The sequence below is a fragment of the Oncorhynchus kisutch genome, linkage group LG2 (genome assembly GCF_002021735.2).
Source record: "Oncorhynchus kisutch isolate 150728-3 linkage group LG2, Okis_V2, whole genome shotgun sequence".
Taxonomy (NCBI): domain Eukaryota; kingdom Metazoa; phylum Chordata; class Actinopteri; order Salmoniformes; family Salmonidae; genus Oncorhynchus; species Oncorhynchus kisutch.
Genome location: NC_034175.2, coordinates 56312733 through 56454323, shown reverse-complemented (window position 1 = coordinate 56454323; position 141591 = coordinate 56312733). Strand labels below are relative to the sequence as shown.

General features: G+C 42.4%; 9 protein-coding genes, 1 long non-coding RNA gene and 1 other non-coding gene across 20 annotated transcripts; 6 read left to right on the top strand and 5 right to left on the bottom strand.

Annotated features, from left to right (window-relative positions):
• The first annotated feature begins 25161 nt into the window (after positions 1–25161).
• LOC109868684 (uncharacterized) lies at positions 25162–26118 on the top strand. The gene is made up of 4 exons (XR_004204279.1): positions 25162–25270; positions 25482–25618; positions 25855–25898; positions 26016–26118. It is a non-coding gene; the product is annotated as an uncharacterized LOC109868684 (long non-coding RNA).
• A 2549-nt stretch (positions 26119–28667) lies between these two features.
• Positions 28668–31848, bottom strand: LOC109868666 (GDP-Man:Man(3)GlcNAc(2)-PP-Dol alpha-1,2-mannosyltransferase). Its single transcript, XM_020458383.2, has 5 exons — positions 31476–31848; positions 30955–31176; positions 30466–30837; positions 29719–30302; positions 28668–29579 (listed from the first exon to the last, which is right to left on the bottom strand). Exons 1-5 carry the CDS (start codon positions 31532–31534, stop codon positions 29299–29301), a joined length of 1518 nt encoding a protein of 505 aa, XP_020313972.1. The 5' UTR covers positions 31535–31848; the 3' UTR covers positions 28668–29298.
• Positions 31849–33440: 1592 nt separating this feature from the next.
• lrrc63 (leucine rich repeat containing 63) lies at positions 33441–39240 on the bottom strand. Of its 3 annotated transcripts, none has more exons than XM_020458366.2 (10): positions 39087–39240; positions 38633–38748; positions 36344–36841; positions 35974–36132; positions 35703–35857; positions 35272–35370; positions 34690–34826; positions 34479–34595; positions 34081–34320; positions 33441–33941 (listed from the first exon to the last, which is right to left on the bottom strand). In XM_020458366.2, the coding sequence occupies exons 2-10, from the start codon at positions 38724–38726 to the stop codon at positions 33728–33730; spliced, it is 1713 nt and encodes a 570-aa protein (XP_020313955.1). In that variant the 5' UTR covers positions 38727–38748; positions 39087–39240; the 3' UTR covers positions 33441–33727. The 3 variants fall into 3 exon arrangements, with proteins under 3 accessions (XP_020313955.1, XP_020313946.1, XP_020313961.1); XM_020458357.2 differs by having other exon boundaries at positions 38633–38755; positions 39087–39239; XM_020458372.2 differs by having other exon boundaries at positions 34479–34562; positions 38633–38755; positions 39087–39230.
• A 5241-nt stretch (positions 39241–44481) lies between these two features.
• Positions 44482–52168, top strand: LOC109868639 (plastin-2). Its single transcript, XM_020458346.2, has 16 exons — positions 44482–44870; positions 47832–47908; positions 48039–48199; positions 48334–48463; positions 48770–48902; positions 49015–49096; positions 49243–49408; positions 49575–49717; positions 49876–49971; positions 50163–50358; positions 50484–50562; positions 50664–50778; positions 50884–51017; positions 51157–51277; positions 51427–51551; positions 51650–52168. Exons 2-16 carry the CDS (start codon positions 47842–47844, stop codon positions 51780–51782), a joined length of 1881 nt encoding a protein of 626 aa, XP_020313935.1. The 5' UTR covers positions 44482–44870; positions 47832–47841; the 3' UTR covers positions 51783–52168.
• A 208-nt stretch (positions 52169–52376) lies between these two features.
• Positions 52377–58112, bottom strand: LOC109868627 (CCR4-NOT transcription complex subunit 11-like). Of its 2 annotated transcripts, none has more exons than XM_020458326.2 (7): positions 57352–58112; positions 57058–57222; positions 56627–56779; positions 53647–53861; positions 53345–53547; positions 53138–53234; positions 52377–52894 (listed from the first exon to the last, which is right to left on the bottom strand). In XM_020458326.2, exons 1-7 carry the CDS (start codon positions 57668–57670, stop codon positions 52697–52699), a joined length of 1350 nt encoding a protein of 449 aa, XP_020313915.1. In that variant the 5' UTR covers positions 57671–58112; the 3' UTR covers positions 52377–52696. The 2 variants fall into 2 exon arrangements, with proteins under 2 accessions (XP_020313915.1, XP_020313923.1); XM_020458334.2 differs by having other exon boundaries at positions 53659–53861; positions 57352–58100.
• A 171-nt stretch (positions 58113–58283) lies between these two features.
• Positions 58284–67545, top strand: LOC109868611 (60S ribosomal protein L31). 4 transcript variants are annotated; one of them, XM_020458316.2, is made up of 5 exons: positions 58284–58465; positions 64088–64194; positions 66145–66270; positions 67043–67155; positions 67478–67545. In XM_020458316.2, the coding sequence occupies exons 2-5, from the start codon at positions 64088–64090 to the stop codon at positions 67507–67509; spliced, it is 378 nt and encodes a 125-aa protein (XP_020313905.1). In that variant the 5' UTR covers positions 58284–58465; the 3' UTR covers positions 67510–67545. The 4 variants fall into 4 exon arrangements, with proteins under 4 accessions (XP_020313905.1, XP_020313886.1, XP_031653987.1 ...); XM_020458297.2 differs by having other exon boundaries at positions 58290–58470; XM_031798127.1 differs by lacking the exon at positions 58284–58465 and adding an exon at positions 58472–58516.
• On the top strand, positions 66526–66660 carry LOC116356891 (small nucleolar RNA SNORA5). The gene has a single exon (XR_004205189.1). It is a non-coding gene; the product is annotated as a small nucleolar RNA SNORA5 (small nucleolar RNA).
• A 2142-nt stretch (positions 67546–69687) lies between the features above and the next one.
• On the bottom strand, positions 69688–94669 carry LOC109868593 (TBC1 domain family member 8-like). 2 transcript variants are annotated; one of them, XM_020458269.2, is made up of 20 exons: positions 94291–94669; positions 91856–91966; positions 91596–91714; positions 91171–91399; positions 90818–91058; positions 85209–85416; positions 84525–84710; positions 84219–84371; positions 77324–77474; positions 74886–75100; positions 74635–74752; positions 73671–73956; positions 73409–73544; positions 73213–73311; positions 73052–73120; positions 72668–72914; positions 72072–72137; positions 71797–71883; positions 71598–71725; positions 69688–71493 (listed from the first exon to the last, which is right to left on the bottom strand). In XM_020458269.2, the coding sequence occupies exons 1-20, from the start codon at positions 94415–94417 to the stop codon at positions 71032–71034; spliced, it is 3438 nt and encodes a 1145-aa protein (XP_020313858.1). In that variant the 5' UTR covers positions 94418–94669; the 3' UTR covers positions 69688–71031. The 2 variants fall into 2 exon arrangements, with proteins under 2 accessions (XP_020313858.1, XP_020313866.1); XM_020458277.2 differs by having other exon boundaries at positions 71598–71698; positions 94291–94668.
• Positions 93260–98988, top strand: LOC109868568 (phosducin-like protein 3). 2 transcript variants are annotated; one of them, XM_031798066.1, is made up of 6 exons: positions 93260–93392; positions 96961–97093; positions 97311–97401; positions 97625–97768; positions 98086–98294; positions 98448–98988. In XM_031798066.1, exons 1-6 carry the CDS (start codon positions 93345–93347, stop codon positions 98588–98590), a joined length of 768 nt encoding a protein of 255 aa, XP_031653926.1. In that variant the 5' UTR covers positions 93260–93344; the 3' UTR covers positions 98591–98988. The 2 variants fall into 2 exon arrangements, with proteins under 2 accessions (XP_031653926.1, XP_020313811.1); XM_020458222.2 differs by lacking the exon at positions 93260–93392 and adding an exon at positions 95853–96089.
• A 4-nt stretch (positions 98989–98992) lies between these two features.
• On the bottom strand, positions 98993–104782 carry LOC109868572 (neuromedin-U-like). 2 transcript variants are annotated; one of them, XM_020458237.2, is made up of 7 exons: positions 104504–104782; positions 104200–104246; positions 102775–102825; positions 102655–102681; positions 102484–102534; positions 99780–99854; positions 98993–99292 (listed from the first exon to the last, which is right to left on the bottom strand). In XM_020458237.2, the coding sequence occupies exons 1-7, from the start codon at positions 104574–104576 to the stop codon at positions 99260–99262; spliced, it is 357 nt and encodes a 118-aa protein (XP_020313826.1). In that variant the 5' UTR covers positions 104577–104782; the 3' UTR covers positions 98993–99259. The 2 variants fall into 2 exon arrangements, with proteins under 2 accessions (XP_020313826.1, XP_031653932.1); XM_031798072.1 differs by lacking the exons at positions 104200–104246; positions 104504–104782 and adding an exon at positions 103400–103648.
• A 20054-nt stretch (positions 104783–124836) lies between these two features.
• Positions 124837–136723, top strand: LOC109868563 (LON peptidase N-terminal domain and RING finger protein 2). Its single transcript, XM_020458208.2, has 10 exons — positions 124837–126526; positions 129963–130081; positions 132249–132371; positions 133187–133348; positions 133420–133748; positions 133871–133985; positions 134285–134406; positions 134588–134909; positions 135170–135319; positions 135419–136723. Exons 1-10 carry the CDS (start codon positions 125767–125769, stop codon positions 135575–135577), a joined length of 2361 nt encoding a protein of 786 aa, XP_020313797.1. The 5' UTR covers positions 124837–125766; the 3' UTR covers positions 135578–136723.
• The last annotated feature ends 4868 nt before the right edge of the window (positions 136724–141591 follow it).

Here is a 141591-nt window from a genome sequence, read left to right as displayed (position 1 = left end):
GCATATGTCAAAGTAGTGCTGGAGTGGTCCCAACACCTTTCTTCTACCTCTTACAGTATGCTGCAAACAGCCCTTCTTCTTGTCCAAAACTATGGTCGCTCTTCCTCATCAACAAGAGGCACAGCTTGCTCAGTCCCTGTAGCATCTTGCAGAATCAGTTCTGGCAAAACATGTAAAAGCATAGCAGAAACAAAAAGGCCAGTATTAGAGTATTGGTGATGCAGTGGGTTACACTGAAAAATTATTATTGTTGCAGTCAATTGGATTAAATGATGAGAAAAAGTTACTTTAAACTCAATATTTAGATTTCACTCTTGTGCCACCTCCTCCTTGACCAGCACATGGTGCTCCACCCACATCAGAGAAAAAGCCAGATCCAAGGCAGCTGCTTTGAGGTAGACTGGATCTGAAAAGGGGGCAGGGATTCCATCTTGAGCCATTTTCACATGGAAGATTCCAATAAATATTTTGTTCAGGGATGCCTGGAGACTTCTGACCAGGCCGCTCAGGAAATGGACTTGAGGCTTCCGCTGCTCCAGGTGGTGAAATCATGGACAGGACCGAGGGAACAACAGAACTGATTGTGACTATCTTCTCCCCTGTGTCATATCTGTTGCTTCTCCAAATGACTTCAGGATGTCCACCAACTCCTTCAACTTATTCCACTCCCATACTGTGAACAACAACTTCTTGTGCCCAACAACTCCTTGTGCCCAGCCTTTTCTAAAACATGACTGATCTTTAGATCGTCATATTGGATAACTGCCTTCACTTGTCTCAGTGTTGAGTTCCATCTTGTGTTAACAGCAGTAGGGATGCCTCTTTCCCCAAATTCAGCATCAAACACATGAATGTTGTACTTGTATGTAGCAGTGAGCTGATTTTTGATAACTTTGAAAGAGGAGTCATCACTTTTGTTTCTTTCAAGCCATCTCCCATCATCAGCTGGAGAGTGTGGGCAAAACACTGCAAGCGCTGTTTTTTTGCAATAGCAGCATCCACTATTTGCTGGTCTTCCAGGGTTAGGTCATTACAGAGCTCTGGGTCATCAAGGTGATCTTCGTCATGTACTTCATCTTCTTGTTCAATGGGGAAACACACCATGAATGCTTTTCTCATGTTGGCAGCATTGTCACTAATGATATTGTGAAATGTATCTTCAATGCTGTACTCACCACATATGGGCTCAAATTGCTCACAGATTCTTTTGGCCATGTGTGGGCCTTTGAAGCGGTCACAGGCCAAGAGATTGGACTTGAGCTGTATCCTCTCTCCATCTTTCTCCATACAGTGCACAGTGACACCAAGGAACCCCCTCATCTTCCATGCGGACCAAATGTCCACTGTGACTGAAACCTGGTCTGTGTTGCTCAACTGAGTTTTCAGTTTTGAACATCTCTCTGTAGCGAGGTTCTCTACTTTTGATGTCCATGTTCTTTTTTATTTATTTCACCTTTATTTAACCAGGTAGGCTAGTTAAGAACAAGTTCTCATTTGCAACTGCGACCTGGCCAATATAAAGCAAAGCAGTTCGACACATACAACAAAACAGGGTTACACATGGAATAAACAAACATACAATCAAAAATACAGAAGATAAATAAATAAATTGATAAATAAATAGTGCTGAAACAAGGTTCTAAAGACTGTTGACATGTGGAAGCCTTAGGAAGTGCAATCGGACCAAATTTACACTGTATCTTGGATAGGCAAAGACTTAAACCTACAAACCTCAGATTTCCCACTTCCTGGTTGGATTTTTTCTCCGGTTTTTGCCTGCCATATGATTTCTGTTATACCCACAGACATCATTCAAACAGTTTTAGAAACTTCAGAGTGTTAATTTATAATAATTTGCATATCTTAGCTTCTGGGACTGAGTAGCAGTCAGTTTACTCTGGGCACCTTATTCATCCAAGCTACTCAATACTGCCCCCCAGCCATAAGAAGTTAAAGTCGCAGCTGAACATTCGTCTCACTTAATGATTGTACTTGATTGAGCAAAGACCACCTATATTAATGAATTTTGTATCATTTAACACTAAAATATTTGTATTATTCTCCCAGATTTATTTGTGTAATTCTACATTTCTAATTAGCAACACATCTACTCCTTGTTAAAAAATGTCAGTGTAGAGTCCTGAACTATAATAATAAATAAGCCATATCACTCAGCCTTTTGTGGCAGGGCAGGCACTTTGTTGATTCTTGATGTTCAGTTGTAGAACTTATGTTTTTATCTAAATTATTTATTTTAACATAAATTGGTTAAAAGACGCTGGAATTGAGAAATATGCCCCATGACTTCTTACTAGCAATACCTTGTTTTAGAGACATTTTAAAAGCATGCTTATCCAACTTTTTGTGTGTGTAATTAGGGCAAAAATGTATATATTTTGACTGGTATATACTTGCCACAGTGGCTGGTGGACCCAAAAATGTATTTCCCACCATGCTCATACCAGATTACCAGTCAAAGATAAATTAGAGATAGAAAAATAATTGCATTATTAATATACACTGAAACACATTCCTAATATTTTAGGAATGCCCTCAGAACAGCATCAATTCACATGGACTCTACAAGGTGTCGAAAGCGTTCCACAGGGATGCTGGCCCACAGTTGTGCCAAGTTGACTGGATGTCCTTTGGGCGGTGGACCATTCTTGATACAAATGGGGAAACTGAGCATGGAAAAACCCAGCAGCGTTGCAGTTCTTGACACATTGCCACAGTGTTCCCTCCAATATGTATTTGGAAGGCTTTTTTAGAGCATTTTTTTTTTTTTTTTTTTAATGTTTAGAAAACCCCAATAGCTGTCTAGTACATCTAGTCTCTAGACTAGGCTTGTGTGGGCCTGGCGTTTTGGACAATGATGTATATGAAACCTGGATTGCTATTTACAATGTATTGGCAGTTGAGGCTTTCAAGCCACCGGTCGGCCATACTGGCACTCCCCAGTAGGAGCAGTCCTCTTTAGGAATGAATGGAATTCTACAGTATTTCCAATAAATGTTTAGATGACAAAGTAACAAGGATTTAAGTATTTTTTGTTTTTGTTGTGGTGGGGACAGTAACAATAGTAATCTCAAAAAAGTATATTTAATTTTTTGTTTAGCTCACATTTTTTCCAAGTATGCACTAAGACATCTGTAGTAGAATAAATGTGCCAGGGCCTCCTGGGTGGCGCAGTTCTAGCTGTGCCACCAGAGGTCCATAGGCCGACGCACAATTAGCCTAGCGTCGTCTGGGTTAGGGAGGGTTTGTCTGGTAGGGGTATCCCTGTCTCATCGCGCACTAGCGACTCCTGTGGCGGGCCGGGCGCAGTGCACACTAACCAGGTCTCCAGGTGCATGGTGTTTCCTCCGACACATTGGTGCTGGCTTCCGGGTTGGATGCGCGCTGTGTTAAGAAGCAGTGCAGCTTGGTTGGGTTGTGTTTCGGAGGACGCATGGCTTTCGACTTTCGTCTCTCCCGAGCCCGTACGGGGGTTGTAGCGATGAGACAAGATAGTAACTACTAACAATTGGATACCACAAAATTGGGGTTAAAAAAAAAAAAAAAAAAAAGGATAAATGTGCCAAAAACTAATGTAGAAAATAATTAATTAATTTCTATAGCTTTCTAAATATTTTTTTACGTCGGTGGGGGAGTGCCAAGTTGTCAGCACGGTGGCTTCAACAAGCGCAGTTTGTTGATGTTCCCACTTGTCTGAATTTTCCTTGTTTTACTATCCTTGTGAGGACTTCTGGTGCCCACAAGGATAGTAAAACCAAACACACACACAGACTCATGTAAACTATTTTGTTTCCACTCTCAGATAGTGGATTGGTTCGTACAGATCTCTCTGACTGAAGCACATGCACAACAGGAAGATTTTGCACAGCGACATGAAAGCACAGGTATTAAACTGCTCTCATATTCAGTTAAAAGCCACATAAATATCAAAGCACAGATACAGCTTATAACAACTTGATCTACACTAATCATGGTTTTGTTTCTGTATTGCTTTCTAGAATATATTCCTTGCCAAGAGTGGGATGAATGCCAAGCTGGGAGACATTGGCATCGCAAGAATGTTAAACTAGTGAGTTACTATGATAGTGGCAGAAGACGCGCAGCTAGAGAAGAGACTACTGGTATTTTCCCCATGACTTTTCTCCACGATTGTTGATTACAGAGAGCTGCAACATGGTTGAGAAATGCTATTAACATTTTACAGCCTGTACAACCATACAGTTATATTGTTATAAGGTGAGAAAAGAACATTGGTGTGCAAATAATGAGTCTGGATCACTATATCACTTTTATATCTTTTTAGATTATACTGTTGGCTAGTGAGTCCAAGTTTGTTTGATTGTGATTGGTTAGTACCATGGAGCTAGCCAGGACCTGTGTGGGAAGCCAAATTACCGTTATCCTGAGATCTGTGAGAATAGACCGTACAACAACAAAACATATGTACTGTATCATCCTCCCCTCTTTTTCTCTCTGTGTCTAGGCCTACAAAGTGAAAGCCAAAATGTCAGTGTTTTAGTGAAGTGAACTATGGAGGGTCTACCTGGCACGCCCACATGTATGCTCTAGTTGGCTGGCCCTCGCTACATATTCGTCGACAGACCCACTGGCACCAGGTCATCTATAAGTCTATGCTAGGTAAAGCTCCGCCTTATCTCAGCTCACTGGTCACGATAACAACACCCACCCGTAGTACGCGCTCCAGCAGGTATATGTCACTGGTCATCCCCTAAGCCAACACCTACTTTGGCCGCCTATCCTTCCAGTTCTCTGCTGCCAATGATTGGAAAGAATTGCAAAAATCACTGAAGCTGGAGACCTATTTCTCTCACCAACTTTAAACATCAGCTATCTGAGCAACTAACTGATCGCTGCAGCTGTACATAGCCCACCTGTAAATAGCCCACCCAATCTACCTACCTCATCCCCATATTGTTTTTATTTACTTTTCTGCTCTTTTGCACACCAGTATTTCTACTTGCACATCATCATCTGCTCATCTATCACTCCAGTGTTAATTTGCTAAATTGTAATTACTCCGCTACTATGGCCTATTTATTGCCTTACCTCCTCACGCCATTTGCACACACTGTATATAGACCTTTTTCCCCCTATTGTGTTATTGACTGTATGTTTGTTTATTCCATGTGTAACACTGTGTTCTTGCTTGTGTCGCACTGCTTTGCTTTATCTTGGCCAGGTCGCAGTTGTAAATGAGAACTTATTCTCTAATATGCTACCTGGTTAAATAAAGGTGAAATACATTTTTTATGTTATTCTGTTATATGTTTAGACAACCTAAAAAGTATACGCTGTGTGTCTAAGATCAGTAGGTGGTGATATTTTACCTGATTGTTGTGTGGGCAGGAGGGACTGTAGAGCATTAGCTAGCGGTCTGATCAATCAACTATTTGGCTGTGTGCTCAATTTCATACACCTGTCAGCAACGGGTATGGATGAAATAGCTGAATCCACTCATTTGAAGGGGTGTCCACATACTTACTGTATATATAGTGTACTTTAACCCGTCTACTCCCCTTCATCTACACTAATTGAAGTGGATTTAACAAGTGACATCAATACGGGATCATAGCTTTCACTTGAATTCACCTGGTCAGTCTAAGTCATGGAAAGAGCAGGTGTTCCTAATGTTTTCTACACTCTGTGTACTGTACATTCCATCAGTCATTGATTCAGCCATGTCGTCAAGGTATGTATTGATATTTATGTTGTGACGTATACCATTTTATTGCAATACATTTGTCTCTCATTAACCATGTAATAATAACTGAAAACACAATATATTTGTATGACTAATTTTAGGCTCTTTGAGTTTGACACCAATTGTTTGGATGGGCTCCTGTTACTTCATCTATCTCAGAAATGAACTGTGCTTTCATTTGGTAATTTTGCACAAATGCTAAACATTTGATTCAACATGGCCAGAATATTCCATTGAAAGAAGTGTAACATTGCCATAAAATCTAAATAACCCTCAAATAATTGCGGGCCGTTGAAATACGACACTCATGGTATTTGGCTCCAGGTAGACAATTGTTTGTTTGTTTGTAAGTAAGTAAGTAAGTCATACCCCTTGCCTTATTCCACATTTTGTTTTTACAGCCTGAATTCAAAATGTATTAAATCATTTTTTTTCACACAACTACCCCATATTGACAAAGTTAAAACATGTTTTTTTTTTTCAATTGTAGCTCATTTAAATGAAAATGAAATACAGAGATGTCTAATCTACATACTGTAAGTATTCACACCCCCGAGTCAATACACGTTAGTATATTGTGAGTCTTTCGCGGTAAGTCTAAGAGATTTGCACACCTGGATTGTACAATATTTGCACATTATTCTTTTTGAAATTATTCAATCTCTGTCAAGTTGGTTGTTGCTTATTTCTTGACAGCCATTTTCAAGTCTTGCCATAGATCTTTACGGTGGTTTAAGTCAAAACTGTAACCAGTCCAATCAGGAACATTCAATGTAATCTTGAAAAGCATCTCCAGTGTATATTTGGCCTTGTGTTTTAGGTTATTGTCCTGCTGAAAGGTGAATTTATATCCCAGTATCTGTTGGAAAACAGACTGAACAAGGTTTTCCTCAAGGATTTTGACTGTGCTTAGCTCTATTTCGTTTATTTTTATCTTTAAAAAAACTCTGTATTCCTTGCTGATGACAAGTATACGAAAAGTGGTACTCAGTGATGTTGTGTTTGCCCCAAACATAACGCTTTGTATTCAGGACATTAAGTTAATTTCTTTGCCACATGTTTTGCAGTTTTACTTTAGTGCCTTATAGCAAACACCATGCATGTTTTGGAATATTTTTATTCTGTACAGGCTTCCTTTTCACACTGTAATTTACAGTAGGTTATTATTGTGGAGTAACTACAATGTTGTTGATCCGTCCTCAGTTTTCTCCTATCAAAGCCATTAAACTCTGTTTTAAAGTGACCATTGGCCTCAGTGAAATCCCTGAGCGATTTCCTTCCTTCCTTCCTGTATCTTTGTGGCGACTGGGTGTATTGACACACCATCTAAAGAGTAATTATTAACTTTACCATGCTCAAATGGATATTCAATGTCTACTTTTAAATGTTTTACCCATCCACCAATAGTTGCCTTTCTTTGCAAGGCATTTAGAAAAACATATTTTCACTGACATTACAGGGTATTGTATGTAGGCAAGCGACACAATCTCAATTTAATCTATCTTTAATTCAGACTGTAACAACAAAATGTGGAAAAGGTCCATACTTTCTGAATGCACTGTATCTCTGGTATTTCTCTCTGTTTCCTCCTCTGATAGGTAGACTCAGTGATATGAGCTCATCATAAACAGTGAGGTGACTTTCTTCTTACAGAAATTAACATTCAAATATTTTCTGGTTGAAAGAGTTAAACAAAACTTGCACAAGCCAAATGTGCTAACTCCTCACACTTTGCAGAAGTCTTGTGACTTCTTGTTAAGAACAGATATAATTAGCTTGCGTGTGGGTGTGTGTTCACTTCAGGGTATTGTGCTGTTTCCTCACTCTGTTCTGGATGTTTCTAGGTGATTGAGGAGGAGTTCAGCCACATGTTGCACAGAGAGAGCTGCTGTAGGCCCACAGGCTAGAGTGGGGGCCGCTCCAGCACAGACCCCAGATACACACACATTAGGGACATAACTCTAAAAGATCTGTGTTCAAACCTCCCCTTATCAGAACCATTAGCTTTTATCTGCTTAGTTTCAGCCACACATTACCCAACATCTAGTTTCCTTCTTGCATTCAGTAGCCTTGGCTTCACAGTAGCTGTGGGGAAATGTTGACAGTAGCACCACCTGGTGGTCAGTATCATAGCTTGCTCTCCATTATCTCAAATCAAAATCAAATCAAATGTATTATCAGCTGATATCTCAAAGTGCTGTACAGAAACCCAGCCTAAAACCCCAAACAGCAAGCAATGCAGGTGTAGAAGCACAGTGGCTAGGAAAAACTCCCTAGAAAGGCCAAAACCTAGGAAGAAACCTAGAGAGGAACCAGGCTATGTGGGGTGGCCAGTCCTCTTCTGGCTGTGCCGGGTGGAGATTATAACAGAACATGGCCAAGATATTCAAATGTTCATAAATGACCAGCATGGTCGAATAATAATAAGGCAGAACAGTTGAAACTGGAGCAGCAGCCAGGTCAGGTGGACTGGGGACAGCAAGGAGTCATCATGTCAGGTAGTCCTGGGGCATGGCCCTAGGGCTCAGGTCCTCTGAGAGAGAGAGAGAAAGAAAGAGAGAATTAGAGAGAGCATATGTGGGGTGGCCAGTCCCCTTCTGGCTGTGCCGGGTGGAGATTATAACAGAACATGGCCAAGATGTTCAAATGTTCATAAATGACCAGCATGGTCGAATAATAATAAGGCAGAACAGTTGAAACTGGAGCAGCAGCACGGCCAGGTGGACTGGGGACAGCAAGGAGTCATCATGTCAGGTAGTCCTGGGGCATGGTCCTAGGGCTCAGGTCCTCCGAGAGAGAGAAAGAAAGAGAGAAGGAGAGAATTAGAGAACGCACACTTAGATTCACACAGGACACCGAATAGGACAGGAGAAGTACTCCAGATATAACAAACTGACCCTAGCACCCCGACACATAAACTACTGCAGCATAAATACGGGAGGCTGAGACAGGAGGGGTCAGGACACACTGTGGCCCCATCCGAGGACACCCCCGGACAGGGCCAAACAGGAAGGATATAACCCCACCCACTTTGCCAAAGCACAGCCCCCACACCACTAGAGGGATATCTTCAACCACCAACTTACCATCCTGAGACAAGGCTGAGTATAGCCCACAAAGATCTCCGCCATGGCACAACCCAAGGGGGGGCGCCAACCCAGACAGGATGACCACATCAGTGAATCAACCCACTCAGGTGACGCACCCCTTCCAGGGACGGCATGAGAGAGCCCCAGTAAGCCAGTGACTCAGCCCCTGTAATAGGGTTAGAGGCAGAGAATCCCAGTGGATAGAGGGAAACCGGCCAGGCAGAGACAGCAAGGGCGGTTCGTTGCTCCAGAGCCTTTCCGTTCACCTTCCCTCTCCTGGGCCAGACTACACTCAATCATATGACCCGCTGAAGAGATGAGTCTTCAGTAAAGACTTAAAGGTTGAGACGGAGTTTGCATCTCTGACATGGGTAGGCAGACCGTTCCATAAAAATGGAGCTCTATAGGAGAAAGCCCTGCCTCCAGCTGTTTGCTTAGAAATTCTAGGGACAATTAGGAGGCCTGCGTCTTGTGACCGTAGCGTACGTGTAGGTATGTACGGCAGGACCAAATCAGAGAGATAGGTAGGAGCAAGCCCATGTAATGCTTTGTAGGTTAGCAGTAAAACCTTGAAATCAGCCCTTGCTTTGACAGGAAGCCAGTGGAGAGGCTAGCACTGGAGTAATATGATCAAATATTTTGGTTCTAGTCAGGATTCTAGCAGCCGTATTTAGCACTAACTGAAGTTTATTTAGTGCTTTATCCGGGTAGCCGGAAAGTAGAGCATTGCAGTAGTCTAACCTAGAAGTGACAAAAGCATGGATTAATTTTTCTGCATCATTTTTGGACAGAAAGTTTCTGATTTTTGCAATGTTACGTAGATGGAAAAAAGCTGTCCTTGAAATGGTCTTGATATGTTCTTCAAAAGAGAGATCGGGGTCCAGAGTAACGCCGAGGTCCTTCACAGTTTTATTTGAGACTACTGTACAACCATTAAGATTAATTGTCAGATTCAACAGAAGATCTCTTTGTTTCTTGGGACCTAGAACAAGCATCTCTTTTTTGTCCGAGTTTAAAAGTAGAAAGTTTGCAGCCATCCACTTCCTTATGTCTGAAACACATGCTTCTAGCAAGGTCAATTTTGGGGCTTCACCATGTTTCATTGAAATGTACAGCTGTGTGTCATCCGCATAGCAGTGAAAGTTAACATTATGTTTTCGAATAACATCCCCAAGAGGTAAAATATATAGTGAAAACAATAGTGGTCCCAAAACGGAACCTTGAGGAACACCGAAATTTACAGTTGATTTGTCAGAGGACAAACCATTCACAGAGACAAACTGATATCTTTCCGACAGATAAGATCTAAACCAGGCCAGAACTTGTCCGTGTAGACAAATTTGGGTTTCCAATCTCTCCAAAAGAATGTGGTGATCGATGGTATCAAAAGCAGCACTAAGGTCTAAGAGCACGAGGACAGATGCAGAGCCTCGGTCCGATGCCATTAAAATGTCATTTACCACCTTCACAAGTGCCGTCTCAGTGCTATGATGGGGTCTAACACCAGACTGAATCATTTCGTATACATTGTTTGTCTTCAGGAAGGCAGTGAGTTGCTGCACAACAGCCTTTTCAAAATTTTTTGAGAGGAATGGAAGATTCGATATAGGCCGATAGTTTTTTAAATATTTTCTGGGTCAAGGTTTGGCTTTTCAAGAGAGGCTTTATTACTGCCACTTTTAGTGAGTTTGGTACACATCCGGTGGATAGAGAGCCGTTTATTATGTTCTACATAGGAGGGCCAAGCACAGGAAGCAGCTCTTTCAGTAGTTTAGTTGGAATAGGGTCCAGTATGCAGCTTGAAGGTTTAGAGGCCATGATTATTTTCATCATTGTGTCAAGAGATATAGTACTAAAACACTTGAGCATCTCTCTTGATCCTAGGTCCTGGCAGAGTTGTGCAGACTCAGGACAACTGAGCTTTGAAGGAATATGCAGATTTAAAGAGGAGTCCGTAATTTGCTTTCTAATAATCATCATCTTTTCCTCAAAGAAGTTCATGAATTTATCACTGCTAAAGTGAAAGTCATCCTCTCTTGGGGAATGCTGCTTTTTAGTTAGCTTTGCGACAGTATCAAAAAGGAATTTCGGATTGTTCTTATTTTCCTCAATTAAGTTAGAAAAATAGGATGATCGAGCAGCAGTAAGGGCTCTTTGGTACTGCACGGTACTGTCTTTCCAAGCTAGTCGGAAGACTTCCAGTTTGGTGTGGCGCCATTTCCGTTCCAATTTTCTGGAAGCTTGCTTCAGAGCTCGGGTATTTTCTGTGTACCAGGGAGCTAGTTTCTTATGAGAAATGTTTTTAGTTTTTAGGGGTGCAACTGCATCTAGGGTATTGCGCAAGGTTAAATTGAGTTCCTCAGTTAGGTGGTTAACTGATTTTTGTCCTCTGGCGTCCTTAGGTAGACAGAGGGAATCTGGAAGGACATCAAGGAATCTTTGTGTTGTCTGTGAATTTATAGCACGACTTTTGATGTTCCTTGGTTGGGGTCTGAGCAGATTATTTGTTGCAATTGCAAACGTAATAAAATGGTGGTCCGATAGTCCAGGATTATGAGGAAAAACATTAAGATCCACAACATTTATTCCATGGGACAAAACTAGGTCCAGCGTATGACTGGGACAGTGAGTGGGTCCAGAGACATGTTGGACAAAACCCACTGAGTCGATGATGGCTCCGAAAGCCTTTTGGAGTGGGTCTGTGGACTTTTCCATGTGAATATTAAAGTCACCAAAGATTAGAATATTATCTGCTATGACTACAAAGTCCGATAGGAATTCATGGAACTCAGTGAGGAACACTGTATATGGCCCAGGAGGCCAGTAAACAGTAGCTATAAAAAGTGATTGAGTAGGCTGCATAGATTTCATGACTAGAAGCTCAAAAGACGAAAACGTATTTTTTTTTGTGTAAATTGAAATTTGCTATCGTAAATGTTAGCAACACCTCCGCCTTTGCGGGATGCACGGGGGATATGGTCACTAGTGTAGCCAGGAGGTGAGGCCTCATTTAACACAGTAAATTCATCAGGCTTAAGCCATGTTTCAGTCAGGCCAATCACATCAAGATTATGATCAGTGATTAGTTCATTGACTATAATTGCCTTTGAAGTAAGGGATCTAACATTAAGTAGCCCTATTTTGAGATGTGAGGTATCATGATCTCTTTCAATAATGACAGGAATGGAGGTGGTCTTTATCCTAGTGAGATTGCTAAGGCGAACACCGCCATGTTTAGTTTTGCCCAACCTAGGTCGAGGCACAGACACGGTCTCAATGGTGATAGCTGAGCTGACTACACTGACTGTGCTAGTGGCAGACTCCACTATGCTGGCAGGCTGGCTAACAGCCTGCTGCCTGGCCTGCACCCTATTTCATTGTGGAGCTAGAGGAGTTAGAGCCTTGTCTATGTTGGTAGATAAGATGAGAGCACCCCTCCAGCTAGGATGGAGTCCGTCACTCCTCAGCAGGTCAGGCTTGGTCCTGTTTGTGGGTGAGTCCCAGAAAGAAGGCCAATTATCTACAAATTCTATCTTTTGGGAGGGGCAGAAAACAGTTTTCAACCAGCGATTGAGTTGTGAGACTCTGCTGTAGAGCTCATCACTCCCCCTAACTGGGAGGGGGCCAGAGACAATTACTTGATGCCGACACATCTTTTTAGCTGATTTACACGCAGAAGCTATGTTGCGCTTGGTGATCTCTGACTGTTTCATCCTAACATCATTGGTGCCGACGTGGATAACAATATCTCTATACTCTCTACACTCGCCAGTTTTAGCCTTAGCCAGCACCATCTTCAGATTAGCCTTAACGTCGGTAGCCCTGCCCCCTGGTAAACAGTGTATGATCGCTGGATGATTCGTTTTAAGTCTAATACTGCGGGTAATGGAGTCGCCAATGACTAGAGTTTTCAATTTGTCAGAGCTAATGGTGGGAAGCTTCGGCGTCTCAGACCCCGTAACGGGAGGAGGAGTACAGCGACTGCAATTAGAAGGCATCATGTTAATGTTACTTCTTAGCTTCGGCTGTTGGAGGTCCTGACGAATCGTGTCTAGATAAAGCATCCGGAGTGAAAAAGTTGAGAAAAAAAATATATATATATATATATAAACGGTAATTAAAAAGTAAAAACCGTAAAGTTGTCAGGTAGCAAAATAGGTTGGCAACAAAACACACAGCAACTCGAAAACAAGTCTGAAAATAAATCCAATGAGGATCTGAAGATCCTCATCACATTCCATTCGCTCTAGCTTTTTGGCATCAAAACCAGTTACACCGAACTGAAATGTGAGCCCATTTCAAAGATTCCTGGGCATGAAATGTAAATTACGTCAGCCATATCTCTCAATCTCAGAGTACAATCATCAGGTGGATATCATTAGACTGTTGTCATTCTCTATGGAAGCATGCCAGTGCTGACATCTCTACTAAGTCTTCTCTACTTTTGGTGGCCTTAACTTCATGTTGTTTTGCAATTATAATATTGACAAAGTTCCAGTGAAACTTTCTGCTTTTCATCGTTATCATAGTCCTTCATTTATAAACACAATTTTTCTCCACGCAGATATTATATATGGAATAAACGGGATATATTGTATAAAAATACTTCTTTGTTTTTAGAATATTGATTCCGAAATAATATCCTGTCGGTGAGCCAACTGGTAAATGCAGAGGGTCTTTTACTCAGTTATAAGGAATTCCTATCGCTTTACAAGGTCCCTGTAACACCTAACGATTTTGCAATTGTTTTAGAAGCCATTCCTTCAGGTGTTGCTATTCAGGAACGTGTCAAGACCTGACCCTCAGAGCCTACCTTCTATTGACCTTGTTGACTCATCAGTAGGAAAGATTTGTTTCTCTTTTGGTCCATTCAACAACAGAGCGATACGAACCTTGTTTCAGCAGGATGTTGTATCTATATACCTTATGTCATGCCTTATTGGAATGTATTTATTAATAATATCTGTTGGAAAAAGGTTTGGATGTTGCCACACATACCTACTTGTTAACAAAAATTAAGGAAGTTTCCTTTAAAATGATTCATAAATATTATCCTGCCAACTACTATATGAAGAAGTTTAAGGAAAACTTAAATTGCTCGTTTTGTAATGACCACCCAGAAACAGTGTTGCATCTTTTTTGGCATTGTTCCCTCACGTGCTTTATGTATTGATTTGTTGTTTTAAAAAAAAGTGTGCAGTTTATTTGGCTACAAATCAGCGGCGTAGCCACGGGGAGCCTTGGTCGTGGTCTACCCAGTTTGATCTCAGGTCTACCCCAAAAAAGTTATTATTTTTCAATATACAGTTTTATTTGTATTTATTTTATTACATTTTTAAAAGAAATGCATGTGATATTCATTTTCTATGGGCAATTTTAATATAATGTAACAAAGAAAGTCCGCGACAATCAAGTTGTCTTCCGACTTTTGGTTACATTAAAAAGAAAAATCATAAAGGTGGTTTACCTGAACAACGTCACGTGGATAAACTTTGTAGCGCATAAGCTAGAAAGCTCTACCGCGCTAGTTTACTGGAATTGACTCACCAGCTAAGGCAATTTAGTAGTTCTAGCAATGGCAAACCAAATGTCGATCGCTAGGTTTTTCAAAGAAAGACGTATGGAGGAAAAATAGTGTGTGCCAGAAAATAATTTGGATCCGTCTACCGATAGCTTCCAGAATGAGACATTAACAGGTTGGTGCCAGGATAGAAACAACCGCTAATGCCACATTGAGCCAGGCATGCTTGCCTACCCCACCGTCTCCTCTCGTTCTTGATGCTGCGTGCGGGGGTGAACCTGCACTAGGTCCACCTGCACTAGGTCCACCGACAGATTTGTCTGCCGTTGATGAACCAGCCTGTCAACCAAAGCTAGTAAAGTTCCCTTCAAGTATGATAAATGGTTAATCACGTTGCTTCTCTTCAAGGTGGTATGACCAGTATGTGTGGATTGGGTATAGTAAAGCAAAATATGCAATTTATTGTACATTTTGTGGGCACTTTCCTTGGGCAAATGTCAAATTCAGATTTGTACGAGATGGATTTAAAAACTGGATACTCACAAGAAATGCTTGAGGCAAACACGAGAATAGCAAATCACATGCTAGTGCCCTTACAAAATGTGAATCATACAAGGCGACCCATGGGCCTAGAAGTCGTGGGACTGTGTTGAACCAAATACATGATGATGCAAACATGGATTTTATAGAAAGAAACCATGTACATGTTAAAGTGGTCATAGATATATTTCTAATGTGTGCAAAGCAGGATATTCCACTCAGAGGGCATAGAGCAACCGAAGAGGTAAAATACAAAGGTCACTTTTTAGAAATCTCTAATTTCGCCTCAAAGTATGACTCAGAAATACAAAACAGGCTTAATGAGCTACCTCGCAATGCCACTCTTATGAGCCCCGAAGTTCAGAACGAGTTGCTGGAGTGTGCAGCATCATTGTTACTGTGCAGGATAAAAGATGAAGTTCATTATGCGCCTTCCACCTATTTTGCCATACTAGCAGATGAATATAAAGAACAATCTAAACAAGAACTTATTACTGTGTGCATCCGATACATTCATGCTGGACTGATTAAAGAAAGAGCTGTTGGATTTATGGAAACCGCTGATTTGTCTGCATAAGGAATTTCTCGGAAAATACTTGAAGTGTTGCAACCCCTGGAGTTGGATCCCACTCTGTGTGTGGGTTTTTGTTTCGATGGCGCTTCAGTCATGTCAGGGAACAGAGGGGTACATGTCCTACTAAAGCAAACATTTAAGCAAGCATTATATGTGCATTGCAACTCTCACTGTTTGAATTTGGTTCTGTGTGCCACGGCAAAAGTGTTGGGACATGTCAGTACTTTTTTTGACACAGTAAACAAGCTACACACAGTGGATCCTGTGAGTGGATCCCACAGACATACTTGATTCATAGAAGTACAGAAAGAGTTGCATCCTAATAGACCATGTAGACCATGTATAGACCATGTATCGAGATCCACAGATGTACGTTGGGAGTTCAAAATCAGGGTCAGTGAGTAAAGTGCTGTTACTGCTAGATGTCATTTTAGAAGTTCTTGCAGATTTTTCAGAGGCTTGTGAACAAACCAAATTAGAAGCTGATGCCCTCTTACAACAAATCCAGAACAAGAAGTTTTTATTCCTGTTAGTCACGTTTAGTAAATTGTTTGACACTAGTGATTTTGGTACAAAGGGATTACAAAGCTCTACATTATCTGTGATGGACTGTATTGGTTTAATTGAAATGCTCAAAAGCTGCTTTTTACATTCAGAGATAACTCAGCGGGAGACATTGATAAAGATCTCAAGCTAACTGAAGAGATGATGATTAAGCATGATATTAGTAAATGGGATGTGAGCACATCACAGCAGCGAATACTACCTGTAAAATTGGCAGACAGTGTAGTCACAACTTCATTAGGGAAAACATCCAGCATCAAGAGTGACAGTGACCTGCGTCAATTTTGGAACAATATTCTAGACAGATTACTGCGTTAAACTCAAGATTTCAAAAAGACACACATGGGATCATGCAAGCGGCAGCCTCCCTTTCCAAAGAATCCCAAACCTGCAGCCTTAAAGAGCAGCCAAAGACCACATGCGATCATTATGCAATATCAATTGAGGATGCTGAATTCACTGTTTTTATTCAGCAGTTGAGTTGCAAAATGAACATGGGAAAGAGTGATTTTTCCTCCATAATGAGTGTACTTGACAGCTGCCCTGATGATATTTTCCCTAATATAAACTCTCTGTTAGTGATCATTGTCACACTTCCAATGACATCATGCAGTGTGGAGAGACTTTTCTCAACAACAACTAGGATTTTAAAAATCATCTTCGCACATCAATGACAAGCGCCCGGCTGAACCACTTCAGTCTGCTGTCTTTTGAGCGTGAACTGACAGAAACATTGGATTGTGATGAAATCATCACCATATTCAACTCAAAGCCTCGCCGTCTGCGCCTTGTGATGTAGGTCACGCCTTATGATATGTCTACTAAAGGTAAGGTACCTTTTTATAGTACTACTGCCTGCCGTGGTATAAATGGTAACATCAAATATAGGCTTGTTTGCCCATCGAGATTGAAGTGCACCTGAAGATGAGTTTTATGTTGTTAGCAACTGGTCTAAAGTTACTGTCTTATTTTAATATGCTGGGATAGGTCATTATTTGTATATGTAACGAGGTTGCTCCAAGTACTATGCACTAGTATAAAACTATTGTATTACAAAATAATATACGGTGTACATCGCAAAAGAAATGTAATAAACAAGTAGAAAACACCACTTATTTTAAATAAATATTGTGGGTCTGATTCTAGTGGCATGACAAATACAAATATTCTCGCTCTTATCCATAATAATGTTATGTAGACTAGCCTACACGCACTGTATCTGTGAGCTGTTGGCTAGAGCGCAAGTGCTAAAACCAGAGTCGACACATTTGCTATTTAACGCAGCAGTTTCTGTGACAAAACTATCCGTAGAGTAAAACATGCGGTGGAACCACATTGAAATTTAGATTTTTATTCGGTACATGAAAACTGAAGCAAAAAAGGTAACGTTTTTGTGCACTATGCCATCACGCACTGATTTGTATCTGAAAGAAGTCAGTTTGGTGGAAACATCACTGGTGGATTTTCATTATGGTCATTATGCAGATTTCAGAATATTCGCATGAAAATCTGTCGCCAATTGGATGGAAACCTAGCTATAGTCAATATACACTGAGTGTACAAAGCATTGAGGAAACCTGCTCTTTCCATGACAGACTTGACCAGGTGAATCCAGGTGAAAGCTATGATCCCTTATTGATGTCACTTGTTAACTCCACTTTTGAATTAGTGTAGATGAAAGGGGAGGATAAGCTTTGAGACGATTGAGACATGGATTGTGCATGTTTGTCATTCAGAGGGTGAATGGGTAAGACAAAATATTTGATTACCTTTCAATGGGGTATGTATGGCGCACCAGTTTGTGTCAAGAACTGCTAAACTGCTGTTTTTTTCACGCTTAACAGTTTCCTGTGTGGATCAAGAATGGTCCACCACCCAAAAGACATCCAGCCAACTTGACACAACTGTGGGAAGCATTGGAGTCAACATGGGCCAGCCTCCCTGTGGAACGCTTTTGACACCTTGTAGTGTTCATGCCCAAGAGGGGGAGTGGGACCAGATATGCAACTCAATATTAGGAAGGTGTTCCTAGTTTGGTATACTCACTGTATAGACTGTGTTATGTTAACAACAGTGAGAATGGTATTAGAAATGTGTAGTGGTGTTATGCAAATGAGTTACTATTAAGTATTAAATGAGTTACTTAAGTATTAAAAGTAAATGTAGTTACTAAAATATACTTAAGTATCAAAAGTAAAAGTATGAATAATTAATAAATTCATTCTATGAAGCCAACCAGACGGCATACTTTTTACATGTAATTGTTTTTGTTTTTTACAGATAGCCAGGGTCACACTACAATATTCAAACATTGTTTACAAACAAAGCATTTTTGTTTTAGTGAGTCCGCCAGGCCAGAGGATGTTCTCTTGATAAGTGTATGAATTGGTCCATTTTCTGTCCTGCTAAGCATTTTAAATTTATGGAGTAAAAAGCACATCATTTTCTTTAGGAATGTAGTGAAGTAAATGTTGTCAAAAATATAAATAGTAAACTACAGATACCCCAAAAAACAACTAAAGTAGTACTTTAAAGTATTTTAACTTAAATACTTTACACCACTAGTGCAGATATCACGTAGATGTGATTAAGAATGGTAGGGCATAGGGAATGGGAGAGAAACATTCATGTCAATATGTTGACGTCTTTACCTCAGCGTCAGCTCTCTGTCATCTAATTTTAATATTGCTGTCTGATGTGCTGCAACTGCCGCAGATACTACACATATATGAACCTGAATGCTTCACAAATAAACAATAAATCAGTCACTTTTCTACACCTTCTCCTTCCGTTCAGTTTACCTGCTGCCCATCCTGCCTCCTAACGTGGGGTATGTGTGGGTGTGTAGAACGCCTTGCCCCTTGGTCCTGCTCAGGCTGTCGGTACCGCTCAGTATCTGCTGTGGAGGGCCGCAGGCCCTGTGGGTCAAAAGAGGAAGGTTCAGGGGTCAGATTCACAGATTTTTAGTTACCATACATCTGCAGCATATCCAGTTTTTCTAGTATTTAACAGAAGCCAGCAAACCGCTGTTTCAGTGTAATACAGCCTGAGACGCTCCAGCTGTTTCTCTGCCATTAGCTTGTACTGGTTGGCCTCCTGTCTCCTCTGGAGGGATTCATTACGAGCAGCAGGAGCCACCCTGAAGGCCAAACATACACACACTAACAAATGCCTGCAAACCCTGTATCTCGTAGGGACTAGACTTGAAGAACACTTCATTGTTCTATGGTTATGCTTGACTGAACACTCACAATTGAGTGAGAAAGGTTCTTTGCGGTTCTCTCTGTCATCAGAGTGCTCCACAGGTCTCTCCTGAACCACTGGAGGATGATGGGAAGAAAGAGGAGGATGAGGACAAGTAGGAAGAGGGGGCAGTTATTAGGTCTGAGTAGTCAAGTATGTCTAATACTAGTCTGACATTGTTAGAAATATGTCTGTTCCTCATGAAGCCAGACAGTTTCATCAATGATTGCATCCAGGACTTCTTTAATTGTTTTTGCAAGTCGTAAGGCTAATATCTTATGGTCATTATTAAGAAGACAAATTGGACACCAGTTATCGATGAGCAGCACTTATTTTTTAGCCTTAGTTATCAGTGTTATAAACCCGAGTCATTGTAGGAGGGAGAACATTGTTTTTAATACTCTCTAAAAAGACTTCAAATAGGAAGGGAGCTACTTGTTCAGAAAATAATTTGTAAAATTCTGATGTAATTCCATCAACACCTGGTGATTTATTGTTCTTTAGATGTTTGATAGACTCTATAATCTATTTAACTTTGATGGGTTCATCACACTGTTTAGATTCTATATCACTGATAGAGTGAACATTATTCAGTGAGTTAAAAAAGCATATCTGTGGATTCCTGACAGTACGTAGAGCTATACAATTTTCTGTAAAAATTGGTACAGTATTTAGCGATTAAATTTTGGTAATCTATAATAACACCATCAATGTTTAACTTATGGATAGTGTTATTTTTAGAGTGAAATTTCTCAAGTCTAAAGAAATAGGATGAATTTTGTTCTCCCTCCTCAATCCATTTTTTCCTAGATCTAATAAAGGCCCTTTCTGCTTTTAATCTATATATATTATTCAGTTTATTTTGTAACTCAATTAGTTCCATCTTCTCCTCCCCTGAGAGGCCGGCTGGGGACCTCTGAGAAAGGGAAGTTATCTTAATGATCACCTTTTCCTCCTCAGCTCTTCTGGTCTTAGCAAGATTACTACCATATTTTCTAAGGTATTTGGACACCTCAAATTTAAAGAGCTCCCAGTTCTTGCAATACGATTTTTCTTCAAAAGCCCTTTCCCAAAGTGTGAGAGCAGATCTTTAACCTCAAATGCAACTATATCATTATTTAATAATGAGCTTAGTTTAGTTTCAGTAGGATGAGCTACCCAGGTTAGTATCAGGGGTAAATATTTTGATATCAATGTATAAATCAAATCAAATTTTATCAAATTTTATTTGTCACATACACATGGTTAGCAGATGTTAATGTGAGTGTAGCGAAATGCTTGTGCTTCTAGTTCCGACAATGCAGTAATAACCAACAAGTAATCTAACAATTCCAAAACTACTGTCTTATACACAGTGTAAGGGGATAAAGAATATGTACATAAGGATATATGAATGAGTGACGGTACAGAGCAGCATAGGCAAGATACAGTAGATGGTATCGAGTACAGTGTATACATATGAGATGAGTATGTAAACAAAGTGGCATAGTTAAAGTGGCTAGTGATACATGTATTACATAAGGATACAGTCGATGATATAGAGTACAGTATATACGTATGCATATGAGATGAATAATGTAGGGTAAGTAACATTATATAAGGTAGCATTGTTTAAAGTGGCTAGTGATATATTTACATCATTTCCCATCAATTCCCATTATTAAAGTGGCTGGAGTTGAGTCAGTGTCAGTGTGTTGGCAGCAGCCACTCAATGTTAGTGGTGGCTGTTTAACAGTCTGATGGCCTTGAGATAGAAGCTGTTTTTCAGTCTCTCGGTCCCAGCTTTGATGCACCTGTACTGACCTCGCCTTCTGGATGATAGCGGGGTGAACAGGCAGTGGCTCGGGTGGTTGATGTCCTTGATGATCTTTATGGCCTTCCTGTAACATCGGGTGGTGTAGGTGTCCTGTAGGGCAGGTAGTTTGCCCCCGGTGATGCGTTGTGCAGACCTCACTACCCTCTGGAGAGCCTTACGGTTGAGGGCGGAGCAGTTGCCGTACCAGGCGGTGATACAGTCCGCCAGGATGCTCTCGATTGTGCATCTGTAGAAGTTTGTGAGTGCTTTTGGTGACAAACCGAATTTCTTCCGCCTCCTGAGGTTGAAGAGGCGCTGCTGCGCCTTCTTCACGATGCTGTCTGTGTGAGTGGACCAATTCAGTTTGTCTGTGATGTGTATGCCGAGGAACTTAAAACTTGCTACCCTCTCCACTACTGTTCCATCGATGTGGATAGGGGGGTGTTCCCTCTGCTGTTTCCTGAAGTCCACAATCATCTCCTTAGTTTTGTTGACGTTGAGTGTGAGGTTATTTTCCTGACACCACACTCCGAGGGCCCTCACCTCCTCCCTGTAGGCCGTCTCGTCGTTGTTGGTAATCAAGCCTACCACTGTTGTGTCGTCCGCAAACTTGATGATTGAGTTGGAGGCGTGCGAGGCCACGCAGTCGTGGGTGAACAGGGAGTACAGGAGAGGGCTCAGAACGCACCCTTGTGGGGCCCCAGTGTTGAGGATCAGCGGGGAGGAGATGTTGTTGCCTACCCTCACCACCTGGGGGCGGCCCGTCAGGAAGTCCAGTACCCAGTTGCACAGGGCGGGGTCGAGACCCAGGGTCTCGAGCTTGATGACGAGCTTGGAGGGTACTATGGTGTTGAATGCCGAGCTGTAGTCAAGGAACAGCATTCTCACATAGGTATTCCTCTTGTCCAGATGGGTTAGGGCAGTGTGCAGTGTGGTTGAGATTGCATCGTCTGTGGACCTATTTGGGCGGTAAGCAAATTGGAGTGGGTCTAGGGTGTCAGGTAGGGTGGAGGTGATATGGTCCTTGACTAGTCTCTCAAAGCACTTCATGATGACGGAAGTGAGTGCTACGGGGCGGTAGTTTGCATGTGGGAACAGCAGACTGGTATAGGGATTGGTTGAATATGTCCGTAAACACACCGGCCAGCTGGTCTGCGCATGCTCTGAGGGCGCGGCTGGGGATGCCGTCTGGGCCTGCAGCCTTGCGAGGGTTAACACGTTTAAATGTCTTACTCACCTCGGCTGCAGTGAAGGAGAGACCGCATGTTTTCGTTGCAGGCCGTGTCAGTGGCACTGTATTGTCCTCAAAGAGGGCAAAAAAGTTATTTAGTCTGCCTGGGAGCAAGACATCCTGGTCCGTGACTGGGCTGGATTTCTTCCTGTAGTCCGTGATTGACTGTAGACCCTGCCACATGCCTCGTGTCTGAGCCGTTGAATTGAGATTCTACTTTGTCTCTGTACTGACGCTTAGCTTGTTTGATAGCCTTGCGGAGGGAATAGCTGCACTGTTTGTATTCGGTCATGTTACCAGACACCTTGCCCTGATTAAAAGCAGTGGTTCGCGCTTTCAGTTTCACGCGAATGCTGCCATCAATCCACGGTTTCTGGTTAGGGAATGTTTTAATCGTTGCTATGGGAACGACATCTTCAACGCACGTTCTAATGAACTCGCACACCGAATCAGCGTATTCGTCAATATTGTTATCTGACGCAATACAAAACATATCCCAGTCCACGTGATGGAAGCAGTCTTGGAGTGTGGAGTCAGCTTGGTCAGACCAGCGTTGGACAGACCTCAGCGTGGGAGCCTCTTGTTTTAGTTTCTGTCTGTAGGCAGGGATCAACAAAATGGAGTCGTGGTCAGCTTTTCCGAAAGGGGGGCGGGGCAGGGCCTTATATGCGTCGCGGAAGTTAGAGTAACAATGATACAAGGTCTTTCCACCCCTGGTTGCGCAATCGATATGCTGATCAAATTTAGGGAGTCTTGTTTTCAGATTAGCCTTGTTAAAATCCCCAGCTACAATGAATGCAGCCTCCGGATAAATGGTTTCCAGTTTGCAAAGAGTTAAATAAAGTTTGTTCAGAGCCATCGATGTGTCTGCTTGGGGGGGATGTATACGGCTGTGATTATAATCGAAGAGAATTCTCTTGGTAGATAATGCGGTCTACATTTGATTGTGAGGAATTCTAAATCAGGTGAACAGAAGGATTTGAGTTCCTGTATGTTTCTTTCATCACACCATGTCACGTTGGCCATAAGGCATACGCCCCCACCCCTCTTCTTACCAGAAAGATGTTTGTTTCTGTCGGCGCGATGCGTGGAGAAACCAGTTGGCTGCACCGCCTCGGATAGCGTCTCTCCAGTGAGCCATGTTTCCGTGAAGCAAAGAACGTTACAGTCTCTGATGTCCCTCTGGAATGCTACCCTTGCTCGGATTTCATCAACCTTGTTGTCAAGAGACTGGACATTGGCAAGAAGAATGCTAGGGAGTGGTGCACGGTGTGCCCGTCTCCGGAGTCTGACCAGAAGACTGAAGAAGAATCTGTTCGAAATTGTTTAGCTAATAAAAATAAGGCCTTGCGCTTCACATTGTTTCGTAACCCCCTAGCATTAAGAGAAACTATAGACAAAGACAAAACAACAAATATTATATAAAAGTATAAACTGTAGTAAGAGACGTAGGAGCAGTCAAAGACGTAGGAGCAGTGAACGTAGTCAAAGACGTAGGAGCAGTGAACGTAGTCAAAGACGTAGGAGCAGTGAACGTAGTCAAAGACGTAGGAGCAGTGAACGTAGTCAAAGACGTAGGAGCAGTGAACGTAGTCAAAGACGTAGGAGCAGTGAACGTAGTCAAAGACGTAGGAGCAGTGAACGTAAACTATAAAGAACTGATATCTGCACAATTTAAGTCAATTTAAAGTGAAAATAGCTTATTCCATAACCTTTGAGCTAGACGTTATCCGGCTTTGAAATTCAACTCAACTGAAAATTATGTTCAAGACCAAACCAAGTAAGAGAGACTAAAAACCCTCTTTAGTGTAATCAGGAACTATTCTGAGAAATAAAATACAAAATAACAATTTAAATAAATAAAAGAGTACCTACTATTTTAAGTGCATATGAAAACTGATCATAAAATAATTGAATAAAAAATGTTTTACATATAAACGTTCCTAAGACCTTTTTTGGAAATAAGTATTAATAACTAAATAGAACAATAACCGTGTAAAGTCAGAGCAGACCTGTATGCCCTTTAAAACAGTATCTTAGTTACTGTATACATACAAAATAAATACAGCTTTCAATCTTCTTCGGAAGTTTGTAAACAAAATAGGTCTTTTGGTCATACAAGAACAAACTAATAAATTGAAGAACCTGAGTATTCCTTAAAAATAGTCACCTGGTGCTTGTTAGGTAAACAACATAAGGACAATGAGAATACCATGGCTGAAACCATCAACCTGTTCCTTTTAGGGAGGAATATGGATTTCTGAACCGTTGATGAAGCCTCGTCCTCCGACGAAGTAAGCGGCCTTTCCCTCATTTCGTGCTATCTTGATCGTTGACCACAACTTGTTCCTTCTTTCTATGTCCTCCGGGCTGAGATGCTCGGCGAAACGCATACCATGGCTCTGAAGGAAGGCGTTCTTCCTAGCAGCTTTCCAGACAGCATCCCTGTAGAATCTGGCAGTGAAGAGGATGATGATACCCCTAGATCTTGAATCGTTTTGCTGTTGCTTCTTGCCGAGGCGATGCACAACGTCGATGGTATCACCAACTTTTTTCTTCTCTGCAAGCATAACTTCTTGGCAGATGCGGATAGCCTCTCCTCGCACATCTTCATTCTCCACCTCTGGCAAACCGTAGTGTCTCAGGTTCCATCTTCTTGTGTATTGTTCCAGATCAGTGAGACGTCTATGGTGGACAGTTATTCTTTTCCACACTTTTTTCAACTTTTGACACTCGTTTTCACATCCTTGATTTCACCACATGCAAACTCCAGTCTTTTTCAAGCCTGCGATAACCATGGTGTTCGCGCCTACCATTTTCTCAATGGCGTCACACCTGGAGTTGATGAGTAAGGAGAGGGTAGCCACGATGTCAGAGTTCATGTTGGTTTTTTTGGAGGGTGGAGGTTTGCACGGAGTGACCGGGGAATTCGTCATCTTCAACAGCATTCGAAAGCATGATATTGTCCATAGGGTAAGCGTAGTTATGGCAGTTGTCTATAAGCACGTTTCTCTCTTGTTGATTAGCAATAGAACAGCTAACTTCTTCCTTTCTTTTTTGTCACGACTTTACCTGGACATGCCGAAATAAATTATCCAATTATTATTCCAGTCACAGGAAAGGTCTTATATCTTGAACAAATAAAAATAGTAACGACTAAACTTTTTTCACAATCTTTCTGAAGTTTGGCACGGAGCTCGGTAAAAAAGCATCTGTTCAAGCCGCCATCTTGGCACCTGTCCTCAATTGCATGGTTTTCCGAGTCGTAGTGGGAGGACAACACACATCATATCATTGTGATTCCAAGTTTACTTCGATATGGTATTTATATCAATATTTGCGCATACATGCTTTTCCACCACCATTTCTCGCATAATTAATTTGAAGAGATAAAAAGATCCCACCATGCCAAACGAACAAATTATCTGTCATTATTTATACAATTATACCCGAAACTGTTTCCATTACAGCTGTAGTGATTTGTTTTATACAGTATGACTTTGCACGCATGAAAACGTGGTTATTGATATTAATTAACAGAACAGACATATTTTCAGCCCAGACACAGAGCCACCAGACAGAGACACCCCAACCTGCCCAGGTAAGACCAGGGGCTTAATGCCTTTCACGTAGAAATGTATTGTGTAGAAAATACATGTCATGCACAAGAAATGACCATTTCAGCTCTATATATTAGATTTCTATCTGCAACATTTAGGATATTGAAGGAACCTTGAGACAGATCATTCAGATGAACAGTCGGGAGAGGAAAGAACTACAGAGCACAAAGACAAGAAAGGAAAGGGAAGATACGTAGTCAGTTGTACAACTGAATGCATTCAACTGAAATGTGTCTTCCACCATAATTTGCAAATAAATTCATTAAAAATCCTACAATGTGATTTTCTGGATTTTTTTTTCTCATTTTGTCTGTCATAAATGAAGTGTACCTATGATGAAAATTACAGGCCTCTCTCATCTTTTCAAGTGAGAGAACTTGCACAATTGGTGGCTGACTAAATACTTTTTTGCCCCACTGTATCATCCTAACCAACTTGCCCACTAAATACACCAGTCTACACCAGTCCCCAGTCCACCTGGCCATGCTGCTGCTCCAGTTTCAACTTCCACCTGACTGTGCTGCTGCTCTAGTTTCAACTGTTCTGCCTTATTATTATTCGACCATGCTGGTCATTTATGAACATTTGAACATCTTGGCCATGTTCTGTTATAATCTCCACCCGGCACAGCCAGAAGAGGACTGGCCACCCCACATAGCCTGGTTCCTCTCTAGGTTTCTTCCTAGGTATTGGCCTTTCTAGGGAGTTTTTCCTAGCCACCGTGCTTCTACACCTGCATTGCTTGCTGTTTGGGGTTTTAGGCTGGGTTTCTGTACAGCACTTTGAGATATCAGCTGATGTACGAAGGGCTATATAAATAAATTTGATTTGATTTGATACACCTCTGCTGTTTTCAACCAAGATCTCAGCAATCACTGCCTCATTGCCTGCATCCGTAATGGGTCAGCGGTCAAACGACCTCCACTCATCACTGTCAAACGCTCCCTGAAACACTTCAGCGAGCAGGCCTTTCTAATCGACCTGGCCTGGGTATCCTGGAAGGAGATTGACCTCATCCCGTCAGTAGAGGATGCCTGTTTTTTGTTTTTTTAAACACCTTTCTCACCATCTTAAATAAGCATGCCCTATTCAAGAAATGTAGAACCAGGAACAGATTTAGCCCTTGGTTCTCTCCAGACCCGACTGCCCTTAACCAACACAAAAACATCCTATGGCGTTCTGCATTAGCATCAAACAGCCCCCGTGATATGCAACTTTTCAGGGAAGTTAGAAACCAATATACACATGCAGTTAGAAAAGCCAAGGCTAGCTTTTTCAAGCAGGAATTTGCTTCCTGCAACACAAACTAAAAAATGTTCTGGGGCACTGTAAAGTCCATGGAGAATAAGAACACCTCCTCCCAGCTGCCCACTGCACTGAGGATAGGAAACTCTGTCACCATCGATAAATCCACTATAATTGAGAATTTCAATAAGCATTTTTCTACAGCTGGCCATGCTTTCCACCTGGCTACCCCTACCTCGGTCAACAGCACTGCACCCCCCACAGCAACTCGCCCAAGCCTTCCCCATTTCTCCTTCTCCCAAATCCAGTCAGCTGAAAGAGCTTCAAAATCTGGACCCCTACAAATCAGCCAGGCTAGACAATCTGGACCCTTTCTTTCTAAAACTATCTCCCGAAATTGTTGCAACCCCGAATACTAGCTTGTTCAACCTCTCTTTTGTGTCGTCTGAGATTACCAAAGATTGGAAAGCAACTGCGGTCATCCCCCTCTTCAAAGGGGGGGACACTCTAGACCCAAACTGCTACAGACCTATATCTATCCTACCCTGCCTTTCTAAGGTCTTCGAAAGCCAAGTCAACAAACAGATCACCGAATATTTCGAATCCCACCGCACATTCTCTGCTATGCAATCTGGTTTCCAAGCTGGTCATGGGTGCACCTCAGCCACGCTCAAATCCTACACGATATCTTAACCGCCATCGATAAGAAACAATTCTGTGCAGCCCTATTCATTGACCTGGCCAAGGCTTTCGACTGTCAATCACCACATCCTCATCGGCAGACTCGATAGCCTTGGTTTCTCAAATGATTTCCTCGCCTGGTTTACCAACTATTTCTCTGATAGAGTTCAGCTTCATACTCGTCGCCAAACCCACTGGCTAAAGGTCATCTACAAGACCCTGCTAGGTAAAGTCCCCCCTTATCTTAGCTCGCTGGTCACCATAGCAGCACCCACCTGTTGCACGCGCTCCAGCAAGTATATCTCTCTGGTCACCCCCAAAACCAATTCTTCCTTTGGCCACCTCTCCTTCCAGTTTTCTGCTGCCAATGACTGGAACAAACAAAAACAATCTCTGAAACTGGAAACACTTATCTCCCTCACTAGCTTTAAGCACCAGCTCACAGATTACTGCACCTGTACATAGCCCATCTATAATTTAGTCCAAACAACTACCTCTTCCCCTACTGTATTTATTTTGCAACCCATTATTTCTTCTTTGCACATTCCTCCACTGCAAATCTACCATTCCAGTGTTTTACTTGCTATATTGTATTTACTTCGCCGCCATGGCCTTTGTTTTTGCCTTTACCTCTCTTATCTCACCTCATTTGCTCACATTGTATATAGACTTATTTTTCTATTGTATTATTGACTGTATGTTTTTTTTTACTCCATGTGTAACTCTGTGTTGTTGTATGTGTCGAACTGCTTTGCTTTATCTTGGCCAGGTCGCAATTGTAAATGAGAACTTGTTCTCAACTTGCCTACCTGGTTAAATAAAGGTGAAATATATATATATTTATTTATTTTAAGTACAGACGCATCTTGCATTTTTCTAAACTGCAGGTTAAAGTTTTGACCAAGGGCTATCTATTCTTGCCACAGGTTAAAGTATAACATAAGCAAGCATTGACAAGATGTAAATTATTTGGGCATTGAAAATGTTTCGGTATCGTTGTTGCTTGGAGGGACTTTAAAGAGTAAATAAAAATTATATACAAAATACAACAAGTTTACATTTAAGATTCAGACAAATTAACAATACATTTCCTTTTTTTTTTTAAAGCATTGTTTGTATAATATCTACAATTCTGAACCATAGTCCCATAACAGAGCAAGAAAAAAAATCACAGTGAGAAAAAAAAAAGCACAATGTTTGATCCCTCTGCCGTATTGGACTAGATATATAAGGACCAAGTGCTTTTTGAGTGTAAACATCAATAGAATTTCCAGCAAGTCCCTTCACTGGAACTCTAGCAAGACAGGGCAAGTTAGACAAGCATCCTTACTTATTCCTATGAATAAAGCCAGCAAAGGTCTCATAGACCATCAGTTTTCCAGCTAATCAGGCCTGTGAGTGCAGCAGAGAGGAAGGGTTTCAGTCTGTGAGGGGGGAGTGATTGGTTTTCCCTCATCACTCCAGCTTTCCCATCAGAGATTCCATGGAAGACAGGAAGCTGGCGTCAAACTCCTGGTCGGAGAAACGGTCTACAGACCGTCGAGCATTGCGCCGGATTTCCAGCCGTGCCGACGGCGACAGTGCCAGGATGGTCTCCATGGCAGTAGCGTAGCTGTCCTCGCTGTCGGCCAGGAAGCCAGTCTGCCCGCCCTCATAGGGAACCACAATGTCCAGCTTGGGGCCGCCGGACTTGTGAGCCAGAATGACTGTCCCTGCAGCCATACATTCTACCACACCTGAGACAAGAGAGAGAGGATGCAGAGAGTAGGAACTGGGATCAGATGGATATGTTTGGAACAACACTTCTCTTAAAAACTTCTCATAACTTCTCTTAAAAACAGAAGATAGTAAGATGGTATAGATAAAAATTAATACCTATGCCAAAATGCTCATTCCACATGGTGTGCAGACCAATGGTGGCGTCCACCAGCTCCCTCTTTAACTCATCAAATGGAACGTTAAGTTTAAACTCAACTTTTTCTGTCACACCCAGCTCCTGGCACAACCCCCTCAGCATCAGCACTCTATCATCATCCTCCTGGTTACGGCAGCCACCAATCAACACCAGCCTCAGAGAATCCCGCCCTCCTGGACCTACCCCTTTCCTGTCCAGAAGCTTCCGGAAGGCCCTAATCTGCAGCCGGTGGTCTTTCTCTGGTCGGAACTGACCCACGGACACTATCGAATGGCACTTCCTGTCATCGAGCCCCTCCCCTTCCACCTCATCCTCCAATGGGATGTTGAGGAAGGAGCGGACGTCACAGGGAGGGTAGACCACACCGGTGCGGCTGGGTGCGCGCCACAGGGCCAGGATGTGGCCCAGTGTCCAGGTAGAGTTGACCATGATGACGTCGCTGCAGGAGCCTGCTAGGCCGTAGATCAGAGCAAAGGCACAGTAGTACATCACCTTGGCCATACTAAGAAGAGGGTTAGCAGAGATGTAGTCTGCATTGTTGAACCTGTTGGGATTATAGGAGGGAGTGTATCATCACAAATACTGCAGAGGCAAATTACAAGTTTGATAACAAAAACATCAACCAAACTATTAACGAATACATTATCTGTGTCACAATAAATAACCATATCAACATGCTTTATGCAATTAAAATAAACAGTTCCGACCTTGGGTTTCTCTCTCTCACCACAGACAGCATGTCAGTACTGACGGTGGGGTAGTGCACATAGCTGCCCACCCTGCATCCTCCCAGGTAGCGGAAGATAGGCAGAGTGAAGGCATAGCCCATGGAGTCCATATAGAGGTCTGGTACAAAGGCAGTAAGGGCCTCCCAGCCCAGGAACATTGAGCCCATGCTCTGCCCCAGCAGGGTGAAGTGGGGGTAGGAGCTAGCCTCCACCAGGAGACGGTTCTTCAGGAATATGAAAGTCACTGGATGAGGAAGCCTGATGTTGAAGCGTTGTTGGGCGCCCTCGAGGATCTGCTCCCCTGCCACCCCATGGTCACCGGTGTACACAACGAATGAAACGTTTGGGTATCTACGGGAGGGAAGACACAGAAGAGACATAACATATCAAGAAGATAGGTTATTAAGCTCATGAGCACTCCACTAATGCATTAAAATCTAACTATAGGCTCAGACTGCGTAAACCTACCTATTCTGAAGCGCTCTGAGGGCACACCAGAGCACCCGCTCCCCGCCCCCTCCTGCATTGCAGTAGGGGTGGAAGAAGGCCACAGTTGGGGAACTGTTCTGAGCCAGGCGGGCTTTCCGACTCCTCTGCAGCCATATTCGGACACCCATGACGAGTAGAAACAGGAGCAGCGCCAGCACCAAGCTCAGATACACGCATGGCAGCACCATGGACCATAGTAATCTGTTTTCAAGACAAAAAATTATTAAGGTTATACTACTAATTATAACACCATGGTGGCTGGCTGACTGGTTCTGAGTGGCTAGCCAACTAGGAATTTAACTAGTTTTTGACAATGGTTTGTCTATACAAATTACTCCGATTTTAAAATGTCTTCTCTTCATAGATATGGCTACTAACTAACGTTAGGTAGCTATGACGGTCACTTCATTCTTTATTCATATCCAGTTTCTGTTGGCGAGAATTGTAAGGTTAGACAGGTATCAGAAACAAAGCAGCATCATTTATTAATGGATTATTACCTGATTAAGTCACATAAGCACAGAGACAGATGGTCACGATGATGATCATGGCCAGCCATCTTGACAACACAACACAACACAAACTTTGACACCGGAAGTGCTCGTAAAGCTTTCTCAAAAATATGTCGTTTCAGCCACCGTCATAAACTTCTACACTTTTTCTACAATTAATCTTCTTAAAATGTGATTTGAAACCGAACACCAACCTTAACCACACTGCTAACCTTAAAGTAAGACCAAAAAGCAAATGTTAATTTTCAAGAATTTATATATAGCACATTTAGACTTTTCCGCTGTGGTAAGTAACGTTAGTGATAGCCCAAAGATGTTCGTCTTTTCCTGTAGCTGTCTGCTCCTCCTCTTCTTCTATGGTATCATGGCGGTCTGCAAACATACTCGTAAGTTAGCGGTGCATGCCTCCACCTACTGTGTAGGCTGTGTCTGCCTACTGTTCTGGAGTGTGAATTCACTAGCTTTTTATATATGTATTTGTCATGGATTCCTGGGGTCCAGCAAAATTAAGACAGTTATACAATTATACAAAAATTACAATACATTCACAACAGATTTCACAACACATTAAGTGTGTGCCCTCAGGCCACTAATCTATTACCACATATCTACAAAATATCTACAAAATCCATGTGTACGTGGGTGTCTGTTATCGTGTGTTTGTATGCATGTGTCTGTGCCTACATTTGTGTTGCTTCACAGTCCCCGCTGTTCCATAAGGTGCATTGTTATCTGTTTTATAAATCTAATTTTACTGCTTGCATGAGTTACTTGATGTGGAATAGAGTTCCATGTAGTCGTGGCTCTATGTAGCACTGTGCGCCTCCCATAGTCTGTTCTGGATTTAGGGACTGTGAAGAGACCTCTGGTGGCATGTCTTGTGGGGTATGCATGGGTGTCTGAGCTGTGTGCCAGTAGTTCAACATGTCAATACCTCTCACAAATACAAGTAGTGATGAAGCCAATCTCTCCTCCACTTTGAACCAGGAGAGATTTACACGCATATTATTAATGTTAGCTCTCTGTGTACATCTAAGGGCCAGCCTTGCTGCCCTGTTCTGAGCCAATTGCAATTTTCCTAAGTCCCTCTTTGTGGTACCTCACCACACGATTGAACAGTAGTCCATGTGAGACAAAACTAGGGCCTGTAAGACGTGCCTTGCTGTTAAGAAGGCAGAGAAGTGCTTTATTATGGACAGACCTCCCTATCTTAGCTACTGTTGTATCAATATATTTTGACCATGACAATTTATAATCCAGGGTTACTCCAAGCAGTTTAGTCACCTCAATGTGCTCAATTTCCACATTATTCATTACAAGATTTAGTTGAGGTTTAGTGAATGCTTTTAGTTTTTGAAATTTATGACTAACTTATTCCTTGCCACCCATTCAGAAATTAACTGCAGCACTTTGTTGAGTATTGCAGTCATTTCAGTTGCTGTAGTAGCTGAGGTGTATAGTGTTGAGTCATCCTCATACATAGGCACACTGGCTTTACTCAAAGTCAGTGGCATGGTGCTCCAAAACTTTTTCCTATCATTCTTTATCATTTATCTTTGTTTCATAGTGTAGTTTCTTCTTTTTATTCAGTTTAGTCACATGACTTTTCAATTTGCAGTGTTTGTCAATCAGTTGTGCAGCCAGACTTATTTGCCATTACTTTGGCCTCATCCCTCTCAACTATACATCATCTTCTATTTTTCTTCTAAGGTTTTATAGCATACTACAACTAATGTAGTATTGCCGCCGCCACCACCTGGACAGGGGTAAAAAAAAAAGTATTTTAAAAATGCCATTACACTACTAATAAAAAAGTTACAAAACTCGTCTCACTCCTTCAGTCATTCAAAAAACTATTTGTCAAGCTCTGTTGAGGTGCTGTGATTGGCCCACATTTTGTTTGTTTAAATAAGAAGTCAGGCTTAAAGCGATACACACTACTTGAGGCTGAAATAGTTAAACACAACTAGTATTCAGAAATACTTTATTTTAATTGGAGGTCAATGGAAAATTTAAAGACATTAAAAGTGCCATAATTATGGGAGTTTTCACATGCACTTGCTGTGCAAAATACATTTTTTGCAGACAACTACTCAAGGCTATATAAAGACAGTGACATCAGTAGACATTATGGTAAGGTTACAATTTGGCACAAGATTAATAGAGCTGATGAGATAGATATTCAGAGGTCTTTGGCTATTAAGGCCAAGATATAGTAGCCTCAGTATTGGTTCCTTCAGTCATGTTAGTTGTTCACTATTGTGAGTTGTGTCTTCTCCATACAGAAGACTGGAGAGACTCTTGGTCTGGATCTTGAAGTTCCAGTGGCATGCTGGGGTGCAGGCATAGAAGATGAATGGCACCCTGTGTAGTCCGAAGATATTGTAGCAGGGCCGGATTACCTTGAGTCCAGGTCCGTACATAGGACCCCTACAGCAGTCACACACACCCACCCTGGGGACACAAAAAAAAACACACACACCATCAATGAAACAGTCATCTCTTTTACCTTAAAACAAACAAACATGGAGTTCATCCTTTATACTGTGTATTTATTTAGTTGAATCTGATCAGGGTCATGTAAATAGGCTACCTGCTAAGGGCCATCTGTGCCTCAGGGGGAAGGCTGGCGTAGCGCAGACAGGTGTCTGTGAGAGAGAGGGTCATAGTGGCTGAGTGTTGCAGATCCTGGGGAGAGTTCCAGCTGCAGCTCTTCCAAAAGTAGGGGTGCATGTAGTTGTTGGAGATCCTGAGCTGGGTGAGGGAGAGGCGCAGGGCCCCACAGGGCAGGCCAGGCAGCTGGTTCCCCTCCACATTCAGGTACTCCAGAGTCCTGCAGACAGAGGTGTTCTGTTATATTTAAATAATAACACAAAGTGGGTACTTTACAAAGGTGGTGGTGGTAGGTAAGTTACCCCCATGCAATATAAGACCTTGGAAAAAGTTCAATATCATGGTCTTTGCAGACTTACTGCCTACTCTAGACTGTACCTGAGTTTTCTGATGTCATTTGTTAGGGATGAGAGAAGGTTGTAGGATACATCTAGAAACTGCAGGGTGGGCAGCTGGTACAGCCTGTAGGTAGGACCAACAGCACAGGACTCAGATCTGGGAGACCGACAGAGACTTCTAACAGCAGTGTAGGTTTATAACACTGTGGTATAACAAGTTCCCAACCCTGTAGCGCCCCCTTGTGGCTTACTCTGACGGCAGGGAGGTGATCTTGCAGAAGGAGATGACAAAGGTTTTGAGCCTGGTGAGTCTGTGGATGCCGGTAGGAATCTCCTCTATGGGGTTGTCTCTCATCTTCAGCACCTCCAACTGTGTGAGCTCATACACCTGTTTAAAGAGAGAGAGATATTTGGAAGTTGTCTTGCCATGGAATTGCAATGACATTTTGCAACATGCTCAGAACCCCCTTTTCAGATAAATAGGCTCTAAAATAGGGTTCCCCAACTGGCGGCCTGTGGGCCTATTTTGGCCCATGGGGGATTTTATTTGGCCCCCCAACTTTTCGGAGCATTTTATTTTTTTATTTTATTTTAATTTTATTGTTGGACATGTAACAACACCAGAAAATCAGCTCCACGTGATTTTAATTTTGGAAATCTGTTTCAAAGTATTCCGAAACATAATAGAGAGATATACTGTATGTGATCGCATACAAATGTAAGCAAGGTTTGAAATTATTCGTTTTAGTCAAATATTTAGTTGATGATCACTGCTCTAAAACGACCCCAGTAAGACATGCTCATGGTTTGCCTCAGTTCATAAGGCATCTCACCTCCACTGGGAAGATAGTGAAGTCATTGAAGGACAGGTTGAGGTAGAGCAGGCTCTGGGCCAGAGGAGTCAGATCAGGAAGCAGGGCAATGAAGTGGGCCTGAGAAAACACACAGTAAATCAAACACACAGTCAAGGTTCAGAGAAAAAGGGAAGCTCTAGCTTGCATATTCCTCTTCAACTTCCTGTTATGCTAAATTTGAGACAGTCGTTTCATTTCCTTTTAATGTTAGTCAGAATAAGTGATGTCTGTGTTTCTGTCGCTCTCAGTAATGCTGCAAAGAGTCTGAGAACAAATGTTTTCAATACATAAGGAATAAATGATAAAACAATAAGAAAAGGATACATAAATAATTGGCAAACAAGAGACTTGTAGAATTTGACACACACACACCCACACAAACACACAACACAGTAAGTAACACACAGCACCTTCAGGGTGAGTGCCTGGCCCCCCTCTGTCAGACAGTCCAGTATGGCCAGCTCAGATGGGGTGATGCCCTCTCCAGAGTGCCTGAACGGGGAGTGGGTCCGCCGAGAGCCCTGGAAGTGCTTGGTAGTCACAGAGTTCAGGATCACCTCCGTTCCTGCTCAAAGGAAAAATGTATTTATTTGCTACAAGAAAAACAGAACTTGGCTTTGTACAAACAACTCAATAGTGTTAGTTTTGTTATAGTAAGTTAGAAGGCAAACATGTTCTTGCCTAGGTATAGATTTTCCTGCTTCTGAACAGCTTGTCTTTCCCCTGGGGGTACCCATATCTCCACAGACTTCTGTTCAGACATGCAGGTCCCATCTCCCAAACAGCTCCGCCGACACATCATCTGAGTTTGCACCTCCATACGGATCAATGCTGCCAGCTCTTATCAGATAACACACAACAAATGCTAACAACACACACAATACGCATGAAGAAACAGTACACCACTGTAACTTACACAAGCAAGCATCCTTGTCACACAATACTCACTAAATAATACACTAGTACAGGTGCATAATGAACACACCACAATCTGGATTATAGCCTACTACAATGGTAGGTAATCTTTTAACATATTATATGCAGTATGTACCGCATATGATTTGCTTCTGTGGGATCCTGCTCTTGGCCTCTGGCAATTTCTCAGTGGACATCAGCTGCTTGGACACCTCAGTCTGCTGCCCTTTGTGCAGCTCCATCAGGAAAAGCCCAACCAGCTTCCTGTAGTTGCAGCGAGACAGTGCCACTTTCTTCAGGCCCTCTAGTGACTGAGCCCCACAGCCGCCATTAGGGTCCCGCAGAAAGTCATTGAAGCTAAAACTAGGGGGAAAGGGGATGTATCTGGGGTCTGTCTTGAGGAGGTCGAGGAGGGGGATTTTGGGGAGAGTGCGTGGAGGTTTACAGGGGAATCCCTCAATTATTTCAGGTATTAGCATGGATGGGACCGAGGTCAGAGGAGTGGGAGCCACCCTAAAGGCTGCAGGGTCATAGTCCCAAAAAGGAAGCATGTGGCAGCTTGACTCACTCCGCCCGGTGGCACTGTCCTTCAGATCCCTTCTCTCTGTTGAGGGCAATGAGTCTATGATTGTACCTGGAAGAAACAAATGCAAGTTTCCCATGGCACTTTAACAGTTGGATCAAACGTAGATAGTGCTGACCAACATTTTTGTTATTTTTCATTTTTTAAACAACTAATTGACCAACAATTCAATTATTTGAATTCCATTTCATTCATTTTTATTCTGTGAGCTCAATGCACACATTGCAGTCTCTCTAGAGATAAATCAGATCCAGCCTGAATTGTGTGATGTTGTACGGAGTTGTAGTTTCGAACAGGCCAATATTCTCCATAGCTTAGCTCATAAAACGTGGTAATTAACTACTATGACCATAATCCATTGTGCATCTGCTTGTCCAGTCTGTGTTTCTTTTACAAATGCACAATTGTGAGGGGATATTGAGAGCAGTTGTTGTTCGCAAGGTATCTCTACCTGAAAATACATGATCTAAGTGATTAATAGTTGGTATTCAGCAAACATAAAAGTATGCCTTATTTACTTTGAAGAACTACAAAATAGTGATTTTGTCAGAAAGCATAGGCAGCAGTGAAAACAAATGTGATTTACACAACTTAAATATTTTATTAACATAAAGTAATGTGAACAAATGGGTAATAAGTTATAAGCAGTAATTTTACATGCATAAGTGTCATATATTGCCTTCCTTTCACCTACACATTGGGGAGAAATAAGAAAGATCAGTTCCGTAATTCTTTGTATTTTGGTTGTTCTCAGAGGCTCAATTTGCCCGACTGACATAAATTGTCTGCCTTTTGGAATGTTCTTGCAATTTTCTCATAAAACGTGTCTAGAACATTAATATTGTATATTCTGAGAACATGGCAACCATGTCCTGTGTATGTTTGGTGGGACGTTGATGAAATATTCTTCTACCCTGAAAAAAACTGGGCACATGAATGTTCTTGCAACGTTCCATATAAGGCATCAAGAACATTAATGTTGTATACTGAACAAATATATAAATAAACAAATATATAAACGCAACATGTAAAGTGTTGGTACCATGTTTCATGGGCTGAAATAAAAGATCCCAGAAATGTTCCACACGCACAAAAAGCTAATTTCTCTTAAATTTTGTGCTGGGGACAATAAAAGGTGACTCTAAAATGTGAGGTGACTGCAGGAATGTCCACTAGAGCTGTTAACAGATAATTTAATGTTTATTTCTCTCGCATAAGCCGCCTCCAATGTCATTTTAGAGAATTTGGCAGCACATCCAACAGGCGTCAACCGCAGACCATGTGTAACCACGCCAACCCAGGACCTCTACATCCGGCTTCTTCACCTGCGGGATCATCTGAGACCAGCCACCGGACAGCTGATGAAACTGTGGAATTGCACAACCGAAGAATGTCTGCACAAACTGTCAGAAACCGTCTCAGGGAAGCTCATCTGCGTGCTTGTCATCCTCACCAGGGTCTTTACCTGACTGCAGTTGGGCGTCGTAACCGACTTCAGTGGGCAAATACTCACCTTCGATGGCCTTTAACACCAAAACATTCTAAAAAGGTTCTAAGAAGTTTTTTGCTAACATAGATAGAATGCTGTTCCCCTAACTAACAGAAAACTGGACACTCAAACATTAGGGGAACATTGGGGGTAACATTACAAATAAGTTCCCTCTCCTTAGAATTGTCAACTGGGCAGAAAGATCAGTTTTAAGCTGCTGGAATGACTTTTCAGTTTCACTTTTTTGTATCGTCCAATGGGGCAACCCCCGAGCCGGTTGAACTTGCGGGACTGCTCAATTCACTTGTCCCAGGCAATAGGGCAATCCCTGTATTACAATCCCTGTAACCTACCTGAATGTATAGGCGAAGGAAGTGATTTCACAATGGGAGGATTCTTTTTAGGGGGCAAAGGCCTCCGAAGAAGCCTTGCACGTTCTGATGGCATAGCGACTCCACGGTGAAAGCTTCTATTTCCTGGCAAAAAAAGTACAGTAGCTAAGTTTACTGTATACATTTACAGTTGCATAAATGTCTGACAATGACATTGATTTTCATGAGGAGGCTGCAGGCTAATCAGAGGGAGCAAAACTGGCAAGCCTAGTTGTTGGCAACATTAAGAAATCAGAGAGCTAAGCTAACCAACCACAAACAACCAGTCATATAATAATAGCAACCAGTAGCCATGAATCCACCAAATAATGACATTTGAAACACGTTCAATATAAACATCACATTCTTAATTTCACATTTAGTTAACTAGCTAGCTTAGCTACATCATATTGTCCCTTTTTGGAGGCAAACTTACCGCTGAGATTTCCCTGGCCTCTATGTAAGTGGTGGAGAGTCGACCTCCCGATTCAGCAGAGCCCTTGGCAACCGCCATAACAACCGTCAAACAAATCAAGAGTCTGAGTCAAAAAACATTTAAATATTTTTTGTTTGTTTTAATAGTCTGAGTCAAATTGGGTGCATGCATATAATTCCGTTAAGAATGAAAATAGTAATTTAATTTGATCTATATGTATGCTTGATTGTCTACTACACTAGAGTATGCAAGGTAGAGTAGGTTACTTTCTAAATGTTATCCGTTACAGTTACTACTTACCTGTCCAAAATTGTAATCAGTAACGTAATTTTTGGATTACCCAAACTCAGTAATGTAATCGGATTACATTTAGTTACTTTTAAATTACTTTCCCCTTAAGAAGAAGAAGACAACTGTAACGGTTTTCAGTAGGAAGGATCGGACCAATATGCAGCGTGGTACGTGTGCATGTTAATATTTATTTAAACTGAACACAAAAACAAAATAACAAGAGAACGAACGAAAACGAAACAGTTTTGTCTGGTGCAGACACAGAGACAGAAAACAACTACCCACAAATCATAGTGGGAAAACAGGCTGCCTATGTATGGTTCTCAATCAGAGACAAAGATAAACAGCTGCCTCTGATTGGGAACCATACCAGGCCAAACACAGAAATTCAAAAACATAGAACAACACATAGAATGCCCATCCCAACTCACGCCCTGACCAAACTAAAATAGAGACGAAAAAAGGAACTAAGGTCAGGACATGACAACAACAATGCATGTTACCAATTGAACGACATCTACTGCAGGATAAATCTATGTTAAAGTTTACATAGCTGGCAGTATATGGATGTTATATTTTACTTTATGGTTATGTAGGCTTCTTCTAACCCATCGCTTTTTACTACATTTAATAATACGATTAAATTGTAATTTTACATTAAAAACAAAAGTCTATCAGAATTCCAGTCATTCCAATAAATATGATACCCCTTGATCTTCAAGAATAGGACTTGGAAATATGAAAGTATAGATTAGCCTAATTGTTTTACCTGAGCATAACCAGAAAACTAAGGACTTATTAGCCAGCCCTACTCTGTTGTTTATGATTTTGTTGTCATGGAGGACAGATTGGGCTCATTGATTTGAGTTGAAAAATAAATGCTGTGCTCATGGAATGGCATGCGTTGAGCACTACTGAAAAGTGCTATTTACATGTGAAAAATTAATGCCATGTGCTGTATTTGCTATAGGCCTATTGTTGACCTTTTTGTTGGTGACACTTTGATATCTTGCGGGCAGCTGTTTAAGTGACAAATCTACAGATGAAACAATAACAAAACGGTCGCCCCGCCTGGTTTAGTAAAAAGCTGAGGGATGGGCCTGGAGAAATGTAACCAATAAAAGCCTCACTTTTATTCTATATGCTGGGATCCGCACTATGCATTTGTTGCAAGAGCGCATATTTCACTGGCTGTCCACTGGTTTCAAAAACTATGATTGATAGGCAGCTTAAACTTCTTGAATTCAACCATTATTGGATTCAAATACACATTTAGATTTGTGAACAGTCATCCACAACAACCCAAATCCGTAAGGCGCAAATAGCTAAATCAAATCCATTTTTATTTGTCACATGCACTGAATACAACAGGTGTATGTGGACGAATGTGGCAGGGTCTACAGACAATCACAGACTACAAAAAGAAACCAGGCACATCACAGACACAGACGTCTTGCTTCCAGACTAACTAAACACCTTCTTTGCCCGCTTTGAGGATAATACAGTGCCACCAACGTGGCCCACTACCAAGGACTGTGGGCTCTCCTTCTCCGTGGCTGACATGAGTAAGACATTTAAATGCGTTAACCCTTGCAAGGCTGCAGCCCAGATGGCATCCCTAGCCGCGTCCTCAGACCATGCACAGACCAGGTGGCTGGTGTGTTTACGGACATATTCAATCTCTCCCTATCCCAGTCTGCTGTCCCCACATGCTTCAAGATGGCCACCATTGTTCCTGTTCCCAAGAAGGAAAAGGTAACTGAACTAAATTACTATCGCCTCGTAGCAGTCACTTTTGTCATCATGAAGTGCTTTGAGAGACTAGTCAAGGATCATATCACCTCTATCTTACCTGTCACCCTAGACCCACTGTAATTTTCATACCGCCCCAATAGGTCCACAGACAATGCAATCGACATCACACTGCACACTGCCCACTGCCCTGTCCCATCAGGAGGCTGAGGAAATGTGGCTTGTCACCTAGAACCCTCACAAACTTTTACAGATGCACAATTGAGAGCATCCTGTCGGGCTGTATCACTGCCTGGTATGGCAACTGCACCGCCCGCAACCGCAGGCCTCTCCAGAGGGTTTTGCAGTCTGCACAACTCATCACCAGGGACAAACTACCTGCCCTCCAGCACACCTACAGCACCCGATGTCACAGGAAGGCCAAAAAGATCATCAAGGACAACAACCACCCGAGCCACTGCCTGTTCAGAAGGCGAGGTCAGTACAGAGGCATAAAAGCTGGGACCGAGAGACTGAAAAATAGCTTCTATCTCAAGGCCATCAGACTGTTAAACAGCCATCACTAACACAGAGAGGCTGCTGCCTACACACAGACTTGAAATAATTGGCTACTTTAATACATGGATCACTAGTTACTTTAATAATGCCACTTTAATAATGTTTACGTATCTTGCATTACTCATCCCATATGTATATACTGTATTTTATACAATCTATTGCATTTTGCCTATGCCGCTCGGTCATTGATCATCCATATATTTATATGTACATATTCTTATTCCATCACTTTACTTAGATTTGTGTGGATTAGGTAGTTGTTGTGGAATTGTTAGATTACTTGTTAGATATTGCAGCACTGTCGGAACTAGAAGCACAAGCATTTCACTACACTCGCAATAACATCTGCTAACCATGTGTATGTGACCAATAAAATTAGATTTGATTTGTGGATACCTTACCATGAAATGTTTACTTACAAGCCCTTAACCAACAATGCAGTTCAAGAAATAGAGTTAATAAAATATTTACTAAATAAACTAAAGTAAAAAAATTGAATCAATCAATAGGCAACACACGAAATGTACATAACATTAACAAGACTATATAAACGGGGTACGGGTACCGAGTCAATGTGCTGGGGTACAGGTTAATGGAGGTAATTTGTAAAGTGACTATGCATAGATAATAAACAGCGAGTAGCATTAATGTAAATAGTCCGTGTGGCCACTTGATTAGTTTAGTTGTTCAGCAGAGAACAGTCCATGACTTGGGAACAGTCTATGACTGGAGTTTTTGACAATTTTTCTGGCTTTTCTCTAACACCGCCTAGTATATAGATCCTGGATGTCAGGAAGCTTGGCCCCAGTGATGTACTGGGCCGTATGCACTACCCTCTGTAGCGCCTTCCGGTCAGATGAAGAGTAGTTGCCATACCAGGCGGTATTGCAACCAGTCGGGATGCTCTCGATGGTGCAGCTGTAGAACGTTTTGAGGATCTGAGGACCCATGCCAAATCTTTTCAGTCTCCTGAGGGGGAAAAGGTGTTGTCGTGCCCTCTTCACAACTGTCTTGGTGTGTTTGGACCATGAGAGTTTGTTGGTGATGTGGACACTAAGGAACTTGAAACTCTCGACCCGCGCCACTTCAGTCCTGTCGATGTTAATGGTGGCCTGTATGGCCCTCCGTTTCCAATAGTCCATGATCAGCTCCTTTGTCTTGCTCACATTGAGAGAGAGGTTGTTGTCCTGGCACAACACTGCCAGGTCTCTGACCTCCTCCCTGTAGGCTGTCTCATCGTTGTTAGGGATCAGGCCTACCACTGTTGTGTCGTCAGCAAACTGAATGGTATTGTAGTCGTGCTTGGCTTGGCCACACAGTCGTGGGTGAACAGGGAGTACAGGAAGGGACTAAGCACGCACCCCTGAGGGGCCCCAGTGTTGAGGATCAGCGGGGCAGATGTGTTGTTGCCTACCCTTACCACCTGGGGTCCAGGATCCAGTTGTAGAGGGAGGTGTTTAGTCCCAGGGTCCTTAGCTTAGTGATGAGCTTTGTGGGAACTAGGGTGTTGAACGCTGAGCTGTAGTCAATGGACAGCCTTCTCACATAGTGTTCCTTTTCTCCAGGTGGGATAGGGCAGTGTGGAGTGCGATTGAGATCATCTGTGGATATGTTGGTGTGGTATGTGAATTGGAGTAGATCTAGGGTTTCTGGCATGATGTTGTTGATGTGAGAGCAGAGGTGTGATTCACATCAATGCGCTATGTAGATATCAATAACAGGTGATATCCGTATCGCCATTGACTACACTGCTTGTCACGCTCGTCGAAAGGAATGGACCAAGGCGCAGCGATGTGAGCGTACATTTTACTTTATTTATAATGTTGCCAACAAAACAAGAAATAACAAACATAAAGCTACGTAGTGCTCGCAGGCCACTATACATAGACAACTACCCACAATCACAGGTGGGTAAAAAGGGCTGCCTAAGTATGATCCCCAATCAGAGACAACGATAGACAGCTGACTCTGATTGGGAAACACTCGGCCAGAAACAAAGAAATAAAGAACATAGAATTCCCACCCAAACCACACCCTGACCAAACAAATAGAGACATAAACAAGCTCTCTAAGGTCAGGGCGTGACACTGCTGTCATCCTTACCTCCAAGCGTTTATTCAAGTTGGATCATCTTTGGATGCCGACAGCAGTTGCACCATTGGAAGCCATAGCTTGGACTGTAGCCTACAAAAGCCTATTCCTGCTCTTTTCCCGCGATCCATCAAACACATTTGCTGTGTCATCATAGTGGTCTCTGACTTGTGGTCAGACTCATTCAAACTTAAACTTGCCCTTTTTCTCAATGCTGATATGAATGTCTTTGAGAAAACCGAGAAGTATCAAAGATTTTTTTCGCAAACATTCTTTCTGAATTTAAAAGTAATCCTCAAAGTAATCATATAGTTTTTCAAAAGTTTCTGTAATCTGATTACAATATTTTTGTTGGTAACGTAACGGATTACAGTTACTGTTTTTTGTAAACATGTACATGTAATCCATTACTCCCCAACCCTGAGAGCATGCCAATGCAAATATGGCAGAAAAGGTATGTATGACAATGTTACATGAAGTGTGAAAAATAAGTATTGTGTTTTATCAGTAAAATATATTCTCAGCTCAACTTGCCCGACAAAAGCTGAAGAACATATGCACATCCAGGTACATTTTTGCAGGTGCTGGAGTTGCTCGCCAGACTGCCATAAATGCCATAATTTGTCATTTTTTCACTTAAACAATGGGGAGGAACCAGAAAGATCAGTTTTAGGTAGTTATGAGTCAAATAAATTCTCAGAGCAGGCTCAACTTGCACGACTGCCATAAATGCCATAAATTGTCTATCTTTCACATAAGCAATGTGGAGGAACCAAAAAAATCAGTTTTAGGCTACTGGAATATTTTGCAGTTTCTTTTTTTTTCTTTTTCTTTTTTTCATTGGGGCAACCACCTTGATAACTCCGTGGCAGGCAGCAGATTGCCATATAAAGACACAACGTCTTTCATTTCTCTTAGTGAAGTGGTCCTGGGTTGCATGTCACTTCCTTCCTAGTACATTCGTTGTCAGTTGATTCTGAGGGAGAGACAGTGCACTGCCTGTCAAGCAGTGAGAGCAGCAGACACACTGAAGGAAGGAGAGTGAGTCAGAGACCACACAGACAGGACTTCCAGTCAACTCACCTCCCTAAGGTAATTCAATCTCCTGACCTTGGGGCCTCTCTGTGTCCGTGTCTGTGTGTGCCTCTGCATGGGTCAGTATTTCATTGAATCTACTGGGAATATGGTCTGTGACTGCATGTTGATTTTGATGAGGATGAAGATGATTGATGATGAGTTTCTGTTGCTTTAACAGTCCACAAGTGTTCATAGATGTTCCTGTGTGTTAATAGATGGTGTCTTCCTGGATCTGAGGGCACCATCTGTAGTTTGTGTTGATTTACAGTAGCCTAACAGTATCCTCTTGCTACTTTATCATCCCAAGGATTGTTGTTACACAGTCACATAATACATTGATACAGTATTACCAAAATTGTTATATAGCCCTAAGTGAATTCTGATGTTCACAGGAGAAGCATTGCCATGTCATGACTTTAGTTTTAGTATCAGCATGGTGGCAGAGAGCACAAGTAGTGTAAATCATAGCATAGTGTTTAAACAGGAAGTTAGTTGGGTTGTGGTTAGCCTTGCTGCAACTGCTGAAAATTCTAACATGTGAAGCCAACAGTAACTTAGTGAAACATTTACATTTTCTAAAAGTTTCCAACATATCATCACTATTCATCCAATAACGTTAAGCATGTAGAATTTGCTGGCACATACACATCTGTAATCTTCAACTCACCACTGCTGTAGTCATTTAGAAATGATGAACAATAAATAACACATACTATATGTTGTCTTTCAATAGTGCTTGAATAATTAATGACACACTACACTTAAAGGGGCAGTGCAGTTAACTTCATTTTCCTTTTTTTAATGATATTTACAAAATATGAGGTCGAAAATAACACTCTTAAATTGTGCAAAAGATGATAATGCCCTTTTTGTGTAAGAGCTGTTTAGGTGGTGCAAATCTTTGGGCCCACATCATGATTATAACAGATCATTGAGTGTTCATCTGGGTAAGGTGGTGGGCTCTAGACCATCCTATCAGCCAATCAGGGCTGTGCATGTAAATATCTTAAAATGTGTTTCCTAACATCCACATGATCAGACTGAGCATTTCAAGGGCCAAAGGAGGCTCAGGGAAATAAATGATAACAAATATATTTTGCCGTTATTTTCATTAAATAAACAGTCATGATTTAAAATTACAAAGACTGCATGGGGGCTTTAAAGGAGTGGGCATTTTCTTACAGAACAAATGAGAGAAACTGAGTGAGCACAATTGATTGATGTATAAAGATTCATTTGAGTGACAGACAGATTGGCTTTGATAAATGTCCACATCATAATATTGTTCCAATAAATCTCTATTTCTCTAGCTAATCCATGCAAACGTACCTTTTCATTTGATTATTTTCTTAGTATGTAATGAATAAGCTGTCTGTTTATTAAAAGAGACCAAGATTTGCATGTGAAATCCGCGGTACCATGACTGATGTTTGTGGGTATTGCAGTTTTACTTCCGTAAAGGCCCTTGATGATTTTAGTGGCTGAGACCACAGGGAATCCTTGATGATTGATGATGGTTTTAAGGATTTCAAATCAAGGAACTGGATTTGCTTGATGAAAGATAACACCCCTCATGATCAAATTGCAAAGACACATTTACTTCATCATCTAAAAGGCAGGTAGCCTAGTGGTTAGAGTGTTGGGCCAGTAACTGAAAGGTTACTGGATCGAATCTCTGTAGTTCTGCCCCTTAGCAAGGCAGTTAACCTACTGTTCCCCGGTAGGCCGTCATTGTAAATAAGAATTTGTTCATAGCTGACTTGCCTAGTTAAATAAAGGTTCACTATTATTTTTTATTTTTTAAAGTAAAGCCTGGTTAAAGGTCAGCCTTAAAAAGGCAGTAATATCATATCGTTAGATTAGTGAACATTACACTGTGCCATCCAGTGTGTGGTTAATTGAATAATCATAGAGTGTTTCAGTGCTGATTGTAATGTAGTGCTTACAAAGTTACAAAGCTGGTAATTTTGAGCCATGGTGTGTAAAGACATCAGTTTCACTTCTGTTTCTGACCTCTATAGCTATAGTGTGAGAAAGGGAACAAAACCCGGATTTCCTTGTTTTGACTTATTTGAGCATTCAAAACTGTGCTACTACATACCCACTGGGCAAAACGTGGTTGAATCAACTTTTTTCCACATCATTTCAACAAAAAATTGTAATGTTATGATGTTGAATCAAGGTGGAAAACTAATTGGATTTGCACAAAGTCACCCCCCCCCCCAACTTTGAACCTAAATCCAATGGCATGATGACATTTTTGTTGATTTCACGTTGAAGTCACAGAAACTCAACTGAAATTAAATCAAAACTAGACGTTGAAATGATATCTGTGTCCAGTGGGTACATTGTTGAATATAAATGAATAATGGTCTCTAGACCCTTCTCCACACTATATGTTTAGAAAACCATCGATACAATCTCTAGGAGCCAAGCTGATTTGTCCTGGGTGACAATGGAAAGAGAAACATGTGTTACTCATCTCCAAACTTCACACCTCTGAGGCAAGCAGAGCAGACCTAGTTGGAAGTAGGTCTCTGTCTCTAACATGACCTTTTATCTCTCGCTGTATCTGTGGTATACAGCCTCATTGAAACCGCACAGTGAATGGCAGCCATTCTTCCTGTCTGTTATCACTACAGCTACATCTACTCCCCTCTCAACTCAGACTGGGGCCTGAAATGTATACTCAGTCCTAAGACAGATGAAATAAAGACATGAATAAAGATATGAATCGTGTAAATGACCTCACCACTTTAGCAGAAGTAGGAAGGAAGTAGCTTGCTAGAAGCAGGATGTTTCACAAAGAAATAGACATCAGAGCCCAGAACCTCTGGGTAGAGCACTTTTTTTTTTTAATTATCACAATGACAAAATGCTAAAATTGAATATTTATTCTAGTTCCTCCCTGTTGAGTATGTTCAGTACCGTATGGTTTAGTGAAAAAAAGGTGAAGTTATGTGTAACTGGTTTCAGATTCCACAAGATGGCTGCTCCAGCACAGATCTCTCAGGATGAGTTGGAGGAACTGAGAGAAGCCTTTGCTAAGATCGGTGAGAGCCTGACAGGGAAATTCATTGTAGACTCACTTCACTCTCTCACTCTTATCCTGGGTCCCTGATTATTTTTGCATTCAACAAGGCTACATTCTATGTGACCTTTGACCTATATTTCTTATTCCAGATGTTGATTCTCACGGCCACATTGGCACAGATGAGCTCAATGACCTGTTCAAAGCTGCCAACCTGCCATTGCCAGGATACAGAGTCAGAGAGATCATCCAGGATCTTACCAAGACAGGAGACCTGCATGACGGCAAAGTCACCTTCAACGAGTTTGCCAATGTAAGTTCAGAGGTCATTAGGTCAAAATAAATGGCAGTTACAGAAAGTCAATGTCAAAGAAGAGCAGACCACACCTTGAGACATCTTGACATGACACCAGAGATACATGGTCTCATCTCTTCTCGTTCACTAAGGTGGTCCATGGACTGAAGAGCACAGAGGTGGCTAAGACCTTCAAGAAAGCTATCAACAAGAAGGAGGGCATCTATGCTGTAGCAGGAACCTCAGAGCAGTCCAGCTCAGGCACACAGCACTCCTACTCAGGTGACTGTCCCTACTTGTTTCACTGGCTGAGAATACCCCCAAGATATCTACTTCAGTCTGTCTAGATACATCTGTAGCCAACATCACACAGAAAGCACTTATCATTCAAATGAGGCATACAGAACCACATCTGTCTCTATATGTGGAAAAATCCATTAGTACAACAAGACTTCCTGGTCTGTGAAGTTACACATCTATACGTCTCTGATTGGCCAATGTATACAAATATTTCTCCATAAATACAAATACTCCTACATGTTTAATGTTGTGCATTCCCCCCATGCCCACACATTTCTCCACTGACAGAGGAGGAGAAGGTGGCTTTTGTGAACTGGGTGAATAAGGCATTGGAGAAAGACCCAGACTGCAAGCATGTCCTCCCCATGGACCCCACCACTAACGACCTGTTCACCGCTGTCGGAGATGGGATCGTTCTATGGTACTTTCTAACTGGTCTCATGGACTTACTTTAGAGTATGTGCAACCTTGATGATATAAATCAATCCCTATTCCATTGGTATCAACCTATGCACCTCTCCTTCACCTGGTAGTAAGATGATCAATCAGTCTGTTCCGGACACCATCGATGAGAGAACCATCAACAAGAAGAAGCTCACACCCTTCACCATCCAGGTAACCTTTTACAGACTGTTCAACACCAGCTGACTCAGAGGACTGCAGCTTTGTATAACCCATTGACAGCCATTTCTTTGTCATTATATACAGTATATACTGTATGCCATGCACAGGTATCTATACTGTTTTGTGTGCTCTAACAGGAGAATCTGAACCTGGCTCTTAACTCTGCGTTGGCCATCGGCTGCCACGTGGTAAACATCGGAGCAGAGGACCTGAAGGAAGGCAGGCAGCACCTGGTCCTAGGCCTGCTCTGGCAGGTCATCAAGATCGGCTTGTTTGCAGACATTGAGATCAGCAGAAACGAAGGTGTGTGTGTTAAATGTTTATTTGAATATGGATTTCCAATGTTTTGGTGTGTTTTATAACTTTATAACATGTGAGTGTGTATGTAAATCTACAGTACTGTACATCACTTGATCTCTGTAGCTATGTATGTTAAAGAGTGTGTTATTTCAATGATGTGTGTGTGCAGCTCTGATAGCCCTGCTGAGGGATGGGGAGAGCCTGGAGGACCTGATGAAGCTTTCCCCAGAGGAGCTGCTGCTGCGTTGGGCCAACTACCACCTGGAGGAGGCCGGCTGCTCCAAGATCAACAACTTCAGCTCTGACATCAAGGTGGGTCATACGCACCATGTCTATCCTGGATCGTCATATGACTGTCAGTCCTGAATCGTCATATGACTGTGTTGGTACTGGATTGTCATATGACTGTGTCGGTCCGGGATCTTTTTGTGCATTTGTGATTGTATACATTTTTTTGTTTTGCATAACAGGATTCCAAGGCCTACTACAACATCCTGAACCAAGTGGCCCCTAAGGGAGATGAGGAGGGAATCCCTCTGATTGCCATCGACATTTCAGGGATAAGGGTACATGGCCATCCCACCGTATAAAACATCATCCATTACAATTCCATTTTAGGCAACCTGGTCAACAGACAGTGAAGTTCTTCTTTTTTGGTTAAAAGTGCCTTCTAAATTGACCGTATTATCAATGAGTGATGCATCATAGATACAGTAGATGTTGCTGTTAAATAATCTCTCCCTACCGCCCCCTGCAGGAGAAAGAGGACATAAAGAGAGCAGAGTGCATGTTGGAGCAGGCTGACCGTCTTGGCTGCCGACAGTTTGTTACAGCAACCGACGTAGTCCGCGGCAACCCCAAGCTGAACTTGGCGTACATTGCCAACCTGTTTAATAAGTATCCTGCCCTGAAGAAGCCAGAGAACCAGGACATTGACTGGAGCTCCATCGAGGGTCAGTGTTGGGACCATCCCAAACCATAACCTAGTTCCTGAGCATCCCCTCTTCCTGATTAAATAATATAAACCATATATACAGTACAAGGCCTGAATCAGTGTGTAATGTTATGTCACTTACAGGTGAGACCAGAGAGGAGCGCACCTTCAGGAACTGGATGAACTCCCTGGGGGTCAACCCTCGTGTCAACCACCTCTATGTGTAAGTACAGTACAGGTCACTCCATCTTATTATACACCATTTCCAAACATTTCCAATCATTTGGAAACCACACGAATGTAATGTGTGTGCATGTTTTACAGGGACATAGATGATGCTTTGGTCATCTTCCAGCTCTATGAGAAGATCAATGTGCCAGTGGATTGGGACAGAGTAAACAAACCCCCTTACTCCAAACTGGGCAGCAACATGAAGAAGGTGAGACTATGAACAATAAGTGTTCTCCCACAGTGAGATCATGATTAAACTGATCAATTGATTTAATTATTATTCATTGATTTATTATGCATTTGTCTGTGCCAGTTGGAGAACTGTAACTATGCAGTGGAGCTGGGGAAGAATGAGGCTAAGTTCTCCCTGGTGGGAATTGCTGGACAGGACCTGAACGAGGGCAACCGAAAACTCACCCAGGCCCTGCTGTGGCAGCTGATGAGGAGGTAATGCAACAGAACATTATTAAAAATGCTTTAGATATTTTTTCCCCTGTTCAGGTCATGTGATCAGGAAAAACTCATAAGCAGGCTCAGTGCCTACTCCATAATTCCACATTTAGAAGGATCCATCTCTTTCTCTCAGGTACACGCTGAACATTCTGGAGGAGCTTGGTGACGGGCAGAAGGTGAATGACGACACCATCGTCACCTGGGTCAACGACACACTCACACAGGCTGGCAAAGGCACCATCTCTGGATTCAAGGTAGGCTGTAACTCTGCTGTTTAACATTTTCTGACCATGGTACCTTTTTTGAAGTACTATACTTCATTCTACTTTTCCAAGTAGAATAAGTAAAAAAATAAAGCATCCACCACAGCAATAGCTCAGTGTGTGTGTGTGTACCTCTGTAGGATGGGTCCATAGCCACCAGTATGCCAGTCCTGGACCTGATTGATGCCATCCAGCCAGGCTCCATCCGCTATGACCTAATCAAGGTGGAGGACCTGACTGAGGAAGAGAAGCTCAATAATGCCAAGTACGTACCATATGATGATAACATTTGAGTACTAGCTTGATGAGATGACATGTTCAGGACAACAGCTAAGATGTCCCCTAAATCCTGCCTGTCGTCAGGTATGCCATCTCCATGGCCAGGAAGATCGGAGCGCGGGTGTATGCCCTGCCTGAAGACCTAGTGGAGGTGAAACCTAAGATGGTGATGACAGTGTTTGCCTGCCTGATGGCCCGGGGCATGAAGAGGGTGTAGGGGTCACAACCCCACAGAACACATCACATGAAGAGGTGATCAGTATAACAACCAGAATCAGGTTACAGAAGATATTAGCTCACTAGGTCAATACTAATTCAGTAATGTAGCTAGTATGTCTGGAAATCAGTGATTCAAAACTCAGGGCTGATAATGAAGAGCAGAAAACAAATCATAATACTGTACCTGGAGTTATACTGGAAATATACAAAATATATTTTTTAAATGTAGCATCTTATTTTGATATAAGATTTAGCTCTTTTTTAACATAGAAACTTCTTTACTTGATGCAATTAATTTCAAATTGTGACCATTTTGCTTTCAGACTAACATTTGTGAAAAGATATCAGGGAAACAGATTTTTATATAAAATAATTGAAAACGAATGTTGTGTGTCTTGGTTTTGTTCACATGTATTATAATGCACTACACCTGTATGAGCAGTTCCCTTACAAATAGTTATTCTGCATTGAGAACCTATTCATGTCATAAATCATCTAGTTCCCCCATTCAAAACAGAATCCAACATTCATGTATCTGCATGTATTGTATGTCTCACCATGTTCAGTAGAAAATACAATCCAACAACCCAGATGGTTCATTACATATCCATTTAATGAAACAAAACCAACAAGCATCAATCTATGGAGGGAAAAAAACAGTTTCAAAATCTATTTTCAAAATATGTCCATCTTTGTCCAGAAAAGAGAGACGAAAAACAGTAACTGAGTTCAAAGCTGGACTCCAAGCGGGTATTGGTGAGATCGTGAGGATTGTCTGGGTGGTTATACAGCCTTGGTCAGTTTCTCTTGGTTGGGGCGCTATATAGCGGGTTGTGCCTCTGTGGGCTTACTACCTGGAGGGTGTTATTTGGCACAACAGGCTACTGCCACGTTCTATGTACTATGAAAGCGTTATTTGGCAGGTTTGACCTCTGGGGGGATTTCTCCTGTATCCAGGGTCTTGAGGAGGCGGAAGAGGCCAGCTGCTTCCCGTATGCGGCTGAACTCAATGCAAAAGGCCTGCACCTCGATGAACAGGTCCTGCACATTTATGATCTTGTTCCGGATCAGAGACTGAAGGAACACACACACCAGGCGCACCAGGCGGTTCTGCAAATGGAAACAGAGGTTTTACATAAACATCTGGACCACTGACTAACACAGTGGAGCACTGACTAACGTTAGTAAAAGAAAGTCATCTTGAGCAGGGACAACCCACATTAACTTCCTGTTACAAATTTCTGTGAAAGAAAGTGGCATGCATCCTCTGGTAAGACAAGCATTTCAATGTTACTGAAAGGCCTAACAGTAAGCTACAGGCTCTTGTCAAGGCCCTTCCACAGTCCTCCTTACCTGCATGTACTTGTCTTTGATCTGTTCACATGTGGAGATACAGTTGGAGATGTACAGGTGAATGAACTCTGGAGGGAGGTCCACAGCAGTTGTCAGCCTGTGCACACAAAGAATAACCTCACATAAATAAACAGAAAAATAAACACATTTTAAAACGGATTGTAGACAACTGAATTGTATAAATCAAATTCTATCCAAAGTCCACACCTATTGACCACCTCCATGGAGTGCAGAGACATGTCCATGTTGACCAGGACGGAAAAGTACTCCGTGATCTGGCTGGACTGCATCAGTTTGAGAAGCATCTCGATGGCCACCAGAGGGTTGTTTTCCACCAAGTCAGGCAGCTTGGCCGGGGTCAGACCGATGTGGTACACCAGCTTCGGATCCTTCTCCAGCTCACTCAGGAGCTATAGGGAGAGAGCAATATTTAGAGAGACATTCAGGTTGAACTCCCAAGCGAAGGTCATGTTTGAAATATATAAAATACATTTGAGTAGACAGTGTACCTGTCTACTCACCTGTGACTGCTGCTGGGCAGACAGTGGGCTCTTGAAGGCCTTGGCCATGATGCGTTTGATCTCCACACCCGTGCTGTTCTTCACGCACATGGAGCGGTCCCACTGCACACGGTGGTCGGGCTCCGTGGGGTTTAGCCAAGCCAGCTCATCCTCACACACGTGCAAGGGAGGAGGCGGCCGGATGAACTCTGGACGAAAGTGACCTGGGGGAGGTAGGGTCACAGGGAGATATTACAGGCTGGATATGTGGCTTGTCTTAAGTGATACTTGGGACATGGTATATACTTCATAGTACCATTCCTGTGTCATTACAATACCAAGCTAATGAAAAGACATACCCCACATGACCAGAAGTATGTGGACACCTGTTCGTTGAGCATCTCATTCCAAAATCATGGGCATTAATATGGAGTTGGTCCCCTCCCTTTGCTACGACAAGAGGAGGCATTGTCATGCTGAAACAGGAAAGGGCCTTCCCCAAACTATTGCCACAAAGTTGAAAGCACAGAATTGTCTAAAATGTCATTGTATGTAGCATTAAGATTTCCTTTCACTGGAACTCAGGGGCCTATTCCTCCTCCACCAAACTTTACAGTTGGCTCTATGCATTCGAGCAGGTAACATTCTCCTGGCAGCTGCCAAAGCCAGATTTGTCCATCGGACTGCCAAATGGTGAAGCGTGATTCATCACTCCAGAGAACGCGTTTCCATTGCTCCATCCATCCGCCGCTTGACATTGCACATGATGATCTTAGGCTTGTGTGCGGCTGCTCAGCCATGGAAACCCATTTCATGAAGCTCCCAACAAACAGTTACTGTGCTGACGTTGCGTCCAGAGGCAGTTTGGAACTCGGTAGTGAGTGTTGCAACAGAGGACAGACAATTTTTATGCGCTACGTGCTTCAGCACATGGCAGTCCCGTTCTATTAGTTTGTGTGGCCTACCACTTCACGGCTGAGTTGTTGCTGCTCCTAGACGTTTCCACTTCACAACAACAGCACTTACAGTTGAAGGGGGCAGCTCTAGCAAGGCAGAAATGTCTAACTGACTTGATGGAATGGTGACATCCTATGCCACGTTGAAAGTCACAGATCTTCAGTAAGGCCATTCTACTGCCAATGTTTGTCTATGGAGATTGCATGGCCGTGTGCTCAATTTTATACACCTGTTAGCAATGGGTGTTGCTGAAATAGCCAAATCCACTCATGTGAAGCGGTGTTCACACACTTTTGTCTACAGTTGAAGTCGGAAGTTTACATACACCGTAGCCAAATATATTTAAACTCAGTTTTTCACTTCCTGACATTTAATCCTAGTAAAACTTCCCTGTCTTAGGTCAGTTAGGATCACCATTTTATTTTAAGAATGGGAAATGTCAGAATAATAGTAGAGAGAATGATTTATTTCAGCTTTTTTTTCTTTCATCACATTCCCAGTGGGTCAGAAGTTTACATACCAAGTAGTAATTGAGTGTATCATTGCCTTTAAATTGTTTAACTTGGGTCAAACGTTTCAGGTAGCCTTCCACAAGCTTCCCACAATAAATTGGGTGAATTGTGGCCCATTTGTCCTGACAGAGCTGGTGTAACTGAGTCAGGTTTGTAGGCCTCCTTGCTCGCACACGCTTTTTCAGTTTTGCCCACAAATGTTCTATGGGATTGAGGTCAGGGCTTTGTGATGGCCACTCCAATACCTTGACTTTGTTGTCCTTAAGCCATTTTGCCACAACTTTGGAAGTATGCTTGGGGTCATTGTCCATTTGGAAGACCCATTTGCGACCAAGCTTTAACTTCCTGACTGATGTCTTGAGATGTTACTTCAATATATCCACATAATTTTCCTACCTCATGATGCCATCTATTTTGTGAAGTGCACCAGTCCCTCCTGCAGCAAAGCACCCCCACAACATGATGCTGCCACCCCGTGCATCACGGTTGGGATGATGTTCTTCAGCTTGCAAGCCTCCCCCTTTCCCTCCAAACATAACAATGGTCATTATGGCCAAACAGTTCAATTTTTGTTTCATCAGACCAGGGGACATTTCTCCAAAAAGTACGATCTTTGTCCCCATGTGCAGTTGCAAACTGTAATCTGGCGTTTTTGTGGCGGTTTTGAACCAGTGGCTTCTTCCTTGCTGAGTGGCCTTTCAGGTTATGTCGATATAGGACTCATTTTACTTTGGATATAGGTACTTTTGTACCTGTTTCCTCCAACATCTTCACAAGGTCCTTTGCTGTTGTTCTGGGATTGATTTGTACTTTTCGCACCAAAGTACATTCATCTCTAGGAGACAGAATGGGTCTCCTTCCTGAGCAGTATGATGGCTGCGTGGTCCCATGGTGTTTATACTTGTGTACTATTGTTTGTACAGATGAACGTGGTACCTTCAGGCGTTTGGAAATTGCTCCCAAGGATGAACCAGACTTGTGGAAGTCTAAAAAAAAATCAATTCTGAGGTCTTGGCTGATTTTGATTTTCCCATGATGTCAAGAAAAGAGGAACAGAGTTTAAAGGTAGGCCTTGAAATACATCCGCAGGTACACCTACTCCAATATACTCAAAAGATGCCAATTAGCCTATCAGAAGCTTCTAAAGCCATGACATAATTTTCTGGAAATTTCCAAGCTGTTTAAAAGCACAGTCAATTTAGTGCATGTAAACCTCTGACAATAGTGGAATTGTGACACAGAGATTATTTCACTTATAATTCAGTCTGTAAACAATTATTGGAAGAATTGCACAAAGTAGATGTCCTAACCGACTTGCCAAAACTATAGCTTGTTATTAACAATACATTTGTGGAGTGTTTGAAAAACGAGTTTTAATGACTCCAACCTAAGTGTATGTAAACTTCCTACTTCAACTGCATATAGTGTATGTTTTTGTGTCAACATACACTTTACTTATGTCGTCCATAAACATAACAGACAGCCTAATAACAAACTGAATGATGAAATGCTCCACTTACTCTCCAGTGGAGGTCGAGGCCCAGTGACCAGAGACTCTGTGATCTGATTGGCCACTGAGCTGTCGAACCCAGAGTTGGAAGAATCTGGATCCGGGTCGTTGAGGATGCTGGGGAAGCTGGCCTTACTCTGGGTGGGTAGTTCTGACTGGCGCTCTGCAGGTTAAAGGGGAGAGAGAGGAATAAGAGAGTTTATATATGAAGCGTTAGAATTGCTGCATAGTAAAGTGTAAAGAACTGTCTGTTGTACTACAGTAAGGATATGAGAGGTTTTATGTCTCAACACAAGCAAATCTCAATAGGTGGATTCCTAACCAAGAAATGTACAATTCCCCATCATACGTAACTATTTTTGAGTTGTCTAAAATTCTTGAGATTCAATAACCATCCTCCATACAAGATACATGCAAAGTGCATACATTCAGGTACTGTACCTGCCAATGCCAACTGCAGCCCACTAATGTCTATGGACTGTGGCATGTTCCCCACGTCCATGCAGGACACCTGTCTGGGGGTCTTCTTGAAGAGTTCCCTTGGAGGTGCCAGCATTAGCTGGGAGAGGAAGAACTTCTCGGGCTGTGTAATGGGTGGCAGGAATCCTATGAACAGTCACATGATCAGGATATACTTGAGTTGATATGATGACAGCAACACACTGCTGCTAAAACTTTGGACAATACTTCTTACTATCCAAATGGAATACATTTGATATTTTAGCAGACACTCACCAGACAGTTGTTTCTCCTGCTCATCCCCAACTGGGGAGGGGTTCAGCAAGTGCGCAAAGACAGCGGCAAAGGGATTGGCGGCCAGTGGCTCTGTGCGGTACATCTCCCAGAGGAGGTAGAGGGCAGTCAGGCGCTGTGCAGAGCTTGGCAGAAGGTCCGGCTGTTGCAGTAGCATCACCAAAACCGATCCTACTCGGAAATGTTCGGCCTTCGCGAAGTAATGATGAAAAGCGGATGATAGACTTTCGAAAGTGTTGGTGCAAGCTTCCTCTGAGATGATTCCCAAGAGGTTGGAGAGCTCCTTCGGGGCAAGTGTCATTGTACCTATGTTGTTGATAGCTAGCTTTTAGCTATGTGACCAAAATGATAAATCACTACTTGCAAGTAGTCTTTTATAATTGTACGTAGGTCGCGTTATTCAGTTCATACTTAAAACGAAGCTAGATACATTTCCACAAACTCCACAGGAGTGCAGATATGGGCAGCTAGATAAATTAGAAAATGCTAGTTAGCTTACTAGCTAGCTTGTCACCAAAGTCATTGTAAAAGTAAGTTATACAGCTAAACAAATTGGACCTTGATCAACTAAAAAAATGCATACCAGACTTACTGGTCGTAAAAGCATGAATGTAATTATTATCAAATGTTTAATAAGAAGTAAGTTAGCTTTTCTCAGCTGTTCTCCCATCAGTTTCCACTTCGTTCACAACATTGCAGCGTTGAGTTTTGACCTTTGACTCGACCCCGGTAACACAGTGCATTACGGGAGATGTAGTAACGAAGATTATGTGTTTATTTCTGCTTGCTCTGGTATTCTCGTGGACACAACAAACATTTTCTACAAATGACAGATAACACATTACTTAAAAATGTGGTGTAATTGATGTATTGTTTTGGAAAAGCACTGCAAAAAAATAATTTCGTGTCAGAGACGGAAGAGGAAGCGAGACATCCCACTCGCTGTTTTATTTCTGGTTCACATACAAGTCGATAAACAAAGCAGACCAGACCCAATTTCCATCGCATTGGTTTCTATGGGAGAGCCACCGTCAAGTAGACCGGAACTGACCATGTTTTAAACGGCCTGAACAAAGAGAGAGGAAGAGGCGTCCATGTGAGGCAAGCCTTTTTTTGTATGGAGGTCTATGAGAGAGTGTCGAATTACGTGAGGCAGATTTGACCGACTATACGTTTTGTAATGCTTAGACTGTTACAAATGTACTGATAAGTGGATGCATGCATGTGGCATTCTGTCAACTTTGAGAAAAACGACTTAGTGCATGTTGTGCGCACGCGTATCATTGGTTTGAATGGTCCTACCTGATCTTCCCTGCTTTCAATCATTGAAAATCAAATCAAATGTATTTGTCACATACACATGGTTAGCAGATGTTAATGCGAGTGTAGCGAAATGCTTGTGCTTCTAGTTCCGACAATGCAGTAATAACCAACGAGTAATCTAACCTAACAATTCCAAAACTACTACCTTATACACACAAGTGTAAAGGGATTAAGAATATGTACATAAAGATATATGAATGAGTGATGGTGCAGAACGGCATACGCAAGATGCAGTAGATGGTATCGAGTACAGTATATACATATGAGATGAGTAATGTAGGCTATGTAAACAAAGTGGCATAGTTTAGTGGCTAGTGATACATGTATTACATAAAGATGCAGTAGATGATATAGAGTACAGTATATACATATACATATGAGATGAGTAATGTATGGTATGTAAACATTATATTAAGTAGCATTGTTTAAAGTGGCTAGTGATATATTTTACATCAGTTTCCATCCATTCCCATTATTAAAGTGGCTGGAGTTGAGTCAGTGTGTTGGCAGCAGCCACTCAATGTTAGTGGTGGCTGTTTAACAGTCTGATAGAAGGCCTTGAGACCTCGCCTTCTGGATGATAGCAGGGTGAACAGGCAGTGGCTCGGGTGGTTGTTGTCCTTGATGATCTTTATGGCCTTCCTGTGACATCGGGTGGTGTAGGTGTCCTGGAGGGCTGGTAGTTTGCCCCCGGTGATGCGTTGTGCAGACCTCACTACCCTCTAGAGAGCCTTACGGTTGTGGGCGGAGCATTTTCCGTGCCATGCGGTGATACAGCCCGACAGGATACTCTCGATTGTGCATCTGTAGAAGTTTGTGAGTGCTTTTGGTGACAAGCTGAATTTCTTCAGCCTCCTGAGGTTGAAGAGGCGCTGCTGTGCCTTCTTCACGACGCTGTCTGTGTGGGTGGACCAATCCAGTGTGTACGTGATGTGTATTGAGGACATGTATTAACGGTTGTATTTACATTGTTAGAGCGGTCACTCCCCTATCTTGTCAATATAATAGATATTATTTGCCTGAGTAAACTCAGAGAGGAAGAGGAACCGAGAGGCCCAACTCAGCGGAAAATCTGTTGCCCTCCAGTAGGTGGCGTTTTTGTATGGAGTGTCGAATTTGGTCACCCCAAAAAATGAATGGCTTATTTACTACGTGGGTTTTATTTTGATCAAATTGACGTTTCTTGATGCTGGAGTTATAAAAAGTATACTGGTAGTAGTAGTGACATCCTGGCAAGTTTGAGAAAAAACACTATATCGTAGTCATAGTCTTGAGATGGCTATTGCATATTCATGTCTGAGGCTAGTAGCATAACGTCTCTTTCCATTAAATACAGGTGGTTGACGTCAACAACCCTCATCGAATATTCAAGAAAGGATTACAATAATGAGATGTATCCTCTGTGTACAACATAAAACACCAAATAATGCATGCAGAGCAGAATTAGGCCGATATCCGCTAATTATCAAAATCCAGAAAATAATTGTTAAATTATACAACCACACAAAAGGAAGCAATTCCCAAACCTTCCATTACAAAGCCATCACCACAGAGAAATGAACCTGGAGAAGAACCCACTAAGCAAACTGGTCCTGGGGCTCTGTTCACAAACACAAACAGACCCCACAGAGCCCCAGGACAGCAACACAATTAGACCCAACCAAATCATGAGAAAACAAAAAGAGAATTACTTGACACATTGGAAAGAATTTACAAAAAACTGAGCAAACTAGAATGCTATTTGGCCCTAAACAGAGAGTAGCATACCTGACCACTGTGACTGACCCAAAATTAAGGAAATCTTTGACTATGTACAGACTCAGTGAGTATAGCCTTGCTACACAATTGTAAATACAACCTATATTTATGTTATTTATTTTCCCTTTTGTACATTAACCCATTTGTACATCATTACAACACTGTACATTTGTACATTCTGTACATACATTTGAAACGTCTTTATTATTTTGTAAGTGTAATGTTTACAGTTAATTTTGTATTGTTTATTTCACTAAGTGTTTATCTATTTATCTTGCTTTGGCAATGTAAACATATGTTTCCCATACCAATAAAGCCCTTAAATTGAAATTGTATCCACCAATATTTCTTTCGTGCGTTTAGAACGACCCGGATGTGAACCATTTTCCGTTGCCTTTTAGTACCCACAAGTCTTTGCAACTTCCTTTCCGACATTTCTCGGGTAGAGTGAGTACTGCTTTGACAAATGCGTGTTATTTATCTAACGTCATCCTTACCGTGTGTTAATATAGTCCAATGTTTTAATTACGTAATTGCAAGAGGAGACACTGAACTCCCTAAACGATTCAATTGTGGTTGAATATTCCCAAATTATCAATTGTGCGTTTTTAAATAGAAACGTGTAACGTTAGTCACTAAGCAGTCTCTGCTAACCGCACGTCTACAACCAGTAGTCGGCTAAACTATTGTGTCATAAATGTCTCTGTTGTAAAGCGTATTAGTCCTTTGTTTAGGCCTGTCTGTCTGGGATCCCCAATTTCTGTTTCACAACATTCAATTGTTACTGATGTAAAGTTAGTCAGAAACCAATTGCTGTAGCTCGCTAGTTAAACTAGCAATCCAGATCTATACCAGTGTCATTAGCTAGCCGGCTGTATTGCCTGGCGTCAGCAGCCAGATGTATACATTGTTTATGCCCCACAAACATGTATCTAGATGGCGAAAGTTAATGGCATTGTAAACCCATGAAATGTATTTTCTACAACGTTCTAATTGATCACTAATGAAACTTCACGTGGGATTGTTTACGTTCATGTCAATGAAAGCAGGCTTTAAGTGGAACTGACAGCCTTCTAACTATTTTGCCGATATAAAACAGACAATCATACCATTCAACTATCAAATTGATAGTTTGTTACAAAACCAACTTTATAAGAGGTTTTAAAAATAGATTATATTTGACTTAACATTTCATGACGTCACGTACACAAAGGCATTGTTTGTTGAATATACTTACGCAGTTCAATTCATGATTAATATAATTCGCCAATACATTTATTGGTGGATCAAAGAAATATCGGGTTGTAAATCACAGATGGCCTGGTAAATTGTTTGCTGCTTTCATTCGGGATGCACTGTTTCAGTTTCAATTACTCTTATTTTGGACCAAAATGAACGAATGTAACTAAGGATGTTATTGTCAATACAATCAAACTAGCAGGGCAATAATCACATCTGCCAAATTAATTTGTATTTGTCACATGCGCCGAATACAATCGGTGTAGACCTTACAGTGAAATGCTTACTTAACAAGCCCTTAACCAACAATGTAGTTTGAAGAAAATACCTCAAATAAAACAACATTAGTAACAAATAATTAAAGAGCAGTAGTAAATACCGGTATTGAGGTAATATGTAATAATACATGTACATAGGTAGAGTAGTACATAGTAGGTAGAGTTATTAAAGTGGCTATGCATAAATAACACAGTAGTAGCAGCAGCGTGGGGGGGGGTGCAAATAGTATGGGTAGCCATTTGATTGGGCTAGAGTATCGATCATTCGCTAGCTGCTAGGAGGATGTCATGTCATTGGAGGAGTGGGTGAGTGACTGACTTTTCCCCAAATTTTTCGGGGGCAGGTGTAATTTGGTTATCTAGCAAGAACTTGACCGACTGTTGTACAGTTTGCATAGCTCTTGCGTTCACAAATTCACTCTGGCTAATTACTCAGATCACTCTCCTCCGAGTGTGCCAGAGCTAGGCTGGACAATAGAACGAGTCAACGTTCACCAAAGGCTGAAAAGAACGTTGGCTAAACTGGAGCGCTAGCCCATGGCAAATGAATGGAATCGAACGTTAGCAGAGCCTGTTTCGACTGGAGTGATGCTTAGAATTACATTTTGCCTAAATGGAACAAAAAATATACACCTTTTTACTTTTACCACAATCTGTTCCTACTACTCATGTAGAAAGTGAACATCCACACCTCGATTGTGCGCGTAATGAGAAAGTAAAGAAAAAATGAACTTCTGATTATTTCTGGTTTAGCGCTCGATGACAAACTAGCTCGCTACCCAGACTTACATAATTACAAAGAGGAGATTCTCCTGATTTAAAATGGTGCCCGATTTAAAAAATCTAAATATACATATTGTGAGATATTTGGTGAAATAGACAGACATGTCTATATTTCCCCTATAGGAATCAATGGGACGACCTCAAGATTTGTAAAAAAATAAAATAAAAATAAAAACGGGCATTGTGACATAGACAAAATAAGCTGGGAATAGAACATTCGGAAGGCAAGTTGGTGCCACGGTGCTCAATAGAACTAAAATTAGGCCTGCTTTTTCGTGATTACTTCTAAATGATGGCAAGCAGCTGGGAAATATGGTCATATTATGAAACTGGACTCCACAGCGGATGCAATGAACTAGGTTTTTTATATATATAAAAAAGCGTTGTTAAAAATGTAATGTGTCCAGTCTACCAGAGCATAGAATAACTGATGAATTTACTGAAGGCACAACACTGGCTGAATATGACTGGTGTCGGTAAACGTAGGCAAAACATTTTTATAGTTAGTCATGAATGCTCTGGATAACATGTAAACAGACTAGCTAACCAGCTCTGCTAGGGCGAGTAAGATGGTCAGTGCGGTGTTCTCAAATTTAATTTGTGCCTGGAAGTAGCTAGCTAGCCAACTTGATTAATTTAGCTTGGGTGCTTGTTTGTAGGCAAGCTGCAGAATGGTTTATTTATTTTACCTTTATTTAACTAGGCAAGTCAGTTAGGTTGTCAGGATGTAGTGTATCAGTGCAATTTTTAGGGCCAACTAGCTTAAAGTTTGAGAGGTTTTGTCTAATGTTCGTTTGTTGGGTTTTTAGCTCATCTTGCTCTGGCTAGCATTAGTTGTTGATCTTGTTGATGTGCATAACTGAGGGAGAGAGCATACCTTTTCATGGTTGTTTGATAAATAAGACTGTAAAGTTCCCATATGTAAGAGGACATATTTGCAGAAATCCATTCAGGTGTATTTTTGGGCGAATGCGTTCTAATGACCTAAAGTCACACTGTTGTAACGGCTGGTAAACACACAGTCTAGTTCAATGTGAATGATGTACAAAAGGCCTACTGTATCTCTGGTTGTCCATGGCGAACCACTTTGCGTAGACTCTGGCCCTGGACTAGACAGTTTTTTTTATTTTTTATTTATTTACAATAGTCTATATGAACAGATTTTAATAAGATTTAATGTTGCTAAAATGTTGTCAGTTCCATTTTAAGCTCAGTACTGACTTGGTAGGGGGCCACTCCTTTTAACCGAATAAACAGTGGACACTTGAGGATTGCATGTCTTGTCTCTGGTTATGATCAAAAGGTTAGTCAATGTTTTATGTGATGTCTTTTCTTAGATGGCGCCAAACAAGAAGGGCGGTGAGAAAAAGAAGGGGCGTTCTGCCATCAACGAGGTTGTGACCAGGGAGTACACCGTCAACATCCACAAGCGCATACATGGCGTGTGAGTACACTGTCTGGGGGCATGGCACTGAGTCTGCTGCTATAGAGTTATGGATGTGTGCTATCTACACACGGTTACAAATCAAATTTATTTATATAGCCCTTCTTACATCAGCTGATATCTCAGTGCTGTACAGAAACCCAGCCTAAAACCCCAAACAGCAAGCAATGCAGGTGTAGAAGCACGGTGGCTAGGAAAAACTCCCTAGAAAGGCCAAAACCTAGGAAGAAACCTAGAGGGGAATCAGGCTATGAGGGGTGGCCAGTCCTCTTCTGGCTGTGCTGGGTGGAGATTATAACAGAACATGGCCAAGATGTTCATAAATTACCAGCATGGTCAAATAATAATAATCACAGTAATTGTCGGGTGCAGCAAGTCAGCACCTCAGGAGTAAATGTCAGTTGGCTTTTCATAGCCGATCATTAAGAGTATCTCTACCGCTCCTGCTCTCTCTAGAGAGTTGAAAACAGCAGTTGTGGGACAGGTAGCACGTCCGGTGAACAGGCAGGCAGAACAGTTGAAACTGGAGCAGCAGCACGGCCAGGTGGACTGGGGACAGCAAGGAGTCATCATGCCAGGTAGTCCTGAGGTATGATCCTAGGGCTCAGGTCCTCTTGAGAAAGAGAGAATTAGAGGGAGCATACTTACATTCACACAGGACACTAGATAAGACAGGAGAAGTACTCCAGATATAACAAACTGACCCTAGTCCCCCGACACATAAACTATTGCAGCATAAATACTGGAGGCTGAGACAGGAGGGGTCAGGAGACACTGTGGCCCCATCCGATGATACCCTTGGACAGGGCCAAACAGGAAGGATATAACCCCACCCACTTCGCCAAAGCACAGCCACCACCACTAGAGGGATATCTTCAACCACCAACGTACCATCCTGAGACAAGGCCGAGTATAGCCCGCAAAGATCTCCGCCACGGCACAACCCAGGGGGGGGGGGGGGGGGGGCACCAACCCGGACAGGAAGATCACATCAGTGACTCAACCCACTCGGGTGAAGCACCTCTCCTAGGGACGGCATGGAAGAGCACCAGTAAGTCAGTGACTCAGCCCTTGTAATAGGGTTAGAGGCAGAGAATCCCAGTGGAGAGAGGGGAACCGGCCAAGCAGAGACAGCAAGGGCGGTTCGTTGCTCCAGAGCCTTTCCGTTCACCTTCACACTTCACACTGGGCCAGACTACACTCAATCATATGACCCACTGAAGAGATGAGTCTTCAGTAAAGACTTAAATGTTGAGACCTAGTCTGCATCTCTCGCATGGGTAGGCAGACCATTCCATACAAATGGAGCTCTATAGGAGAAAGCCCTGCCTCCGGCTGTTTGCTTAGAAATTCTAGGGACAATTAGGAGGCCTGCGTCTTGTGACCGTAGCGTATGTGTAGGTATGTATGGCAGGACCAAATCAGAAACATTGGTCGGAGCAAGCCCATGTAATGCTTTGTAGGTTAGCAGTAAAACCTTGAAATCAGCCCATTCCTTTGAAGGAAGAATTATGTTTGTATGCTCTTTGTTACTTTGATGGCTGGTCTAAGGTAATTTGGTGGGCTATCCCACTGAAGTGGATTAAAGGGAATGGTGAAGGTAAAATTATCAGAGGCAGTTGACACTTTTGATTTTGTACATGCTGAATGTTGGAAGTGTGCTGTTGCTTATGGGAAAGAATGTGAGGTGCCAGTGTGACTGGGCTTAGGCTACGTTGTGACTGTTTTTCTTTCTAAGGTCGTCATAGGTGGATAAGCAGCTGGTGCTGTGTAGTGTTGTCCATTGCTGGATGCTTATTTTGGAACTGCAATAAGGGTCCTTTTCACAAGGGCTTCCGTTGTTATATTGCTTCAAAAAATAGACATGGCTTGCTCTGACAAATGTGACTTTATCAACCTCTGATAATCCTGTGCATGTAATTAACGTTGCTTCTTGCTCTATCCTGTCAGGTCCTTCAAGAGGAGGGCACCTCGTGCTCTCAAGGAGATCCGCAAGTTCGCCATGAAGGAGATGGGAACCCCTGATGTACGCATCGACACTCGCCTGAACAAGGCTGTATGGACCAAGGGTGTGAGGTAAGCAAACGCTTGTGTTTCTTGCGACAGAGGCCTTAGCCTGCTGGTTACTGGTACAGAAAAGGTTATGAGCTTATCTTGATTGACTGATATATTTCGAAACTGATACTTGAAACTGTCATCCTAGCAAATCTGAGTGACACCGAGTTGAGGGTACAGTATACTACAGGTTAATGCTTTAAGTGCAATACGTTTTGGGACGATATGCACTTAACCGTAGTATGAACTGGACTATATTGAATTCCACATTTCCTGTGCAGCCTTGTCAAATTCAGTGCTTCCTCTGCAATGGACTGCACTGGCCAAAATGGCTGCCATAGTGAAACTAGTTCATGGGCCTCGCATTCATTTTCCATGAATGTTGGGGATAAATTTGTGCTAATGACAATTGATAGTTGATTTCAGTGATGCACATTGTCTGTCCATTACGCCTAATTGAATTGAAAGTTGAAAATCAGATTCTCTCCCAGTCTCTTTCATCTCTATTTTTCCCTCTCCCCCTATCCCTCTCTCAGGACAGGGGTGAGTGTGTTTTTTCTGCTATCTGCTTCATGCAGTGTTGTTCTGATATCAAGGAGTAGAGGCTAGTTAGCCCGGGCGGATATCCACTTTGACCGAGCCAGCATCAGTGCTGGCTTCAGAGCGAAGTAATATCCTGTTATGCTTGGCGATGGTTGTAGAGTTGTTGAGGCGTGTAAAGTTTTCCACAATGCCATGCACTAAAACTGAGCACATTTCTCCATGTTAACTGATATTTTGTATGTTATTTCAGGAATGTCCCATACCGTATGCGCGTGCGCCTGTCAAGGAAACGCAATGAAGACGAGGACTCTCCCAACAAACTGTACACCCTCGTCACATACGTTCCTGTCACAACATACAAAGGTAAGTCCAACATTTGCTTGGCTGTGTGCTGTGCTCACTGCTGAATAGTATCCACAAGTGTACTTGCATTCCTGAGGTTGGTGATCTGGCGTATATGAAATGAGCAATACTTGTATGTCACCCACTGGGTGCAAAATACCCCCGTGGGTGACCTTAATGAACAAATTGTGGCAGGCTTATTTTCAGATTAGCTGCATGCAAATGGTAATACAAAGTGGAGGACCTGTAAATGCTCCAACCAAAGCTCAGAGCTAGTCCTGTGCTGTTCCTCAATTGCCTGTTGAAGATGTCACTGATTCTGATTGTTTTCTTTTCTCTATAGGTCTGCAGACGGTCAATGTGGATGAGAACTAATTATTCACTGGTGTTGAAATAAATGTATAAAAGAAACTACAGTCTTGGATATTATTTTCAATCGGAGTTTATGCACTCACTAATTTGGATTATTAGTGGAGCAATTGCATTAAATTATATATATATATATATCCATGGAGAGCAAGGGGAACAACCACTCCAAGGCTCAGAGCAGTGAAGTTTGAAACGCTATTAGAGCGCGTGAACTAGCCAGCCATTTCACTTCGGTCACACCAGCCTCATCTTGGGAGTTGATATGTTTGAAGTCATAAACAGCGCAATGCTTGAGGGACAACGAAGAGCTGCTGGCAAAACTCACGAAAGTGCTGTTTGAATGAATGTTTACACGCCTGCTTCTGCCTAGCACCGCTCAGTTAGATACTTAGATGCTTGTATGCTCAGTCAGATTATATGCAACACAGGACATGCTAGATAATATCTAGTAATATCATCAACCATGTGTAGTTAACTAGTGATTATGATTGATTGTTTTTTTATAAGATAAGTTTAATGCTAGCTAGCAACTTACCTTGGCTTACTGCATTTGCGTAACAGGCAGTCTCCTTGTGGAGTGCAACGAGAGAGAGAGAGAGGCAGGTCGTTATTGCTTTGGACTAGTTAACTGTAAGGCTGCAAGATTGGATCCCCCGAGCTGACAAGGTGAAAATCTGTCTTTCTGCCCCTAAACGAGGCAGTTAACCCACCGTTCCTAGGCCGTCATTGAAAGTAAGAATGTGTTCTTAACTGACTTGCCTAGTTAAATAAAGATTAAAGGTTTAAAAAATGAACATACCGATTTCCGATTGTTATGAAAACTTGAAATCGGCCTTAATTAAATCGGTCGACCTCTAAACTTTGGGTCATTGTCCATTTGGAAGACTCATTTGAAACCAAGCTTTAACTTCCTGACTCATGTCTTGAGATGTTGCTTCAATATATCCACATAATTTTCCATCCTCATGAAGCCATCTATTTTGTGAAGTGCACCAGTCCCTCCTGCAGTAAAGCACCCCCACAACATGATGCTGCCACCCCGTGCTTCACAGTTGGGATGGTGTTCTTCGGCTTGCAAACATCCCCCCTTTTCCTCCAAACATAATGATGGTCATTATGGCCAAACAGTTCTATTTGTATTTCATCAGACCAGAGGACATTTCTCCAAAAAGTATGATATTTTGTCCCCATGTGCAGTTGCAAACTGTAGTCTGGCTTTTTATGGCAGTTTTTGAGCAGTGGCTTCTTCCTTGCTGAGTGGCCTTTCAGGTGATGTCGATATAGAACTCGTTTTACTGTGGATATAGATACTTTTGTACCTGTTTCCTCCAGCATCTTCACAAGGGCCTTTGCTGTTGTTCTGGGATTGATTTGCACTTTTCATACCAAAGTACGTTCATCTTTAGGCAACAGAACGAGTCTCCATCCTGAGCAGTATGACAGCTGCGTGGTCCCAGTGTTTATACTTGCGTACTATTGTTTGTATAGATGAATGTGGTACCTTCAGGCGTTTGGAAATAGCTCCCAAGGATGAACCAGACATTTGTAGGTCTACAATTTTTTTCTGGGGTCTTGGCAGATTTTTTTGGGGGGTATTTATTTTCCCATGATGTCAAGCAAAGAGGCATTGAGTTTGAAGGTATGCCTTGAAATACATCCAAAGGTACACCTCAAATATATTCAAATGATGTCAACTAGCCTATCAGAAGCTTCTAAAGCCATGACATAATTTTCTGGAATTTTCCAAGCTGTTTAAAGGCACAGTCAACTTAGTGTATGTAAACTTCTGACCCACTGGAATTGTGATACAGTGAATTATAAGTGAAATAATCTGTAAACAATTGTTGGAAAACTTACTTGTGTCATGCACAAAGTAGATGTCCTAACCGACTTGCCAAAACTAGTTTGTTAACAAGAAATTTGTGTTATTTAATTAGTTATTGATTTATACTGCTTTAAATGACATTTGATGTATTTCTATAAAATCCAAACTGGAATCTTTCCTCAAAACAAATGTTGTAAAAAGTATGCTAGACATTTATAGAATAAATCATACCTAGTCTGTTGAATGGCCGAATGTGTGAATATAAAAGCAACTTTACCTCAGTGAATGTTTGAAGGGATAAAGGACTATAAAAAGTTTGGGAACCACTGGTCTATGCAATACATTGAATAAGACAAGGATGCAACATTGTTTTTAATGATTTACAAATGAACCATGTCTGATATTTTGCAGCAGACACGTTAAAGAAGTGATAAATGGCCTGATTTGTGATAATGCACATCAAGTGAACTTGTGAGTGTGCACTACAAATAACATCAAGGTGCATCTGTAGGGAGTTAGAAGGCATCAGACTGGTTCTGGAATAACCAAAAACTCAATTTAACACCACCACTGATTTGAAATGGAAAAATCAAGTTCTCGATATAGAAGACTTATTCAACTAAATCTGAGGCACAGCAGTTCCGTTTGTTTAGTATCAACTGATTTTAAGAAAGTGTGTAGGACTTTAGTCTATAACATAATACTGGTCACTTAGACTTAAGGCTTGAATGAAGAAATATGCTTGGTAGAATAATAAGGCTCAAACAGTTTTAGAACACCTAAAATAAGACTTCTTAAAGAACAAAATCATTCAATCAATACAGGATAAACACTATTGATTAATGTACTGCATTGTTGAGCTAGCACAAGTATTTCACTGCACCTTTTATACTTGCTGTAAACCGTGACGAATGTGATTTGACAAAATATATAGTTGCACATTTTTAATGTGTCGCACATAAAAGCAAGATTCCAATGTCCATTATTGTATGACAAACATTTGGCAGTTAATAGTTCTTGACTCCTTGGGCTACATATAAAAAAGGAAAATGAAAAAGCTTGCCAAAATGATACACTGCAGGCGTACACGCATAACATATTTGGACAGAAAAGAACACTTGTCTGCTCTACTTGATTGGACAATATGGCAAACAAGTGTATCACCAACCAGGCAGCCAATGTTAAGTCAAGTAAAATGTCACTAAAACTGGGCACATTTGAGTTTGTTCCCATTTCATAGACCGGATGAAGCAGAATGAAAACGTGTGTATAAATACTGAGCAACGAAAAATAACTCTTTTCATGGTGCTATGTGTAGTGCATGGTGTGTGACGTTCTCACAGTAGTATATATGATTATGACTGATGCATCATGTAGTCTCTTGATTATCATGCATGTCTTGGTTTTGGTTAACCTGCTTTCAGACAGTTGTTGATCCCAAAAGACAAGGCCACCTTTCTTCACGGCTACATCAGGAGAGGAAGACCTACACATCTACATTACTTCTCCTTTGTGCTCGACCAACGACTCAATATAGGCACATACGGACTCTTGGTACCCACTCATCCTTTTAAGACGGAGGACACAGACAACACTTATTGGGGACAAAGGTGCCTGGACAGCTAGATAAGAAACTAGATTGGAAGCCCAGTATTGGGTCACACTGTGGTTCTCACATCGAGGTTCTGTTGGTCATGTTGAAATCAGCTGGTCCCTTGCTGGAGCATAAGCAGACCAGCCCTTTCATGGTACTGTTTCACTTTTGCCTCAGCCACCTTTGCTGACAGGTCCATCGGTTTCTCAAAGAAGTTGACTAGCTGCTGTTCTGTGAGGAGAGAAGCCAGGATCTGAGCGTAGCTGACCGCCCACTCGCTCTGACTCTCAGACCCTGAACTCTTGCTGGTCCCCTCCTTTCTCTCTCCGTCTTCTTCGGTGCTGAAGACGGGATGGTCTTCTTGACTCCCCTCCCTGTGATCGTCCTCTACCTCGTCCCCGGCCCCACCCTCGCTGCTGACCTCTGACCCTGAGCAGCGGCTGCGGTGCCCGACCTCGCCGATCTGCAGCACCAGGCTGGTCACTGTAGCGATGGCCTGAAAGAGCTCATTCTCGTCTGGGTTGCCATGGAACATGCTGTAGAGGGTCTTACAGAACTGGATGAACTCCCTCTGTAGAAAACAATAATACAAGGTTATTGTGACTTACTTAGTACCTTTCAATGACTCTTTGTTTAATAGATCCCTGATTGAATTCATTGTTTTATTGTATGGACCTGGTTCATTGGAGGTACAGGTTGCTCCACATCCTTCTCCTTCTCTTTAGCCAGGTCTTTCAACATCTGTTTCAACTGTTCCTGAAAGTCTCTCATCTCCCCTTCAACATGAACACACACATCAGGAGCTACATCAACGTGATAATCTAAACAGACCAGCGCTGTAAATGTGAATCTGGAACAGTGTGTGAATACTTACCATTGGGCAGCTCTACATGGAGTGGTCTGGTAGTGGACAGCTGAGGGCTCTTCAGTGGAGATGGGTCATCCTCACTTTCAGTCAGAGCTACAGGAAACAGTCCCATTATGAAGAATGTTCATCTCTAGTTAATTCATCAATCAAATATATTTTATAAGGTCCTTTTTACATCAGCAGTTATCACAAAGTGCACATGTTTTTTTAAAGATAATAGCATGTCCAACTAAAGTACATGAAAGAGAAGCACAACACCACAGGAAGGCTATGTGACCCACCTGGAGGTATGTGCAAACGATACAGTAGTCTGACCTTTTCATTCAGTTCCTCAAAGTATAGCGTATCTGAAACGGAGAGACACACACACAGAAATGTAATTGGCCTTAAATCACAATGTGTGTCAATAAATGAAAGGTTAGTGCTTATACTGTCAGTAAATTCTAGGTTAGTGTTTATTCTGAATGATAGAGGGCCACAGAGGGAGCCCTTCAGATGTGTGAGTTTAAGAGAATTTACATCATCTTGATCTTACTCAACTTCAGTGGTTCTCACTGTACTGTACACAACATCTACTCCTAAAAGCCTTGGCTGGATATTGATTCCCATAAAAGCTTTGTGGGCTGAATTCCAGATGCCCATAAAAGCATAGTGGGCAGGTTTCCAATGTTCATGACTTATATGCCTTACAAGGGAATTTGAATGTGAGATAGCCTGGTGTTTGTTTTCTTGGTTTTTGTATATACTCGCAGGCACAGTCACGCACACAAACTCATATTACACACAGTCTCTCTTCAAGCACTCACTTACTCTCCCTCCCTTTAGACACACACCCTCCCTCTCTTTCTCTTTCACACACAAACATTCGCTCACATACCCAGCCACCCAGCGAACTCTCTGAAGGTGATGAGTGAGTCTCTGTCCTGGTCCAGTAGTGTGAAGGTCCGGTGGGCCACGGTGTCAGTATGAAAGCCACAAAGCCAGGGAACCAGCAGCATGTACAGGCTCTTAAACTGGACCCGGTCCACTCTGTACTGCTCTACATAGGGCCGGCCTGGGTCATGGTGCTGGAGGGCCAATGTGGTGCCCCCATCGCCCCAGTACAGGTTGATGAAGTGCTCTGTCTTTAAGACAAACAGAAACAGAAGTGTTGTTGTACAGTTGGACTATAAGCAGAGGATGTTATTATTGTGTTCTGGCATTGCCTTTCTTAGTGGTCCTGGGGAGATAAATGAAGGTGTATTGAATTGAACTGAAGTACCTTGAAGAGGTCGTAGACATCAGCCAGGTTTTCAGGGGAGAGAGAGACATCTGGGGTCACCACCCTGAGCTAAATACACAGAGAGGGAGGGGCAAGGTCAGAGAAGTTTGGAGAGGAAAAGCATAAGGTTTGTGACTGTTTATGTGAAATGAGAGAACCACCGCATTCTCCTTGGTGGTGTCCTCGTGTGCTTGGAGAACCTGGATCCGGTGTCTGCATCGCAACTTCTCTATTTGTCTCACCGTCAGGTCTCCAAATTTCTGACAAGACAGAACACACAACGAGAACAAAGATCAGCTCCACACTGTCACTACAACCCTCTGGTGGTGTGGAGGGAGTATTGCAGTGCCGTCTTACCTCATAGGAGTCAGCGATGAGGTCAGTGATCAGGGTATGTTGTTTAACAGGCGGTCTGCCCTCCTCCTCCCCACTCTGAGACGGGTGAGGGGTAGGGGGAGATGGATCCTCATCGTACTTCACCTGGTCCAGAAAACTGCAGACAGAGCCAAGAGTGAAAATAAAAGGCATGATTAACTATTAACATCCCACACATCAGGGTTGGCCAATCTTGTCTACAGAGTGCATGTGTGTGCAGGCTTTTGTTTCCGTCAAGCATTACCCAGTGAGGATCATGAGTGCCTGGCTGTCATCTGCACTAGCACACAGTGCCGTAGCGTTAGCATCCAGCACAGCTAGCCCCAGCTGGAAGATGGCTTTAATGCCGTGAAAGAAGAAGCAGTCTACCACACAGACAGCGCTGCGGAAGGGAAGCACGCTGAGGAAGAGGGTGAGAAACCAGGACAGGGAGATGGAAGAGAGGGGGGAGAGGTCGGGAATGTGCTCGGCCAGCTCGGGAAGACGATCCCGGATCAGCTCTTCAAACACTGACTGGTCCACCTGAGCACCTGCAAACTCAAACACAAGTGGAAATCTACAATATTATAGATAACACACATAAAGTATAAAATAAAACATATTTTTTATCCCATCGAAGGAAATAGTTTTTTTCTCATGGAAATACTATGGGTGCATACTCATGATGTATACTCATTGTGAAATATCCCAGATAAGTTATATTTTAAAGACTATTTGAGCCAGGAAGTTGCCTGGAGATTAACAATCTATTTTCTAAGGAGAATAAGTAAACAACTGCCCTTTCAAAGCAGAACAGGCCAGACACTCATTCAGACAGAACAGTTAAAGGAAGTGGAAATGACTTTGAACGCATTTCATATGCGCCATAAATAAATAGCAACACAAAGCAGAGGAAATTAGCTTGTGTTTCAGCACACGCTTCACATGGCTAAAGAAAGCCTTTGGATATTGTTGGCTCAAATGGCAGTCGGGGCAGAAAAACAGCCCTGACAGAATAAACATGCCACAAGGAAACCATATTCAAATCACCTAAACACCAGAACAGCTCTACAGGAAAATGCATGTGTACTAATAGTCTCTCTGCTGTGTCTTTGATAGTACTTCTCTAATGTACAATACTAGCTGAAGTAAACAAACCATCGCTGTAGTAAAAGTACTGTAGTAGCAGTAGCAGTGGTAAACCTACACAGGTCAGTTTGACATCTCACCTATGACTCTGCGGTTGAAGTAGTCAGGTAGCATTCTCTCACACACAGCCACTAGCAGTGAGAAGGCCTCCTCCTCTTTAGTGTACAGTAGCAGCACAGATGCCAGGATATTCATCGACTAAAAAGACAGACAGGCAGACAGTCAGTTATATTGTCTGTAACTGTGTGGTTATGGACACTGGACACACTATACAGTTGACTGTACACATGTGCACACACTGTGACATACTGTATAGTGGTGGGTACCTTACCTGGCAGTAGCCAATCTTGGGGTTGCGGTGGGCATATGCGGTGAGGACACGGCGCAACGCGGCAATGCCTTTGACGTTCTGGAAGGCGGGGTGGTCTGGCAGAGAGCGGTGCAGGTCTCTCTCGATCTCCTCCGTGGCCAGACTGCTTTGCCCCATAGACTCTGTCACCAGCCCCGAGTAGTAGCCTGGGTGGGATGCCAACTCTGATGAGGCATCTGCGTTTCCAGGGGGAAAGGTATCAGTGTTACACAGCAACAGCATATAACTACATACATGAAGGCCTGGTCAAACAACATCCCCTTTCCTTTCGATCTAAAAGGAATGGATAAATCACCTTTCCGGTTCCTTCAGATCTGCAAACACCAAAAAGGTAGGGATTACTTTGGGATTACGCAAGACTTTAGTTCTGGGTTAACCGAGATTACTTTGGGACAAGGCTTGTTTTTTTTTTAACTAGCTCTTTCCCTTTGTTGACTCCCCCTCTAGGATGTGAAAGGATGCTTTCAGATCATTGAGAGGGAGTAAACATGGACCTAGGATAGTTTGATATGGGCCAAATAAAACAGTCTGTTCAGTTCTATCCCAGTGAGTGGTGAAGCCACAATCGGTTGCCTGTCTGTTTCTGGTGCAGTGTGTGCAGGGTGCTCACAGGCCTAATTGCTTGTTTTCATTGGAGATGTGGTCACAAGTTATTTGTATGCCCACTAAATCCTGCTGCTCTGGATTCCATATTACATTCAATTTGATGCTAACAGTTATGGCAAAGTAGGGTCCCAGAGAATGGACTCTACAATGTTCTAAGAAAGGGAACTGCTTGCCTGGTAAAAGCCACTCCACAAACTTTAAGATAAAATGGCACATACTAGAATTGCTAGGTATGGTACAGTACACAGGAAAGGAACGGAAAGTAGGCAGTAGAACAGAACAGAATAGAACAGAACAGCACTCTCTCTCTCTCTCCCTCCTTTGGGGATATAGAAATATCTACCCTAACCATAACTCTACCATTAAATATACACTATATATACAAATGTAAGTGGACACCCCTTCAAATTAGTGGATTTTACTATTTCAGCCACACCCGTTGCTGACAGGTGTTTAAAATTGAGCACACCGCCATGCAATCTCCATAGACAAACATTGGCAGTAGAATCAGCTTACTCAGTGACTTTTAAAGTGGCACTGTCATAGGATGCCACCTTTCCAACAAGTCAGTTTGTCAAATTTCTGCCCTGCTAGAGCTGCCCCGGTCAACTGTAAGTGCTGTTATTGTGAAGTGGAAACGTCTAGGAGCAAAAATGGCTCAGCCGCGAAGTGGTAGGCCACATAAGCTCACAGAACGGGACCGCCAAGTGCTTAAGCGCGTAAAAATCGCCTGTCAACGGTAGCAACACTCACTACCGAGTTCCAAACTGCCTCTGGAAGCAAAGTAAGCATAAGAACTGTTCGTTGGGAGCTTCATGAAAAGGGTTTCCATGGCCGAGCAGCCGCACACAAGCCTAAGAACATCATGCACAATGCCAAGCGTTGGCTGGAGTGGTGTAAAGCTTGCCGCCAATGGACTCTGGAGCAGTGGAAACGCGTTCTCTGGAGTGATGAATCACGCTTCACCGTCTGGCAGTCCGATGGACGAATCTGGGTTTGGTGGATGCCAGGATGACACTACCTAACCGAATGCATATTGTCAACTGTAAAGTTTGGTGGAGGAGGAATAATGGGGCTGTTTTTCATGGCCCCTTAGTTCCAGTGAAGGGAATTCTTAACGTTACAGCATACAATGACATTCTAGACAATTCTGTGAATACAGATTTGTGGCAACAGTTTGGTGAAGGCCCTTTCCTTTTTCAGCATGACAATTTTTTTAAATTTTATTTTACCTTTATTTAACTAGGCAAGTCAGTTAAGAACAAATTCTTATTTTCAATGACGGCCTAGGAACAGCCGAGAAGAGATCAACATCCGACGAGCTTCTCCTTCACGTCTCTATGGATTAAAATGACAAGGGACGGTTACTAGTCCAACGCTCTAACCACTAGGCTACCCTGCCGCCCCCAAGCACAAAGCAAGGTCCATACAGAAATGGTTTGTCAAGATCAGTGTTGAAGAACTTGACTTGCCTGCACAGAGCCCTGACTTCAACCCCATTTAACACCTTTGGGATGAATTGGAATGCCGACTGCCAGCCAGGCCTAATCACACAACATCAGTGCCCGACCTCACTAATGCTTATGGCTGAATGGAAGCAAGTCTCCGCAGCAATGTTCCAATATCTAGTGGAAAGCCTTCCCAGAATAGTGGAGGCTGTTATAGCAACTTATTAATGCCCATGATTTTGGAATGAGATGTTCAACGAGCAAGTGTCCACATACTTTTGGTCATGTAGTGTATGTGGCCTGTTGATATAGTAACCAATAACCTCAGACTCCTCCGTCCCTCACCAGAGAAGGTCATCCATAGCTCTCCCCGTAGCGACTCTGGTATCCCCATGGCAACCAGCTTTTGGATTTTCTCTGTGCGGAACATGTGGACGCCTCGACCGTACTCCGGGAAGTGGTCCTCCCATAGACGCTCTTTCACCTGCTCCATGGTCTACAGGACACACATATAACCTTCAGCAAATTGAATATAGTAATGTAAGCACATTCTTAGCACTATTAACCACAGTAGCCGTGGCCTGTATTAGGAGGTCAAGTTACCCAGGATGCCAGCCAGGGGGAGAACAGGGATCAATATGTGTAAATAATAAAAGAGACGTACAGAGTCACAACTTCATCCCAGACCTGCCACTTTATCACATTTAGCATACCCTGGTTTCCAGTCTGTTTCTGATTCGTTCTACTACATTTTTGGTATGACAACAACAAAGGAGTTGCTGTGTCATTCTTGAATTACGTTGGCATTTGTTTTTTATGTATGCGGGTACATCTTCCCATCCTAAATCTACGAATATGGTAGCTTAATGACTTTAAATAATTTTGTGCGACCATTAGGAGTAGTAACATGAATCATGGTAACACCAATGAGACAATTTAGGTAAATTAGTATTTTATGAAATTAATGCCACAAAAGTTCCTCAATTCTTTAAAAATAATTTACTAAACCGATATGATTCATAATTTTGCTCACAATGTTATTTACCTTAATTTAAATTGACTAACACCAATACACTTTGGAACAAATAAATCAATCATGTACACTGTTTAGCAGTGTTATATGTGTTATATGTTATATGTGCAACCAGAGGGAAAAACATTCTAGACCACATTTCCTCCACACACAGAAACACGTACAAAGCTCTCCCTCGCCCTCCATTTGGCAAATCTGACCATAATTCTATCCTCCTGATTCCTGCTTACAAGCAAAAATTTAAGCAGGAAGCACCAGTGACTCGATCTATAAAAAAAGTGGTCAGATGAAACAGATGCTAAACTACAGGACTGTTTTGCTAGTACAGACTTGAACATGTTCCGGGATTCTTCTGATGGCATTGAGGAGTACACCACATCAGTCACTGGCTTTATTAATAAGTCCATTGAGGACGTCGTCCCCACAATGACTGTACGTACAGTTGAAGTCGTAAGTTTACATACACTTAGTTTAGAGTCATTAAAACTCGTTTTAAACCACTCAACACATTTCTTGTTAACAAAGTAGATTTTTGGCAAATCGGTTAGGACATCTAATTTGTGCAATGACACAAGTAATTTTCCCAACAATTGTTTACAGACAGATTATTTCACTTATAATTCCCTGTATCACAATTCCAGTGGGTCAAAAGTTTACATACACTAAATTGAATGTCGCTTTAGAAGCTTCTAAGAGGTGGAGGTGTACCTGCGAATGTATTTCAAGGCCTACCTTCAAACTCTGTGCCTCTTTGCTTGACATCATGGGAAAATCAAAATAAATCAGCCAAGGCCTCAGAAAAAGAATTGTAGACCTCCACAAGTCTGGTTCATCCTTGGGAGCAATTTCCAAACGCCTGAAGGTACCACGTTCATCTGTACAAACAATAGTACGCAAATATAAACACGATGGAACCATGCAGCCGTTATACCGCTCTCTGTCTACTAGAGATGGACGTACTTTGGTGCGAAAAGTGCAAATCAATCCCAGAACGGTAAAAGACCTTGTGAACATACCAAGCCTCCCCAGCTTCTCCTTCACCCAAATCCAGATGACACCATTTTGTATACTTCTGGCCCTTCCTTGGACACTGTACTAACTAACCTCCAATCGAGCTTCAATGCCATACAACACTCCTTCCGTGGCCTCCAACTGCTCTTAAAAGCTAGTAAAACCAAATGCAAGCTTTTCAACCGTTAGCTGCCCGCACCCGCCCGCCCGACTAGCATCACCACCCTGGACGGTTCTGACCTAGAATATGTGGACAACTATAAATACCTAGGTGTCTGGCTAGACTGTAAACTCTCCTTCCAGACTCATATTAAACATCTCCAATCAAAATTCTAATCTAGAATCGGCTTTCTATTTCGCAACAAAGCCTCCTTCACTCACGCCGCCAGACTTACCCTAGTAAAACTGACTATCCTACCGATCCTCGACTTCGGCGATGTCATCTACAAAATGTATGTACATTTCTGACCCACTGGGAATGTGATGAAAGAAATAAAAGCTGAAGTGAATAATTCTCTCTACAATTATTCTGACATTTCACATTCTTAAAATAAGTGGTGATCCTAACTTTTTTTTATTTTACTAGGCAAGTCAGTTAAGAACAAACTCTTATTTTCAATGACGTTCTAGGAACAGTGGGTTAACTGATTTGTTCAGGGAGAGAACAACAGATTTTTACCTTGTCAGCTCTGGGATTTGATCTTGCAACCTTCTGATTACTAGTCCAACGCTCTAACCACAAGGCTACCTGCTGTCCCGACCTAAGACAGGGAATTTTTACTAGGATTACATGTCAGGAATTGTGAAAACCTGAGTTTAAATGTATTTGGCTAAGGTGTACGTAAACCTCCCACTTCAACTGTACATACCCCAACCAGAAGCCATGGATTACAGGCAACATTCAAACAGAGCTAAAGGGGAGAACTGCCGCTTCCAAGGAGCGGGACTCTAACCCGGAAGCTTATAAGAAATCCCGCTATGCCCTCCGACGAACCATCAAACAGGCAAAGTGTCAATACAGGACTAAATCGAATCGTACTACACCGGCTCCGACGCTCGTCGGATGTGTCAGGGCTTGCAAACTATTACAGACTACAAAGAGAAGCACAGCTGAGAGCTGCCCAGTGACATGAGCCTACCAGACAAGCTAAATAACTTCTATGCTCGCTTTGAGGCAAATAACACTGAAACATGCATGAAAGCACCAGCTGGTCCGGATGACTGTGTGATCACACTCTCCACAGCCGATGTGAGTAAGACCTTTAAACAGGTCAACATTCACAAGGCCGCAGGGCCAGAAAGATTACCAGGACGTGTACTCCGAGCATGCGCTGACAAACTGGCAAGTGTCTTCACTGACATTTTCAACCTCTCCCTGTCTGAGTCTGTAATACCAACATGTTTCAAGCAGACCACCATAGTCCCTGTGCCCAAGAACACTAAGGTGACCTGCCTAAATGACTACTGACCCGTAGCACTCACGTCTGTAGCCATGAAATGCTTTGAAAGGTTGGTCATGGCTCACATTAACACCATTATCCCAGAAACCCTAGACCCACTCCAATTTGCATACCGCACCAACAGATCCACAGATGATGCAATCTCTATTGCACTCCACACTGCTCTTTCACACCTGGACAAAAGGAACACCTGTGTGAGAATGCTATTCATTGACTATAGCTCAGCGTTCAACACCATAAGCTAAGGACCCTGGGACTAAACACCTCCCTCTGCAACTGGATCCTGGATTTCCTGACATGCCGCCCCCAGGTGGTAAGGGTAGGTAACAACACATCCGCCATGCTGATCCTCAACACGGGGGCCCCTCAGGGCTGCGTGCTCATTCCCCTCCTGTACTCCCTGTTCACTCATGACTGCATGGCCAGGCACGACTCCAACACCATCATTAAGTTTGCTAATGACAACAGTGGTAGGCCTGATCACTAGCAACAATGAGACAGCATATAGAGAGGAGGTCAGAGACCTGACCGTGTGGTGCAAGGACAACAACCTCTCCCTCAACGTGACCAAGACAAGGCAGATGATTGTGGACTACAGGAAAAGGAGGACCGAGCACGCCTCCATTGTCATCGACGGGGCTGTAGTGGAGCAGGTTGAGAGCTTCAAGTTCCTTGGCGTCCACATCACCAACAAACTAACATGGTCCAAGCACACCAAGACAGTCGTGAAGAGGGCACAACAAAACCTATTCCCCGTCAGGAGACTGAAAATATTTAAAATGGGTTCTCAGATCCTCGAAAGTTTTTACAGCTGCACCATCGAGAGCATCCTGACAGGTTGCATAACTGCCTGCGGCCTCCGACCGCAAGGCACTACAGAGAGTAGTGCATACGGCCCAGTACATCCCCAGGGTTAAGCTTCCCGCCATCCAGGACCTCTATACCAGGCAGGGTCAGAGGAAGGCCCTAAAGATTGTCAAAGACTCCGGCCACTCTAGCCATAGACTGTTCTCTCTGCTACCGCACGGCAAGCGGTACCGGAGCGCTAAGTCTAGGTCCAAGAGACTTCTAACTAGCTTCTACCCCCAAGCCATAAGACTCCTGAACAGCTAATCAAATAGCTACCCAGACTATTTGCATTGACCCCCCCCCCCCCCCCCCAGTCTACGCTGCTGCTACTCTCTGTTAATATCTATGCATAGTCACTATAATAACTCTACCTACATGTACAGTTGTGGCCAAAAGTTTTGAGAATGACACAAATATTAATTTTCACAAAGTCTGCTGCCTCCGTTTGTATGATGGCAATTTGCATATACTCCAGAATGTTGTGAAGAGTGATCAGATGAATTGCAATTAATTGCAAAGTCCCTCTTTGCCATGCAAATGAACTGAATCCCCCAAAAAACATTTCCACTGCATTTCAGCCCTGCCACAAAAGGACCAACTGACATCATGTCATTGATTCTCTCGTTAACACAGGTGTGAGTGTTGACGAGGACAAGGCTGGAGATCACTCTGTCATGCTGAATGAGTTCGAATAACAGACTGGAAGCTTCAAAATGAGGGTGGTGCTTGGAATCATTGTTCTTCCTCTGTCAAACATGGTAACCTGCAAGGAAACACGTAACGTCATTATTGCTTTGCACAAAAAGGGCTTCACAGGCAAGGATATTGCTGCCAGTAAGATTACACCTAAATCAACCATTTATCGGATCATCAACGACTTCAAGGAGAGCGGTTCAATTGTTGTGAAGAAGGCTTCAGGGCGCCCAAGAAAGTCCAGCAAGTGCCAGGACCGTCTCCTAAAGTTGATTCAGCTGTGGGATCGGGGCACCAGCAGTACAGAGCTTGCTCAGGAATGGCAGCAGGCAGGTGTGAGTGCATCTGCACGCACAGTGAGTTGAAGACTTTTGGAGGATGTCCTGGTGTCAAGAAGGGCAGCAAAGAAGCCACTTCTCTCCAGGAAAAACATCAGGGACAGACTGATATTCTACAAAAGGTACAGGGATTGGACTGCTGAGGACTGGGGTAAAGTCATTTTCTCTGATGAATCCCCTTTCAGATTGTTTGGGGCATCTGGAAAAAAGCTTTTCCGGAGAAGACAAGGTGAGCGCTACCATCAGTCCTGTGTCATGCCAACAGTAAAGCATCCTGAGACCATTCATGTGTGGGGTTGCTTCTCAGCCAAGGGAGTGGTACCAACACATCCTCAGAGAGCAACTTCTCCCAAACATCCAGGAACAGTTTGGTGACAAACAATGCCTTTTCCAGTATGATGGAGCACATTGCCATAAGGCAAAAGTGATAACTAAGTGTCTCGGGGAACAAAACATCGATATTTTGGGTCCATGGCCGCGAAACTCCCCAGACTTTAATCCCATCGAGAACTTGTGGTCAATCCTCAAGAGGCGGGTGGACAAATAAAACCCCACAAATTCTGACAAACTCCAAGCATTGATTATACAAGAATGGGCTGCCATCAGTCAGGATGTGGCCAAGAAGTTAATTGACAGCATGCCAGGGCGGATTGCAGAGGTCTTGAAAAAGAAGGGTCAACACTGGATATATTGACTCTTTGCATCAACTTCATGTAATTGTAAATAAAATCCTTTGATACTTAAGAAATGCTTGTAATTATACTTCAGTATACCATAGTAACATCTGACAAAAATATCTAATGACACTGAAGCAGCAAACTTTGAAAATGTATATTTGTGTCATTCTCAAAACTTTTGGCCACGACTGTACATATTACCTCGACACCGGTGCCCCCACACATTGACACATTGACTCTGTACCGGTACTCCCTGTCTATAGCCCAGCTATTGTTATTTACTGCTGTTCTTTAATTATTTAAAGAGCTGCAGTAAATAAGGCGGTAACACCAATGACATAAAACTGAGTGACACACATTATACTGGTAGAAATATGGTATTTTAATAGCCTTATTTGTTTTTGTTGATCTATACAATATATTAAATACTTTTGTATAGGATTCAAAATAGTAGATAGATATCTCTAAATCCCCAAAATATTTCACTATACCTCTCTCTACATATCACCAGTGGGACAAGCCAATTTGCTTGCCTCCAGTAGTTTTTTACAATGAATACAAATAAATGTTTTGCAGTATAAAGGACTTACATATGCTCTTATTAAATAACAGTCAAACAAATAGAACATTTATTTGTAATGTTTTTGTGATTTTAAAGTGTTTTTACATGGTGCCAAAATCAAGGGACAGCATTTACCACCGGAATCCAAGAATCACCCTATTTCAACTAGAAACTGGAAACCAAGCTAAACCTTAAACCAGTCCTAATTCACAATGCTAAACATCAAGCCTATGTAACAGTATAACTTTAGACCGTCCCCTCGCCCATACTCGGGCACAAACCAGGGACCCTCTGCACACATCAACAACAGTCACCCACGAAGCATCGTTACCCATCACTCCACAAAAGCCGCGGCCCTTGCAGAGCAAGGGGAACCACTACCTCAAGGTCACAGAGCAAGTGACGTCACCGATTGAAACACTATTTAGCGCACACCACCGCTAACTAAGCTAGCCGTTTCACATCCGTTACACCTAGACTGAAAACACATTGGCCAATGTAGTCCTGATATGGCTACAGCCACCATTATTATGGTATCTGCTATCTAAACACCATAATAATAGAGGCCCTATTCCCATCAGGGCTACAGCCTATGGTGCGCCAGTTTCCATACTCACAGCCGTGCTGTTGTTGGGGTCAGGTTGAGAGTGATGGTAGCATGCCATTAGAGCCTCTGTGTTCACTGTTTGACGTTGTGCTCTCTCCTCGATATCCTCCCCGTCACAGTACATGGTGTCATAGCAGAAGGTGTAGTAGGGAGACGAGGAGGTCTGGAGCAGCCAAACACCAGAATTAGTCAAATATACACAATTAATATGCAGCAATTCTGCTTTGTGGACTAGGCCTGTTGGGCATCACCATGAGATGTGATGTGTGTAATTGACAACAGACATTTAGCAGTTAGTAGTGTTGCTGTAGTATACCAGAGATTTCTTGCTGCGGAACATGGAGTGTTTCCACTGGAGGGCTCTGAGGCGTGATGTCAGGCCGTCCACCAGGCTGTCTCTGTCCTGCAGCTCGATCAGCTGGAAGGCCTTCTTACTCCTCACGCTGACGATCACTGGGTTCGGCAGCAGGCTGGTACTCTCCGCCTTCTCTATGGAGATCACCTGACAATAAAACAGGAGGAGACAGGGGTCAGAGGTGAACAGCCAAATAAATAACTGTAGCGCTATTTACTTGTAAAACAGTAATAACACAGTAGTAAACTATGAATAGCTTTTATGTATAGCAGAGCCATACATACATTTATATATAGCTTCATGTATGACTGACTGGTATATAATGTAGATAACCATGGTAAAGCTAAAGGTGTAAACTCTAACACTTTCAACAACACTGTGTAAACAGCAGTAGCCACATTCCACCTGCGTTACACTTTAACCAGCAGAGAAGCAGGGTCAACATAGTATGTAGCCAAAATACACCACCCCTCCAAAATACACTACCTCTAGCACAAAATACACTGCAGTACACTGATAAAGGCTCTCCTCTGGGAAGGCTGGATTAACCTTAAGAGCTAAGCTAGGGGAACTTGTGAGGGATTTTTGTGTGAGACCTTTCTATAAATCAAATAGGGAGGCACTGCAATATGGTACAATGGGTACCTCTGAGAGAGGGATAAGCAGGCTGCAGTGGCCCTCGTCTCGGCTGGCGAAGCATAGGTAGCTGTCGGTGGTGAAGAGTGTTCCTGTCGTGTGACAGCGGGCATGGGGCGTCCACACTGAACACAGCGCCACCTCCTGAAGACGTTCGCCCCGTGGTAGCCGAAATAGAGCCAGGACATACGTCCTTAATGCCTGCTCCTCCAGAACCCTGAGGGGGAAGAGTTAGAGGGACACTCAGAAAGAGATACTTAGCTGGCAGGGGGAAAACAGATACAGTGAAACGTTCTGTTGCAAATGAGTGACAGCTAGGGGCGGCAGGGTAGCCTAGTGGTTAGAGTGTTGGACTAGTAAGCGGAAGGTTGCAAGTTCAAACCCCCAGGCTGACAAGGTACAAACCTGTCGTTCTGCCCCTGAACAGACAGTTAACCCACTAGGCTGTCATTGAAAATAAGAATTTGTTCTTAACTGACTTGCCTGGTTAAATAAAGGTAAAAAAAAAATAATAATAAAAACCTCCAGGATAGAGAGAATGAGAGCATAAATGATAGATTGTGGGTGAATTGTTGTTGCCTTTAGTGACCTAGACATTTCTGACAGAGAGTCACGAACACTTGAATGGTAAATCCACCAATTTTCAATCTCATATTCATTATCTCCAGCACAGTCTCCAGTCTACATATGTGGAAATGGCGTATTTCTACATTTACTTCTACTCAATGACATCATCAAAAGTTTAAACATTTAAAAAACATAGATTTTCAAACACTATGAGATTCACGGTGACGTGGGGAGCAGGAAAATACCCTCCTTATGGCTAGAAACTCATTGCAGGTTTTGAAAATCACAGTTTCTTTACTTTTAATCGTACCCTGGTGGTTTAGGACCTTTTGTTCTTATCTTTTTAACCAATGATCATAGAAACGCATTTTCAAATCAAATCTTATTTGTCACATGCGCCGAATACAACAGGTGCAGACCTTACAAACTGGAGCCTCGCAAGTGGCGCAGCGGTCTAAGGCATTGCATTGCTTGAGGCGTCACTACAGATCCAGGTTCGACCCCAGGCTGTGTCACATCCGGCCGTGACCGGGGGTCCCATAGGGCAGCACACAATTGTCCCAGCGTCATCCGGGCTAGGGGGGGCTTTACTTGGCTTATCGTGTTCTAGTGACGCCTTGTGGCGGGCCAGGCGCCTGCAGGCTGATTTCGATCGTCAGTCGAATGGTGTTTCCTCGACACATTGGTGCAGCTGGCTTCCAGGTTAAGTGGGCGGGTGTTAAGGAGAGCAGTTTAGCGAGTCATGTTTCGGTGAATGCATGACTCGACCTTCGTCGCTCCCAAGCCCATTTGGGAGTTGCAGCAATGAGACAAGATCGTAACTGGATCACAATGGGATATTTCGAAAATGGTGGAGAAATAGGTGGGCAAAAAAATAAAATAATAATAATTTACTAATTAAACTAAATGAAAAATAGTAACACAATAAATTAACAATAACGAGGCTATTTACAAGGGGTACCAGTACTGAGTCAATGTGCAGGGGTACGGGGTAGTCGAGGTAATTGAATACCCCGTACCGGTCAAAAATATTTGAACACCTACTCACACAAGGATTTTTCTTTATTTGGACTATTTTCTACATTGCATAATAATAGTGAAGACATCAAACTATGAAATAACACGTGTCACACCCTGATCTGTTTCAACTGTCTTTGTGATTTGTCTCCACCCCCCTCCAGGTGTCGCCCATCTTCCCCATTATCCCCTGTGTATTTATACCTGTGTTCTCTGTTTGTCTGCTGCCAGTTTGTCTTGCTTTTTCCAGTCTCTCTTTTCTCACCCTCCTGGTTTTGACCCTTGCCTGTCCTGACTCTGAGCCCGCCTACCTGACCACTATGCCTGCCCCTGACCCTGCCTGCCGACCTGTCCCTTTGCCCCCCTCTGCCTTACCCTGAGCCTGCCTGCCGTCCGGTACTGTTGCCCCACATCTGGTTTACTGAACCCTGCCTGAACTTGACCTGTCTATCGCCTGCCCCTGTTGAAATATGTTTATTCGACGTGGTCTGCATCTGTGTCTTACCTTCATACCTGATAATATGGAATCATGTAGTTACCAATTATTTATTTTTTAACAAATCTAAATATATTGTACATTTGGGATTCTTCAAAGTAGCCACCCATTGCATTTATGACAGCTTTGCACACTCTTGGCATTCTCTCAACCAGCTTCACCTGGAATCCTTTTCCAACAGTCTTGAAGAAGTTCCCACATATGCTGAGCTCTTGTTGGCTGCTTTTCCATCACTCTGTGGTCAGACTCATCCCAAACCATCTCAATTTGGTTGAGGTTGGGGGATTGTGGAGGCCAGGTCATCTGATGCAGCACCCCATCACTCTCCTTCTTGGTCAAATAGCCCTTACACAACCTGGAGGTGTGTTGGGTCATTTTCCTGTTGAAAAACAAGTGATAGTCCTACTAAGTGCAAAGCAGATGGGATGGCGTATCGCTGCAGAATGCTGTGGTAGCCACAGTGGTTAAGTGTGCTTTGAATTCTAAATGAATCACAGAGTGCCACCAGTAAAGCATCCCCACACCATAACACCTCATCATCCATGCTTTACGATGGGAAATACACATGCAGAGATCATCCGTTCACCCACACCGCGTCTCACAAAGACACGGCAGTTGGAATAAAAAATCTCAAATTTGGACTCCAGACCAAAGGACAAATTTCCACCGGTCTAATGTCCATTGGTCGTGTTTCTTGGCCCAAGCAAGTCCCTTCTTCCTATTGGTGTCCATTAGTAGAGGGTTTCTTTGTAGCAATTCGACCATTAAGGCCTGATTCACACAGTCTCCTGTGAACAGTTGATGTTGAGATGAGTCTGTTACTTGAACTCATTTATTTGGGCTGCAATTTCTGAGGCGTGTAACTCTAATGAAGTTATCCTCTGCAGCAGAGGTAACTCTGGGTCTTCCTTTCCTGTGGTGGTGCTCATGAGAGCCAGTTGCATCATAGCGCTTGATGGCTTTTGCAACTGCATTTGAAGAAACTTTCAAAGTTCTTGAAATGTTCCATATTGACTGACCTTCATGTCTGAAAGTGATGATGGACTGTAGTTTTTCTTTGCTTATTTGAGCTGTTCTTGCCATTATATGGACTTGGTATTTTACCAAATAGGGCTGTCTTCTGTATACCCCCTTAAATTAACTTTTAAGAAGGCAGACCTGTTCATTGAATTGCATTCCAGGTGACTACCTCATTAAGCTGGTTGAGAGAATGCCAAGAGTGTGCAAAGCTGTCATCAAAGAAAAGGGTGACTATTTGAAGAATCTCAAATATACAATATATTTGGATTAGTTTAACACTTTTTTTGGTTACTACATGATCCATATGTGTTATTTCATAGTTTTGATGTCTTCACTATTATTTTACAATGTAGAAAATAGTCAAAATAAAGAAAACCCTTGAATGAGTAGGTGTTCTAAAACTTTTGACCAGTAGATGTACATGTAGGTAAGGATAAAGTGACTGCATAGATAATAAACAGAGAGTAGCAGCAGCGTATGTGAAGAGTGTGAAAGATTGTGAATGTATATCTGCAGTGGTGGAAAAAGTACCCAACTGTCATACTTGAGTAAAAATACCTTAATAGAAAATGACTCAAGTAAAAGCTAAATTATTCTTGAGTATGAGTCTAAAAGTATTTGTTTTAAAATATACTTAAGTATCAAAAGTAAAAGTATAAATAATGACACTTTTCTGATGTTAAAAAACCTGATGACACTATTTTCTTGTTTTGTTTTTTCATTTAGGGAAAGCCACGGGCACACTTCAACATTCAGACATAATTTAAAAACGAAGCAGGTGTGTTTAGTGAGTCCACCAGACCAGAGGCAGTAGAGATGACCAGGGATGTTCGGTTGATAAGTGCTTGAATTTCACAATTTTCCTGTCTTGCTGTAAGGTTCTGCTTTTCTTTTCTTAGTCAACCTTGTGTTCTTTTTCTTGAACATAGCCCTGTTTCTTTGTGTTCTGGAACGTAGCCCTGTCTTTCATTTTTGGTCATTGATTTCACCTGTGTTTGTTTCTCACTAGCTCCTTATTTAGTTCATTTATTTCTGTTTGTATGGTTGTGAGGTATTGTTTTTGACTGCCTACCTGTGTTTGACCATTGCGTGTGACCACGATTCCTGACTTCTGCGAAGGCTTAATAAACATCTGCGTGTGAATCTACACCTTTTTCTACCTGAGGATTCATTACATCTGCTAAGCATTCAAAATTTAACGAGTACTTTCGGGTGTCAAGGAAAATGTATGGAGTAAAAAGTACAATATTTTCTTAAGGAATGTAGTGAAGTAAAAGTAGTTAAAAATATAAATAGTAAAGTACAGGTACCCCCCAAAAAAGACTTAAGTAGTACTTTAAAGTATTTTTACGTTAGTAGTTTACACTACTGTATGTGTGTGTGTTGGAATGTCAGTGTAGTATGTGTGAGTGTATGGCTAGAGTTCAGTGAGTGTACCTCAAGCCTGTGCAAGAGAAAAATTAGAAGAAGTAATGTAGACACTGTTTTGGTGCTGGAGATAATGAATACGAGGTTGTGATTTACATAAAGTCACTAGTTTGAATGATGGGGAGGGACAAAAAGATCACTCATTTGAGAAGGGTTGAATGTGAGGAAGTTACCAAATGAATGATTAAACAGTCTGTTACACCCATAGAGAGAGAACTAAATGCTCTAGCCTAGCTCAAACAATGTTTACCACCACAAGCTGTAATTTTACACACAAAACCTGAAACAAAAAATGTTATGGTGAATGTACTACAGGTGGAACTTAGACACACACACACATGTACACACACATGTACACACACATGTACACACACACACACACAGAACTAAGACTGAACGAAGAACAGGGGTGTATTTATGAGCTACCTCTCCAAGCGAAGGTATAATTTCCCACAGGATAGAGCTGAAGTGCCTTCCAGTCACACTGAGACAAACACTGATTTATAACGTATGGTTCAGTGCTGTGTCGTGGGAACGCGGCCCATCAATCACTACACAACTGTTCTGAGACCAGCCGGAACCCAATACACAGGCAGTGGAAGGAAGGAACATTGTAAAAAAATATATATATTTTCCCATAGACTAACACGATACGCTGTATTCCTGTTATGGCTGCAACACCTAGGGGCAAAGTCTAGGTATTTACAAGTCTTTATGAGCTCATCAGCCTCATATAATGTCTGTCTGAAGAACATGACTGAACGTCCCTCTCGGCTCAAAGGAAGATCAGTTGCACTATGATGCTATGGTTATACAAAGGATGGTCGGAAACTAAAGGGAAGTAAATCAGTTAAGATATGAGTGGTTTTCAGGAAGCGCTTGATGAGGTCTCTTTTGACCAAAACAGATAAGAATGAGAACCTTATTAAATTACTGTTTATCAAACTGATTAATCAGGCAAGCAACTGTTCTAATCCTCTCAGATGATGTGAATCTGAACAAAGCGAATGATACAACCACACAAAATCCCCTGCCCTCCTTTACACTACAATACGATACAACTTTAACTTTTTCTGCGTTGCCTGCTGACCTCTTGGTGATGTTGGAGGACTGCTGGAGGACTCGGTCCAGCTCCAGGCCTTCACTGTCCAGCAGGCGTCGCAGGGCGATGTCAGCCAGCTGACCAATGACCCCAAACGCCTCATCCAGGCTCAGGAACATGGAGAAGTCCAACTGGCACCGCCGCGTCATCACACGCACCATGTCCGTCATGAGACCCGTAGAGACCCGCTCCAGCCTCGTCACCTCCGCCCACGGGATCACAAACTTCACTGAGGGAGAGAGAAGCGGTCAAACATTCAAAGTTCACAACCAGTTCACAACCAGTAATACTGGGGGCTATTCTGTGTGCTAATGAAAGGAAGAGCATTTAAGGGGACTGACCTTCCTTTCCCAACAGGAAGGAGTAGAAGGCCATGTGGTTGATGCTGAGGTAGAGCCAGCCCTGCCGGGGGACCCGCCCCTTCCAGCAGCAGCAGGAGTAGGTGGTGACCAGCTTCTCTGAGGAGGGCAGGCCGAAACATAGCTCAAACTTCAGTAGCGCCTCCCGGAACTTCTCAGGCTCCTCCTCCTGAGCCGCCTGCCTCCCCCTTACCTCCTCCGCTATCAGACCCTGGAGGAGGAGGAGAAATAAATGAGAGAAAGAGAAAATAAAAGGAGAGCAAGAGACACAAATAGAAAAGAAAGTCAGGAGGAGAGAGATCAACAGTTGAGATTAGGTTGAATACTGTGATTTTCGATAGTAGGCCTACAAAGTATTTACAGTGTATCACAGGTCTATAGTAGGTCTTATTCTAATAGTACAGTACCTTGACTTTCCCTTTTACGAAGCTGGCAACATCCTCCTTGTTCTCAAACACTGAGAGAGAGTGGAGTAGGTTCTGGACCAGCCAGTCCCAATGTCTGTTCATCTCTCCGACAGCAGCACCTGTATAACAACACACACACATACAACACCCATCAGAGAGATAGATACACAGAGAGAGAAAGAGAGAGAGCTAGAGAGAGACAGACAAATATCAGAATCAGAGAGATAGAAAGCAAAGGAGAGAAATGTCAGAGAGCTTACCACAAGCTATTGTCCAGCTGACCTGTGACCCAGGCATCTGTAGTAGGATACGGAACGGTGTGACCCGGGCATTGGAGTCCAGCACTGAGTCCAGAGCTCCCACCAGAAGACCTGGACAGACCAGAGCAGTCAGACACAGAAAGAGACCAGAAAATACTGAGAAATACCATCTGACAACACATACATGTCAATGAGCTCATTGACATATGGGAGAGAGAGGCCACATTATACCAACCCATATAAACTGAAATCACATTTTCAAAGGATAAGACAATTGTATTAAGCTCATAAGGCATTAATAAGATATACTCTAACGTACATAATCAATGGTTAGCTTTAGTGGAATGACTTTTGAACAGCAGGAAGTTTACAGATTGTGCCTTTAAGCAGATGGGACACAAAGGTACCTATTACACATAACGCCAGAAGGCTAAAGTCATTACCATGTCTATCACAGACCAAGACATTCCATAGTGAGGTGCCAAGCAGAAGAAGATTGGCACTGGATAGGACATAAACTTGTACAACTTACGGTCACTAACAGTCTCATAATGGCCACATTATGTGAGAGCATAACATAGGCTTACAAGCTATTGAGAGACTCAACACAAGTATTGCTGTTCTCTGTTTGTCACTATATTGGTCCACTAGAACCAATGGCTAATAGCATTGGATTGGAGACCCCCCCCCCCATATCCTCCACATATGAAGCCCCAAAGCCATGGTCTAAAAAATACAAACTTAATACAGAGCCCCTAACATCCCATCCAATATGGTTGACAGTGACACCCCAGTTGACGTTCAAGAGAAACTGCACTACTCTACCCCAAGCTTTCAATTTCCATCCAGACCTAACTAATTTGTACCTATTAGGCATTGCGAAGGCTACATTAACCCTGGAACCAGCATTTAGGGAGAACTTGCACATCCAGTCATCCCCACCAGTCATCAGCCTAATGGAATCAGATAGGCTCACGAATACCCTGAGGTAACAGAGCCTACACTCATCATCATAGTATCTCTTTAACTCCACTGCTATTCATGGTCATGCTTTCCCACGGAGGCCAAAGGCACCAAACACTAGTCCCTCTTGTCTAGTTTTCATTCTGGGTTTTCTTTGCCATTTTCAACAGAATGGAGCATTTAAGGAGCCACTAGTAAAAACAGTCCTAATAGCAACACATTACATCCCTCAACTACAATAAAAAATCAAGTTAGCAAGAACAGTCTGTTAATGATTTGGCCAATCAAATGTGTAATAAGCACACAGCAGGCAAGACAAGGCTTACTACGTTCAATAGGCTACAGTCTAGTCTGTATGAGATCACTATCTAGTGTTTGGCATTCTCACTCCCGCCCAACCGCCCACCACAAAAGAGGAGAGGGACGGAAGACAAACTGAACTCCTGACAAATAACCCTCTCCTAGAGCACTGCCCATTCCAGACCACACCACATCTATAAGCTCTGCCCATCTGCCGCTCTGAACCATGACACCCTGGCAACACAAACTTATTTGTCACCAAACCGCTTACATTGTAAGTCCCAACTTAAACTACTGTAAATCATGTATTGTGTTCTGCTTATATAGTTCACTGAGTTTGTATGGCTGTGGACAATGGACATGTAGAGTGTGCTCAGATGTAGAGAGAAAATAAACCCTATGCATATAAATAACTAAAAATTCCCTTGTAGCAAAGTGCTCTTTGTGAAATAGGAAGCAGAAGATACTTTAGCTAGTGACACAAAATGATAGAGGTTGCAGATGTTTTTATGTTCTATCTTAATCGAATCATAGATTTCTTCTTCCAATTGATATTGTACTTGTTATTCTCTTCATATAACAAAACATACTATGGTGTGGTTTTGTAAGAAGAGCCAATCCCAATACAGCTAGGGCTTTGTCTTACCTTTCACCATGGTGACAAACAAACACTGTAAATCATAACCAATTGCCGGGCCGTTTTTATATTGTTCCTTTTATGAGATGTCTAGTCTCTATCCTCCTGTCCTTGATGTGTTCAGTTAAGTATGAAAGTCCCAATGGTGATTAAACAAAAACAAGACCAGGTGGCACCTTATCAAAGTTCATCATCAGACAAACACTGTATCGAACTTAAAGAAATCAAGGAAGACCTGAAACAAAATAAATGTCTAAATACTATATGCAAAAAAGTTGCCTGTTATTGTTCCAAGGTGTTGACGACACCGAATATGGAGAAAACACGTGTTTCCCAAGTAATGCTGTGTAAAAATCCTGAGCCTATTTAAAGTGATACATTGTTGCCCCGATTATGGCAAGTTGCAAAATTGTTTATAAATTATTTGTTAGTGTGTTGCAAGTGTATTCCGTAGACTGGTGTATCCGTATAGGCTGCCAAAGCTGCTGAAATCAGACGACAAACAGTGAGATGAAGATGGGAGGGGGCGTATTACCTGTAAATTTCCCCCCTGTGTCTCCATGCCCTCTTCTGCGCTGCAAAAGGAAGAATTCGTTAGATTTTTCGGTAACCCAAAGCTTCAATGCATTTTTCAGCAAAACTTCCTCCGGATTCAACCACATGCTTTCAAAACAAGAGATTTACAAAGAGAATGGACGAAAACAAAACAAAGCCGATTGTAGTTTTTGTTGTGCTATTGATAGAATGCACACTTCTTCAGCAGTTCCACGCGTCGGAGAAAATTAGGTGATTTCAGAATCATCCATGACTGATCTCAAGCGCTGTCCGAGATAGCAGGCGTCTTGTGCTCATATTTTCTCTCACACCGGTTGCAACTGTAGCCTACACAGCGAGCGTCTTATTTCCGCATTTAACCCAACCTTTCCTTCCCAACATCCTTCCCATAGTTCCGGCGAAAGCGAGGAAGTTTAATTTCACCGTCCCTTTGCTTTGTGAATAGTTATTATGCAGTAGTAGCCTATTCATTGAACATCATACAAAACTAAATCTGGGAATATAATTGGATTGTAAACACATTGTTTGCCCATAGTAAAGGGGTTTAGTCATGTGCCATATGCTGTCTGATGTGTACAAAAAAATACGTCAGAAGATGATGTACAGCACCTATTATCTCAATGCTGCATTATGCTTACAATGACATTTGTTTGCTTTCGCTTTATATTATAGTTTTAAATGTCATAGTCTTTGATCATACCACATATTAATGTAATGACATCAATGCCATGTCGGTGACATGGTCACTTTGCTTTTCAATGATAAAGTACCTATAGAGTCTAGACAATATAACAATTTACATAATGTTCTATATGGACGTATATACCCATCCCTATAGCCTACTTCTGTGGTAAAATAGAGGTTGCAACATGCATGCATTGTTATTTGTAATCAACAAATAACAAATACAGGATTTCATTATGATGTCTGTTTTAAACTATGGTTGATTTGATTAGAATAAACACACGAGGTCAGAGTTGTCAAAGGCCCCTATCATAAAATACTTTATTCAAATCAAATGTTATTTGTCACATGCTTCGTAAACAACAGGTGTAGAGTAACACTGAAATTAAGGAAATTATCATATTTTAGAGCAGCAATCTTATTGAGTTTCACAAGATCAAGACTGACATAAAGATTTATAACCATACCCATAATAAAGGATTTGAAAATATATTTGCACAGTAGAAAATGTACCTAAGTATATGATTCATAAATGCGTCGTCTATACTTGCTATAGTCATCATAACTACATTGAAAATAAACAAATACAGTATAAGGATATCATATTGAAGCATATCTACACACCAAAAAACAGGCCAACAATTTTCAGAGATGTTTGGACCTCTAAGTAACCCCCATAAATCTATGGTCAACCCAGACACTGACAGCACAGCAGTGTGATTTTCAGGTGCAGCTGTTGTCTCAATCAGATGCCACACATGGAATGTAGTACAGCTTTCCCACTCCTAATATAGACATACAGGACCTAAACCGGATATTGGTGCAACCTTTATTATTGTCCCTTGAATGTCTTGCCCTAGCCAGGTTTATGATAATAATACATATAAAACAGGTGATAGAATAGATTTGTCCTCAGAAAATAAATTATATTGTAACGATTCTATATTTGAGATATCTGACAAGTATTTAAGTTTTGTCACATTAAAGATCTTGTTTTACTCCGGAATAAATATGGGTGATGTCCTTCTATTTCCGTGTCTGGGAAGAGCAGTGGTGTTTTCAGCGTCTGTTTTGAACGGTTAAAAAAAAATGCAGGTTGGTAAACTTCGATAACTTTTTCTAGCTCTAACTCTGATCGTATGAAGGACATAGCCGATATTTCGATTAATAGGATTCTGTTCGCACGCCACCTCGATTGGCACATAACGTTATTTAACCCTTGATCATGACTCCCAGTTCCACTATAACGTTACATAAGTAATTGTTGGAGGAAGGCGTCTTCTGTACAGGGACGTTTTGTTAAGAGCCCCAACGCTCGATCTGAACATTAACACGCGTCTCTTGCGGTACGGTTTTGGATGCATATCATATCAGCGATAATTAATTTTCTAAAAACCAAAATGTTACATGAATACACACACTGTTACTGTTCCCACATGGCGATATATCCATGTTGCAGCGCTTGTTTACGATCACGGACCATCTGTGATAATTAGTGATCTAGCGTGCTCGAACACCTGTATGTAAGCTAACTCGGGAAATGTAGTTTCGTCTGATGGAGGCATCTCTAGCAGTATGGATCTGTGAGAAATTATACACTTTTACTGTAGCAGTTTATCAGAATTATTTTTTCTTTCTCGCTGATTAAAGATAAGGGCCATGGTTCGAAAGCCATATCGCCACGGATGATTTACGTTTCTAATAGTGAAAACATAGTGTCCTGATTGTAGTTCACATGAGCCAGTCTGGGGCAAAGCTAATGACTAAATTGTAGGGAGAATGCAGAATGCTTAGAGTTTGAGAGCTAAATGTTGGCTAACTAGATGGCTAAACATTAGGTAATGTTCGCTCGCAGTAATACCAAAGGGCCTAGCTATATAAATGTTGTGTTTTTAACTCTGTGGTGGTACAGAATTGCAAACAGCCAAGTTACAATAAAATTCCAACATGATCTCTTATTTCTCAGGACCCTAATGCAGATACAGAGTGGAATGACATCCTGAGAAAGAAGGGGGTCCTTCCTCCCAAGGAGAGAACTCAGGATGAGGTTGAGGAGGAAGCTCTAGAGAAGCAGATAGTTCTTGAGCAGTCATCTGTTGGTAAGAGATGGCGAGTTCTAGTTGGCTACTTCTATGGGACTAAGTTTCTACTGAACTGATCTAGGGCAAACAAATTCTGATGTTATTCTTAACTAACAGGACATGGTTTAGGAAGGTTGATTCTTGGTCAACATTTAAGAGCAACATACGTTTTAGTTTTAATAGCTTAAATTGTACTTTAAAAAAACTTGTGACGCATATGGTGTTTTGTGACCAGTGAAAACCTATGAGAGCATGACTCTGGACGAGCTGGATGAGAACGAGGATGACTTCAGTGAAGAGGACGAGGCCGCCATCGAGATGTACAGGTCAGTGATCTCTTTAAAGCATCACTTAGATGGTACATACAACAGGGGTTGATAAGAATGAACGGCTTCCCTATTGCCTGGGGCATGTGAGCTGAGCAATCGGGCAAGTTGACCCTGTTCTGTGATTGTTTGCCCCATTGGGCAGATGTTTTTCAGCACCCTAAAACTGATCTTTCTGATTAGCCTACCTTTCCTTACACCCTCTGCATTTCCCTCTTACCAGACAGAAGAGGCTTGCAGAATGGAAAGCCACCCAGATAAAGAATTGCTTCGGTGAAGTAGTGGAGATATCTGGGCAGGACTACATCAAGGAGGTGAACAAAGCTGGAGAGGGAATCTGGGTTGTGCTCCATCTCTACAAACAGGGGTGAGTCTTCTGCCATTCTCTACCCTCTCTCTCTCTCTCAAAGGGTTGCAAGTTGAGCACACCAATTCATGCTCTCAAAAAGTGATGTTTGATTTTTGACAAGATCTGATAAACCAGAAAATTGTGAAAACATTGATGACCAAGACCTTATTTGAAAATCATGATTCAAGGTTTTCATTTAGCCTAAGCCTGATTTACAGTGGTCCATTTTTTTAATTTGCTCTGAATAGACCTATCTACCAAAATATCTGATTTAACTAATTTACTCATTGTGACATCTGTTCTCTCTAACATGTTCTAATCTTCTGTCCTCCCAGAGTACCTCTGTGTACCCTGATAAACCAGCATCTATCAGAGCTGGCCAGGAAGTTCCCCCAGACCAAGTTCCTCAAGTCCATCTCCACCACCTGCATCCCCAACTACCCCGACCGCAACCTGCCCACAATCTTTGTCTACCACGAGGGAGAGATGAAGGCACAGTACATCGGGCCTCTGGTCTTCGGAGGCATGAACCTCAAAGTTGAAGGTAAGCTATACTCTCAAGAAGGACTTTTTATTTATACTAAGTTAGGATGGTATTAGTTACATGATATGAAATCTAGCATAACACCCTCAGTTTTATTTGTTTTATTAGTGACAATCTTTTAGATATTAAACTCCATTATCCTATCATCCTCAGAGCTGGAGTGGAGGTTATCGGAATCTGGCGCTGTCAAGACAGACCTGGAAGAAAACCCCAAGAAGCAGATTGAAGACAAGCTAATGTCGTCGATTCGATCCACTCTCCCCACACGGAAAGACAGTGACTCAGAAGAGAACTAGCCCCCTAACCTCCAAATAACATTAATCTAATACTCCACGGTATCTGAATGGGGATGGCTTTCTCCTGTGGTGATGTATTTAAATGCACACCTCTTCCTATGCTTACCGCAGAGAGGCTCCGTCGGTTCTATGCCTTCCCGGTTAAAGGATCTCTTGTGTTAAGTGATCATTCTCCTAAATCAGATCAGACTCTTCAATAGGGTTTCTACAGAACCTTTGGTTGAATAGTCCTTTTTTTGCATATACGTTTTATAATATGACAATATAAATGTATACATCCAATTGTAAAATTAAATGTAAGTAGCCATTCACCCATGCCATAATCACAGTTGACAGTTTTTTAAATAAAGTGTTCGCTGTGATCTGTGTAACCATCACATGAAGGCCTGCTTTGGCTATATTTGACTCTTGTGTATGTTCACTGTTCTGATAGCGATGTACTTAATGCCTGTATGTGTAATTGCCACCTAATTTTAAATCACAACATATTTATGGTAATCAGGAAGACACTTTACATTCTGCAATGCAGTCACATTTATCTTAATTTATTTCTCAAAAATATCAAGTCCAGCGAGAGCTGAGAATGCTGTTTCTGTCTGTCCACCATTTTGTGTTCAGGGGTATGCAGCTTGCTGGTGTCTGCCTTCAAGTTATTCCACAGTCGGATTTTTACATCACACCTTCAGGGAGATCCCGGAGCTTCTGTGTAATAGGGAAGAGCGAAAGCCTCAGTTATAGTTTTGGTACATTTGAATTGTCTTCCTTAAAAGAATGGTTTTAACACCGGTCTGAGGTTCCATATACTGTGTGTCTTAAATACATTTATGTATGCCTTGATTGAGCCTTACTGACTGGCCTCACCCACTGCAAAAACTGGTTGAATCAATGTGGGAAACTAATTAGATTTGCAAAAAGTAATCAACGTAATGGAGTTCTCTTTCACCAAACTTTTAACCTAAATCTAATGACATGGTGAAATGTTTTGTTGTTCACATTGAACTCATGTTATTTGATAACTCTATAAACTAGATGTTGAACTGATGTCTGTGCCCAGTGGGCAGGCTGTGGTCCTCTGCATCGCTGATAGGGAATAACACTGTCTCAAAGGAACTTTTTCAGTTTCCTAAACTTGAGCTTCAATAATATTATTCTGCTAACCATTCAAGTTGAAAAGGTACAGGATTCTTACCAAAAGCAGGAGCTGCTTCTTTCTCCTCTGAGACAGTTTTGGTGACAGGCGCATCAATGGGTGCACTGAATGGGACTAGAGAGGGAAAGGCCTGTTAGACCAATCACATATCAATCAATTGCATAATGTTGCAATATTATAAAGATCCAGTGCATTTGGAAAATATTCAGACCCCTTGACTTTTTACAAATTTTGTTACGTTAGCCTTATTCTAAAATATGTTCCTCCCCCCCTCATCAATCTACACACAATACCCCATAATGACAAAGCAAAAACAGGTTTTTAGAAATGTTTGCAAATATATTTAAAAAAAAAATGGAAATATTACATTTACATAAGTATTCAGTACTTTGTTGATGCACCTTTGGCAGCTATTACAGCATTGAGTCATCTTGGGTATGACGCTACAAGCTTGGCACAGCTGTATTTGGTGAGTTTCTCCCATTCTTCTCTGCAGATCCTCAAGCTCTATCAGGTTGGATGAGGAGCGTCGCTGCATGGCCATTTTCAGGTCTCTCCAGAGATGTTCGATCGGGATCAAGTCCGGGCTCTGGCTGGGCCACTCAAGGATATTCCGAGAAATCCCAAAGCCACTCCTATGTTATTTTGGCTGTGTGTGTAACAGTATAGCTTCCGTCCCTCTCCTCGCCCCAACCTGGACTTGAACCAGGTACCCTCTGCACACATCAACCACAGTAACTCATGAAGCATCGTTACCCATCGCGCCACAAAAGCCACGGCCCTTGCAGAGCAAGGGGAACCACTATTTCAAGGTCTCAGAGCGAGTGACGTCACCGATCGAAACGCTATTAGCGCGCACCACCGCTAACTAGCTAGCCATTTCACATTGGTCACATGTGCTTAGGGTTGTTGTCCTGTTGGAAGGTGAACCTTCGAATCCAGTCTGAGGTCCTGAGCGCTCTGGAGCAGGTTTTCATCAAGGATCTCTATGTACTTTGCTCTGTTCCTCTTTCCCTAGATCCTGACTAGTCTCCCAGTCTCTGCCACTGAAAAACATCCCCACAGCCTGATGCTGCCACCTCCATGCTTCATGGAGGGATGGTGCCAGGTTAACCCCAGACAAGACGCTTGGCATTCAGGCCAAATAATTCAATCTTGGTTTCATCAGACCAGAGAATCTTGTTTCTCATGGTCAGAGTCCTTTAACTCCAAGTGGGCTGTCATGTGCCTTTTACTGAGGAGTGGCTTCTGTCTGGCAACTAGCATGAAGGTCTGATTGGTGGAGTGCTGCAGAGATAGTTGTTCTTCTGGAAGGTTCTCCCATCTCCTCAGAGCAACTCTGGAGCTCCGTCAGAGTGACCATCGGGTTCTTGGTCACCTCCCTGACCAAGTTTGGCTATGCGGCCAGCTCTAGGAAAAGTCTTAGTGGTTCCAAAGTTCTTCCATTTGAGAATGATGGAGGCCACTGTGTTCTTAAATCAATCAAATGTATTTATAAAGCCCTTTTTACATCAGCAGATGTCACAAAGTGCTATACAGAAACCCAGCCTAAAACCCCAAACAGCAAGCAATGCAGATGTAGAAGCACAGTGGCTAGGAAAACCTCCCTAGGAAGAAACCTAGAGAGGAACCAGACTCTGAGGGGTGGCCAGTCCTCTTCTGGCTGTGCCGGGTGGAGATTATAATAGTACATGGCCATTTAAGGCCAGATTGTTCTTCAAGATGTTCAAACGTTCATAGATGACCAGCAGGGTCAAAAAATAATCACAGTGGTTGTAGAGGGGGCAACAGGTCAGCACCTCAGGAGTAAATGTCATTTTTGTCATTGCCGAGCTTTCAGAGGGGTCCTTCAATGCCAGAAAAATGCTTTGGTACACTTCCCCAGATCTCTGCCTCGAAACAATCCTGTCTCGGAGCTCTACGGGCAATTCCTTCGACCTCATGGCTTGGTTTTTGCTCTGACATTCACTGTCAATGTCACGATCATTTGTAGAAAAGGACCAAGGCACAGCGGATGTTGAGTTCCACATAATTTATTAAATGTGAAACTTTAAACAAAACAAGAAACGAACAACAAACCGTGACTACAGAGGTGCTACATACACTTACTCAAAATACAAAATTCAATATCCCACTAAACACAGGTGGGAACAACACTACTTAAATATGATCCCCAATTAGAGACAAGGATTACCAGCTGCCTCTAATTGGGAATCATACAAATCACCAACATATAAAATTAAAACTAGAACCCCACATAGAAATAATAAACTAGAACACCCCCCAGTCAAGCCCTGACCTAATCCACCATAGAAAATAAAGGCTCTCTATGGTCAGGACGTGACAACTGTGGAACCTTATAGAGACAGGTGTGTGCCTTTCCAAATCAATTGAATTGACCACAGTTGGGCTCCCATCAAGTTGTAGAAACATCTCAAAGATGATCAATGGAATCAGGATGCACCAGAGGTCAATTTCGAGTATAAAAGCAAAGGGTCTGAATACTTACGCAAATAAGGTATCTTTTTTTATTTTTAATACATTTGCAAACATTTCTAAAAACCTGTTTTCCCTTTGTCATTATGGGGTATTATGTGTAGATTGAAGAGGATTTTTTTTACTGAATCCATGTTAGAAGAAGGCTTTAACGTAACAAAATGTGGAAAAAGTCAAGGGCTATGAACATGTTCCGAAAGCACTGCAAGTTGCCAATTTGTACAGTGAGGAGTCTTCCTTTACTTACCGCATGCTGTATAGAGCCTACTGAGTTTGCCTTTGAATAGTGGAACAGGAACTGACAAAAAGAAAATATACGAAGTAAACACACTGTTCCAAAGAGTGTATTGACTTTTTGAAGGATACGGTATACATGTATAGGGTAGGAATAAAATGTTTATATTGTTGAGGAACTTACTCTTTTGAATACATTCTGAACTTGCTGCTGTGAGGGAAGAGGGAAAGGGAGAGAGTAAGCATCTTGACAGAACTGATATTATTTGTGATAAGATTGAGTCATGCAGTTACTTAGCCTTACCTCATTCTGATCTCTCCACATATCTCCCACATCAGTCTGGATCCCAGGACCCTGCAGCAGGCAAACCAATGGCAATCAAACATAAGTCTATAAGACATCACTAAACCCAAGAAAACCTTAAATCTGTTGGACATGAATCCATTATGTACTATACTATACTATACTATACTATACTATACAGGTTGCAAAGTAATAATCATGTCTCTGTAACCTGTGTATCCAGCTAATGAGAGCAGGTTAAAGTCATAAATGTTCTTATGCCCCTCATGTCTCATCCCCCACCAGTCTAATTCAAGTTACAGTGTGACTCACTTCTGTGTTCTCTACCCCCTCAACACATCTACCCTGCCCCAGCCACCACAAGAAAACCTTTTAATGTGAATGGAATTACATGCAGACCACCTACTCAAACGCAGAATAGATTTTTCTAGAGGTGTGCAACTAAAGCAACCCATGATGTTTAAACAGTGAGAGGCTGTGTTTACACAGGTAGCCCAATTCTGATATTTTGCCCAATTATTGGCCAAAATATTGTCAAAAGATCTGATCTGATTGGTCAAAAGACCAATTAGTGGCAAAAGATCAGAATTGGGCTGCCTGTGTAAAGACAACCGAAGATACAGACCGAAATCCAATTTATGCTTGATCCGGGCATTGTAGTCAGAGGCTCCGTAGGCATGCAGAGGCCAAATTGAGTTCCATACTGCAATGCCATGTGCCTCCCAATTTTTGTAACAATGCAGAGTGCTCCGTATAGCTCTGTATAGCTCCGCATTGACATGATTGGTTGACGGTAGGTGGTGTATAAACACAAACTCACTTCCTTGACAACTTACTTCACAGCTCAACTCAACAGCTCTGTGCTGCTTCGTGAAGCGCAAAAATAATGACCATCTGCAGAGGTCGTATCAATGTAAATGATTCACGGCCAATGCAGCGTCTTTAAGTCCGCTCATAGACAGGGAGGCCAATTTCTGATATTTTATCCACTAATTGGTCTTTTGAGGAATCACAGATCTTTTCACATCAGATCTTTTTCAGAGTTGATTGATGAAAATACCAATTAGTGAAAAAAAACATCAGAATTGGGCTGCCTGTCTAAACGCAGCCAGAGTGATTCGCATTCAAGGCACATATTGATCGTTTTGTGTCTAGTACACCTTGAAAATGTTGACTCTGGTATCAAATAAGGGAATGTAATGGTAATACATTAATAATTATTTGTTTGAAAACTAATTTCACAATAATCTATTTGTTTTAAAAACTAATTTCACAATGGCCAATTCTGATCTTTTTTTTCACTAATTGGTCTTTTGACCAATCACATCAGATCTTTTTCTCAGCTGATCTGATTGGTTTAATAGACCAATTAGCGGGAAATAATCTGAATCGGCTGCCTGTGTAAATGTAGCCTTTTTCCCATACCTTTGTCAAAACAATTCCATGTTCACACTCTTTGCTGGGATTAGCTTCTAAAAATAGATAGAAAATTGTCAGTTTAAAAAGCATATATTTATAATGATATTAATCTATAATCAACATCAACATTAACAAAATGCATGTAATTGTCAACTATTATCAACAATATCAATGAATAGCTAAACCAAAAGAGAAATCAATTAAATGTTGAAAAACATTTTTAGAAGACTTACAATTAAATGATTAATTTAAAATAAGTTATATTGAAATATTGAAGTTAACTTAAATTATATAAATAATATTCTCTCACCTGTCACCTTCCAACATCCAAGGCACCAGACCAAATGAAGGAGGCAAAGTTGTCGCAGATACGTTGCGCTCATCTCGAGCTATCAGATTCTCATGCGCTTTGGTGAGAGTATAGCTTCTCTGTGTGTGGTTTGGTGCTGCAGGAGTAAGTCTTGTTATATCGCAAAATCAGGTCCTAGAACTGAACACTAATTACTTTCTCAACAGAGAGAATTATATAGGCTATAACTTTGATGGGAGAAGCATCATCTCCCACGTAGAAGTGACCAATCAACGTCCCACTGGTCTCCTTGATCATCATCTGAGTCTTAGAGCGCAGGTGTCCTCTCTCTTGCCTGTCAGACAATAACAACTTGTGTAAGTCAATTTTGATAATGGTTTTTAGATACGTTTAGATCGGAAACTAAATAAAATAAATTAATCAAAAACAGGATGCCACTGAATATAAAATCAAAATGGAGGTTATAAAATTGGTCTCCATTTTTTTCCCAGTGCACTTGATTAAAGGAAATTATCTTTGGATGACTAGATGATGCTCATGTCCAGTCAGTCAAAACCATGAAGTAGGCTACCAAATAAATGTATTATGTAGGCCTAACTGTGTTAACAACCTTTTTACTCTGTGATCCTGTGGAAGTGACACAGAGTTGAAATGTCAACATTTATTATCATATAATTTGTCTCCTCTAATCTCACTACATCAATTTATCAGTGTTGTGTACATTTACTGATAAATTAGTATTTTTCATTAGATTGACTACAGAGAGTTATTGTGACTGCTGGGGCCCGGTTTCCCTGTGTAAGCATGAAAGCTGAATGTGTGGGTCAGTGGATCGAGTTTCTCCTGGATGAATCTGAAACAATATTCCAGAGAGACTGTGGATTAGCTGTACCTGCCCGGTGGTCCTTGAATGGAAAATAGTGTAGAACACTCAAGGGGGAGACCCAGACCCATACCCTCGAACATATAACGTCTCTATTCTGGGTCAGTTCAGTTTGTGTTAATTAGTAGTTATGGTTGCATATAACATGGTTATGAATGCTTATAAAATCCTATAGTCACTTCGCTCTATGATGGAACCAATAGAAAAACAAGAGCTTTTGCAGTTACACTTCAGCTCAACATATTGATCATTACATTTAGAACGGGTCTTTACTGTATGTTTGTCTTTGTTATAGGTCCCCTGAGCAGTGATTGTATGTTATATCAACCATATTGGAAAGGACTCTTCAGTTCATTTTAGAGACGAGCCTCACAGACAGGTGGGGGAGATTTATACCGTTAATAAGCCATTGTATCGATTTGCCAGCACTTTCATCTGGACTGAGGGACCAACTACAGCCAACCCAGAAACATGATGGACACCCTTGTGTGTATGTTGTGTGTGTGTCTATCTTTCCTCAGTTTTTTATTTGAATGACATTCATTGTGGGGGAATATTTTGTGTTCTTGTGTTTCCCTCATGGAAAATTACAATCAACAATCAGATGCTTTCGCAATCACCACCACACTAGTAAAACAGCACACGTCACACAAAAGCATTTGAGACGGCAATCATCCCCACAATCATCCCACAGCCACACACACAGACTGACAGACAAACAAAATAGCATACACTCAAGCAAACACATTAATGCACAAACAGAAAGGGGTGTACTGTCTGGGAAGACCCTCAGCATTGATCAGCCCCCTGCATTTAATTAATTGTTCCAACTGATTCTAATCACCGCTAGTCATCAATAGGAACCTTTCCTGTTCAACTCTATTAATGGCTTCCACTGTTCCCACAGGAAACTCCAGAGAGATTCCACACATAAAGCTAAAACCTCACATGAGAGTGATAGAGGGGGAGATGCAGAGAAAGAAATGCCAAAAAGGAGAGAGGTGGAATGAGAGAGAGTGCAGCCGACTGATAGCCTATGCTCATATTCCCCATCAAGGGTGAACCTTGTTTTGTATGTGCAGCGCTGAGACTGCCTCAGGGTCTGAAGAGTCCTCTAGAGGGCCACCATCTCTCTCAAACGGCCTCTTCATCACTAGATTCCTGTTTTTGCTGTTGCTGTTATTTTCAGGGCAATCACACTGTACGATGATTAAAACATTTGCATATGCTTGACACTGCATGACTATTGAGTGTTACATTGACACAAGTGTTCACGTCACAGAACTCATTGCTCCTCTGTTCGATGATAGCACACGAAGAGTTTCATTCAAAAACGTTATATATCCATTTTCATAAATGTTGGTAAATTAGCTTTTATTGTTTAAAGAAATTATGAAAAATATTGGTGTGTTTTTTCATTATCTCATCATGGCATGGGGTTGTTCAATGGCAGACATGTATTTGTTTGAAATTTTGATGGTTTAATATCAGAGACAAATAATCATGTTTTTTTTTGCTAAATGCTATATGTTTATCTGCTTCACTTCCAGATAAATAGTTCTGCTAGGTACCTCAATGCATTACAGTAATAGGAGATCTGTATGTAAAACATTTACATTTTAAATTTGAGTCATTTAGCAGATGCTCTTTTCCAGAGCGACATACAGTAAGTGCATTCATCCTAAGATTGCTAGGTGAGACAACCCCATATCACAGTTAAATATATATGATACGAACATTCCATTTCAGCTAAACAATGAATATGCACTGAGTGTACAAAACATTGTGAACACCTGCTCTTTCCATGACATAGAATGACCAGGTGAATCCAGGTGAAAGCTATGATCCCCTATTAATTTTACTTGTTAAATCCATTTCAATCAGTGCAGATGAAGGGGAGGAGACAGGTTAAAGACCTTGAGACAGTTGAGACATGGATTGTGTATGTGTGCCATTCAGAGGGTGAATGGCTTAAGTGCCTTTGAATGGGGTATGGTAGTAGGTGCCAGGTGTACCGGTTTGTCATGAACTGCAATGCTGCTGGGTTTTTCCACGCTCAACAGTTTCCTGTATCTATCAACAATGGCCACCACTCAAAGGACATCCAGACAACTTGATGCAACTGTAGGAAGCATTGGCGTCAACATGGGCCAGCATCCCTGTGGAATGCTTTTAACACCTTGTGCATGACCCGATGAATTAAGGCTGTTCTAAGTATAGAGTTTTGCAAAAAATCACATTTTCATAAACATCTAAAATCTATGAATAAAAAAATCTGAGAACAGTAATATCTTACACACACATGAAGGTACCGATAAGCAATAATTTCTGATGAAACATTGGTGGATATAATGTTTTGGAAATAAACTCTTAACTTGCTCCTTCGTAAATATCAGAATACAGAACACCAATTAAACCTGTTGTTTTTTGCGTTCTACTCATTTTGCCATCGGGCAGAGGGACATTTTTGCAGCTTTAAAGCTAATTTCCTGCAATTCTACACATTTTGCCATGCATTATGCCATGTTAATGATATGAGTGAGAGTGTCTAACAAAATCAATGCGGGCCCCCTTTTGGCCCGGGCCCATGGACACGTTCGGCCATGATTAAACTTTAGATAACTAGCTAGATTAACTTACCAATCTAAAAATTGCTAGCTGACATGGCTAAATGAGTGACTGTCAGTGACTGACAAAACAAGAAAAAAGCTGCTGATGCACAGCAAAATGTTGAACTTGCACCTTGTATATTCTGCTATTTTAACTCTCAACAGTAAGCGGAGACCACGACTGAGTTCCCAGCGGCCCGGGGGCCCTAAGCGACCGCTTATGTCGCTTATTCCTGGAGCCGGCCCTACGTGTGTGTGTGTGTGTTACATTGAGTTCGAGAGAGTGTGTGTATTTGTGTCCTTGAAAGGATCTGTTTGTGTTGTGTGGGTATTGTGCTCTCTAGTAAGGATTAATTAAGCCCTCCCTTGGTCAGACCTGTCAAACAGCGAGCAAACAACAGCTGGGGGAGAGATGGATGCACAACAATAAGACACAAAGTGATGACCTAACCCATTTCAGTGAAGGACTCAAAGGACAGTGATGCACCTCTCCCACAGTGCAGCAACCCAACACACTAGTGTTAGGCTGCATCTAGTCTCCGATTTGCCATTGGCCTTCATGGGAATGGCTGAGGAAGAAGATTTGCCTCAGGCACTGCACTTCAATGGAATCTCCCATGATTCATCCATTTCAGTTTAATTTTACACAAGTATTTGATGTGATTTGATCCTGATCTCCTACGCACACTCAGCTGAGTAGTAAAAGTTAACATCACACAAATGGTTGAGTTTCCTTAATTATATACTAGTTATTTGCTCCCAATCCTTTAATTATTGGCTCCCAATCCTTCCTGTGTTTTAGACCTGTCGGTAAATGTTACAATATCCACCTCACTCTCCCTGCCATTGCTCGGTATTAACCTCTGAGGGAGTAGAGAGTTAATTGAGCCTAATTGAGGGAAGGTGTGAGTCATTCAGCAGTGTGTCAATTAGCCTCACAGAGAGACATGGCTATAACGGAGTATGACATTAGCACATAGCAACATGACCAGTTCCAGGGACAGGGCACAAATGAGTCAAATGTCAGGGGAACCCTAGGAGTCAAATCACCTGTCCCTGTTCTTTCAGACAGTGAATATTGTTTTATTGACTAAATGACTCCAAACACACTGTCTCACAGCTGAAAATGAATGTTGTCTTGCCTTAAAGGCCCAGTGCATTTCCTGTGTTTTATTTATATTTCCACACTATGTGGTTGGAATAACACTGTGAAACTGTAGGGGTGCGTACTGGGGGCAGAGAAGTCAGGCGCAGGAGAGCAAAAACTGATTTACAACGGCGCAGTTTAATAAACAAAACCACCGTAAACAGAACACTAACTCAATGGGTAAACAAAACATGTTACACACCAGCATAACGTGCACAAGCACTACAATAAACAATTCCAGACAAGGACATAGGGGGAACAGAGGGTTAAATACACAACATGTAATGATGGAATTGAAACCAGGTGTTTGGGAAGACAAGACAAAACAAATGGAAAATGAAAGGTGGATCGGCGATGGCTAGAAGACCGGCCCAAACAAGGAGAGGGACCAACTTCGGCGGAAGTCGTGACAGTACCCCCCACTTGACGCGCGGCTCCAACAGTGCGCTGACACCGGCCTCGGGGACTACCCGGAGGGCGAGGCGCAGGGCGATCTGGACGAAGATGGTGGAACTCCTGCAGCATTGAAGGGTCCAACACGTCCTTGACCGGCACCGAGCACCTTTCCTCCGGACCGTACCCTTCCCACTCCACGAGATACTGAAGGACCCTCGCCCATGCCTCGAATCCAGTATGGAGCGAACAGAGTACGCCGGGGTCCCCTCGATGTCCAGAGGGGGCGGAGGAACCTCCCGCACCTCAGACTCCTGGAGCGGACCAGCCACCATCGGCCTGAGGAGAGACACATGGAACGAGGGGTTAATACGGTAATCTGGGGGAAGCTGTAACCTATAACAAACCTCATTCACTCCTCAGGACTTTAAATGGCCCGACAAACTGCGGACCCAGCTTCCGGCAGGGCAGGCGGAGGGGCAGCTTCCGGGTCGAGAGCCAGGTGCGAACACCAGGGCCTCACTGTGGTGACAGTCTGCGCTCTCTTTTTGGCGCAGTACGGCCCGCTGAAGGTGAACACGGGCAGCTTCCCATGTCTCCTCCGCGAGCCTGAACCAGTCGTCCACCGCAGGATCCTCGGCCTCGGGAAGATTGGTATGAAAATCCACTGACAGGTGCGACCAAGGCCGTTGTGGAACGGGTAAGGGGTGTAGCTTCCCTCTGGGCAGGTGCCTAGGAGCATTACACTGGGCGCACACCGAGCAGGAGGAAACATAAACCCTCACGTCCTTAGCCAAGGTAGGCAACCAGTACCTCCCGCTCAATCAGCGCACTGTCCGACCGATCCCAGGATGACTAGAGGAGGGTGACGTGTGGGCCCAATAGATCAACCGGTCATGAAGAGTAGACAGGTCGCACAGATGCCCAGCGGGACACTGGACGGGAGCGGGCTCTGTATGTAACGCCTGCTCAATGTCTGCGTCCAGCTCCCACACTACCGGCGCCACCAGGCAGGAGGCGGGGAGTATGGTAGTGGGATCCATGGGCCACTCCTCTGTGTCATACAGCCGGGACAATGCGTCTGCCTTCACGTTCTGGGAGCCTGGTCTATAGGAAAGGGTGAACACAAAATGGGTGAAAAACATGGCCCACCTTGCCTGGTGAGGGTTCAGTCTCCTCGCTGCCTGGATGTACTCCGGATTGCGGTGGTCAGTCCAGATGAGAAAAGGGTGTTTAGCCCCCTCAAGCCAATGTCGCCATGCCTTCATGGCCTTGACGACAGCCAACAGCTCCCGGTCCCCCACGTCATAGTTTCACTCCGCCGGGATGAGCTTCTTTGAGAAGAAGTCACAGGGGTGGAGCTTTGATGGCGTACCCGAGCGTTGAGAGAGCACAGCTCCTTTCTCAGCCTTGGACACGTCCACCTCCACTATGAACGCCAAAGAGGGATCCGGATGGGCCAGCACGGGAGCCGAGGTAAACAGAGCCCTCAGGTGACTAAAAGCCCTGTCCGCCTCAGCCGACCACCGCAAACGTACCGGCCCCCCTTCAGCAGTGAGGTAATGGGAGCCGCCACCTGACCAAAACCCCGGATAAACCTCCGGTAGTAGTTGGCAAACCCTAGCTGCACCTCCTTTACTGTGGTGGGAGTCGGCCAATTACACACAGCTGAAATGCGGTCACTCTCCATCTCCACCGCTGAGGTAGGAATGCGATACCCAAGGAAGGAAACGGACTGCTGGAAGAACAGGCATTTCTCAGCCTTGACGTACAGGTCATGCTCCAACAGGTGACCAAGCACCCTGCACACCAGGGACACATGCTCGGCGCGTGTAGCAGAGTATATCCGAATGTCATCAATATACACCACTACACCCTGCCCATGCAGGTCCCTGAAAATCTTGTCTACAAAGGCTTGGAAGACTGATGGCGCATTCATCAACCCGTACGTCATGACGAGGTACTCATAATGCCCCGAGGTGGTACTGAAAGCCGTCTTCCACTCGTCTCCCTCCCGGAAATGCACCAGGTTGTAAGCTCTCCTGCGATCTAGTTTGGTGAAGAAGCGCACCCCGTGCATTGACTCAATCGCTCATATATGAGCGGTAGCGAGTAACTATACCTCACCGTGATCTGGTTCAGACCCTGATAGTCAATACACGGGCGCAGACCCTATACTTCTTCTTCACAAAAAGAAACTCAAGGAGGCGGGTGAAGTGGAGGACCGAATGTACCCCTGACACAGGGATTCGGAGACATGTTTCCATAGCCTCCGTCTCCGCTTGCGACAGGGGATACACGTGACTCCTGGGAAGTGCAGCGTCTACCAGGAGATTTCTCGCACAATCGCCCCGTCGATGGGGTGGTAATTGAGTCAAATATGCCAAATCGGCATATTCAGGGGGAATGCGCACAGTGGAGACCTGGTCTGGACTTTCCTCCGTAGTAGCACCAAAGGAAACCCCTAAACACCTCCCCGAGCACTCCTGCGACCACCCCGTGAGAGCCCTCTGCGGCCAAGAAACAGTGGGGTCATGACAAGCTAACCAGGGTAGGCCTAGCACCACGGAAAATGCAGGAGAGTCAATAAGGAAGAGACTAATTCTCTCCTTTAGTTCCGACCGGCAGTCTGACCTCTACAGCCACAGATGGTGCACGAGCTGGAACCCCCTCCGGTCTCCCTGCGCACCGATCCTCCCAGCTCTATGAGTATCGGAGAGGGGGTGCGGGGGATGGAACCAACAGACCCCGATCTGAACATCCGCGGGTAGCCAGCAGGTTATCCAGCCGGATGGACAGGTCCACCAGCTTGTCGAACGTGAGGGTGGTGTCTCTGCAGGCCAACTCCCGACGGACGTCCTCGCGCAGACTGCAGCGATAATGGTCGATCAGGGCCCTGTTGTTCCATCCCGCTCCGGCAGCCAGGGTCCGAAACTCCAGGGCGAACTCCGGAAGCGGCGGGTACTCCTCAAACTGGTCCAACGCCACATCTCCCTCTCTCCACACGGCGTTGGCCCACTCCAGGGCTTTCCCGTTAAAGCACGAGACGAGGGCGGACACCCTCTCACGGCCTGAAGGAGCTGGGTGGACGGTTGCCAGGTATAATTCCAGCTGCAACAGGAACCCCTGGCAGTTTGCAGCTGTCCCATTGTATTCCTGGGGAAGGGAGAGACAAATCCCACTGGGTCCAGGAGAAAGAGGGGCGCGTAGTGGAATTGTTTTAAGGTTATACCAAGGGTCATTTAGCTATTTAGAATTTTAAGATCGTTTGAAGTATCCCAAAAATATATTAACATTTTTTTTGATGAACAAATATTTTGGGCCATACAGCTATTAGCCCAGACAAACACATTGAAAAACAGATTCACTATGTGGAACAACCAACCCATAGTCCCCCAAAATAATCTATAAGAAGTTTGTTCTGAAGTGTCTGTCCTATATCTGAGAGACATAAGAAAGATCAGAAAACATTTGTTATTTTTATATATATTTTTTTATACATGTATTTAATCACTTATTTTTGGTAGTGGAGACTCATATCTCCCTCACTAGCTTTAAGCACCAGCTGTCAGAGCAGCTCACAGATCACTGCACCTGTACATAGCCCATCTGTAAATAGCCCATCCAAGTACCTCATCCCCATACTGTATTTATTTGTTCATCTTGCTCCTTTGCACCCCAGTATCTCTACTTGCACATTCATCTTCTGCACATCTACCATTCCAGTGTTTAATTGCTATATTGTAATTACTTCACCACCATGGCGTATTTATTGCCTTTACCTCCCTTATCCTACCTCATTTGCACATGCTGTATATAGACTTTCTCTACTGTATTATTGACTGTATGTTTGTTTATTCCATGTGTAACTCTGTGTTGTTGTATGTGTTGAACTGCTTTCCTTTATCTTGACCAGATCGCAGTTGCAAATGAGAACTTGTTCTCAAACAGCCTAGCTGGTTAAATAAAGGTGAAATAAAATAAATAAAAAACTAAACAATCTCCTGCTGAGGGCTGGGACTAAAAACAAGCAAAAGATAACTCATGTAAAATACACTGTGTCTGTAAAATGTATATGTAAGTATTGTTGTCCATTGTTCACTGCAATTAGGGGAGGTGTGGTAGGGTTACAGGAAAATAATAAATAAGGAAAATATCTTAAAAACATATATATATTTAAAATTACATATATATTTACAAAAAATATATATCTGGGACTGGAAATGATGGAGACAATTACATTGATAGAAGCCACAATCTATCTGTAAAATTAAAGCTGATCTGTGAGGCATGTGTCCGTCCTAGAGCAAAATAACAGACATGTAAGTGTTTATGAGAGTCTCACCTTTTCCACAGAGGGGTCATATTAGTGGGTAGCCCAAACTGTTTGAGCGCTACTGTCAGGAGTTGACAGGTTTGTCTGTACAGCCAGTCCCAAGACACTTGTGGGGAGTCTCATCTTTCCATAGAGGGGTCCTAACTGTTCAGGTGCTACAGACAATGTCTTATGATAAGAACGATTTTTGGGAAGTCTCATGGTCTGACAAACACCAGTCTAGCCCTGTCACCTTTCATCTCAGATGAGGAAGTGCGACATCGGAGGATGCGGTGGATTGAGACAGATATCGCTAGTTTAAACAGACAGATTGTTATGGTGATTTTTTTATTATGCTAATTAAATTTCCGCAGGGGCAGTGACATCGACTCTAGTTTTTTAAAATGTTTGTCTAGTCAGCCATGTAAACTTCCATTGGTAACATAACCACCTCTGTTGCCAAGTCTCCATGACAATATATTTTATGTACAACATTAACTAGGGGTGAGTCAGTCCAGACAGGGAAGAACTAAGTCTAGATATGATCCAGTTGATTGACGGTCATAAAACTTCCTTCCAGGAATTTGACACTGTGATGCTGTCATCATGAGTCTGTTAAACTGTATATATTGACTTAGGTTTGTTATCCTTGCCCAATCAATGACAGAACACTTCTCTCTTCAACAAAGGTCATATTCTCAGTTTATGCCAGGCTGGAACCTACGCATCTGTCGATGACTAAATGGTTTATTGTCTTACATCCAACGGTATAAAAGGGTTTAAAATGTCAAATGAAAACAAAACTGGAATAAGGAAGTAAAGGACATGGTGCCATCTTGTGGTGTAAAATGGTGGTAGACAAACCTCTTCTGTTTAGAATCAGATAATGGACATGTTAAGAGGTTAAAGAGCTCTTGGCACAAGTCCTAAACAAGCACTAGTGTCTGCTTGAGCTCTGGCGAGATTTTTCATCTATCTCATCAAAGCCTAATTTATTTCATATGAGGGACATAACAGTCTAATGAACTATGTGACTGAAATGTTACTGACTCAAAAATATGACAGTCTCCGTGGTCCATGTCCCAGGACACTACATACACTACATGATCAAAAGCATGTGAACACCTGCTCGTCTAACATCTCATTCCAAAATCATGGGCAAAAATATGGAGTTGGTTCCCCCTTTGCTGCTATAACAGCCTACACTCTTCTGGGAAGGCTTTCCACTAGATGCTGGAACATTGTGTTATTGACTCTACGTTTGTTTATCCCATGTGTAACTCTGTGTTGTTGTTTTTGTCGCACTGCTTTGCTTTATCTTGGCCAGGTTGTAGTTGTAAATGAGAACATGTTCTCAACTGTCCTACCTGGTTAAATAAAGGTGAAATACAGTGCCTTGCGAAAGTATTCGGCCCCCTTGAACTTTGGGACCTTTGCCACATTTCAGGCTTCAAACATAAAGATATAAAACTGTATTTTTTTGTGAAGAATCAACAACAAGTGGGACACAATCATTAAGTGGAACGACATTTATTGTATATTTCAAACTTTTTTAACAAATCAAAAACTGAAAAATTGGGCGTGCAAAATTATTCAGCCCCTTTACTTTCAGTGCAGCAAACTCTCTCCAGAAGTTCAGTGAGGATCTCTGAATGATCCAATGTTGACCTAAATGACTAATGATGATAAATACAATCCACCTGTGTGTAATCAAGTCTCCGTATAAATGCACCTGCACTGTGATAGTCTGAGAGGTCCGTTAAAAGCGCAGAGAGCATCATGAAGAACAAGGAACACACCAGGCAGGTCCGAGATACTGTTGTGAAGAAGTTTAAAGCCGGATTTGCCACAAGCCACCTGGGAGACACACCAAACATGTGGAAGAAGGTGCTCTGGTCAGATGAAACCAAAATTAAACTTTTTGGCAACAATGCAAAATGTTATGTTTGGCGTAAAAGCAACACAGCTCATCACCCTGAACACACCATCCCCACTGTCAAACATGGTGGTGGCAGCATCATGGTTTGGGCCTGCTTTTCTTCAGCAGGGACAGGGAAGATGGTTAAAATTGATGGGAAGAAGGATGGAGCCAAATACAGGACCATTCTGGAAGAAAACCTGATGGAGTCTGCAAAAGACCTGAGACTGGGACGGAGATTTGTCTTCCAACAAGACAATGATCCAAAACATAAAGCAAAATCTACAATGGAATGGTTCAAAAATAAACATATCCAGGTGTTAGAATGGCCAAGTCAAAGTCCAGACCTGAATCCAATCGAGAATCTGTGGAAAGAACTGAAAACTGCTGTTCACAAATGCTCTCCATCCAACCTCACTGAGCTCGAGCTGTTTTGCAAGGAGGAATGGGAAAAAAATTCGGTCTCTCGATGTGCTAAACTGATAGAGACATACCCCAAGCGACTTACAGCTGTAATCGCAGCAAAAGGTGGCGCTACAAAGTATTAACTTAAGGGGGCTGAATAATTTTGCACGCCCAATTTTTCAGTTTTTGATTTGTTAAAAAAGTTTGAAATATCCAATAAATGTCGTTCCACGTCATGATTGTGTCCCACTTGTTGTTGATTCTTCACAAAAAAATACAGTTTTATATCTTTATGTTTGAAGCCTGAAATGTGGCAAAAGGTCGCAAAGTTCAAGGGGGCCGAATACTTTCGCAAGGCACTGTATATATATTTAAAAAAAATTGCTGCAGGGACTTGCTTCCATTCAGCCACAAGAGCATTAGTGAGGTCAGGCACTGATGTTGGGCAATTAGGCCTGGCTCGCAGTCAGAGTTCCAATTGATCCCAAAGGGGTTCGTTGGGGTTGAGGTCAGGGCTCTGCGTAGGGCAATCAAGTTCTTCCACACCGATTTTGACAAATCATTTCTGTATGGACCTTGCTTTGTCCACGGGGGCATTGTCATGCTGAAACAGGAAAGTGCCTTCTCCAAACTGTTGCCACAAAGTTGGAAGCACAGAATCATCTAGAATGTATGACATAACGTTAAGATTTCCCTTCTCTGGAACTAAGGAAAAATAGCCCCAGACCATTATTCCTCCTCCACCAAACTTTACAGTTGGCACTATGCCTTCGGGCAGGTAGAGTTCTCCTGGCATCCTCCAAACCCAGATTTATCTGTCTTACTGCCAGATGTTGAAGCGCGATTTATTACTCCAAAGAACGCTTTTCCACTGCTTCAGAGTTCAGTGTCGGTGAGCTTTACACCACTCCAGCCGACGCTTGGCATTGCCCATGGTGATCTTAGGCTTGTTTGTGGCTGCTCGGCCATGGAAACCAATTTCATGAAGCCCCCGACGAACAGTTCTTGTGCTAAAATTGCTTCAAGAGGCAGATTGGAATTCAATAGTGAGTGATGCAACCGAGGACGGATGATTTGTACGCACTATGCGCTTCAGCACTCCCGTTCTGTGAGCTTGTGTGGCCTAACACTTCAGGGCTGAGCCGTTTTTGCTCTTAGACGTTTCCACTTCACAATGACAGCACTTACAGTTGATTGGGGGAGCTCTAGCGGGACAGAAATTTGACAAACTGACCTGTTGAAAGTCACTAAGCTCTTCAGTAAGGCCATTCTACTGCCAATGTTTGTCTATGGAGATTGCATGGCGGTGTGCTCGATTTTATACACCTGTCAGCAACGGGTGTGGCTGAAATAGCCAAATTTGAAGGGGTCTCCACATAAATGTATATTTATAGTGTAAGAAGAGACTATAGGCAATACATAGTGTGAATCATTGATTAACCTATTTCAGACTACGTCATCCACACATGACAACAGGAAAACTGAGCTTTAAATGAATTTAGATTTGACAGAGACTATATCAAAATGGACCATGCTATTATGCTCTGAGGAGGTTGAGATAGTCAACACCAGAACAAAACATGTAGCCTATAGACACAAACATACGTCACAGTTTATAATGATTGCTTTTGGAAGGAAATACAATTTCCTCTAAATGCTCAAGGGAATGGAAAAAGGTTTGTAAAATTGATGAGCATTTGATGTGTCATTCTCAAGGATAATGTGTTGCTATTTTACCTGGATAGAATATGGCACAATATAAAATTAGGTTTATTTTTGACACCTGCTACACTGGGGATCAACTGAACACTGCTGCCATAGCAACAACACCATGAGCACTCTAAACCCCCTGACTGCAGCTGTGTGTATGTGTGCCTGCGTGAGTGTGAGAGAGAAGAACTCATTAAACAATCATCCCACTCAGCCCCTCAGTGGGATAGATGGTTGTTGTGGATGTTTTGCTGTTGCGCTTTCTTTCATAACCTCAGTGAAACACAGGCAGTAGGACTCGGAGGCTGTGTTCTTTAATGATACCCTGACTGCCACGTGCTGTGCTGCACATGGTGGAGGTGAGGAGACCGTGCTGCAGGTGGGAGAGAATCTGACAGGTGATCATAGAGAGAGAACAGGGACATGCGGGGCCGGTTACCTCATCCAGCTGGGACTGCATGTGGTGAAACGGACTGGGGATATGGACAACCGTAAAAGAACATTGTATGTATTCACTCCCTCAATTGAGTGAATTACAGAAGAAAAAAATGGGATTCTGCCCAAAAACAAATATGGGTTGTTGTTGAATTGCTTAGGCATTTGCATCTCTCTCTTTTGCAACCCTGAAAAACATTTTAAAACGTAAAATAGTTACACATCATACATGTTTTCGTTAATATTGAACTGTTGATGATAAAACATAATGCAAGTCCATTATCGTGCAAAACTTGGTGTTTATGCATAGTTTAAAGTTCTGAAGGTAAGCAAATTGGCTTGTTCACGTAGATATCTATTATCTTGAATGCTACAATGTAAACAAGAATATTTAATATATTGTAGATCAATAAAAACAAAGAAGGCTATTAAACTACTTTTTAATCTTTTTACAAATGTATGTGTCTCTAGGTGTTATGTCACTGGTGTTAATGAGTAAATGTCTTGTAATGGGTTAATGACCTTAGATTTGAGCATCTGTGGCCTCCATTCAAGAAAATGAAATCCTAAATGACCTATAATTTCATCATTGGTGTTACTTACACCTATTACTGGTGGCCCAATGTTATCATAATTGTAAAAATAAAATAAAAAGCTTAAAATTAAGCTGCCATATTAGTTGACTTAGTATGGGAAGATGTACCCAAATACATTTAAATATATATATATAGTACCAGTCAAAAGTTTGTACACACCTACTCATTCAAGGGATTTTCTTTATTTTTACTATTCTCTACATTGTAGAGTAATAGTGAAGACATCAAAACTATGAATTAACACATATGGAATCCCGTAGTAAGCAAAAAGTGTTAAACAAATCAAAATATATTTTATATTTTTCAAGGTGGCCACCCTTCGCCTTGATGACAGCTCTGCACAATCTTGGCATTCTCTCAACCAGCTTCATCTGGAATGCTTTTCCAACAGTCTTGAAGGAGTTCCCACATATGCTGAGCACTTGTTGGCTGCTTTTCCTTCACTTTGCTGTCCAACTCATCCCAAACCATCTCAACTGGGTTGAGGTCAGGTGATTGTGGAGGCCAGGTCATCTGATGCAGCACTCCATCACTCTCCTTCTTGGTCAAACAGCCCTTACACAACGTGGAGCTGTGTTGGGTCATTGTCCTGTTGAAAAACAAATGATAGTGAGACTAAGTGCAAACCAGATGGGATGGCGTATCGCTGCAGAATGCTGTGGTAGTCATGTTAGTTAAGTGTACCTTGAATTCTAAATAAATCACAGACAGTGTCCCCAGCAAAGCACCCCCACACCATCACACCTCCTACTCCATGCTTCACGGTGGGAACCACACATGCGGAGATCATGCGTTCACCTACTCTGTGTCTCACAAAGACACGGCGGTTGGAAGCAAAAATCCTCTAAACAGTTGATGTTGAGATGTGTCTGTTACTTGAACTCTGTGAAGCATTTATTTGGGCTGCAATCTGAGGTGCAGTTAACTCTAATGAACTTATCCTCTGCAGCAGAGGAAACTCTGGGTCTTCCTTTCCTGTGGCGGTCCTCATGAGAGCCAGTTTCATCATAGCGCTTGAGGGTTTTTGCGACAGCGCTTGACAAAACTTTCAAAGTTCTTAACATTTTCCGGATTGAATGACCTTCATGTCTTAAAGTAATAATGGACTGTCGTTTCTCTTTGCTTATTTGAGCTGTTCTTGCCATAATATGGACTTGGTCTTTTACCAAATAGGGCTATCTTCTGTATACAGTACCACCTCTACCTTGTCACAACACAGCTGATTGGCTCAAACACATTAAGAAGGAAATAAATTCCACAAATGAACTTTGAACAAGGCACACCTGTTAATTGAAATGCACTCCAGGTGACTTCCTCATGAAGCTGGTTGAGAGAATGCCAAGAGTGTGTAAAGCTGTCATCAAGGCAAAGAATCTCAAATATAAAATATATTTTGATTTGTTTAACACTTTTTGGTTACAGCATGATTCCATATGTGTTATTGTAGAAAATAGTCAAAATAAAGAAAATCCTGGAATGAATAGGTTTGTCCAAACCTACTGTATCAATTTTTTAATTAAGTTGATTTCCCCCAAATTGCCATGCCCAAATGCCACCGCAATCCAAAAACCCCCATTCACATTAGTAGTGACAAGCAATAACAATAATAAAAGGAGATGGAAGAAATTCTGTTTAAAAATATATATATAAATGTCATATGTAGTGTCAATTCAATTACATTGCAGTCAATGACAATCAAAACAATAACTATGCCAATGGCATTCCACAAATTCAAAAAAATCTAGCAATGCAATAGGTATCGCCTTGATTAGAGGGGATTACTTGGGGCCAGCCCAATGCACTAGTGGCTAAGCCTTCACTTCCTGAGTATGTGAGTGAGTGAGTGAGTGAGTGAGAGTGAGAGAGAGTGAGAGAGAGAGTGAGAGAATGAGAGTGAGAGATTGTATTCTGGAAGTACAGTATCTACCTGTGAGGGTATCTAACTGGGCTGGTGGTAGAATGTTTTTAATGTAAAATCTGTCATTTTATTTGACAATGGGAAAAATAGCTAATGGGCAAATACTGGAGTACAGGTTTGATTGAACTAAGCCTTTAGAGGAAGTATAGCTATCTTCAGCCTCAAGTTTCTGTCAGCCTAGTTACCAGACCTGACCGTCACATGTAGCCACTGAAGGCATATCCCAACCCTGGCTAATCACCTCATCAAGTGGTTACATCACGTGTAGCCACTGAAGGCATATTCCAACCCTGGCTAATCACCTCATCAAGTGGTCACGGCTGGCAATTTGAGGCTAAAGAAGTGCAAAACCAACATGACTGTTGTCCTCCCATAGCCCTGTTTGCCTCTTAAGCTCAACAAAAAGCCCCTAGTTATAAACATTATATCTTCAGGGGGAGGTGGTGATTGCATCTCTCACGGAACTAAACAACTGAGAGATTGTCTGGGAACAGCTTTATCAAAAACCATGCGGATGAGGCCTCAACCCTTTCCTTTCAGATTTACCCTGTTCTTTCTTTGTTTCGGACTATTACCAAAACCACTGATGTATGATGAAGTTTCCTATAACACAGACTATAGTACAGCAGTCTTTGAAGATGTCAGAGGATTCATCAGCAATTGTTAGTGGACACGGACTGTCCACTATCTGAAGCTCTTTTCCAGCACACCTTAATCACACCATTACTTTTTAAATCTGATCAAGAGACTTCTCAATTTCAGGCCAATGGCAACATACTAAAACCAAACACAGGGAACCCATTATACTCAAAATAATTTTGTGAATTCATTTTATCCATTTGCAGGCTAGTTTAATACATACATGATCTGTCTGTGTACCTTTTTATTATATGTTAATGTTTCCGTTTTTTAACATTGTGTCAGTATAAAGTGTCGATAGAAAGGGTGCTTTTTATTTACTTTTACCCCTCAGAACTACAGCTGTGGATCTCTGCTGATCTAGGATCATTTTTACCTTTTTAAATCATAGTGAATAAGTTTATGTGGACAGATCCTGGATCAGCACCCCTACTCTGATGCTTTGTGGATACAGGCCCTGATCTCCACAGGTTAGCATTGTGTAGACTAACTGATTGATTCAATGGTCTAGCCTGTTATGATGGACTGTATAAACCTCAGACTTGTTCTATGCCTATTTCTAATGATATTTCATGTTAAATGTATTTTACTGGTATTTCAAGATGGGCAATATAAACCAGTGACTTGTCACTGCCTTAGGTTTCTACATCTATAATATTTATTCTAAAGGATATGTGTTTTCTTAATGTCATGAAATATGATTTGGAAGTTTGATGTAAGTGTTTGTAGTAAATTCAAATGGTAAAAAGGTTGTGATTAGTTTGACTTATGACTTAAAACAATTGCCAGCAGCATACCACCCTTGCCCTGTGTAGGGTGCAGTCTTTCGGTTGGGATGTTACATGGTTGTGCTAAAACTCTGGGCATTAAAAATGGCACTTATCTTAAGAGTAGGGGTGTTAACCCTGGTGTCCTGGCTAAATTCCCAACCTAGCCCCATTCCATCAAGGCCACCTAATCCTCCCCCTCATTTCTAATTGGCATATCACTCCTCACCTGATGGGGGATGAGCGTTGTGTCACAAAAATGGTTGCCATACATCACTCAGGTTGGTCGTGCACATTGAAGGTGGGTGAGGTGATTTCCCCTCGTACTATGTAAAGTGCTTTGAGTACCTCAGTTGGTAGAAAAGCGTTATATAAATCTAATATATACAGTATAATATGTCATCCACACAACATAGGTGATGAACCTTGCATAAAAGTGTTAGGGAAGGGCAAATGAGTTAGTATTGCATTATCACTGTTTTACCCAAACAGGTATGCCAAGCGCACAACTTTCCTGTCTGATGCTCCAGATTGTTTTTTAATTCTAGGTAAGTGGCACCTGGGACTTTTCCCAAATTAATTTGTTCTTTTTTCTTAATACTTTGAAAAAAGGGCTACAAAGGTTTTTTTCGGCTGTCCCCATAGGAGAATCCTTTTTGGTTCCAGGTATAATTTATTTGGGTTCGTTCTACCTGGAACCAAAAAAGGTTTATTCAAATGGATATCTTATTGGGACAGCCGAATAACCCTTTTAGGTTCTAGATAGCACCCCCCCCCCCCCTAATAGTGTAGGCATAAACATCCTACATTATCCTGATAATGTCAAAACCTGTTCTGTGTTTGTGGTCTCCAAATACCAGTAAATGATATGGTCAATAACCCCAACTGTATTACTGGCTCAAATCTGCCATTTTGCTCAAACAAGTTCAGCACATCTTGCCATTATTTTATGCCAACTATTATGAAATCTAACTCTTATGTCAGCATCTTATAACATTACTACAGTAGTCATGGTGACTCATGAGATACTGTGTAAATACTCATTACTTAACTGTGATGAATGTGGTGAAACGCATATAATAGTGAGTTTCTTCCTTAGGGGAAACCTACGGACTACTCTTCTTAACCAGAATCTCAGGTTGGCGCTGGATTATTGTGCTACGGTATTAAATTGTTCTTGTAGCAGAGGTTTGGGCTTTCCTTCACCTCTCTGACTTCTGCATGCATACTGACCAGAGGAGACCCTAAGGGCCTGTTCTGCTTTTGCCTGAATTTGTGTGCCCTGTTATAAAACTGTTATACATTGTTATACAGTGCATAACATGAAAATAACCCTAAGTATTTAATCAGACGTGAGCAATAGATCTCCTTAACAGGGAACACTGTGTTCCTTCCTATGACGGATGGGTTATGTCATAGACTAGACAGGTCATACAAAATGAGAGAAGTAATGAGTTTACCCTGAGGAGTGCAACATCTGTGTCATGTAACCTTAAAATAAAACATGTTTTCTTAAAGAAAAAGGATTTATCTTCCCTGTGATTGTTAATGTTCAAATTTCAATTTTCTTTGTTAAGTTTAGACCATCCCCTCATTAAGATTGGTAGAGCAGCAGCATCATAAGTGTGTGAAATGTTGTGAGATGTGAGTCATCATAAAAGCTGAGGTCATCCTTATGCAACTTTGAAATTACATAAACATTGTTACCTGGCTGAGAGTTGGAGAGAGGAAGAGATAGTTAGGGAGAGTCATCCACAGCAATTACACATTGACTCTGAGATATGATGATTTGTGTTCTTATTTGTAGCTACTTAGTAGTAGCCTGCTACCTGAGGTGGACATATTCTTGTCATCATATTTATCATATTGAATAATGGCTAAGGTTTCTGTTTTGACAATGGCTAAATGTTCTGACATCCACCAGTAATTCTGCCCACATTTTCAAAGGATAGGACTACACTCAGTATGATAGACATTGAATAAAATAAAAAAAATACAAATCCATATGCTAAGAGTATAAGAATGACAAAGCTTTTTTGAACCACAACAAAATAGATTGCACAAATTATTCAACAGATTATTTATAGTATACAAATAGCCTGCTGCCTAAATTACATTTGAGAGGCACTGCATATCATTTTGGACATCATTTTCTTTATCTAAAGCAATAACCTTTTGCTGTTTTCTGTGTATTTTAAATCACTGCGATACGTTTTGGCAGTGTTCTCAAACAAATGTAAGGGTAATTCTAGCTCTGCTTCTTATATAAAGGATTACATAAAACAATGCACCCCTCCCCCTCAGAACAGTGATATAACCAGTGCAATTCTAATGAAGATGAAACAACTAGGTCTAGGTAGTCTATTACCATACCTGGATAGTCTCTCTAGTCAGATATATTTCTCTAAAACATCGTGTAACGATGATAAATGTCAGGTTGTTACATGAACTGAGTGCCCGGCGATCTACACTGACGTTAAGCGTTAAGTGGTTATGCAATGTTGATATGTTATACAAGTGAGCCATTTAATGGACCAATAACGTTTCACACTTACCGTCACGTGCTTCCCTGCGCTTCGTTCGGCGAATCATCATAGCTGAATTTGAAGTCGCTAACTGAGCAACAGTATGGAGTACGGCGAGGACCAGATACTTTCATTTTAATAGTATTTTGGCATCAATTGTTATAACCGAACAAGAAAAGTTTGAATGTCAAGACCCGGGCAGAGAAACTAACTAAGCTTTCCAGCTACAGTGAGCGCGAGATTTTAGCCAGCTAGGGAAATTAATTGGGTTGTTTCGGGTCTTACATAAAAACAAGTAACGTGAAATTGCACTCGGAACTTTGCTCCACAGAACGTTACTCCCAGGAAACCGTCCTTTTGCCTTCTAATGACTTTTAAAGCCTGCCAACCTCCGATGAAGGATTTGAGTTGCCAACAATGTTTAGCTGACTAGAAGTACATACCTAGCGTTACTTGCTGTTATTTGGGGAGGCGTTATGCCGTTGTCAGCCAAACAAGAGGATTGACTCGACGTTTAACGTTACTTCCTCAGTCCGTGAATTACTGTACTGGTTTATTCAGCAAAGCTGGGTAGGTAAATAGGCATTACAGTGCTGTAACACAGAGTCCGAATATATCGGGTTTGAAAAACGGGAAGTCTACATACAAACTAATTTGACATTTTAGCAAATTATTGGTGCGTAATCTATTCGGCTGTCGTGTAATGAGGCCTCTTAACCAGCTCTTCTCTTGGAAAACGACACGAATCGTTCACTATGGCACATGCTACGTTATAGTCTGACATATTTGGGAAGTCTACATACAAACTATTTTGAAATTTTAGGAGTCACCAGTTTGGTGCGTATTCAATTCGGCTATCGCGGAACGAGGCCTAACCAGCTCTTCTCTTGGAAGACGACAGGAGTCTTTCACGATGGCACATGTAACCTTATAACGTTAGTCTGACTACGTTTTGTGAGAAGGAGTGTTTTTGAACACAGTTTGCTATGTGTAATATTCCAAGATGAACATGGAGACGGTAATCCAATCTCACCATTCGGCGCAGTTTGTCCACCCGGTATACGACCCTGGAGCAGCGGGTATATGCCCTGAAATGCTCGAGGTAGCAGAGGAAGCAAACCGGGCAGGTGACTACGACCTTGCTGCGGAAATCTATAGTTCTCAGCTGGCGGACCTCCAGCATCCAGACCGGGGCCTCTGTTTGCGCAAAGCTGACGCTTTGGCCCAGACCGGGCGGATAGCAGAGGCGCTTGACTCGTACTGCACCGCGGCCAACATTGGCGAACTTCGGCCAGGCGAATTGCAGCTTCTGGTTGAAAACATAGCACGGACTCTTCGCGAGAAGGAGCTAACGTTAAACATCAATTCGAAGGCAACGAGTTGTCATAATAGTGGGAATGGAAACGATGGGGTTGAGGCCGATGGGACGTTTGAGGAAGAACCCGTGGACTTGTTTTCATGCCGCCTTTGTAGGTGTTTACTGTCAGAACCAACCACATTGGAGTGCGGCCATACGTTTTGCAAACATTGTTTAGAAGAAGAAACTGTCAAAGACTGCATACAATGCAAACATAAACTGAACAAAAAAGACGGACAGATCCTGTCCATTGGGTTTAGAGTAAACGTCATTCTCAGTAGTTTGTTGGATAAATGTTTCGACTCTGAAAGTAAAGCCAGGAGACATTGGATAGAAGGTGAGGGCTCACTAAAGAAGCACGATTACTCTGATGCCCTGGACAAATACAACAAAGCCGTAGAACTGGGTAAGATAATGTAACATTTACAGTGAGTTTGAATAAGCAATTGTCGAATTCATATGTTTTAGAACAGATTGTGTATTTTATGTTTCCCTTTTACCTATTTAAAACCAAATATCTGGGAGTCTAGATTACCTACTTTTCACTACTCCGCATTGTGATTTGCCTAGTTAAATAAAGGTTACATTGTGTCACCGATAGTGGGTGACACTGTACCCATTTCAGTTCTCGAAGAAATTCTTTCATAAACCCAGTAGCCACCCCCCCACCTTTATTGCCAAACCCACATTTCTACCCTGAGTCACATACCCCATGGATTTATTTAATAATATTCACACTGGTTTTGCTGTTAAATTAAAATTGACTGGACTACGTGTTGTCTTTTCCTCACTGGCTATGTAGAATAAGTAGGCCTTTTATTGGGACATATTACATTATTGGATGTAAGCATGTTGGCATTTGTCATGAATCTTGACCTGGAGGCAGCTCTGCAGAGTGGTCACTAGCTAGCATTTTGCACCTTTTAAAGCCAAAAATCAAATAGTTGTTTTCTAGAATTTCTATGATATAGCTAATTTTGACTTAGCAGCTGGCCCATCTAGTGAAAATTGCTCTGCCTCCAGAGCAAGATTCATGACAATAAATGTCAACCTGCCTTAGGCAACATGGTCTCTGAAACATTTAGCAAGCTAGCTTGCTGTTGGTAGCTAATTTGTCTTTGGGTATAAACATTGGGTTGTTATTTTACCTGAAATGCACAAGGTCCTTTTTTCTGGATCTTTTGTAGAATTTTCACCCATTTTGAGTCACACACAATTGTGTGTTTTCTACTCCAACAATTAATCCTCAGATAAAAGGGGAAACCTAATTAGTTTATAGTAATCTCTCGTCCTTCAGTTTTATTATTCTGTGGACTTTATATGGTGGTTGGCAACCAACTTTGACTGGAATGTGTACCTCAGTTCATCTTTCAATCACCCACGTGGGTATATGCTCCAAAAAAACCAATAAGGAGATGGGAGAGGTGGGACTTTCAGGGCATCAAGCGTCAAATGGAACCACGTTCAATTTTTTCGCCTGGCTACGCATACGCTCTCTAGCAGTTTGGATGAAATGATTGAATAACATGTATGTGTACATTTATTTTGCAACACCGGCAGTGTGGTCAGCATGTATGCTAGCCTGGCAGACACGCGACCCATGTTTCTACACAGCCAGCTGCAAGGACGTAGAGAGGCTGGTGTTAGCAAGATTACAGTTACTCTCCATTAGCGCCCTTTTTACACCAGGTCAAAGAAAGTTATTTGCTTACCAGATGATCCAGCATATGATTTCTAAGATATGATTTCTAATGCTACTACAGAAAGAGACCTATTTTTTTAAACATTCATTTAGTTTTGCATTTATTGCTGATTTTAAATGTAACCGTATTTCAAACCATGTACAAGTCCATTAGTATATTGGCATTTGGTAATTGTTGCATATTATTTGCTCCAAACACAATCAAAATGCAATGTTGTACGTTATGGCATCTGTTATTTCATTCCATCGGTGAGATTGTGTTGCATAGGGAGTTGTGTGTGCAAACAATTCCGTAATGGATTCTTGCCTGGGCTTTGTTTTCTCTTGTGATGGAGCTTGTTGGCCCCTTCCTAAGTTTTCGGGATTCATCCGTCATGCTGTATTACATACCTGTTTTTCAAATGGTGGAATAAGTTGCTTGTATTTCCTCGAGTGGCATCACCTGCAATATGGCCATTATTTAACCCAGTAAAAACAAGTCCTCTTTTGCAACTCCTGATGTAAGTTGGACTCTTATGAAAGCTTTACCATGACAATTAATGCATTACCCTTATCTCTCTAAAATACTCTACATTTTAAATTAAAGGGTAGTCCACTACTATTTTTTATTATTCCTAAGTTATGTTAAGGTATTATTCATTTAGGTTTTCAAATTCACTCCCCTTTTGAATGAAAAACAGTATAAACCACAGACAGGCCCCAGTTTTATTTTCTCCAACATGCTCCACGTGTTTCTCATTTTAGGCAAGATGCAGGCATGCAGGTCACTCCTAAAGTCTACTTGTTAGATTTTACTGCATAGTTGGAACTAGAAGCACAAGCATTTCACTACACTCGCATTAACATCTGCTAACCATGTGTATGTGACCAATAACATTTTATTTGATTTAAAGTTGAAACACCAGGTCAGCCCTGGACAGTTCACTCCATATAGATGGCCAGGAGTTGTTTCCCCCAACCTTGTGACCTGAGTTTTACCAGGATAAACTTGGGCCTGTAATTAGCCTAACTCCCTAGAAAAAACTCCTGTGCTGACCCTTACTACAGAGAGCTTTTAGGCATAGTCAGGAATGAGAGCGAGCCAGCGTCAGAGGCCCTTTGGTGCTTCAGTAGAGGCCCTAACAGCATATAGCACAGAAGCTCTGACTGATCCCATTCTTTTTGCTTTAATGTCAGCTACTGACCTGCTTATTTAAGTCAGGAGGGGGGTGACGCAGACTTTTTACCCACAGAGGCGGCATATCATCCACTGAGCCAAAGATTCATAAACTTTTACATGTTAAAATACCGCCTTTTTTCTCCCCAATTTCGTGATATCCATTTACAATTTTGTCTCATCGCTGAAACTCCCCAACGAGCTTGGGAGAGGCTAAGGTTGAGTCATGCGTCCTCCAAAACATGACCCACCAAACTGCGCTTCTTAACACCCTCCTGCTTAACACGGAAGCCAGCTGCACCAATGTGTCGGAAGAAACACCGTTCAACTGATGACTGAGGTCAGCCTACAGGCGCCCGGCCCACCTCAAGGAGTTGCTAGAGTGCGATGGGCCAAGGACATCCCCTAACCCGGATGACACTGGGCCAATTGTGTGCCACTCTATGGGACACAGCCTGGGATCGAACCTGGGTGTGTACTGACGCCTCAGACCGCCACGCTACTCAGGAGGCCTCAACTTTTTACATTTGAGTAATTTCCAGATGTTCGTATCCAGAGTTGCTTATAGTAGTGAGTGCAAACGCCATGCTCTACCAACTGAGCCACACAGGACAGAATCATTCATCAGAATAGAATGTTGACCCTCTCTTCTCTCCCCTCCCCTTCTCACTAGCCAGAAGGTTGTTGCATGTCATTGTAGACCTATTCCTGGCACAGACTGCATGGTTGACTATGGTGCAGTATTTTGATTCAAGGGAAATGCTCCGGTTTGGTCCAGTGTTCCCTACTCATAATGTGTGGGGTGAATAACATCCAATGTCGAATTACATTTCTGTAGAAAAGACACATTAAATAAGTTGACATATTGTTGCATAGTAACTGATACTGTTCTTTGTGGTCTTGTATACACTGACAACATTGTACCTGTGTGGAAAGGTGTAAATTACATTTTGTCATTCTTCCTGTGTTCTCTCTGTTCTACAGCGCCATCTATAGGTAGGCTACTGGGACAGCGTGCTGAGCTGCACATGGACAGTAGGAACTACAGCCAGGCCATCCAGGACGCAGAGAGCTTGTGCAGACTCAAACCTCTCTGTCCAAAGGTGAGAGAAATTGATATGTAACTCAATCTACCTAACCCAGCAGAGTATAGACCTAGACCACCAGATGGTGTCTGAATATCGGGGCCTTGGCTTAACCTGTCTCTAGTCGTGTCATGAACTACCCATCACATCTCCACAACCACAGTCTGACCCAGTCCGCACCCAATACATACAGTCCTGAGCATGTATAGTGTGAAAGTATTATCGGATGCTGCCAAGTCTGTTCGTAAGTGAGGATGGATGCTACAAGCTTGTGTATGTTAATATGCAAATTATAGCAGCTGATAGACATGCAAAATAGATCATATAGACCTGAAAACCAGGCACTAGTGTCAATAGGGAAGAGCTTATGTTGACCAGGTTGAAGAGCCCCTGGAAATATAACCGAGGGGTTATGACAAGAATGACCTTATATTCCCATGTTTCCTCTGTTTTTAAATGGTTCCCTCTTAGGTCATTTAGGGCGCTCACTGAAACAATATTCAGTTTATAGATTATCAGTGTTTTGAATATACACTGCTCAAAAAAATAAAGGGAACACTAAAATAACACATCCTAGATCTGAATGAATGAAATATTCTTATTAAATACTTTTTTCTTTACATAGTTGAATGTGCTGACAACAAAATCAAACAATAATTATCAATGGAAATCAAATGTATCAACCCATGGAGGTCTGGATTTGGAGTCACACTCAAAATTAAAGTGGAAAACCACACTACAGGCTGATCCAACTTTGATGTAATGTCCTTAAAACAAGTCAAAATGAGGCTCAGTAGTGTGTGTGGCCTCCACATGCCCGTCTGACCTCCCTACAACGCCTGGGCATGCTCCTGATGAGGTGGTGGATGGTCTCCTGAGGGATCTCCTCCCAGACCTGGACTAAAGCATCTGCCGACTCCTGGACAGTCTGTGGTGCAACGTGGCGTTGGTGGATGGAGCGAGACATGATGTCCCAGATGTGCTCAATTGGATTCAGGTCTGGGGAACGGGCGGGCCAGTCCATAGCATCAATGCCTTCCTCTTGCAGGAACTTCTGACACACTCCAGCCACATGAGGTCTAGCATTGTCTTGCATTAGGAGGAACCCAGGGCCAACCGCAACAGCATATGGTCTCACAAGGGGTCTGATGATCTCATCTCGGTACCTAATGGCAGTCAGGCTACCTCTGGTGAGCACATTGAGGGCTGTGCGGCCCCCCAAAGAAATGCCACCCCACACCATGACTGACCCACCGCCAAACTGGTCATGCTGGAGGATGTTGCAGGCAGCAGAACGTTCTCCACGGCGTCTCCAGACTGTCACGTCTGTCACATGCTCAGTGTGAACCTGCTTTCATCTGTGAAGAGCACAGGGCGCCTGTGGCGAATTTGCCAATCTTGGTGTTCTCTGGCAAATGACAAACGTCCTGCACGGCGTTGGGCTGTAAACACAACCCCCACCTGTAGACGTCGGGGCCTCATACCACCCTCATGGAGTCTGTTTCTGACTGTTTGAGCAGACACATGCACATTTGTGGCCTGCTGGAGATAATTTTGCAGGGCTCTGGCAGTGCTCCTCCTGCTCCTCCTTGCACAAAGGTGGAGGTAACGGTCCTGCTGCTGGGTTGTTGCCCTCCTACGGCCTCCTCCACGTCTCCTGGTAGCGCCTCCATGCTCTGGACACTACGCTGACAGACACAGCAAACCTTCTTGCCACAGCTCGCATTGATGTGCCATCCTGGATGAGCTGCACTACCTGAGCCACTTGTGTGGGTTGCAGACTCCGTCTCATGCTACTACTAGAGTGAAAGCACCGCCAACATTCAAAAGTGACCAAAACATCAGCCAGGAAGCATAGGAACTGAGAAGTGGTCTGTGGTCCCCACCTGCAGAACCACTCCTTTTATTGGGGGTGTCTTGCTAATTGCCTATAATTTCCACCTGTTGTCTATTCCATTTGCACAACAGCATGTGAAATTTATTGTCAATGAGTGTTGCTTCCTAAGTGGACAGTTTGATTTCACAGAAGTGTGATTGACTTGGAGTTACATTGTGTTGTTTAAGTGTTCCCTTTATTTTTTGAGCAGTGTACTTTAGAGGTATAGTTGAAATGCCATCAGAGTATTTCCTACTCACTTTGGTGTTTCCCTACTAAAAACACCCTCTTGTCTGTGTTTTTTCCCAGGCCCACTACATCAAGGCCTCAGCCCTGAGTAAAGCCAACTACAATGATGAGGCCTTAAAAGAGTACTTCATGTGTGTAGCACTCAAGCCTGATTGGATGACGGTGAAGCTGGAAGCTCAGAAGGTAATACACAAGTTTAAAAAAACTTTTGTCCATTTACTTGCCCCTTAATGTCACATCACAATTATATAAAAATGCAGTATTACTATGTATGATATGACAGTGTAAGTCTGTCTCTATGCTTACCAGACCGGATTAGTTTTGTTTTAAATCCTGCTCTGCTCCACACTAGGTGATGACGCAATGCCCCCATTCCAGCTGTCTTAGCTGGGGAGCTATTCCAGGCCTATCCCCTGCTGTCACTGTGGCCTGTTTTAGTAGCTCCACTGCTGTTACATATTCACTGCAATATATACTGTCCGGTGGTGTAAAAGTAAAAATACTACTTAAGTCGTTTTTTGTGGTATCTGTACTCTATTTATATATATTTTTAAACTTTTACTTCACTAAATTTTCCCTAAAACCCAAAAGTACTCATTACATTTTGAATGCGTAGCAGGACAGGAAAATGGTCCAATTCACACACTTATTAACATACCCTACTGCCTCTAATCTGGCGGACTCACTAAACACACATGCTTCGTTTGTATATTACGTTTTACTTTGATACTTAAGTATATTTAAAACCAAATACTTTTACTCAAGTAGTAATTTACTGGGTGACTTTCACCTCTACTTGAGTCATTTTCTATTAAGGTATCTTTACTTTTACTCAAGTATGACAATTGGGTACTTTTTCCAAGACAGTCTGTCCAGTTTGAGCCATTGTCCTGTATTTCCACCATATTCCCTTTTAAACTCTGGGTACTAGTTATAAGCTACTTATGAATGCTTTGACATTGTATGAGCGTGTTGACTGACAGTGTGTGTTTCTGTAGCTGCTTAGTGAGCTGTTCTCGTCAGCGTTTGAAAAGGACGGTCAGCCCACTCCCCTACATCCCCTACAGGGTGGTCCCTCTACTCGCCGCCTCAAACCTCCCGCCCTGCTCAGCTCTCTACACCCCCTCACCACCCGACAGAGGCCTGGCTGCTCCTCTCAGGTCGGCACACACACACACTTACCTCCCCACACACCTACTTCTCATAGTAACTCCACTCTTCTCCTCTCCAGGACCCAGCGTTTATTGCAAGTAAGAGTTCTCCTCGCGAGGGTCCCTCCTACTCCTCCAAACACCCCCTGTCCCCCAGCAGTGAAGCTGAGAAGCCTCTGCTAGAAGACGCCAAGAGCCTGGCCAGTGTCCTGGCTGCCCTACCTGCCCCCCCAGGAGGCCTCAAGAGGAGACATAGTGGGGACAGCCCAGCCTTCAACGCCCCCTCCAAACTGCCCAGACCAGATGAAGCCTATTCCTCCTCTCAACCTCCTGCTGCTTCCCCTGGGAGGAGGACAGTGGCTGCAGACCTGCTCGACAGTAGAGATATGGAGTGCTCCCTCTGTATGAGGTAAGAGGACCACCAACCACCATACAATTATGCATTTACTATTAGCCACTCAGTGTTTGATTTTCAGTCAATACTGACAATTACTTCAACTGATAAAGCCTATGTTATTGTGTTTCCTCCAGGCTGTTCTATGAGCCCGTCACCACCCCCTGTGGACACACCTTCTGCCTCAAGTGTCTGGAGCGCTGTCTGGACCACAACCCCAATTGCCCTCTCTGCAAAGAGAACCTCTCAGAGGTAAACACACACACAGGAAGTAGCTGTACTCTATATGTGGATAGATTGCTTAAGGCAGACCTGGTGATTATGAAAAAGTATGGTTTAGGGCTGTCTGTAATACAATATAATCTGTGTTTGAGTGTCTGAGGGATGGTTTAGCGTGACCAAAAAAAGTTAGCACAAAGCTTCCTCTGACACAGAGAGTGAAGTAGTATATTGGGACAATATATAATTAAAGGATAATTCACCAAAGATACAGATGATCCAGTAGAATGTGAATGTAACATCCTATTCCTCTGTGTTCTGTATAATACCAGTATCTGGCCACTAGAGGGTACAACAAGACGTTGCTGATGGAGGAGGTGCTGCAGCGTTACCTTGGAGATGAGCTGGTGGAGAGGAAGAAGATCCACGAGGAGGAGATGAAGGAACTGTCGAAGTGAGTCTTTCGCACTCACAAACGCATTAGCACACAAACACAGATTTGATCACTTTACATAGCTATTGATTTTATGGTAAATTAATAATGTAGTAGCATCGTCAGTGAGTTAACTGCACTTCAACAGTCCTGCTTTTTCAACTAATTGCTGACCAATCTCATATCCCTCCTTACACCCTAGCTTGAACCAGGAAGTGCCAATCTTTGTGTGCACCATGGCCTTCCCCACCATCCCCTGTCCACTGCACGTCTTCGAACCATGCTACCGCCTCATGATCCGCCGCTCCATGGAGACCGGAACCAAGCGGTTTGGCATGTGCATCGCTGACGAGTTGAAGGGTTTCGCTGACTATGGCTGCATGCTGGAGGTCCGGGATGTCAAGTTCTTCCCCGATGGGAGGTCCGTGGTCGACACCATTGGAGTGTCCCGCTTCAAAGTGCTGAGCCACGGTCAGAGAGACGGATACAACACGGCCAAGATTGAGTACCTGGAGGATAAGAAGGTGTGTGTGTTGGTGTGTACTGGCTAATACTGTGTGTGAGGAAGGTTTTGCATGCATGTGGATACAAAGAGTGCATTAGAGGTATTTGGATAGATCTGGATAGATATTCATATCCTCACTTTTCTAAGTTTTGTGTGTGTGTGTGTTTGATATGTGTATGATTGGAGTGTGTATGTGATCCTCAGTCTTCCATCTCAACCGTGTGTGTTCCATTGTGTGTGTACTTTGTGTGCTAACTGCATTATATATTTTGTGGTCAGGTGGAGGGCCAGGAACTAGCAGAGATGCAGAAGCTTTATGTCTCTGTGTATGACCAGGCCAGTGGCTGGTTCACCTCCCTCAAAGATAACATGAAGAGCCAGATAATCAGCCACTTTGGACACTTGCCCGGGAAGGACCCTGACCCACAGGTATGACACTAACCTAACCATTACACACACACACCTGGTGAGAATCACACTTGTATGCCATATAGGGATTGAATGGGCTGCATTTATCCCTCCCTCCAGAGTAATCCCAGTGGTCCAGCGTGGGCTTGGTGGCTGTTGGCTGTGCTGCCTCTGGACAACCGTGCCCAGCTCACCATCCTGGCCATGCCCTCCCTCAAGGACCGCCTCATCGCCATCCGCAGGGTCCTTATCTTCGTCACGCGTAAGAGACCCCGATGACCGCTCAGCCGCCACCACAACTGCTAGGACCATGCATGGTCATTCACTCGTTCATTAAACCCACTCATCAGACTTGATATGAGGGCAATGTCTTTGACTCCCTTAGACATTAGGGTTGACTTAATTATGTCACGGTATCTCTCAGCTTCCTCTGTCCCGTCTCTTACGGAGGGAATAAGAGGTCAAGATAATAGAACTGGTGACTGTCATGATGCACCAGAACTAAGCTGACCACATAACTGTGTCGAGTCCATGATATTAATATTCTTAATATTGTACATTTAGTATGAAAACAAATATTTAAAAAAGACCTGACACGTACCAAAAAATAATTTGTATGACTGAAAAATAATACAATACCGATTGTATTGGGTTGTCTTTAGTTTGGATGTTATGTTTCTGTTCAATCCCTGCTGACTATAGTGAGAGACACATGTAAGACCCAGAGAGATAGAAACCACCGAATGGAGTAGAAGGTCTACATGTGAGAATGTGCTCCTGTTTAAATGGCTTTTCTGCACACATTTCTACATGACTAGGGAAATAGATGCAGAACCTTAAGCCTGTGTCTTGCCCAGGCATGTGCCTCAATAGAGTGGTGAAGTAGTAGTGCATCTGAAAGAAATGCAAAAGAGTCCTGAAATTGGTATGTATGTAAATGTAAGAGATTTGGGGTTAAACTCACTTATTGGTAGACATAATCTAAATGTAACTTCTTTTTTTACATTAATTTTACTGAAAGAAAGAAATTAAAGACATTTAAAACAATTTCCCTACTGTAACTTGACATTGTTTATGAACATGTAATCAAACTATGATAATCTGAATGATAGTCCAAAACAACAATGGTAATGTATGTACTGTAAGTGTCTCTGGGAAGGAAATGAGGTTAAACTATTCTGTTTCATGTGTTGTTTCTCTTCTGCTATGTATATGATGTATGGTCAATGTGAATTGGATGATTTAACTGTGATTATCAATGTTAACTCTCTGAGGCCTTTACAATGTCTTATTTAAGTGTAATTATTTAGTTGTTTCTCCTGATCTGTATGACTTGTAGCTCCTCTTTTGGCTGGTGTTATGACTTGATTATTTATAAAAGAAGATATAGCATTTTTTTCTGGAATAAGAGATGCCTGAGATGTATTTGGTTTCTGATTGTTTTCCTTGAAGTGTTCAGAAAGAAAGATTTAGCTATTGTTATTTCAGTGCGATGTGACATTATATGACCAAAAGTATGTGGACACCTGAACATCTCATTCCAAAGTCATGGGCATTAATATGGAGTTGGACCCCCCCCCCCCCCTGCTGCCATAATAGCTTCTACTCTTCTGGGAAGGCTTTCGCAGGAATGTTCCAACATCTAGTGGGTGACTTGCTTCCGTTCAGCCACGAGCATTAGTAAGGAAGAACTTGACTGGCCTGCACAAAGCCCTGACCGCAACCCCATCGAACGCCTTTGGGATTAATTGGAACACTGACTGCGAGCCAGGCCTGATCGCTAAACATTAGTAGTACATTAGTGCACTTTGGAAATCTGTAGTGAGTGTTGAAACCGAGGACAGACTATTTTTACTCGCTATGCGATTCAGCTCTGTGCGGTCCTGTTCTGTGAGCTTGTGTGGCCTACCAATTCGGGGCTGAACCGTTGATTCTCCTACACGTTTCCACTTCACAATAACCGCACTTACAGTTGTTGACCAGGGCAGAAACTTTACCAACTGACTTGTTGGCGTCTTATGACGGTGGCACGTTGAAAGTCATTGAGCACGTCAGTAAGGCCTTTCTAATGCCATTGTTTGTCTATGGAGATGGCATGGCTGTGTGCTCTATTTTATTTTTATACATCTGTCAGCAACCGGTGTGTCTAAAATAGCCGAATACACTCATTTGAAAGGGTGTCCACATACTTTTGTGTATATATAGTGTCTCTGAAGAGGAAGCTGAACCAACTTAAACCACAGTACAAAACAGATTAAGAGCATGTTGAGGAGACTGAGAACGTTACATGCAAATGACTCAGAGGAAGATAAATCTCAAGTATTTATTTAAATCTTTGTAGAATACCCCAAGACGTGTCTACTGCGAGACGTTTTGAGTCCTTTTCTTAGTGTTGTCTCTACTATCAACCTGGTAAGTATGGGATAGATTAAATAGGAAATATTTTGGGACTATAGTTCTTGTGGCTCCATTTGGCTTGTTTTACTCAAATGTCTTGTTTTATAACCTGTTTACTTGCTGTTGTCTGTTTTATCCTGGAAGGGTTTATGGAATGTTACTTTCTGGCCTTGATGTGGACGCTCTGCTTACGTAACTTCACAGGGACTGTTTCACTTCAGGCAGTGTCTGTTAGATTTATAAACCAGCCATAACAGACTGGGTCTCAATCAGTCCATACAAATCTCAGCCCTTGGTTAGAAAAATACACAACTATAGATTAACTCCCAATTATGCTTGCCCAATGAAGATTAGGGTCAGGAGTTTTTCATCTTCAGGAATAACTCCAGACCCAAACTGAAGGGCAGTCTAACACTGGCCTGGAGTGAGGCCTGCTCAGGTTAAAGGGCCACCACCTACATGGCTATAGGTAGAAAGACTACACTATTGTTAGTTTTCTAACACAAAGGAAGAGGATCATTGAGATTTAGTTTGGGTCACCCTTCTGTTTTTGGGTACAGTTTATATGAGCAGCTCAGGGGGATTGGAGGTGATTTTTATATAGACTCCACAGTGTGGCTGTTGCTGGGCAAAGTGAAGTTGAGATCATAGCTATGATGGCCTGCAGTAATGTTTGACCGCATGGTGGCAGTGGAGAGTTACAGTAGATGAGTCACTGTGTGGATTTTTGGGGCGCTGAGTTGAGACAGACATACAGACAGAAACGGCTCATGTTCTCCCTTTGTAACAACAGACAGACATACAGACAGAAACGGCTCATGTTCTCCCTTTGTAACAACAGACCGACAGATAGACCACACCCCAATCTGACTTTGACGGGCACCTAGATGCTCAGCACAAATGTCAACATCAGGCCTTGTTCATAAGGTGAACATATTGATTCAGAACAGTAATCTATTGCCCAATAGAGTAATTTGAAGTATGTGTGTATTGTGCAGTGTGCAGTGTGTTTACATCAATCAGCTTGAGAATGTGTATAGCTTACAGTCTATGTATGTTTATACATGGTTTAAGGTATATCTATACGTGTCTATACATGAGACAGAAGCACTAGGGTTGAGGGGTCTCTAAAATATTTGTTGTTTGATATTTCTGTTGTGGCAGGAGACTTGTGTAAGTCATCATCCAACTGTAATCTCAGGCTGATCCTGCTGCAGCCCTTTCCTGTTTCCCAAAATAACATGACCAACACTCTCAAACACGCAGGTGCGCACTCACTCCCTCAGTGCTGCCGGACAGTACAGAAGCCTGCAACCGTAACCTCTGATCACTTTATCTTGGCATGATGCTTGAACCAACAGATCCCATGAGATATTATTTGATGGCATCCCATTTGATTTTGATTATATTTTTGTAATTAACCTATCCTCTGGAGGTGTGTGAAATTGGCTGAAGGTTTTGAGTTACACATGCACCTGTTTGCTGTACAGGTCCAGAACCAACAATGCCTGTTTGCCCCTGCCTGCTGCCCAATTATGCAAACGGTTCCTATTTTCTGCTTTTCTCTGTGGCTGGAGGAGGAAGAAGTAGATGAGCACGGTGTGACTCATCTACTGCAACTCTCCACTGCCACCATGTGGTCAAACATTACTGTGGGCCTCCACAGCTATGAGCTTCTCTTCACATGTGTGTGAGCAAGGTGTGACTGTTATCAAACACCACAGGTTGTGAAGGTAGTTAACTGTAAGGCTGTAAAAATGGGAAGAATTTAATCGCTCTGAGTATCCGTTCATTTGCGCTCCCAAGTCAGTGCATCCCGCCTCTGTCTGCTCTTGTTTTCCATTCTTGCTTCCCTGAGGCAAGTAGGTGCTCACACACACACTGCCAGGCATTTCCCCCCCCCCCCCCCCCCCCCAGGTTAATTTATGTTGCTTGGCACTGATCTGACCTGATCGACGACTTCAGTTGGGTCACAGTGTGTGTGTATGGAGGGATGGAAGGAGGAGGGGGCTCACTGTTGCTGGGGCAGACCACACACACAGTTGAATCTCTTCTGTTTACCCAACCATCTACAGTATCTTTCTGATAGAAGGACAGGTCTGCTGGGATAGACAATGTTCAAATATTATGTCTGGATGCTCAGATATTGAACATTACTGTACTTTTATAGACTGCAATTATTGATGAGACATTATGGGAATCTTTTGGACCTGCTTGCATGAGAGAAACAACTGTTTTATTCCCATTTTGCCAATTTAGATTTTATGAGGGAATACAATTTGGAAAGTGACATCATTGTAATGTATAGGGTATTGACATTGAAGGTACATTATACACAGAGTGTACAAAACATTAAGGACAACATCCTAATATTGAGTTGCACCTCCCCCCTTTTGCCCTCAGAACAGCCTCACTTCGTCAGGGCATGGACTCTGAGGTGTCGAAAGAGTTTCACAGTGATGCTGGCCGATGTTGACGACAATGCTTTCCACAGTTGTCAAAATGCCTGGATTTCCTTTGGTCCACCATCCATTCTTGATACACCGGAAACTGTTGAGTGTGAAAAACCCAGCAGCGTTGCAGTTTTTGACACAAACCTGGCACTAACAACCACACCCTGTTCAAAGGCACATCTTTTGTCTTGCCCATTCACCCTCTGAATGGCACATACACAATCCATGTCTCAATTGTCTCAAGGCTTAAACATCCTCATTTAAATTGTATCCTGCCCTTCATCTACACTGATTGAAGTGGATTTAACAATTGACATCAATAAGGGATCATAGCGTTCACCTGGTCAGGCTGTCTTGGAAAGAGCAGGTAGTCTTAATATTTTGTACACTCAGTGTACAGTGCCTTGCGAAAGTATTCGGCCCCCTTGAACTTTGCAACCTTTTGCCACATTTCAGGCTTCAAACATAAAGATATAAAACTGTATTTTTTTGTGAAGAATCAACAAGTGGGACACAATCATGAAGTGGAACGACATTTATTGGATATTTCAAACTTTTTTAACAAATAAAAAACTGAAAAATTGGGCGTGCAAAATTATTCAGCCCCTTTACTTTCAGTGCAGCAAACTCTCTCCAGAAGTTCAGTGAGGATCTCTGAATGATCCAATGTTGACCTAAATGACTAATGATGATAAATACAATCCACCTGTGTGTAATCAAGTCTCCGTATAAATGCACCTGCACTGTGATAGTCTCAGAGGTCCGTTAAAAGCGCAGAGAGCATCATGAAGAACAAGGAACACACCAGGCAGGTCCGAGATACTGTTGTGAAGAAGTTTAAAGCTGGATTTGGATACAAAAAGATTTCCCAATCTTTAAACATCCCAAGGAGCACTGTGCAAGCCATAATATTGAAATGGAAGGAGTATCAGACCACTGCAAATCTACCAAGACCTGGCCGTCCCTCTAAACTTTCAGCTCATACAAGGAGAAGACTGATCAGAGATGCAGCCAAGAGGCCCATGATCACTTTGGATGAACTGCAGAGATCTACAGCTGAGGTGGGAGACTCTGTCCATAGGACAACAATCAGTCGTATATTGCACAAATCTGGCCTTTATGGAAGAGTGGCAAGAAGAAAGCCATTTCTTAAAGATATCCATAAAAAGTGTTGTTTAAAGTTTGCCACAAGCCACCTGGGAGACACACCAAACATGTGGAAAAAGGTGCTCTGGTCAGATGAAACCAAAATTGAACTTTTTGGCAACAATGCAAAACGTTATGTTTGGCGTAAAAGCAACACAGCTCATCACCCTGAATACACCATCCCCACTGTCAAACATGGTGGTGGCAGCATCATGGTTTGGGCCTGCTTTTCTTCAGCAGGGACAGGGAATATGGTTAAAATTGATGGGAAGATGGATGGAGCCAAATACAGGACCA

What these genes read in the sequence shown, in the direction of transcription:
- LOC109868568 (XM_031798066.1), top strand. Translation starts at nt 93,345, where the DNA reads ATGACACCCTGGCAACACAAACTTATTTGTCACCAAACCGCTTACATT. An exon ending in GTCACCAAACCGCTTACATT is followed by an intron (nt 93,393 to 96,960) that starts GTAAGTCCCAAC and finishes CTTATTTCTCAG; the next exon opens with GACCCTAATGCAGATACAGA. An exon ending in CATGAACCTCAAAGTTGAAG is followed by an intron (nt 98,295 to 98,447) that starts GTAAGCTATACT and finishes TATCATCCTCAG; the next exon opens with AGCTGGAGTGGAGGTTATCG.
- LOC109868611 (XM_031798127.1), top strand. Translation starts at nt 58,487, where the DNA reads ATGGAGGTCTATGAGAGAGTGTCGAATTAC. An exon ending in ATGAGAGAGTGTCGAATTAC is followed by an intron (nt 58,517 to 64,087) that starts GTGAGGCAGATT and finishes GTCTTTTCTTAG; the next exon opens with ATGGCGCCAAACAAGAAGGG. An exon ending in TCCTGTCACAACATACAAAG is followed by an intron (nt 67,156 to 67,477) that starts GTAAGTCCAACA and finishes TTTTCTCTATAG; the next exon opens with GTCTGCAGACGGTCAATGTG.
- LOC109868666 (XM_020458383.2), bottom strand. Translation starts at nt 31,534, where the DNA reads ATGGCTGGCCATGATCATCATCGTGACCATCTGTCTCTGTGCTTATGT. An exon ending in TGCTTATGTGACTTAATCAG is followed by an intron (nt 31,177 to 31,475) that starts GTAATAATCCAT and finishes TCTTGAAAACAG; the next exon opens with ATTACTATGGTCCATGGTGC. An exon ending in CTCAGAGCGCTTCAGAATAG is followed by an intron (nt 30,838 to 30,954) that starts GTAGGTTTACGC and finishes TCCCTCCCGTAG; the next exon opens with ATACCCAAACGTTTCATTCG.
- lrrc63 (XM_020458366.2), bottom strand. Translation starts at nt 38,726, where the DNA reads ATGCCATCAGAACGTGCAAGGCTTCTTCGGAGGCCTTTGCCCCCTAAA. An exon ending in AATGACATCAGAAAACTCAG is followed by an intron (nt 34,321 to 34,478) that starts GTACAGTCTAGA and finishes CTCTGTCTGCAG; the next exon opens with GACTCTGGAGTACCTGAATG. An exon ending in GCACAGATGGCCCTTAGCAG is followed by an intron (nt 33,942 to 34,080) that starts GTAGCCTATTTA and finishes TTGTGTCCCCAG; the next exon opens with GGTGGGTGTGTGTGACTGCT.
- LOC109868572 (XM_031798072.1), bottom strand. Translation starts at nt 103,555, where the DNA reads ATGTCAATGCGGAGCTATACAGAGCTATACGGAGCACTCTGCATTGTT. An exon ending in TGTGGAGAGATCAGAATGAG is followed by an intron (nt 102,682 to 102,774) that starts GTAAGGCTAAGT and finishes CTTCCCTCACAG; the next exon opens with CAGCAAGTTCAGAATGTATT. An exon ending in TAGGCTCTATACAGCATGCG is followed by an intron (nt 99,855 to 102,483) that starts GTAAGTAAAGGA and finishes TTCCCTCTCTAG; the next exon opens with TCCCATTCAGTGCACCCATT.
- LOC109868627 (XM_020458326.2), bottom strand. Translation starts at nt 57,670, where the DNA reads ATGACACTTGCCCCGAAGGAGCTCTCCAACCTCTTGGGAATCATCTCA. An exon ending in GCAGGAGAAACAACTGTCTG is followed by an intron (nt 57,223 to 57,351) that starts GTGAGTGTCTGC and finishes GACTGTTCATAG; the next exon opens with GATTCCTGCCACCCATTACA. An exon ending in TCCATGGAGGTGGTCAATAG is followed by an intron (nt 53,235 to 53,344) that starts GTGTGGACTTTG and finishes TTGTGTGCACAG; the next exon opens with GCTGACAACTGCTGTGGACC.
- LOC109868563 (XM_020458208.2), top strand. Translation starts at nt 125,767, where the DNA reads ATGAACATGGAGACGGTAATCCAATCTCACCATTCGGCGCAGTTTGTC. An exon ending in CAACAAAGCCGTAGAACTGG is followed by an intron (nt 126,527 to 129,962) that starts GTAAGATAATGT and finishes TCTGTTCTACAG; the next exon opens with CGCCATCTATAGGTAGGCTA. An exon ending in GGAAGGACCCTGACCCACAG is followed by an intron (nt 135,320 to 135,418) that starts GTATGACACTAA and finishes CCCTCCCTCCAG; the next exon opens with AGTAATCCCAGTGGTCCAGC.
- LOC109868639 (XM_020458346.2), top strand. Translation starts at nt 47,842, where the DNA reads ATGGCTGCTCCAGCACAGATCTCTCAGGATGAGTTGGAGGAACTGAGA. An exon ending in CCTTCAACGAGTTTGCCAAT is followed by an intron (nt 48,200 to 48,333) that starts GTAAGTTCAGAG and finishes TCGTTCACTAAG; the next exon opens with GTGGTCCATGGACTGAAGAG. An exon ending in TGGGCAGCAACATGAAGAAG is followed by an intron (nt 50,779 to 50,883) that starts GTGAGACTATGA and finishes TGTCTGTGCCAG; the next exon opens with TTGGAGAACTGTAACTATGC.
- LOC109868593 (XM_020458269.2), bottom strand. Translation starts at nt 94,417, where the DNA reads ATGTGGTTGAATCCGGAGGAAGTTTTGCTGAAAAATGCATTGAAGCTT. An exon ending in ACCCCAACAACAGCACGGCT is followed by an intron (nt 77,475 to 84,218) that starts GTGAGTATGGAA and finishes TGTGTCCTGTAG; the next exon opens with ACCATGGAGCAGGTGAAAGA. An exon ending in GCTATGGATGACCTTCTCTG is followed by an intron (nt 75,101 to 77,323) that starts GTGAGGGACGGA and finishes CTGGAAACGCAG; the next exon opens with ATGCCTCATCAGAGTTGGCA.